Below are 128,031 nucleotides of genomic sequence, written 5' to 3' on the forward strand. Positions count from 1 at the left end.
ACAGTGTGATGTGTAAAAATAGATACAGTCCCCTTATTTTTATGATTTGGCAACATGACTATTCTGAAGGTTGGGACCACCGACGTTAATTCTGTTTCTGTCTCCCCAGATGATGCCAGATCTGCTGAGTTTCTCCAGCACTTTAAGTGTTTATAACCTGTAACATTAATTGTTTTTCTCTCTTGTCCTTCTCCATGGATGCTGCCAGACTTACTGAGTTTCTCCATCACTTCCTGTGCTTTGTCTCAGATCTCCAGCATTCGTTGTGTTTCGGTTTCTATGCAATTTGCTCTGTTATAGATCTCTGCTCTGACCCAAAGCTGCAAGATGACCCCGACGTGGAAGTATTCATTGGTGAACACTTTAACATTTTCTGTTTGGCTGAACTCTTTCACGATGATCACCCCCTTATTGCATATTTTACAAAGCAAAAAGAGAATCTCTCAATTTGCCTTCAGAGAAGAGCATTTATACAACAGAGGAAATAATCCACCCCATTCCAGGACTTACCAATGTAAAGTTACCACTCGCGACAGTAAACCGAATAAAAAGAGCGACATGGTTCCCAGTTCAATCAAGCATAAGCTACATTTCCTTTTCTTTTATTTTTTTCCCTGTTATTCAAACCGTTGGAAATGTAAGGGTTAATCATCCAGAGGGCAGTGGGAATCTGGAAGATTTTCATCCAGAGGGCGGTGGGAATCTGGAATTCACTGCGTGTAAGAATAGGAGAGTCAGAAACCGCTTTACATGTGCACTTCTGATGCCAAGGCTATAGTCAGATTAAATGGCCATCGACATTTCACTTGTATTTTCTGCAGAATAGGGCTAAGGTCTTTTCCGCAGGGCAGGTAGCCCAAAATTACATGACATTGGCTTAAGGTGAGAAGGGTAAGCTTTAAAGGAGACTTAATGGGCAAATGTTTCACACAAAAAGGTGGTGTGTATACGGAATGACCTACCAGCGGAACTGGTCGAAAAGGGAACAATTGCAACATTAAAAGATATTTGAGCAGATGCGTGGATAGGAATGGTTTAGAGGGGTATCGGCCAAATGCAGGCAAATGGACTAGTTCAGTTTGTAAGATCTGGTCTGGATTGACAAGGTGGGCTGAAGGGCCTGTTTCGGTGCAACATGATTCTTTGAATCCAAGCACTGGGAAAATGAAATTAGAGAGTCGGGATACGTTTGCTTTTGAACGATATGGATTCAGTCGGCTGAAGGGACTTTTTTCTACACTGTAGACCTCTGACTCCACGATTCCATGTTAATCAATTCATCAAAAAATGTTAGAAGCTTTGACAATAAGAGTTGGATAAGGCTGATGGTCAACACAAGGAAGTAAATAGTGCGGGGAGCTGGGGACAGCTACGATAACCCCCAGGATCTTGATAGTTGAGTGAGGGTGGGTAGATCATGGTGACCCACAGTTGGTAGTCGGGTATGGGTGGGAACATGACAGTAACCCCTACGATGTTGATAGTGGGGTGGATGTGGGGTCAGTGATGGTATGTCCCAGGATTTTTACAGTAACCGCCAGCATGTTGATAGAGGGTTGCTGATGAGGACAGTGACCATAACTCCCAGGATGTTGATGGTGGGATGGGTGTGGGGACAGTGACAGTAAACCCCAGGATGTTAATAGGGGGTGGGGGTGGGGAGGGTGACGTTAACCTCCATGATGTTGATACTGAGGTGGGGGTGGGGACAGTGACGTTAAGTCCCAGGATGTGAGTAGTGTGGTGAGGTGGGGACAGTGATGGTACCCTCCAGGATGTTGAGAGTCGCGTGGGGGGTGGGGTCAGTGACGGTAAACTCCAGGACGTAGATAGAACATAGAACATAGAACAATACAGCACAGAACAGGCCCTTCAGCCCACGATGTTGTGCTGAACTTCTATCCTAGATTAAGCACCCATCCATGTACCTATCCAAATGCCGCTTAAAGGTCGCCAAAGATTCTGACTCTACCACTCCCACGGGCAGCGCATTCCCTGCCCCCACCACTCTCTGGGTAAAGAACCCACCTCTGACATCTCCCCTATACCTTCCACCCTTCACCTTAAATTTATGTCCCCTTGTAACACTCTGTTGTACCCGGGGAAAAAGTTTCTGACTCTCTACTCTATCTATTCCTCTAATCATCTTATAAACCTCTATCAAGTCACCCCTCATCCTTCGCCGTTCCAACGAGAAAAGGCCGAGAACTCTCAACCTATCCTCGTACAACCTATTCTCCATTCCAAGCAACATCCTGGTAAATCTTCTCTGCACCCTCTGCAAAGCTTCCACATCTTTCCTAAAGTGAGGCGACCAGAACTGCACACAGTACTCCAACTGTGGCCTAACCAAAGTCCTGTACAGCTGCAACATCACTTCACGACTCTTGAATTCAATCCCTCTGCTAATGAACGATAATACACCATAGGCCTTCTTACAAACTCTATCCCCCTGAGTGGCAACTTTCAAAGATCTATGTACATCGACCCCAAGATCCCTCTGTTCCTCCACCTGACTAAGCACCCTACCATTAACCCTGTATTCCGCATTCTTATTTGTTCTTCCAAAATGGACAACCTCACACTTGGCAGGGTTGAACTCCATCTGCCACTCCTCAGCCCAGCTCTGCATCATATCTAAGTCCCTTTGCAAACGACAAATGCCCTCCTCACTGTTCACAACTCCACCAATCTTCGTATCATCTGCAAATTTACTGACCACCCTTCGACTCCCTCATCCAAGTCATTAATAAAAATTACAAACAGCAGAGGACCCAGAACTGATCCCTGCAGAACTCCACTTGTAACTGGGCTCCAGGCTGAATATTTACCATCTACCACCACTCTCTGACTTTGACCGGTTAGCCAGTTTTCTATCCAATTGGCCAAATTTCCCTCTATCCCATGCCTCCTGACTTTCCGCATGAAAGTAAATGACAAAAACTGTTAGACCCAGCACCGATCCTTGTGGCACTCCACTGGTCACAGGCCTCCAGTCTGAAAAACAACCTTCCACCACCACCTTCCCTCTTCTACTTTGAGCCAGTTCTGTATCCAAATGGCTAGTTCTCCCTGTATTCCATGAAATCTAACCCTGCTAACCAGTGTCCCATGGGGAACCTTGTTGAACGCCTTACTGAAGTCCATATAGATCACATCTACTGCTCTGCCTTATCAATCCTCTTTGTTACTTCTTTAAAAAACTCAATTAAGTTTGTGAGACATGATTTCCCATGCACAAAGCCATGTTGAGTATCCCTAATCAGTCCTTGCCTTTCAAAATACATTTACCTCTGTTCCCTCAGGATTCCCTTCAACAACTTGCCCACCACCAACGTCAGGCTTACTGGTACATAGTTCCCTGGCTTGACCTTACCAGCCTTCTTAAACAGTGGCACCACGTTAGCCAACCTCTAGTCTTCCAACACCACACTTGTGACTATCAATGATACAAATATCTCAGCAAGAGGCCCAGCAATCACTTCTCTAACTTCCCACGGATTTCTAGGGTACACCTGATCAGGTTCTGTGTATTTATCTACCTTTATGCATTTCAAGATATCCAGCACTTCCTCCTCTATAATGTGGACATTTTTCAAGATGTTACCATTTATTTCCCTACATTCTATATCTTCCATGTCCTTTTCCACAGTAAATACTGATGTAAAATACTCATTTAGTATCCTCCTCCATTTTCTGTGGCTCCACACAAAGGCCGCCTTGCAGATCTTTGAGGGTCCCTATTCTCTCCCTACTTACCCTTTTGTCCTTAATGTTCTTAATGTTTGTCCTAAAACCCCTTTGGATTCTCCTTACTCCTATTTCCCAAAGCTATCTCATGTCCCCTTTTTGCCCTCCTGATTTCCCTCATAAGTATACTCCTACTGCCTTTATACTCTTCTAAGGATTCACATGATCTATCGTGTGTTACCTTACATATGCTTCCTCCTTTTTCTTAACCAAACCCTCAATTTCTTTTGTCATCCAGCATTCCCTATACCTACCAGCCTTTCCTTTCACCCTAACAGGAATATACTTTCTCTGGAATCTCGTTATCTCATTTCTGAAGGGTTCCCATTTTCCAGCTGTCCCCTTACCTGCAAACATCTGTCCCCAATCAGCTTTTGAAAGTTCTTGCCTAGTACCGTCAATGTTGGCCTTTCTCTAATTGAGAACTTCAACTTTTAGATCTGGTCTATCCTTTTCCATCACTATTTTAAATCTAATGGAATTATGGTTGCTGGCCCCAAAGTGCTCTCTCACTGACACCTCAGTCACCGGCCCTGCCTTACTTCCCAAGAATAGGTCAAGCTTTGCACCTTCTGTAGTAGGTACATCCACGTACTGAATCAGAAAATTTTCTTGTACACACTTCACAAATTCCTCTCCCTTAACATTATGGCAGTCCCAGTCTATGTTTGGAAAGTTAAAATCCCCGACCATAACCACCCTATTATTCTTACAGATAGCTGAGATATCCTTAAAAGTTTGTTTCTCAATTTCCCTCTGACTATTAGGTGGTGTATAATACAATCCCAGTAAGGTGAACATCCCTTTCTTATTTCTCAGTTCCACCCAAATAACATCCCTGGAAGTATTTCCAGAAATATCCTCCCGCAGCACCGCTGTAATGCTATCCCTTTTCAAAAATGCCACTCCCCCTCCTCTCTTGCCTCCCTTTCTGTCCTTCCTTTGATAACGCTCCCATTTCACAGAACATGAACTGACAGGTACACTTTGATAATTATTCACAGAACAAAATCTGTCAGCCATATATTGACACTCACACTTTTACACCTTGCAGAAACTGAAAGATACAGGTTGATAACTAAACTCACATTCACACAGCAGAAACTGAGGGGGTAGATTTATAATGACAGTCACATGCTTAAATTGCAATAACTGACAAGGACAATTAATGACAACATTTACATGTTCATTTGGCAAGAATGGACAGGTACAGGTTGATAAAGGAATTTTCATATTCACAATGCAGGAAGTGAGAGATGGACACTGTGTGATGATATTGTGGCTTGAAGAGGTTTATTTTGTCCTTTTGTTCTTGAAGAGCAATTTTAAGGCAGAAACACCGAGCCACTAGACAAACAGTTTGAGGCCTATTGGGTATCTTTACAGAAACCTGAAGACTCATTAACAGAAATACTTCATGTTTGAGAAGGCGACCTTGCGTCTATTGTTTTTGGATAAATGTTAAGAACAAAAATTACAGACTGTTTAGATGAAGCTTATTATTGCAGCCATCTACTTGGTAAATTACATATATGGCGGGATGACAGAACCTCATTGCCAAGTTGTCATTACGACTTTGATGAAAAAAGATGGAAGCATTTCTTAGCAGGAAAAAGTGGACTGCCACTGATAGGGGAGACTGATAATTACACAGACATATTCATTGAGCAGAAACTGACAGGTGCAGATTGGTTATGCTAGTCAAACATTAACATAGCAGAATCAAACAGCAAAACGCTCATTTACATGGCAGAAACTGTCAGGGACCAATTAGTAAATTCACAGAAAAATTCACATTCACAGAGCAAACGCTGACAGGGACAAATTGATAACTACAATTACACATTCTTACAGCAGAGACCTTGAGGATAGACTGATAATTACACAAACAAAATGACTGTGGAAGGACAGAGGTACAGATTGATAACCATCCTGCAATATTGGCACATCACAACCTCTGTGGAATAGTTTAAATAAACTGATATACTCACAAAGCAGAAGCTGACAGGAACAGGTTGATAACTACGTTGACATATTCCCAACACAGAAACTGACAAGGTAGTACTGATAAAAGCAGTCCTACATTCACATAGCAGAGACTGATATGGCTAGACTGATAATTACAGGCAAACTAATTGAGCATAGAGTCATAGAGATGTACAGCAAACATTCTCATAGGAAAGACTGATAGGCACTGCAGTGGTAATGACTTACACATTCTCACAACAGCGGCCTTTTGGAATTGAGCGATAATTGTACGAACGGAATCACTGACAGATACAGATTGATGACTACACTCACACGTTCAGATATCAGAAACTGACAGGGACAGATTGTGAGAGAGTAATAATCATTCACCTCCTGAAAATTCACATGGGCAGATCAAAACCCGCATTCCCGTTTTACACAGCCACGAACGAGAGGTAAACTAACCCTTAACCAATCTGAAATTCTGAACAAAATATCATTCACAGTATAATAGTGATAAAACAAATAACATGAGATTGTAAAATTCGCACAAGTACCATGTTCAAAATAACCTTCAATAAGTGACCAGTTCAGAATGAGAACAAATGACTTGTGACCAAATAAATTTCAGAGAAAATCCCCATAGCAAAGTTCATAATGAAAAAAAATCCTGCTAGAAACTGAAATGGACCAAATAATATCTATTCTAATGTAGTGCAAAGTAAGATTTTAGGAACTGAAATATTGGCAGGACACTGCTGACACTGATTGAGGAGCTGAACAGACAGAGAATAAAATTCATGTTGTCAGCAGAAAGCAAAAGACACAGGTCACAGTACATCAGTTCCCTTTAGTCATTGAGGTAATCAGAGTAGAACTGACAATGATACACACGCTGGCAGCAATTCTGAGTAATGTATGAATACCTTGGCTGATACCCATTGGAGATTTGAAGAATTGGCGAATAGATAAGTGAAGGGAGTTTACAGAGTAGATGATGGTAGGATGTCCTTCATTTTCAGAGAATGTGCAGCAAGAAACAAAAGCAAAATAGAATATTCCTTAACTCCCATTTTCCTCCGACACAATGCAATTGTCAAGTAGTTCCATTATTTCCAGAGTAAAACCCACTCCCTGTCAGATTGCAGTGCATTTTCTCACTTGACAACAAATGTGATGCCATTTTAAAATGGAAGAGAAAAGAAAACCATTATCTAAAGATGCAGAATACATTACAATTAGAATCTCACATTTTAGAGTGAGCTCGGAATTTGATCCCTTCACAAAATTTCAGTTTGTGTTTTTGATGCTATTGTGGATCTGTCAGGATCAGACCAAATTAACCAATCAAAGAGAAGATTTCATGCCTACAAAGTAGCCAATCAGCAATCAGGATATCCCCAATCCCTCATTAGCATTGATGACGCCGTCAGTCTATAAAGAGCGAGCTCCGAGCCCTCTTTCCCTTATTCTGTGTCTGACAGTGAGTGTCACTATGGCTGAGGAAAAGAAGAGTCAAGTTGCCAAGAAGGGCGCGAAGAAAGCGGTGAAGAGGGCGCCAGCGAAAGGCGGCAAGAGGAGGAAGCGGACCAGGAAAGAAAGTTATTGCATCTACATCTACAAAGTGATGAAGCAGGTTCACCCCGACACCGGCATCTCCTCCAAGGCCATGAGCATCATGAACTCGTTCGTCAAAGATATTTTCGAGCGTATCGCGGGGGAGGCTTCCCGCCTGGCCCATTACAACAAGCGCAGCACCATCAGCTCCCGGGAGATCCAGACCGCCGTGCGGCTGCTGCTGCCCGGGGAGCTGGCCAAGCACGCCGTGTCGGAGGGTACAAAGGCGGTGACCAAGTACACCAGCTCCAAGTGAAGGACCGCACTGCACTGAAACACACACATCCACAGCCCAAAGGCTCTTTTAAGAGCCACCCACAACTTCACTGAAACAGCTGAATCATTGTTTGTGTTTTTTAAATTAATGTTTCTACGAGATTTGTGTTTTATAAACGTTCGGTCAAGTATTGAGTGATCGCTGACCCGGTCCGCGCCTTATTCTCTGATACGTTCATGTCTCTCTCCTGTAGTCCCTGCCTGGGGAGAGAGATCATGTTAAACGTCACTGTCATTTTTCAGCTGATTGTATGTGTCCTCGTTACTCTGTTAATCGATCAGTTCTGGAGCTACAAACCCCGGTGGGGCATGAACCCTGAGTTTCATCCCCATCAAACCAAGTACCCCCTAGCACCGACCGGCAAACAGAAAAAAAAGTTTCCCTCTGAGTCCGATTTTACTTTATTTATTTTTAATTTCCAAATTTCCGCACGGGTGTTGTCCGGATGCAGAGCCTTGCCAATAAAACTAGAACAGCTGCAAAAGTGGTGGAGGGAATGTGGAGGTTATTTTTTGTACCGATCTATGATAGTGTGCAATAGGGAGGGTAACTTTAAAAAATTCTCGAACGATCGTGTTCACTACGAATGCACTGACTCGGGAGAACGTATTCTCATGTTGTATCAGTATATCGGGGCGCTGTTGAAATGTGAAGGAAATGATTAGTTGCAGAGTTTGGCGCCTTTTTTGGGGTCCGCTTATGTTTAATGTTTGGAAAATCCCAATTCAAGATCAGAAATGGACAAGTTCCAGTAGGTTAGGGAATGAGGTAGAGAGTTAATGTAAAGGGCCCACTTTTCATGTAGAAGTAAATTATCTCCAGTATTTGTGTATTCTTCTGTGTTTAAAATGCTGACTTTTCGGTATATATTGGCGGGCTTTTCAAATTGGAAATAAGCGGTTGATGATTTAGCGCCGGTACTTTCCGCCCCCCTCCCCGTGCCCTCTCCGGATTGGGGAATGAGGCAGATATCGGATTGGGAATTGAAACAACATTAGGAGGGGCTGAACAATGGGACCAATCAGAAACGGCCGCCCCACCATCCCTCCCGAAGGTATAAGAGGCCGCGATGTGGGCGGGGTGTAGTATTCTCTCTGAAAGTGTCTGTGAGATTGTGACCATGACTGGGAGAGGAAAGGGCAGTGGGAAAGGTCGCGCCAAGGCGAAGTCTCGGTCGTCCCGGGCTGGCCTGCAGTTCCCGGTGGGCCGTGTTCACAGGCTCCTGAGAAAGGGTCACTATGCTGACCGTGTGGGTGCCGGAGCGCCGGTCTATCTGGCTGCGGTGATGGAGTATCTGACGGCTGAAATCCTGGAGCTGGCTGGTAACGCGGCCCGGGACAACAAGAAGACCCGTATCATCCCCAGGCACCTACAGCTGGCCGTGCGCAACGACGAGGAGCTCAACAAGCTGCTGGGAGGGGTGACCATCGCTCAGGGCGGGGTGCTGCCTAATATCCAGGCCGTGCTGCTGCCCAAGAAAACCGCCGCTGCGGGAGCCGCTAAAAAGTGAAGAGAGTATTGTTGAATCTGACAACCCAAAGGCTCTTTTAAGAGCCAGTCACAGCATCTGTGAAAGGAGCTGAACACTCCCGTCTGTCGGATTGAATTACCTTCCTTTAACTGATATCGATATCCTTTAACTGCCTTATTCGATACTGTACTGTCACTGTGTGTGATCTAATATGGGGTGGCACAATGGTTAGCACTGCTGCCTCACAGCGACAGAGATCCGGGTTCAATTCCTGCCTCAGGCGACTGACTGTGTGGAGTTTGCACATTCTCCCCGTGTCTGCGTGGATTTCCTCCGGGTGCTCCGGTTTCCTCCCACAGTCCAAAGATGTGCAGGTCAGGTGAATTGCCCATGCTAAATTGCCCATAGTGTTAGGTAAGGGGTAGATGTAGATGTGGAGGTATGGGTGGGTTGCGCTTCGGCGGGTCGGTGTGGACTTGTTGGCCCGAAGGGCCTGTTTCCACACTGTAATGTCATGTAATCTAATCTAAATATGAAACCTTTCCTCATGGCCGTTCACCGTTTGAGCCGTAGCGTGAAAAGTTTATCATTGGAATATTGATACAACGCAATTTTAAGAGTGCTCGGAGTACATTATTTTTATTGCTTGTAGATGTTTAATTATCGTCTTATTCCTCCGTGTCTTATTCTTGGATGAGTTCCTGTGTAGGGTCCTTTCCCTGGCCGGAGACAGGGATGATAATGGAGGCAACAGTCATTTTTCAGCTTTTTCGAGTTGGTCAAGTTTGCTGTTTAATACGGGACCATTTTCGGGAGCTACCCGCCCTTGTGAGGTATGACCCTGATTTTGATCTCTGGCAAACAGAAGAAGTGAGTCAACATTAGAGTGGTGCTGGAAAAGCGCAGCAGGTCAGGCAGCATCCGAGGAGCAGGAGAATCGAGATTTTGGGTAAAAGCCCTTCATCAGGAAAGGCTTTTGCCCGAAACATCGATTTTTCTGCTTCTCGGATGCTGCCTGAACTGCTGTACCTTTGAAGCACCACTCCAATCTCCAGCATCTGTAATACCCACCTCTGTCAAACAGAAGTGCCCTATCTTTGAATTCCACGGATAGATTCATTTTACAGTTAAATTTCCCATACACCGAGGGTGTTGTTTGACTGCACAGTGCTCTGAATGGGACTTTCTGCTGTCGTTTAGAAGGTTTCAAAATGAACTGGGATCAAACCAGAACAGTTGTCTCACTGCAAGGGTCAGTCAAATAGCACAGAAACAGATCCTTCTGTCCAACCAGTCCATACCCAATATAATCTCAAACGAGATGAGTCCCACTTGCCTGTTCTTGGCCCATTACCCTCCAAAATCACAACAGTGATATACTTATCCAAATGTCTTTTCAACATTGTGACTGTGCCCACGTGCATTACCCCCTTTCAAAGTTAATTCCACACAATCTATGATTTGGAGAGGCCGGTGTTGGACTGGGGTGTACAAAGTTAAAAATCACACAACACCAGGTTATAGTCCAACAGGTTTAATTGGAAGCACACTAAATCTCTTGGATTATAACCTGGTGTTGTGTGATTTTTAACTTTCCACACAATCAATACTGTTTTAAAAAAAAAACTTATTTTAAAATATTTTTCCTATTACCTTAACAATGTGTCTCTTAGTCTTGCAGTCTCTTACCATAGAAAAAGATACCTACCGTTACCTTTACCTTTAGCCCCCATGATTGTCAAAACTCTATCACCCATCAAGATCTTAGGCTCCAGAGAACAGAAGTCCCAGCCTATTCTTAAAATGGAATCTTTCATTCCCATCAACATCCTAGCAAATCTTTTCTGAACCCATTCCAGCTCAATAGTATACTTTTGATAACAGGGTGACCAGAACTTAATATGGTAATCCAGAATAGGATTCATCAACATCCTGTACAACCTCAATATGACCTTCCAACTCCTGTACTCCAAGGGCTGAGCAATGAAGGCAAGCACGCTAGATGTTTTCTTCACCACATTGTCGACATGTGAAGCACACTTCAAAAATATGCAGCTGGCCAACTAGGTCTCTCTGTTCAACAGCATTACCCAAGGCCCTATTTGTATAAGTCCTACCCTTGTTTGTTTTATAAATATGCAATGCCTTAATAACTCCATCTGCCATTCCTCACACCATTGACTGATTTAATCAAGATTTGTTTCTAATCTGAGATAGCCTTCACTGTCCACTATACCAGCAATTTTGATGACAGCTGGAAAATTACTAACCATACCTTCTGTATTCTCATCTAAATCATTTACATAAAAAACAAACAAAAGTGGACCCAGCACTGATGGGGTGGAACATCATTGGTAACTTGCATCTAGTCTAATAAGCAACTGTCCATCTCCTGCTGTTATGCCAATTTTATATTCAATTGGCACACTCAACCTGAATCCCATGTAATCTAACCTTGCTATTTAGTCTACCACGCAGAATCTTGTAAAAGGCTTTACCAGACTTCAAGTCAATAATGTTTACCACAGTGCCCTCAATCTTCTTGGATACTCCCTCAACAATCTCAATCAACTTTGGGAAACATAGTTTCCTTCTACAAAACAATCCTGACAATTCCTAATTATTCCTTGCCCTCTCCTACCACTCCTCCCCAAACCATACATTTGAATCCTATCTTTCGGAATCACCTCCAACAATGTACCCATCACACAAGTCAGACTCACGGGTCTATACTTCCCAGGCTTCTCCTTACATCCCTTCTTAAAGTAATGGCAAAATATTACCCAATATCCGATCATCCAGCACCTCACCATAGTTACAGATGATACAAATATTTCTGCAAGGGGCAACACAATATCCTCCTTAACTTACCACAATGTCCTGGGATACACTAGATCAGGTCTCTGAGATTATCCAACTTTGTGTTCAAAGACCTCCAGCATTTCCTCTTCTGTAATGTGAACTCTTTTCAAAACATCAATATTCATTTTCCTGAGTTTGCCTGCTTCCCAGTAAAAACTGATGGGAAAATTCTTTTTTTTTTGCCTCTCGCATCTTCTGAAATTCAAACAGAACTGCAGAGGCGAACCGGATCTGCTGGTAACAAAATGGCCCATGTCTGCTCCCACAAAATGGCTGACAAATGTCTCCCCTTAGGACATTGTCATTAATGGCTGTGAGTAATCTATTTTGTCCAGGGCAAATGAGGGTACTTCTGAAAACTTACTAAGTTTCACACATAGGCATAAATGTTTTGGTTCCATGTATCTATGCTGGAAGTCTTTGAAAACAGACCTAAACCTAACTAACCAGAACAGAAAGCATTCTTACAAATCTTATAGCAACTAAATGTCTTTGGTATTTTTAACACACATAATTAGAACAATGGGGAATATGAGAGGAAAAACAGAATTTCATAAAGAAAGCACATGAGATACAATGAATAACAGAACTCAAACTGAATCACAGAAAAAGCCAACCCGAGAGGCCTGAAGGAGTCTAGCAATTAACTTTGGAATGTGAATGAGGAGGATGCATAGAAAGATGGCACAGATGAGTGATTAAAGTATCTGTTCAATACCATGAGGTCATGGGAAGCTGAGGCCTGTTAAAGGAATGCCTGTCATTGATTCGGTGTTTTATAAGATTGAGCTTACGAAGTATGAGGGAGGATCATAGTGATCACGTTGTATGCGATTGTTATCAGCAAATTTATGAAAGTACTGCTTTATGTTATAAATTCAGTGTGTGTCATGATCTCCCTTTCAGGGCTGGTCTCTGGAGAGGATCCTTTGTCCCTGCTTTAACTGGGTTTTGCATGAGTAAACCTCCATTTGCCTGAGTTCTGCCGGCCTCCTGAGTTTGTCTTCCTTTTCAGGGGAAAAGGCTCCAACAACAACATCAACTACCTCTTTGATCTTTAAGGTATGCTACTCTCTTTCTCTCCCTCATGGTTAACTTGCTTTGAATGAACTTGTAGAATTTCTTTGAATTATGTATAACCTTATCTGCCAAGACTATCTCATATGATTTTTGATTTCCTAATCTCCCTCTCAAGAATGCCCTTACTTTTTGCATACTGTTCAAGAGATGCATTTCGCCCCAGTTGTCTATGTCAAATATATGATTTATTTGTATTTGCAAATAAAACATTGACTTTGCTGCTCCTCTGATGTTGTGCTTTTCCAGTTTCATTTTTATCAACTCTGACTGTGCTTACTAAAAACCTTACATTTATCCATGTTATATGCTTTTGCCCATTGACTTCTCCTCAACACAATCACAATACATCTTCTTTCACAGCTAACTATAGGCCAGCACAGTCGCTCAGTGGTTAGCACTGGTGCCTCACAGCACCAGGGTCCAAGGTTCAATCCCAGTCTGTGCTCTGGTTTCCACCCACATTCCAAAGATGTGCAGGTCAGGTGAATTGGACATGGTAAATTGCCCATAGTGTTAGATGCATTAGTCAGAGGGAAACTGATCTGGATGGATTACTCTTCAGAGGGTCGGCGTGGACTAGTTGGGCTGAACTCCAGCTGATTTGCAAGCTGAGAACATAGAACATTATGACACAGGAACAGACAATTCAAATCCATGCTGACTTTGTTTGGTCCCAATCTTTTTTTCGCAGACATTCTGCAAGTTTTTTTTCTCGCAAGCGGAGTGGCCTATAATACCCAGAGTATCTCTAACTTACTTTTCAAATAGATTGGCTAACACACAATCTGTGGAAATATTGCAATGTCTATGGTATCTTGGAACATGACCATTTACTATTTCTGTGACCACTATGTTAAGTACTCTGGGATGTGGATGACCAGGCCCTGCTGTTTCTCAGCTTCAATCGTATCCATTGTCCCAACACATTTTCCCAAACAACACTGAAGGGCCTGTTTCATTTATCCACATTATATTGCTTTTGCCCATTGACTTCTCCTCAACACAATCACAATGCATCTAGTGGGTGGCACGGTGGCACAGTGGGTAGCACTGCTGCCTCACAACGCCAGAGACCCGGGTTCAATTCCCGCCTCATGTGACTGACTGTGTGGAGTTTATACGTTCTCCCCGTATCTGCGTGGGTTTCCTCCGGGTGCTCCGGTTTCCTCCCACAGTCCAAAGCTGTGCAGGTCAGGTGAATTGGCCATGCTAAATTGCCCGTAGTGTTAGGTAAGGGGTAAATGTAGGGGTATGGGTGGGTTGCGCATCGGTGTGGATTTGTTGGGCTGAAGGGCCTGTTTCCACACTGTAATCTAATCTAATCTTTCACAGCTCACCATCCAACCCAGTTTTATGCCATTTGTCAATCTGGAGATATTACATTTAGTTTCTCCTTCTAAATCATTGTGACTATATTGTGAAGAGTAGGATTCTAATCATGATTCTTGCCATGACTCCTAGTCACTGCCTGCCATCGAAAAAATGATCCATTTATTCCCTCTACGTGTTTTCTTTCAGCCAACCAGTTTTTAAAATCCATCTCAACACCATGTTCTTTATTTTGTTTTATGTGAGATTTTGTCAAAAGAAACATCCACATGACACCATCTGCTTATCACCTCTACTCCAGCAGATTTGCTAAGCTGAGAACATAGAACATTATGATACAGGAACAGGCATTTCAAATCCATGCTGATTTTGTTTGGTCCCAATCTTTTTTTTTTGCAGACACTATGCAAGTATTTATTTCCTACAGGCTGAGTGGCCTATAATTCCCTGATTATCTCTAACTTGCTTTTCAAATAGATTGGTTACATTAGCTAACCCACAATCTGTGGAAATATTGCAATGTCTATGGAATCTTGGAACATAACCATTCTCTATTTCTGTGACCACTATGTTGAGTATACTGGGATGTGGATGACCAGGCCCTGCTGTTTCTCAGCTTCAATCCTATCCATTGTCCCAACACAATTTTCCAAACAATACTGATTTGTTTCAGTTTTTCCCTCTCACTGAACTCTGTGTTCCCCAAAATTCCTGGTGCATCATCTGTGTCATCCTTTGTGGTGAGAGAACAACAGTTATGTATTTGGGTGGATAGCCATTTTTGCTCCCTATTATGGATTGCCTCTTTTTGATCATAAGTGACCCATCTTTGTGTTCACCAACCCATGTTTTCTTCCATTTCTTCTTTACACATTTAGCAATACTTTACCAGTTAGTTTCTTTTTCAAAACTGCAATCTTAATCCAGTCCTCATTTTCTCTTACTTAATCAATTCCCTTTATCGCATCGTTTGCTGAATTTTAAATTGTGGCAAAAGTGAGGACTGCAGATGGTGGAGATCTGAGTCAAGATTAGAGTGGTGCTGGAAAAGCACAGCAGGTCAGGCAGCATCTGAGAAACAGGAAAATCGATGTTTTGGGCAAAAGCCCTTCATCAGGAATGAGGTTGGGAGCCTTCATGGTGGAGTGATAAATGGGAGCGAGGTGGGGCTGGGGAGAAGGTAGCTAAGAGTGTAATAGGTGGATGGAGGTGGGGATGAAGGTGATAAGTCAGAGAGGAGGGTGGAGCGGATAGATGTGAAGGAAGATTGGCAGGTAGGACAGGTCATGAGGATGCTGCTGAGTTGGCAGGTTGGAACTGGTGTAAGGTGGGGGGAGGGAATGAGGAAGCTGGTGAAGTCTACAAAGTTGATTTTAACCTTACTGCGAATCCTATTGTAAGGATGCCCACCTTGAAGAAGTTCTCCTCCTCTCTCCACAAAGATCTCAGTGAGTTTCTCTCTGACTGCAACCCCCAGGTCATCTCCTCTGCCCTGAATTCTGAACTATTCCCAGGCTTTAGGTCTGTCTGTTTATTTTCTTCCCAATTTGTATGCCTGTTCTTGGCATCAAATAATATCTCACAGAACCCTAAAGTTTTGTTAAGTTTACAAATGTAATACTAAAGTTGTGTAAATTGTAAACCTTTCCAAACTCAGGGCAACCTCCATCTGAAAAGTTAAATGCAGTTGATGTAGGGAGACATCAGCTTGATAGAGGGCAAGTTTCTCTCTGAGCCACACACCATAATAACACCCTTTCCTACACTGTCACCGGATCAAGGTGCTGGAATCACCTGTTCATGGCATTCTGGGCAAGACATGGACAAAAGCTGTTCCAGAAGGTGGATCACCACCGCCTTCTCAAAGGGGAATAAATGTGAGGCTCAGCCAGCGACGTCCACATCCCCAGAGTGAATAAACAAAAGTATACAATACATCACAAGGTTTCTGTCTGCAGCGTGCCTCACACTGACATCTGTTGTCCACGATAAACTCAATCGAGGCCTAGAGAGATTATTGCGCACCCCTGCTCCAGGTCTGATTTTTGCACACGTCTCCTGAACCAGAAACAGGGACGAACACTGTGATGCAAGACTCTCTCCTACAGTTACACTCTGCCTTAGTAAGAGCGTTCCACTTATTTCATTTGTGTTACTATTTTCCACTTATGTTACTTTCTTAAAGGAATTAATATTTGTGGATGAGGGTCAGCAGGATTACATACCACAGTTAACATAAGATCAGACGTGATGTTATTGAATGGGGGAGCACAGGGGATGGGCCGAGTGGCCGCCAGTGTCTCCGCCCCCTGATCAGATTGTGAGAGAGCCGGAGGGAGGAGTTATTAACATGACCCGGGAATGGGGTCCATTGGAGCTTCCTAAAGGGGCAATGTCCCAGCTTGAAACCTTCTCTGCCCTTTCCCCCACAGCCCCAGTTCCTTTGGTCAAACTGGGAGAAAAGGGAATTGGGGAAAATGACCAATTGATGTTTGTTTCTGGGAATCATTGGGAAAGGCAGCGCATGCGTGATGCCGTCACTCCTCCAGCGCAGACTGTTCCCGAGTAGAGGAGCGCATGCGTGAGGCCCTCCCCCAGCGCTGCCATTGAGGAGCATTTACTCAGTGAGTACAAGAGGTTTGTTTGAAACAGACCGCAATGGAGAGATCAGCGCCCAGGGAAGGGAGGGAACAGCAGGCTCCTTCCAGCAGCACATCGGGATGGGAGCCTGGGACACAGAGGGGGCTCCGAGAGCGGGATTGATTCGGGGTGAGTTCAGGGAGAACCGGGGGCTGTTTGTAAGAGGCCGAGCGGAGCAGGAACTGGTCCCGGAACTTGGAGTGAGTGGGCTGGGGGGAAGAGAGAGGCCTTTCTCGGGCTGTGTGTGGGCCTGCTGAGGGAGGCAGAGCGGGAAGAAGCTGCTGTGGGACATTCTTGGGGTTTACAATCCTCTGAACTCTGAGATGTCATTGTTTCCCCCTGTTTGTTGAGATTGTGCAGTCAATATCGGAATCGCAGACCGACTGGAGCAATGGGTCTTTTAAAAGGAGTGGGTCTTGGAAAAAAATAAGGTACAACACCGTTTTTTCTCTCTCCAACAAGTCGAGTATTGGGAGTTTCATATTGAACTGTGTGAGCATTCCGGTGGTGAGTAGTCCCATTCATGGAGCTGTGCAGTTGTTGCTCAGTTTCTCCATCTCACTCAGTTGGTATCGAATCATATGAGAAACAAACACAATCTCCAGACAAAGAGCAGCTCAGTGCATCAATGGAATCAGATCCGTGGTTCTGGTTAAGTTGCTGGCTTATCCGAACGAATATGCAATGAATGTGACATTGATCAATATTGCCAGACTCGCCTCATGTTGATTTACAGGTGATGTCTCTCTATCTTCCTCCAGACAAATACCTGAGGGACTAAGACACTGTGATACTTCCTCAGTTTAAAGGGAAGTGTGACCAGCTGCCTCGAGGAAACAGCAGGTATGTAGTCCATTGACATTTACACTTACACCAGTTTTGAAGATAGATAAACTGAATCCTCATCCAAAATAGACACTCAGGAACAGCATTATAATCTGCATTTTAATGATAACATTTTTTACAATGTAGATAAACAAATAGATCATTCTGTTACATAGTCTCAACAACCATCCAGGAGGTAGCTACTAAGTACAGAGATGGAGGGAAACTGTGCTCATTAACAGTTTCTCTCTCTCCATTCTCAGTGCACATCACCCCATTTCCAATAAGTGTCATTATTCACAGTCATCAAGTCACAGAGATGTACAGCACGGAAACAGACCCTTCGGTCCAATTCATCCATGCTGGTCAGAGATCCTAAACTAAATTTAGTCCCATTTCCCAGCACATGGCCCATATCCCTCTAAACCCTTCCTATTCACATACCCATTCAGGTGCCTTTTAAATATTGTAATTGTACCAGCCTCCACCATTTATCCATGATTTTATAAAGGTCCCTCTCCAGGGAAAACAGCTCCAGCCTATTCAGCCTCTACCACTAACTCAAATCCTCCAACCCAGATGAAGCACATTTACACGGAGTTTATCTGTGACTGAGAAGGACAGCATTAATCTTTTACTGAATGGTCATCACAGACAGAGACGACAATTAAATAATGTGATTTCCAAACAGTCTCTGCAAAAGTCTGAGTTTTTCTCACTCTTAAATGACCTCCTAGTGGTCGCCCATGCGCTACTCACAACACCTCCCTTCTATAACCAACTGGCAATACAACTTCATACAGTTCTGCCCATTTCTCATCAGCCTGAATATGTGATGGTCTTTATTTCTTCATTAAGACATCATTTTTAAAATAATATGCAGGGATATATTCGGATTCTTTTTCTATGTTGGCTTTTTGGTACAATTGCTTTAAATTTTCACCTTTCTTCTGTAACTTGGTTTATTTATCTCAGCTAAAGATGTCTGCTTTGTCATCTATCTCTTCCCGGTTTGTCTCAACCATCTGATCAACCAGGGTCTCTGCTAATTTCACTTCAACTTTCTTATCTGTACTCTTTGATCTCTCCTGTTTCAGCTGGTGACTTTTTCACCACACAGTCAGGAAGATTCCTGGGATATATGTCCAGCAATAATTCAGTTGCCTGAGTTTTCACTGGCTTTTCAACCACAGTAGGCAGCACTCCTACCAGTGAATCAACAATATCATTAGCAAGGACACATTGTATTCCCAGAGCTGAGAGTTTGTCCACTACTCCTACCAAACTTCTCTACTCTTCACAGGAAACTGAGTGACAGACAGAGCAGGGCAATGTCTTTGATCATCCAGCTCACTCCAGCCCCAACTGTATCTGGCACTGAACTTTTTCTCCCCAAAGTTGACTGTTCCTGTCCAGAGGAGCGCATGCGTGAGACCCTCCCCCAGCGCTGCCATTGAGGAGCATTTACTTAGTGAGTGCAAGAGGTTTGTTTGAAACAGCAGGCTCATTCCAGCAGCACATTGGGAGGTTAGCCCCCCCAATACAGAGGGGGCTCTGAGACCGGGATTGATTCGGGGTGAGTTCAGGGAGAACCGGGGACTGTTTGTAAGAGGCCAAGCGGAGCAGGAACTGGTCCCGGAACTTGGAGTGAGCGGGCTGGGGGGAAGAGAGAGGCCTTTCTCAGGCTGTGTGTGGGGCTGCTAAGGGAGACCGAGTGGGAGGAAGCTGCTGTGGGACATTATTCTGGTTTTTAATTCCCTCAACACTGATGGGAAGTCTTTATTTGGCTTCTGTTTCCAGCTGTTTGTTGCGAATAGACATTGAAGTGTTGGGAAACAAAGGGGAGTGTATCTACATGTGATAAAAGTGCCCGTTGTTCTTCCTTCAACAGTTAGTGCTTTTTAGGAGCTAAATATTGAACTGTGTAATCATTCTATTTTTGGAGCTGTGCATATGTTGGTTAGTTTTCTTTCTTTCATCTGAGTGAACTGTTTCAGAATTTCGCAAACAGAAAAGGACTGGCAGCAGATCAGTGTTGCTTTGGAACCAGACCTTGCTCTGTTTAAATACAGAAGTATCATGATCATGACCTGAATGTTGTGTTGATTGGTTGATGTCTTTCTACTCGGAGCTCATTATATCTCTCTTTTCTTCCTCCAGGCAAATATTTGATGGACCAGGATAATGTGATATTTCCTCAGTACAAAGCCAAGTATGACCATCTGCTTCTACAAACCAACAGGTATGTTACAGTTGTCAGATTGGAGAACATCCTTTCCACAGTCAGAGTGGATTGAGTCAGATACACATTGAGCTCAATTTCCAGAAGGATGCATTCAATCCAAGAGTCAGACACGACTGATGAAATATTTTTTTAAAAATTCTCTTTATACTCAATGCACAACAGCTCAGTTCCACTAACCTCCATTATGCATAGCGAGTTATCATTTGCAACTTCAGAGGGATCGACTGTATCCTCATATGAAATATACATTCAGGAATTACATTAATCCACATGTAGTAAAGGCAATTTTAAAGTTACAAACAAGTCTGCTGTTACATTGTTACAACAAGAATATCTGAAGAAGATATTGAGTGCAGATGCAGAAGGAAACTTTGATATTTTCAGTAACTGTGTAAGTCAAAATTACATTTTTTGATAAATCGTTGTCCTGGAAAAGACACAACAATTAAACTATGTAAATTCCAAATGAATCTCTGGGCCAAAGCCTGATGTCGAGAGAGTGCTCATCGTGTGTGTGCACACCCACAACCACCATCTCCATCCCACCCCCATATGTGTGCTTGCACGCGCACACACCATTCTATCTCCCACAGAGCTACTGACTGATTAACAATAGTTGCAAATTTGTACACCATCCTGAAATACACATTACAACATCTAACAGTGATGAAGATCCATATACACCGCAACTAGCAGAAAACATTTCATCAAACTGATTTCTAATCTCAGATCTCAAGTCAAAGAGATTGACAGCACAGAATATGTCTGTTCAAATTATTAAGTCTGCACTGATCAAAAACCATCTATAACAACACAGTTGATTGAAAGGGATTAGAATTGTTAACTCAATGAGTATTCCATTTCCATAGATTTTTCATGGCAGCAGAGAAGTTGTCATCCCCATCTGTGTCATAACGCCATTCTCCATTTCATCATTTTGTAGGATTGTTTTTTTTTTCAGTCCAGGAAGAAAGTTTTTCTTATTATTTTGTGTGTCTTTCAAAATTTGTTTCAAAAAATCTATGAAGAACCCTGCATTCATCTTGACTATCTCTTCATTAAACTACAAAAGAAAATCAAAGAATCTGGATATAGTTTGGTCAAGGAGTCAATAGAATCAGATCATTACTATTTACAGTAGTGCAGAAAGAAAGAGAAAGCTAAAATTGATAGGTTTGTCAAGCTGCTCCTTTCTTTTCACCAACAAGAGTTGATTGTTCAATAAATTGAATTTGACTGTTTAAATATTCTTCACTGCCAATTGAAAATAAAAGACCTTTTGTTTTCCCCCACCCTACCAGAGAGCAACACAAGAATACTGCTAATGGTTTGCACCAGATCCTGTCCAGATTGGTAAATAAAATAGAATTGATCAATTCTCTTTTCTGCACAAGGAGCATTGTCTTCAGTCAGCTGCAATGCAGTTGAAATGTTCATTTAGTTGCAAATTGATTCGGTTAATACATCATTAATTCATTGGTTAAAGTATGTCACAATGCAAAAATTGATAGCATCCTAAAAACCAGACCTTGATATCCCCACTGTTCCTGGTTAGACTCTGCACTATAGGTGTTACAAAATTCTCCTGCTTTTTTCCCCTTGCTTTTCTGCTGTAATGTGTTGCATGTTCACCTGTGCATGGACCTTATGGACTCTAGAACTAAAGAATGTAGGTTGTGGACATTATCCAACTACATGTAGGAGGCCAAAGATTAGTATATATAGAAACACATCCACTTTCGCTAATGGGAGCTGATTCCAGTGGCAATGGATACAACCTCATTCATGTCAAGTAGCAGAAGTTTAAACAATTAATTGTGCTTGCTGTTACTAAAAGTGACATGTTTCAACTTAGACGACACTGAACCACTGTGAAATACAATAACCAAGAATAAGGACCACATTGGTATCAAGTATCAGAGGTTGGTCGATTGAATTCAGTTCTCACTCTTGGCCTGGTGCTGATACAAAGACACTTTATTAACACTCACATTCTGGTTGAGGGCCTGAGTAATGTAGAAACATATCCATACGTTTTAATGAATGAAACACCTGCTTTATAAGGCATTAAACCTTCCTCAGTGTATCAGATCATGACATGTTTCTCCTGGAAACATAAGGAGATCGACAGACAGAAAATGTCAGTGAAATATAGACCAGAACCGCTCCTTCAAAGTGATACAGATTGGCAGCACAACAGAAAACTCACTCTCTCAGCCAGTTAATGGTGAAAGGGAAAGAAGAATGAAAATTAGGCCCAGATATTTCCAAATATGGACAATTATAAATTGACTCGCCAAACCATTAATCGCTTCAGTTAGTATTAGATGTTACATTTTACAGCAACTGATAAAGACTCCTACATACACAAAATGTAAAAAAAAGAGTCTGAAAACAATAACATTCAGATTCATGGCAAAAGTAAACATTGAACCAACATTAATCCCTCACACACAGTGTTAGTGAATATTGATCGAGTTTATCCAACACTCAGACCAAACAAATACAACTCAACCTGTAAAGAGAATGAGATTCACACACACCACCTGATGCTGTTGCATACAAAACCAAACTGACACTACAGTTATTCAATGGCAGAATACTGCAGAACTAATCTCACATTAGCATTTACCTTGAGATACTGGCAGTGAGTGGATGAAGTTCAGATGCCCAACAATTAGAGCAAATTAGTGTGGAGAACAGATGAACAACAGGCCAGTGCAGACACAATGGGCTGAATGGCTGTATCAATTCTGTGACTCTGCCATAAATCACAAAATGCAGAAGAGTTTAAGGCCCAACTACAACACCCTTAAAATCTACTATCACGGAATGAATCTCAGTCACAGAGGATTCTCTTTCCTAAATTCATTCATGGGATGAGGGCATCACTGGATAGGTCAGTATTTATTGCCCATCTCTAACTGCTCAGGGGGTAGTTATGAGTCAACCACATTGCTGCAGGTCTGGAGACACAGGATGGCAGTTTCCTTACAGGACATGAGTGAACCAGATGGGTTTTCCTGACAATCAACCATAGATTCCTAGTGATGATTGGACTCTTAGAATATTATTGGCTGCCAGAGATTTAAGCAACTTTCATACATAAAAGAGTTGAAAGTAGTTGGTACTAATTGAGTACTTAACTCTCAGTCACACAGCAGGAACTGACAAGTATAGATCAATTCCAAAACTCTTCTACGGGCAGAACAGAATCTGACAGGTGGAGATTGATAGCTGCTCTCACTGATTCATTCTGCAGAAACAGAAAGGGAGAGAATGATACACACACACACACACACACACACGACTAACACGTTCACTTAGCAAACACTGGCAGCTACAGTCTGCTTAATACATTTGCAAGTTTCCAAACTAGGTGCCGACAGATGCCGATTCATAACTCCATCCTGAGATACCCTGAGCAGAATATAACAGGGACAGATTGGTCAATCATACACATGTGCACACAGCAGGACATTTCAGAGGAAGACTGATAACTACATTCTCATCATCAAAACTCATTGGAACAGATTGTTAACACTATCTGTTTCAAATCGCATAAATTGACATGTACAGTTTGATAATGACACTCATGTTTACAGCACAGAAACTGACAGGTAGAAATTAATAACAAAAATTGCTGGAAAATCCACAGGTTTGGCAGCTTTGGTGGTGGGAAATCAGACTTAACATTTGAGGTCTAGTGACCCCTCCTCAGAACTGACTGTGTGCATTTTCCTAGATACCATTTGGTCTTCTCTATGCTGGGGAAACTGAGTGTAGATTGGGTGTCCACTGTGCAGAACACCTACATTCTGTCCAGAAAGAAAATGTCCCTGAAGCATGCCACTTCAACACACCACCCAGTTCCCTGGCCAACATCTCTGTCTCAGGCTTGCTGCAGTGCTCCAGCAAAGTTCAGTGCAAGCTGGAAGAACAGCACCTCATTTTCTGCTTGGGAACTCGACAGCCTTCTGGACTCAATACTGAATTCTACATCTTTAGAGCTAGAGCTCTCCCATATCATTACCCAAAACCCCTCTCACCACACAGTGTTATCATAGAGTCTTCTATTGTACACCAAAACTCACTAACAATCTCTATTAATGCCTATTACCATCCTCGTCTGACTGTGATCCACTAGTTTATCTGTCTAACTGTTCTTCCCTCTCTTTGGATTCTATATCCACCCACCATTTACTCCCTTACCCTTCAACACACCCTATCTTCTGCAGAAAATCTAATATTTTCCTGGCTACCATCTCTTCACAGGAAGGGTTACTAGCCTGGAAATTTTAACTCTGATTTCTGTCCACAGACTCTGTCAGACCTGCCGAGCTTTTCCAGCAATTTGTTTTAGTTTCTGATTTCCAGCATCTGCAGTTCTTTTGGTTTTCATTTAGAGATTAATAACTACATTTTCATATTCACAGAGCAGAAACTACCAGGGAAAATTGATAACCACATTCACATGTTCACAAAAGAAAATCTGTCATGCAAACATTGATAAATGCACTCAGATTTACATTACAGAGCCTGACTGGGAAGGGTTCTTAACTAAACAAAACATTAATGAAGCAAAAACTGACAGGGACTGTTAAAAAGTAAATTCTCATATTCACATAGCAGAACCTGGCAGACTTGGATTGATAATTACTCAAACACATTCAGTATTGAGTACAGTTGTTGGGAGGTCACCTTGCAGCTGTACATGACATTGGTTAGCTCACAGTTGGAATATTGCATGCAATTCTGGTCTCCTTCCTGTAGGAATGATATTGTGAATCTTGAAAGGGTTCAGAAAAGATTTACAAGGATGTTGCCAGGTTTGGAGAGTTTGAGCTATCGGTAGAGGTTGAATAGGCTAGGGCTGTTTTCCCTGGAGCATCGGAGGCCGAGGGGTGACATTATAGAGGTTTATAAAATCATGAGAGGCATGGATCGGATAAATAGACAAAGTCTTTTCCCTGGTGTGAGGGAGTCCAGAACTAGAGGGCATAGGTTGAGGGTGAGAGGGGAAAGATATAAAAGAGACCTAAGGGGCATGTTTTCATGCAGAGTGTGGTACTTGTATGGAATGGCCTGTCAGGAGGAAGTGGTGGAGGCTGGTACAATTGCAGCATTTAAAAGGCATTGAGATGGGTACATGAATAGGAAGGGTTTGGAGGGATATGGGCCGGGTGCTGGCAGGTGGGACTAGATTGGGTTGGGATATCTGGTCGGCATGGACGGGTTGGACTGAAGGGTCTGTTTCCATGCTGTACATCTCTATTACAATGATTCTATGACATTCACCAAGCAGACTTCCTCAGATGGTTAAGGGAATTCAGCATGTCCATAAAGACTCTTGCAAATTTTTATAGATGCACCACAGAAAGCATCCTATTTGGAGGTGTCACAGTGTAGTATGGCTTCTGTTCTGCCCAAGACCACAAGATACTACAGAGAGTTGTGACTCAGTCCAGTCCATCACTGAAAGCAGCCTTCCATCCAAAGGCTCAATTTCTACTTCCCTCTGTCTCGGGAAAGCAACCAACAACATGAAAGACCCATCTGACCCCAGTTATATGCTCCTCCATCCTGGTCTGTCAGGTAGAAAATACAGAAGTTTGAATATACCATCGAACAGATTCAAGAACAGCTTCTCCGCTAATAATAATTAGACTTTTGGATGGACCTCTAAATTTTGATGCTAATCTCTGTCTGCACCTTCTCTGCAGCTTTAACACTGTATTCTGGATTCTGTTCTATTACCTTGATGGACCTTGGATGAGATGATCTACCTGTAAGGTGCACAAATCAATACTTTTCCATTTATCTCAGGACATGTGAGAACAATGATCATATTAAATGAATAACTGTAGTCTTATGTTCATATAGCAGAATCTGAAGGGGTACAGGCTGATAACTACAGTCACACAAACTGACAGGAAAAGATGAATAAATACACTCCAAACACTGGAATTACAGAGCCTGAGAGGGTAATATTGATCACTAAACGCTATTGATGTCTAATCAGAAGCTGATAGCAACAGTTGAAAACTCAGCTCATACATTCACAAAGCAGGGATAGATTGACAATTACAAACATACTCACCAAGCAGAAACTGACAGCTGCAGATTGATAACTATATTTATGTATTCACACAGCAGAGTCTGAAAGGTACAGATTGAGTTATACTCACTTTGACAACGAAGTAATTGACAAGTAGTGAATGGTAACTATACTCCCACATTCACATCGCTGAAACTGACAGCTACAGTTTGATTAAAACACCAATATTCACAGCAGAATCTGATGGATACTGATCAATAACTGTATTCACGTATTGACAGGAAATAAACTGACAGGGACAGATTGGTATCGACTCTCTCAAATTGACGTAGTAGAAACAGATTGACAAAGACACTCTGGTGTCAAATAGCAAAACCTGACAGATACTGTTTGATAACTGCATTCACACATTGGTATAGCTAAAGCAGACAAATAGAGATCAATATCTACATTCACACAGAAGAAACTGATGGGTACAATTTGACTGCATTTAATATTCATACAGCAGAAACTGACCGGTAGATACTGATAATGACACTCGAGTTCTCATAGCTGAAACTGACAGGTTCAGGTTGATAACTACACTCTCAGATACACAATAAAAACTGTTCAGGACAGATTGGTCTGTAAACTCTCACATTCACAGGGCAGAAACTGACAGGTACATATTCATGACTAAACCCTCACATCCCCATCAGTGAAACACACAGGGACTGATTTTATTTATATAAAATGTATTTAACAACCAGTCCCTGCAAGTTTATTCTGTGTGGATATATTAGTTTAGATCTCAATCTATACCTGTCAGTTAATGCTATGTGAATGTGTGAGTATAGTTATTAATCTGTCCCTGTCAGTCTCTGCAATGCCAAAATGTAAATATGTTTACCAGAGTGCAACAGGGACAAATTGATAAAACATTCACTCACACATTTGCACAGCTTATATTAACAGGGACAGTTTGACAGCCGTACTCCCACATTCAGCTCGCAGGAACTGACAGGTATGGATTGATAAGGAAACTCTCAGATCCAGATACGCACTTGTATTGGGTAGCCCTATTGTGGAGCTGTGGAGGTGTGGGTTAGTATCTGGTTCTCAGTGAATTGGTATAGAGATTTTTATTACAATCACCAGACAAAGAGCAGCTCAGGCCAAGAATAGAATCAGATCTGTGGTTCTGTTGGACTTGCTGGTTTGAAATAAAAACAGCCTAATGATTATTAAATGAATGTTACGTTCAGAGGTTTGATACTGTCAAACTTAATGTTGATTTACAGGAGATGTCTCTTCTGTCTTCCTCCAGATAAATACTTGAAGGACCAAGACATATTCCCTTGGGGCAAAGCCAAGTGTGATAAGTTCCTTCTAACAAACAGCTGGTATGTTACCGTTGTCAGACTAAAGAACGTCCTTTCCACAGTCACAGAGCAGTTTGAATTAGACTCACATTGAGCTCAATTTCCAGAAGGAACGTTTCAAAGAAAGAGTCAAATACCACCAAGGAATTACAATTTTTTAATCTCTCTCCATTCTCCATGCACATCTCCCCGTTTCCAAAAAATGTTATTATTCACAACCATATAGTCATAGGTTTATACAGCACTGAAACAGACACTTTGGCTTGACTCATCTATGCCAACCAGATATCCTGAACTAATCCAGTCTCATTTGCCAGCATACGGCCCATATCCCTCTAAACCCTTCCTGTTCTTGTATCCATCCAGGTGCCTTTTAAATGGTGTAATTGTACCAGTCTCCACCAATTTCTGTGGCAGCTCATTCTATACACACACTACGTCACATAGAAAAAATTGCCCTTCAGATCCCTTTTAAATCTTACCTTCTAACGTTAAGCCTATGTCCTCTTGCTCTGGACTCCTCTACCCCAGGGAATAAATGTTGTTTATTTATCCTCTCCATAGCTCTCATGATTTTATAAACCTCTATTAGGTTCCCCCTCTGAAAACAGCCTTAAGCCTATTCAACATCTCCCGATACCTCAAATACTCCAACCCTGGCAACATCCTTATATTTCTTTTCTGAACCCCTTCAGGTTTCTCAATATCTTTCCGATAGGTAGGAGACCAGAATTGCATGCAATATTCCAACAGTGGCCTAACCAATATCCTGTACAGCCGCAACATGATTTCCCAACTCCTATAATCAATTCACTGACCAATAAAGGAAAGCATACCAAATGCCTTCTTCACTGTCACAACTCCACTTTCAAGGAGTTATGAACCTGCACTCCAAGGTCTCTTTGTTCAGCAACACTCCCTAGGACCTTATCATTTACTGTATAAGTCTTGCTTAGATTTGCTTTCCTAAAATGCAGCACCTCATGTTTATCTAAATTAAACTCCATCTGCCACTTTTCAGCCCACTGGCCCATCTGATCAAGATCCTGTTGTAATCTGAAGTAATCTTCTTCGCTGTCCATTACACCTCCAATTTTGGTGTCATGTGCATACTTACTAACTCTACCTCTTGTCAGGTGGGTCATTGGGCTGAGGAGTGGCAGTTGTAGTTCAGTTTACATACATTTGGAGAAGGCAAACCAAGGCACGAATTCCACACTTAATGTTAGGGCACTGGGGAATGTTGCTGAACGAAGAAGCCTCAGTGTGCTGGTGAAGATTTCCTTGAATGTACTCCAACAGGTTTATTTGGAAGCACTAGCTTTCAAAACATTGTTCCTTCTTCAACCGCCTGATGAAGGTGCAGTACTTCAAAAGCTAGTGTTTCCAAATAAACCTTACTTTAGATTAGATTACTTCCAGTGTGGAAACAGGCCCTTCGGCCCAACAAGTCCACACCGCCCCGCCGAAGCGTAACCCACCCATACCCCTACATCCTAATAGTCCTAGAATCGTTGAAGAAAGGATTGTGAAGATGATTCAGGAGAAGAGCGACAGTAATAGGGTGATTGTTATGGGAGACTTTAACTTTCCTGATATTGATTGGGAAAGCTATAGCTCAAGTTCGTTAGATGGGTCAGTGTTTGTGCAATGTGTGCAGGAGAGTTTCCTGACACAATATGTAGATAAGCCTACAAGAGGTGAGGCCATACTGGATTTGGTTCTGGGTAACGAACCAGGCCAGGTATTAGAACTAGAGGTAGGTGAGCACTTTGGGGACAGTGACCACAATTCGGTGATTTTTACTCTCGTGATGGAGAGGGATAAGTGTGTACTACAGGGCAAGAGTTATAGCTGGGGGCAGGGAAATTATGATGCGTTGAGGCATGACTTCGGATGTGTGGATTGGAAAAGTAGATTCCAAGGCAAGAGCGTAATTGATATGTGGAACTTGTTCAAGGAGCAACTATTGAGTGTCCTTGATAAGTACGTACCTATCAGGCAGGGAGGAAAGGGTCGTGTGAGGGAGCCGTGGTTTAATAAGGAGTTGGAATCCCTTGTTAAACGGAAGAGGGCGGCCTTTGTAAAGATGAGGCGTGAAGGTTCAATAGGGGCAATTGAGAGTTATAAGGTAGCCCGGAAGGACCTGAAGAGAGAGCTAAGAGCAGCAAGGAGGGGACATGAAAGGTCCTTAGTTGGTAGGATTAGGGAAAACCCTAAGGCTTTCTATAGGTATGTTAGGAATAAAAGAATGACTAGGGAAGGAATAGGTCCAATCAAGGATAGTAATGGGAAGTTGCGTGTGGAGGCTGAAGAGATTGTGGAGGCGCTGAATGAATACTTTTCATCAGTATTCACTCAGGAACAGGACATTGTTGTCAATATAAATACTGAGGCACGAATAAGTAGAATGGATGGCTTTGAGATATGTAGAGAAGAGGTGTTGGAAATTCTGGCAAGGGTGAAAATAGATAAGTCCCCTGGGCCTGATGGTATTTATCCTAGGATTCTCTGGGAAGCAAGGGAGGAGATTGCAGAGCCATTGGCCTTGATTTTTGTGTCCTCTTTGTCGACAGGAGTAGTGCCAGAGGACTGGAGGCTAGCAAACGTGGTTCCCTTGTTCAAGAAGGGGAGTAGGGATAATCCTAGTAACTATAGGCCAGTGAGTCTCACTTCTGTTGTGGGCAAAGTCTTAGAGAGAATTGTAAGGGATAGGATTTATGCACATCTGGATAAGATTGATGTGATCAAGGATAGTCAGCATGGTTTTGTGAAGGGCAGGTCGTGCCTCACAAACCTTATTGAATTCTTTGAGAAGGTGACTAAGGAGGTAGATGAGGGGAAAGCGGTAGATGTGGTATATATGGATTTTAGTAAGGCGTTTGATAAGGTCCCCCATGGTAGGCTACTGCAGAAAATACAGAGATATGGCATTGAAGGTGAGTTGGAGGTTTGGATTAGGAATTGGCTCTCTGGAAGAAGACAGAGGGTAGTAGTTGATGGCAAAGGTTCATCTTGGAGTGCCGTCACTAGCGGTGTTCCGCAAGGATCTGTTTTGGGACCATTGCTGTTTGTCATTTTTATAAATGACCTGGAGGAAGGGTTAGAAGGTTGGGTGAGCAAGTTTGCGGATGATACGAAAGTCGGAGGAGTTGTAGACAGTGAGGAAGGATATGGCAGGTTACAGCGGGATATAGAGAAGCTGCAGAGCTGGGCAGAAAGGTGGCAAATGGAGTTCAATGTAGCTAAGTGTGAAGTGATTCACTTTGGTAAGAGTCATAAAAAGATGGATTACTGGGCTAATGGTAGACTACTTGGTAGTGTGGAAGAGCAGAGGGATCTTGGTGTCCATGTACACAGATCTCTGAAAGTTGCCACCCAGGTAAATAGTGCAGTGAAGAAGGCATATGGCGTACTGGCTTTTATTGGTAGAGGAATTGAGTTCCGGAGTCCTGAGGTCATGCTGCAGTTGTATAAGACTCTGGTGCGGCCGCATCTGGAATATTGTGTGCAGTTTTGGTCGCCATACTATAGGAAGGATGTGGAGGCACTGGAACGGGTGCAGAGGAAGTTTACCAGGATGTTGCCTGGTATGGTAGGTAAATCCTATGAGGAAAGGCTGAGGCACTTGGGGTTGTTTTCATTGGAGAAAAGAAGGTTTAGGGGTGATTTGATAGAGGTGTACAAGATGATTAGGGGGTTAGATCGGGTTGACAGTGAGAACCTTTTTCCACGTATGGAGTCAGCTATTACAAGGGGGCATAGCTTTAAATTAAGGGGGGGTAGATATAGGACTGATGTTAGGGGTAGGTTCTTCACTCAGCGAGTCGTAAGTTCATGGAATGCCCTGCCAGTAGCAGTAGTGGACTCTCCCTCTTTATGGGTATTTAAGCGGGCATTGGATAGGTATATGCAGGATAGTGGCTTAGTGTAGGTTAGGGGTGCTTTGATCGGCGCAACATCGAGGGCCGAAGGGCCTGTACTGCGCTGTAATGTTCTATGTTCTATGTTCTATCTACCCCTTACCTAACACTACGGGCAATTTAGCATGGCCAATTCACCTGGCCTGCACATCTTTGGACTGTGGGAGGAAACCGGAGCACCCGGAGGAAACCCACGCAGACACGGGGAGAACGTGCAAACTCCACACAGTCAGTCGCCTGAGGCGGGAATTGAACCCGGGTCTCTGGCGCTGTGAGGCAGCAGTGCTAACCACTGTGCCACCGTGCCGCCCACCTGTTGGACAAAAACCTGGTGTTGTCTCATTTTTCACTTTGTCCACCCAAGTCCAACACTGGCACCTCAAAGTCCATGAAAGTAGTTGCAGATACACAGGGTGGTGAAGAAGGCATTTGGCGTGCTTGCCTTCATTGTTCAGAATACTGACTGTCGGAGTTGGGAGGTCATCTGGTAGCTGTGCAGGATATTGGTGAATCCAATTTTTGGGAGATTGTGTACAATTCTCATCAACCTGCTACAGGAAGGATGTTGTTAAACTTGAGATGGTACAGTAAAGATTTACAAGGATGTTATTGAGATATAGAGTCAGACAGCAAAGAAACAAACCCTTTGGCCCACCATGTCCATGATGTTCAACAAACACCAAACTGCATTCATCCCATTTAACCTGCACTTGGCCACTAACTGACTATACCCTGGATTTTTAAAGGCACGTCCAGATGCTGCTTAAATGCTGTGCGAGTACCCAACCACCCTCTCAGGCAGAACGTTCCAAATTTTACCCATCCTCTGGGTCAAAATGTTTTTCTCACATTTCCTCTAAGCTGTTTTCTCCTCCACTTCAACTTTTGCCCTCTGGACTTAGACACGGAGAGAAAAATCCTCTCAACCTACTCTGCCTACATTTCTGGTAATCTGGTATTGTTCAGTCAGATCCTCCCTCAGCCTCCTCTGCTCCAAGGAAACAAAACTCAGCCTATCCAGTCTTCCCTCATAATGGAACCTTTCCAACCCACTGCACCCTCTCCAGTACAATCGCATCGTTCTGATCGGGTGGCAGCCAGACCTGCTCACTGTATTCCATCTGAGGCCTAATCAATGTTCGACAAAGTTGCCGTTAGAGTGCCTTGCTTTTCAATTGTACAGCTCAGGTAATAAAGACCAGCATTGTGTATGCCTTCTTCAGCAGCCTGTGCTGTTTCCTTCTGGGATCTATAGACTTGTATACCAAACTGTTCCTCAGTACTCCCTAGGGACTTACCCTTCACTTTATAATTCTTTCCCTTGCTGGACCTCCTAAAATGCATTATCTCACACTTATCACAAATATCAGAGCCATTGTTCTGCTGGTGGTACTCATCCTGTAGTCTGAGACCATTCCCCTCACTGTCAGCAGTGCTGCCAATTTTCATGTCGAAGAAGAAAGAACAGTACAGCACAGTCACATGCCCTTTGTCCTCCAAGCCTGTACCAATACATTTTGCACTTCCACACTAAAATCTCATCCAGAAACAAAGTAATTGTACCTTCTACATTCACATCCAAGTCATTAATGTACACAATGAACAGCAAGTGTCCCAGCACTGATCCCTGTGGGACACCGCTGGTCACAGGCTTCCAATCACAAACACAACCCATCACCATCACACTTTGTATCCTGTCTGCAACTAATTTTATTGATTAGGTGTCTCAAAGGACAGGGTGTACAAAGTAGGAGGGATGAACATTAATCACATTGTATGTGATTGTTCTCAGAAAATGTACAAAAGATACTTTTTAAATTGTAAAATCAGAGTGTGCCATGGAACTCTCCTCCCAGGCACTTTTCCCATCAGTATATTTCGTTGCCAGGACGAGAGGGTTTGAGTTATGGGGAGAGGCCAAATAGGCTGTTGTTTTTTTACCCCCAGACTGTCTGAGGCTGAGGTATGACCTTATTGAGGTGAATAAAATCATGAGTGACATTGAGAGGGTGAATACGCAAGGTCTTTTTTTTAATGTTGGGGAGTCCAATAATAGAGGGCAAAGGTTTAAGGTGAGAGGGAAAAGATATAAAAAGCACTTGTGGGGTTACTGTATCATTGCAGAGGGTGGTGCTTGTATGGAATGAGCTACCAGAGGACGTGGAGGTGGTGGGTACGATTACAACCTTATGTAGGCACCTGGATCGGGACATGAATAGGAAGGGTTTAGAGGGGGACAGACCAAATGCTGGCAAATGGGACTTGGTCAGATTAGGATCTCTGGTCAGCACGAACAACTGTATGACACTCTGGCTGGGAGACAGGTACGTCGGGCTGGGAGACAGGTACGTCGGGCTGGGAGACAGGTACGTCGGGCTGTTAGATATCACTACTCCCAGTTAGATTCCGCACTATAAGAGTTGCAAAAGTCCATTGCTTTTCCCACCTTGACTTTTAAGAACAGCACAGACTCGTTTCTGTGTTTTACTTGTCGGTGAATCCTACAGATACAAACAATTACAGAAAATAAGATCTTTCCCATTCACTTCAGGAAACATGAACTGAGAACTCTCTCCTGTCCCACTCTGCTAACTGGCTGTCCACTTTACAGCAAACATTTAAACTGCTCAATAACACAATGCAGGAAGACTGAAGAAGGGTCAAGTGAGTATGGGCATCCTCCCTGTGTCATAACTGTTCCTTTCAAAACTCTTTTTTATATATAAAATCTGTGTATACACACAATGGAGAACAGCCTGAGTAGTCAACATTAAATTTTAGTTTCTAAGGTCTTTCTTAGACAATGTGGCTCTACTCTATGGCAGCCTGTCACATCTGAGCAGAGTTCTGAAGGACCAGTCCCATTGAATAGCACAGACTGACAGGTAGATAGTAATTCCCAAGTACACAAGCCGTACAAGTGAATGGAAGAGCAGAGCAAATAGTTGCTGACTGCGCCAGTTATTGTCTTTATTCATGTAATGAAGGGTGTGAAGGAAACTGATTTCTGGACTCAACAAAGAATGATATAGTGCCAATACACAGTGGGTATAGAATAACTTGCAAAGCCATTCCTGATGAAGGGCTTTTGCCCGAAACGTCGATTTCGCTGCACTTTGAATGCTGCCTGAACTGCTGTGCTCTTCCAGCACCACTGATCCAGAAGCACATAAATACTGCCAGGTTAGTAGGTCCACAGGCAAAAATAGAAAAATTATGCCTGCATGGATCACATGGTTGGGAGAGCTAGCATTTCATTAATGAAGTTAAACAGGACAGGGTAAGAGTGAAATATGTCAGTGCCAGTGTACAAGTGAACTGCCAATTGAATTTAAATGTATGGTATCACATTAGTCAAAAAGTAAACTCCACTTGTTTATTCAGAAATACTGAGCCCCCTATTGCATGGTCACAATGTATTCCAGTTAAATGGGGAAAGAAGTAAATAAACATTCAGATTCAGTATTCATCCAATTGTCTCACCATGGTTTAAACTTGCTGTCTGACTCTATGACTATGTAATTCATGTACCAATCCAGTTTGTCCAAACTGGAGTAATTAGATAGCAGGCCAAATGTCAGATTGAAACAAATATTGCAATTTAATTCATTTCCACAAAGTGAAAACAGAACACATCTCTTACAAAATGACTGAATAAATACTTCATTCGTTTTCAAGTTGTCCAAAGGGAAATCAAATATTGACATGAAAAGGTACACATTTAAACAGATACCCAGAGATTATTGGACACAATGAAAAAGCTCTCATAAAGTGTTCTTGTTATAAACATGTGAACAATAAATTCAAAATGCACAATCATAAACCATACCATAGAATACACGTTGTGGAAATTGTCTATACTGTCAGAGACTGACAATGGTATAAAAAAATCTCACTTTCATTTACAGTACATAGAATTTCTCCAGTGCAGACAGAGGTCATTTGGCCCATCCCTCTACAACAACTCTCCAAAGCAGATCTCACCCAGATATGGACCCCACCCTATCCCCATAACTCCACGTTTACCATAGTTAACCCACTGACACTGCACATCCTTGAATAATACTGGACAATTTACCATGGCTAATCCAGCAACCCTGCACATGTTTGGACCATACAGAGAAACTAGAGCACTCGGAGGAAACTCATGGAGACACGGGCAGAACGTGCAAACTGCACACAGATAATGAAGCATGGTTGGAATTGAATCTGTGTCCCTGTGTCCCTGACACCACTGTGCCACCATGATATGGATGGCAATCAATGAAATCTTATTCATGTTGAGCAACAGCGATTTGAAGTAAACAGAGCTCCTGCAGTTTCTGCAAGTGTCATGTTAAATAGAGACAAGTGTGTAAGTACACTCACTTATTCACAGAATACAAACTGACAGGTATCGATACTTTCAGGTACAAATGCACGTATTCATACATGTAGTTGAAGCTGTCAGGGATAGACTGATGATTGCACAACCACATTCACATTGCAGAAACAGACTGGTATATTTTGATAATACACTCACATATTCCCAAAGAAAAATCTGACAGGTATATATTGATAACTACATTCTTATATTCACCTAGAACCTAATGAGGCAGATTGATAACTAACATCACATTGACATAGCAAAAGCTGACAGGTAGAGACTGGTAATGACACTCATATTCACACAGCAGAATCTGATATGGGTAGATAGATTATTGGACCGTCATCTTCACATCACAGAAACTGACAGGGAGAGATAGATAACTAGACAGTCATATTCAAGTTGCAGAAACTGATGGACAGATCAATAACTACACTTCCATATTCACAGATCAGAAACTGACAGGTATAGATGGATAGGTGAAAGTGAGGACCGCAGATGCTGGAGATTAGAGTCAGGAGTGTGGTGCTGGAAAAGCACAGCAGGTCAGGAAGCATCCAAGGAGCAGAAGAATTGAAGTTTGGGCTAAAAGCTCTGACAGTATAGTTATCCATCTGTACAACCACACTCCTGCATTTATACCGCAGAAAGCAAAAGGTACATTTCAATACAGACCCCCACATGTTCACTTGGCAGAAGATGATAGGTAGATATTGATAACAATGTTCAAATTTTAACAATGCTGAAACTGACATGGACAGATTGATAATTAAACAAGCACATTCACAGAGCAAAACCTGTCATATTCACGTAGCAGAAACCAACAGGTATGGGGTGATAACTTCACTCAAGTACGCATGTATGAGAATCTTATTGGGAGAGAGTAATACCTCTACTCGCATATTCAGTGAGTGGAAACCCACAGGTACAGGCAGATAACCTCACTCAAGTATGCACATTGCAGAAACTGACAGGGAGAGAGTGATAACTGTACTCACATATTCACGTGGCAGAATCTACGAGTTGCAGATTGATATATATGCTCTCATTGTAAGTATAAAATGGCTGGGCATATTCTTACTGGAGATCCCACCCTGCTATTGGGGCAGCACAGTGGCTCAGTGGTTAGCACTGCTGCCTCACAGCACCAGGGTCCCTGGTTCGATTCCAGCCTTGGGTGACTGTCTGTGTGCAGAAGTTGATATTCATAGGGTATGGGAGTGGAGCGTAGTGAGTCTTACCTGAGTCTGTCCAAAGTGGTATCTGGTACATTCAAAATTGTAGTTACTACATGAAACACATTCTTATGTCAATGGATGACACCTACAGAGTAAAACAAGTTACACTTCAGAAGGTTTGAGTTACAGTCCAAGAACATACTAACATGTAAAGATTGTGAAATAGGATTTACAAAAATGCTTTTCATCCCAGAAACAGACAGCGCAGATTGGTGTTGAGAGTGTGGTGCTGGAAAAGCACAGCAGGTCAGGCAGCAACAGAGGAGCAGGAGAATCAATGTATCGGGCATAAGAGCCCATCATCTCGATGTTTCAGGCATAAGCCCTCTGATCCTCAGCAGCTGCAGAACTCACCTCTCCTCGGGGCACAGATTGCAGGAATGTTTCTAAGTGGCTGGCAAATAGTGTAACATTTTACTGCTTAGATCAGTGCTTGATGGATGCAGAATAAAGCCTGTCTTGAAGTAACACTAATTGACTATTACACAGAGGAGCAAAGTCTGAATGGACAGTTGTTGAGTTAATGCCAAATGTGTAAATAAGGACAAGACAGATACAAAGTTAAAGTGACACATATGTAGCATGCTCACAGTTGCTTGTTCACAGGCATTCGCATAACACTGAGAAATGCTCTAAATCCCTATATGGAAGCTGCATGATACCTGAACAGTTATTGATTGATAACTGTGGGCCCAGAGAGCTATCAAATTCTCAGAAATATATTAATTCCACACTCAAGACGTGACTCAAGGAAAGTATGACATAGAAACTTCTTCTTTCCATTTCTATTTAACTCTGTGCAATTGAGTTGCATCGACCCCAAGCGTAGAAAACACTCACGGTCAGGTTCCAGCGGATTGTGTAACTTGATGACAAATGTAATCACAATTTCAAATGGATGAGTTTTTTTTTCACACAGTGATAAATTCTGTGTGAATTCAGAGGAATTGACAGACAGAGCAGGGCAATGTCTTTGCTCATCCAGCTCCGCCTCCAGCTCACTCCCGCCCCAACTGTATCAGGGACTGAACCTTTTCTCCCCAAAGCTGACTGTTCCTGAGGAGAGGAGCGCATGCGTGAGGCCCTCCCCCAGCGCTGCCATTGGGGAGCATTTACTCAGTGAGTACAAGAGGTTTGTTTGAAACAGACCGCAATGGAGAGATCAGCGCCCAGGGAAGGGAGGGAACAGCAGGCTCCTTCCAGCAGCACATCGGGATGGGAGCCTGGGACACAGAGGGGGCTCCGAGACCGGGATTGATTCGGGGTGAGTTCAGGGAGAACCGGGGACTGTTTGTAAGAGGCCGAGCGGAGCAGGAACTGGTCCCGGAACTTGGAGTGAGCGGGCTGGGGGGAAGAGAGAGGCCTTTCTCGGGCTGTGTGTGGGCCTGCTGAGGGGGACAGAGCGGGAAGAAGCTGCTGTGGGATGGTCTTGGGGTTTATAATCCCCTAAACACTGATGGGAATTCATTGTTTGGCCTCTGTTTCACGCTGTTTGTTGCGAAGAGACATTGAAATAAAGGACAGTAGAAACAAATGTGATAATCCTGTCTAGGATAAATATAGCCGGCGCTGGATAAACGTCCCCAAGTATGTGAAATCGTGCCAAGTATTTGTTTTTCAACAGTTAATGTATTGGGAGCTGGACATTGAACTGTGTAATCATTCCATTTGTGGAGATGTCCATAAGTTGGTGAGTTTATTTTATCTAAGTGAAATGTTTTCGAATTTGGGAAACAGAAAAAGACTGGAAGAAGCCCAGGGCTCGAGTGGAACCAGGATCCTCAATGTTTATCTTGCCCTGTTCAAAAACAAAGAATTATAATGATCATGACCTGAATATTGTATTGATCATTTGATATCTTCCTACTCAGCTGCTAGTGATGTACAGGAGCTCTCTCTTTTGTCTTTCTCCAGGCAAATATTTGATGGACCAATCCAAGGGTGACCAGCTGCTTCTCACACCCAGCAGGTATGTCAGAGAGGAGAAGGTCCTTTCCCCTGTCTGAGTGGATTGAGTCAGACACACATTCAACTCCATTTCCAGAAGTACACATTCAATCCAAGAGTTAAACACAACTGATGATGTATAAGTCTATATTATTTCACCCTTTTCTCAGAGCTTACCACCTCAGTGACAGTAAATTCCATTATTAAAAGCCAATTACCAGTCATAAGATTAGAAGCAAGTTAGACTGTATGCTTATAATAAATATACATTTATGAGCTACATTAAATTAATATGTAGATTTAGCATTTTTTAAAAGTTACAATCAATTAGAACAAACCGATCATGGCATTACATGGTTATCACAAATATATATATGAAGTGTATATTTGGGTGCAGATATAGAAGCAATGTTGGGCATTTATGAGTAACTGAGCAGGACAAAATTATTCTTTTGATAAACAGTTGTCCTGTACAAAGACAATAATCAAACAATGTAAATTTCAAATGAACCTCTTGGTCTAGCCTTATCTAAAGAGGATGCTTCTAGAGAGGATGCTTAATGCTCATTCACATTTGTATATACACATCTATGTCTGTCTCTGTCTCTCTCATTCTCACTCTCAGCCTAGTGTTGATGTAAACACACTTTATGCATACTCCCATTCTGGTTGAGGGCCTCAGTAATGCAGAAGCACTTCCATTCTTTTTTAGTGTATGAAACACTGATAAGACCTTAAAACCACCTCATAAAGTGTATCAGAACTGGAATCACACAGAGACATACAGACAATGTTGGTGTGATCTCGACCAGTACCACTCTTTAAAGTGATACAGATTGGCAGCACAACAGAAAACTCACTCTCACTCAGCCAGTTAATAGTAAAAGGGAGAAAAAAATGCAATTTAGTCCCACAACTACTTCCAGATATGGACAGTTATAAATTGACTGACCACATTAGTAATTGCTTCAGAAGAAGTTCATATTCGATGTTACATTATTGCAGTGCCCAGCAGCAGCTGCCAAAGACTACTGCACACACAAAATGTAAAAAGAAAGCTGAGATTGAATACAATAAAATTTCAGATTCTTGGCAAAGATAAGTATTGAACCAACTTTAATCCCTCAATCACACAGGTTTATCAAATATTGAATGGGTTTATCCTACACCCTGCTGTAAAAACACAACTGAATGTAGAGAATGGCATCCATATACTCAACTTGTCACTGTTGCACACCGAGCAAAACTGGCACTACAGGTAATAACTAATAACCATAGGCTAATAACTGCAGAACTAATTTCAAATTGGCATTTACACCGAGACACTGGCAGTGAGTGAATCAAGTTCAGAATCCCAACAATTAGTGGAAACTAGTCTGGAGAACAGATAAAGAATAGAATGTCCCAGTGCAGAGACAACAGGCTGAATGGTTGTACCAATTCTGTGATTGAGTCATAAATTACAAAATGTATAAGAGATTCAGGCCCAATCTCAACACCCTAAACACTATTATCAGATTGAATCTCAGTCATATTTTTTTTCTCATTCATTCATGGGATGGGGGCATCACTGACTCGGCCAGCCTTTATTGCCCATCCCTAACTACCCATGCAGCCTCATTGATGTGGGTCTGGAGTCACATGCAGGACAGACAAGGGAAGGATGGCAGTTTCCTTCATTCAAGGACATTACTGAACCAGATGAGTTTTTCTGGTAATCAACAATAGATTCATGGACATCATTAGACTCTTAGAATATTATTGGCTGCCAGAGAATTGCGCAACTTTGATATATAAGAGTTGAACGTGACTGGAACTCATTGAGAACTTCACTCTCCCAGTCACACAGCAGAAACTGGCATATATCGATCAATTCCTAAATTTTCACATGGACACAGCAGAAATTGACATGTATACATTAAGTCCTAAACTCTCGTATGGACACAACCAAAGCTGACAGACATTGATTGATATCTGCTCTCACAATATTCACATTGTGGCAACTAAAAGGGAGAGAACAATAATCACGCGCACACACATATGACAGGTACAGGTTGATAACTAGACTAACACATTCGCATAGCAAAACCTGAAAGGTACAGTATGATAAATGAATTTGCACGTTTATAAACAAGAAGCTGATAGATACAGATTAATAACTGCACTCTCAGATGCACACAGCAGAATCTGACAGGGACAGGTTGGTAAATTTCAGAGAAAAATTGATAGCTATACTCTCATATTCATAAAGCAGAAACTGACAGGAATAGATTGATTATGCTCCCAATTTCAAACCACATAAATTGACGTGTACACTTTGATAACACCACTCTCATATTCACAGAGAAGAAACTGACAGGCAGAGATTGATAACAAAACAAAAATTAGTGGAAAATTCACAGGTCTGGCAGTGTTTCAGGTCTAGTGACCAGTCCTCAGAACTGATGGTGGCCAGGAAAATGCGCACAATGTGGTCTCCTCTATGTTAAGGAAACTGAGTGTAGATTGGGTGTCCACAGTGCAGAGCACCTACATTCTGTCCAGACAAAAAGACCCTGAGCTTCCAGTTGCCTGCCACTTCAACACCCCACCCTGTTCCCTGGCCAAGATCTCTGTCTCAGACTTGCTGCAGTGCTGCAGCGAAGCTCAGTACAAGCTGGAAGAATAGCACCTCATTTTCTGCTTGGGATCTTAACAGCCTTCTGGACTCAATATTGAGTTCAATAACTACAGGGATTGAGTTCTCCCATATCATTACCCAAAAACCCACATATCCGGCCTTGTTAACATTTAGTCTGCTGTTATACACTACCAATTGTTAGCCACTAACAGGCCCTATTAATAGGCTACTCACCCACTTAGTCTGACAGTTAGATTAGATTACTTGCATTGTGGAAGCAGGCCCTTCGGCCCAACAAGTCCACACTGACCCTCCGAAGAGTAACCCACCCAGGCCCATTTCCCTACATTTACACTTTCACATAATATTATGGGCAATTTAGCATGGCCAATTCACCTAACCTGCACGTTTTTGACCAGAGCACCCGGAGGAAACCCACGTAGACACAGGGAGAATGTGCAAACTCCACACAGACAATTGTGCCTGAGGTGGGAATTGAACCCGGGTCCCTGATTCTGTGAGGCAGTAGTGCTAACCGCTGTGCCACCATGTCACCCCACTGCTTTGTCTGTCCGACTGTTCTTCTCTTTCTTTGGACTCTATCTCCATCTATCTTTTACTTGTCACCCTTCCACCCAGCCTATCTTCTTTATAAAAACTAATATTTTCTTACCTACCACCAGAAAATACAGAAGTTTGAATACATCACCCAACAAACTCAAGAACAGCTTCTCTGCTGTCATCAGACTTTTGAATGGACTGCTCAAATTTTTAAGGCGAAAGTGGGTACTGCAGATGCTGGAGATTAGTGTCCAGATTAGAGTGGTGCTGGAAAAGCACAGCAGGTCAGGTAGCATCCGAGGAGCAGGAAAATTGACTTTTCACACATTCCTGATGAATGGCTTTTGGCCAAAATGTAGATTTTCCTGCTCCTCAGATGTTGCCTGACCTGCTGTTCTTTTCCAACACCACTCTAATGTCGCTCAAGTTTTAACGTTAACCTCTCTCTCTTTGCAGCTCTAAAACTATGTTGCGGATTCTGTTCTATTACCCTGCATTTTGTATGATATTATCTGCCTGTAAAGCACACAAAACAATACTTTCCATTGTATCTCAGTGCATGTGACAATAATAAATCAGATCAAATCAAATGGATAACTGCACTCACATATTCATATCGCAGAATCTGAGAGGTACAGGTTGATAACTACAGTCACACAAACTGACAGGAAAAGATGAATAAATACACTCAAACACTGACATTAGAGCCTGACACATTCACAAAGCAGAGACTGACAGGGAGAGATTGATAATTAAACTCTCACATTCACAAAGCAGAGACTGATAGTGACAGATGAAAACTCAGTTCACACATTCACATCGTAGAAACTGAAAGATTGACAATTACAGAAACATATTCACCAAGCAGAAACTGACAGCTACAAATTGACAACTATATTTATGTATTTACACAGCAGAGTCTGAAAGATACAGATTGACAGTTGCACTCACTTTGACAAAGAGGAAAATGACAGAGAATGATAACTGTACTCCCACATTCACATCGCTGAAACTGGCAGCTACAGTTTAATTAATACACCCACATTCACAGAGCAGAAGCTGATGGGGACTGATCAATAACTGTCTTCACATATTGACAGGGAAGAAACTGACAGGGACCCATTAGTATCTACACTGTCATATTGACATAGTAAGAACAGGTTGACAATGACACTCTGGTGTCAAATAACAAAGCCTGACCGGGACTGTTTGATAATTGCACTCACATACTGTTAAACTAACAGGTAGAGGTGAATATCTGCATTTTCACAGATTAAACTGATTGGTTCAAATTGATGACTGCATTTAATATTCATACAGCAGAAACTGACAGGTAGAGACTAATATCGAAACTCACTTTCTCATAGCTGAAACTTACACGTTCAGGTTGATATCTACATTCTCAGAGACACAGGAGAAACTATTAGGGACAGATTGGTAAAGCAAACACACATATTCGCAGGACAGAAACTGACAGGTACATATAGATAACTAAATTCACATATCCACATCAGGCAAACACACAGGGACTGATCGTATTTATTTAAAATGTATGAAATGTATTTATGAACCAGCCCCTGGCAGTTTCCTCTATGTGGATACACGAGTTCAGTTACCAATCTGGACCTGTCGGTTTATGCTATGTGAATGTATGAGTGTAGTTATTAGTCTGTTCCTATTTGTCTCTGTGGTGAGAAAATGTAAATATATTTACCAGAGAGTGACAGGGACAGATTGATAACTATTCATTCGCATATTTGCACAGATTATATGGATTGACAATTACAGTTTGATAATTACACTCAGATATTCACAGAACAGCATTTAACAGGTTCATCTTGATAATTGTCTTCACACATTCACTGAGCAGGAACTGACAGCTCTGGATAGATAAGGAAACTTTCATATCTAGACACGCACTTGCATTAGATTATCCCATTTGTAGAGGAGTTGGTTAGTATCTGGTTCTCAGCGAATTAGGACAGATTTTTTTTGATACAGTCACCACAGAGCAGCTCAGGCCAAGAATAGAATCAGCCTGTGGTCCTGTTGGAATTGCTGTCTTGAAGGAAGAACAGCCAAATGATTATTAAATTATTCCATTGACTTAATGTTGATTTACAGACGATGTCTCTTCTGTCTCCCTCCAGACAATTACTTGAAGGACCAAAACAGTGTAATATGTCCTCGGAACAAAGCCAAGTGTGATCAGTTCCTTCTAACAAATAGCAGGTATGTTACTGCAGTCAGACTGATGAACATCCTTTCCACAGTTACAGAGCAGATTGAATTAAACGCACATTGACTCAATTTCCAGAGAGAAATTTTCAAATCAAGAGTCAACTACCTCAGAGGAATTACAATTTTTTTTCTCTCTCTCCATTATTTACATACATCACCCCATTTGCCAATAACTGTTATAAATCACAGCCATAGAGTTATAGAGATGTACAGCACAGAAACAGGCCATTTGGTCTGACCCATCTATGCCAGATGGGTCAAAACCAGATATTCAAAACTAATGACGTCCCATTAGCCAACATTAGTGCCGTTTGCCAGCACTTGGCCCATATCCCTCTAAATCGTTCCTATTCATGTCGGATCCACATGCCTTTTAAATGTTGGAATTGTTCCAGCTTCCACCACTTCCTCTAGCTACGCATTCCACACACACACACACCACTTTCTGCATGAAAACGTTGCCCCTTAGGTCCCTTTTAAAACTTTCCCCTCTCACCTGAAACCTGTGTCATCTAGATCTGGACTCTCCCACCTCAGAGAAAATGCCTTGTCTATTTAGTCTATCCATAATCCTCCTGATTTTATAAAGGTCAGAATTTTATAAAGGTTATAAAATACCATAAGGTCACCCCTCAGCCTCTAACACTCCAGAGAAAACAGCTCCAGCATCTTCAGCCTGTCTCTTTCGCTCAAACACTCCCACCCTGGGAACAATCTTCTAAATCTTTTCTGAATGTTTCATGTTTCACAACATCCTTCCGATAGGAAGGAGACCAGAATTGCACACAATATTCCAAAAGTGGCTGAAGCAATTACCTGTACAGCTGCAACATGACATCTGAACCCTGAAACTCTATGCTCGGACCAATAAAGAACAGCATACTAAATGTCTCCTTCATTATCCTATCGACCAGCGACTCCACTTTCAAGGAACTATGAACCTGCACTCCATGGTCTCTGTTTATTAATACTGCCCAGGAGCTTACCATTAAGTATATAACTCCTGCCTTGATTTGCCTTTCCAAAATGCAGCACCTCAAATTTATCTGAATTAAACTCCATCTGCCGCTGCTCAGCCCATTGGCCCCTCTGATCATAATACTTTTGTACTCAGTGGGAACCTTCTTTGCTGTCCACTACACCGCCAATTCTGGTGTCATCTGCAAACCTTTTATGTTCACATTCAAATCATTGATATAAATGACGAAAAGCAGTGAACCCAGCACCGATCCTTGTGGCTCACGACTGATCACAGGTCTCCAGTCTGAAAGGTAACCCTCTGCCATCACCCTCTGTCTTCCACGTTCAAGTCAATTCTGTGTCCAAATTGCTAGTTCTCTGTGATTTTCATGTGATCTAACCTTGCTAACCAGGCCACAATGAGGAAACCTGCCAAGTGTCTTACTGATGTCCTTATAGATCATGTCCACCGCTCTACCCTCATCAATGATAGAGTCAAAGAGATGTACAGCAGGGAAGCAGACCTTTCGGTCCAATTGGTCCATGCAGACCAGATAAACCAACCCAATCTAGTTCCACCTGCCAGCACCCGGCCCATATCCCTCCAAACCCTTCCTATTTATTTATGCATTCAGGTGCTTTTTAAAAGTTGCAATTGTACCAGCCTCCACAACTTCTTCTGTCAGTTCATTCCATTTACGTACCACCCTCTACATGAAAAACTTGCCACTTGGGTCTTTTTTTTTCTTTTCCATCTCACCGTAAACCTATGCCCTCTAGTTCTGGACTCCCTCATCCCAGAGAACATACCTTGTCTATTTATCCTATCCGTGCCCCTCAAGATTTTATAACCCTCAATAAGTTCATCCCTCAGCCTCCGATGCTGCAGGGAAAACAGCCCCAGCCTATTCAGTCTTTCCTTCTAGCTCAAATCCTCCAACCCTGGCAACATCCTTGTAAATCTTTTCTGAATCCTTTCAAGTTTCACAACATCCTCCTGATAGGAAGGAGATCAGAATTGTATGAAATATTCCAAAAGTGGCCTAACCAATGTACAGTATGGCCTCAACATGCACTCAATACTCTGAAAGCATACCAAACGCTGCCTTCACTATCCTATCCAGCTGCGACTCTACTTTGAAGAAAACTATGCACCTGCACTCCAAGGTCTCTTTGTTCAGCAAAACTCCCTCACACCTTACCATTAAGTGTATAAGTCCTGCTAAGATGTGCTTTCCCAAAATGCAGCACCTCGCATTTATCTGAATTAAACTCCATCTGCCACTCCTCAGTCCATTGGCCCATCTGATCAAGATCTCATTGTAATCTGAGGTAACCTCCTTCGTTGTCCACTCCTCTTCCAATTTTGGTGTCATCTACACAATTACTTACTATACCTCCTCTGCTCACGTCCAAATCATTTATATAAATGACAAAAAGTAGTGGATACAGCACCGATCCTTGTGACAGTCCACTGGTCACAGTCCTCCACTACCACCCTCTGTCTTCTACCTTCGAGCCAGTTCTGTTTCCAAATGGCTAGTTCTCCCTGTATTCCATGAGATCTAACTTTGCTAACCAGTCTCCCATGGGGAAATCCTCTTCGTTACTTCTTCAAAAAACCCAATCAAGTTTGTGTATCCTGGTTTCCCTTGCACAAAACCATGTTCACTGTCCCGAATCGGACCTTGACTGTCGAAATACGTGTAAGTTCCGTCCCTCCAATATCTTGCCCAACACCAATGGCAGGCTCACCAGCCTGTAGTTCCCTGGCATTTCCTTATCACCTTTCTTAAATAGTAGCACCACGTTAGCCAACCTCTAGTCTTCCGGCACTTCACCTGTGACTATTGATGATACAAATATCTTAACAAGGATCCTGCCAAACACTTGCATAACCTCCCTCAGAGTTCTACAGTACGCCTGATCAATTCCTGGGGAATTATTCACCTGTATGCGTTTCAAGACGTCCAGTAATACTACTTTTGTAATATGGACAATTTAAGATGTCACCATCTATTTCCCCCCATTGAATATCTTCCGTGTCCTTCTCCACAGTATACACTGATGCAAAATACTCATTTGGTATCTTCCCCCATCTTCTGCCACTCCACACAAAGGCCGTCTTGCTGATCTTTGAGGGGCCCTAATCTCTCCCTAGTTACCCTTTTGTCCTTAATGTATTCATAAAATTCCTTGGGAATCTCCTTAAAACTATTTGCCAAAACTCTCATGCCCCCTTTTTTGCCCTCCTGATTTCCCTCTTAATTATACTTCTACTGTCTTTTCCTCTTCTAAGGATTCACTCGATCTTTGCTGTCTATATCTGACATATGTTTCCTTCTTTCTCTTAACCAAAACCTCAATTTCCTCCATCATCTATCATTCCCTACAATTCATGACTTGCTGTTCACCCTAACAGGAACAGACTGTCTCTGGACTCGTTATCTCATTTTTGAAGGTTTCCTATTTTCCAGCCTTCAGTTTACCAGCGAGCTGCCAATCAGCTTTTGAAAGTTCTTGTCTAATATTGTCAAGCCCATTGATATTTTACAAGTTTTTCAAAGGGTTTAGACTGAATTCTTATCTGAACTAGATGCCTGGGAAAGGCGTTAAATCTACATTTAATATGACATTTTTAAAGTTAAAATCAAGATGGAAAAGAAAATCAGACCGTAACCTCATTTCAAAAACCATATCTAACATGGATGTTAAATACAGAGATAGAAGGAAACCAGACAAAAGTCACCAATTTACAGGATGAACCAGTGTTATTAAGTTTATTAGTGATTGGGCAGGACAGAGTTAAACCTTTAATGAATTCTTGTCACATACAGAGACATGGCAATTAAATAATGTGAATTCCAAACACCCATTGTGTGCCAAAGCCTGAAAAATAAAGCTGAACATACTAGGGGCTGGAAACAAATGTAGAAATTGCTGGAAACATTCAGCACATCTGGCAGCATCTGTTGATAGAAAGTAGAGTTAATGTATTGGGGCCAGTGACTATTATTCAGAACTGAGTTTCTCCAGGACAGTGTTCCTGACAGTGGAAAATAATTACTGCACACGCACACAGCAACTGACTGATTCAGAATTCGTTCAAAATACAAACATCAGAACTGCAGAGCAGGACCAACAGTTATGGAGTTCCATATACACTGCAGGCAACAGGAAATGATCCACTCGAGATGAATATCACTCTCACATACAGTCATTGTGGTCTGCAGCAGTCAGAGACATCCAGCTAACAATTCTACTCCCATTCAGACAGCATTCCATTTCCATCAATGTATCACGGTGGTAGAGGAGCTGCCATCCCCACCTTTAGCACAACATCAACTCAATACCATTTTCTCAAATAATCAATGTGATCACATAATCGTAATTTGAAACGATGGAGTAGGAAAGATTTAGTGAGATAATAGAACATAAAACATGGCAGCACAGTATACTATTCCATTTTCATCCATATGTTTATCCAATGACCATTTAAATGCCCGTAAAGTTAGTGAGTCCACTACAGTTGCAGGCAGAACATACCATGCCTCTACTACTACTCTGAGTAAAGAGACGACTCTGACATTTGTCTTATATTTATCATCCCTCAATTTAAAGTGATGTCCCCTTTTGCCAGCCATCACCATCAGAGGAATAAGGCTCTCACTGTCCACACTATCTAACCCTCTGATTATTTTATGTGTCTCTTTTAAGTCACCTCTCAAATTTCTTCTCTCTAATGGAGCCAGATGTCCTTCAGCCTTTCCCGCCTCAAGCGACTGACTGTGTGGAGTTTGCACGTTCTCCCCGTGTCTGTGTGGGTTTCCTCTGGGTGCTCCGGTTTCCTCCCACAGTCCAAAGATGTGCAGGCTAGGTGAATTGGCCATGCTAAATTGCCCATAGTGTTAGGTAAGGGGTAGATGTAGGGGTATGGGTGGGTTACGCTTCGGCGGGGCGGTGTGGACTTGTTGGGCCAACGGGCCTGTTTGCACACTGTAAGTAATCTAATCTAATCTAATCTAATCTAATCTAATCTCATAAGACATTCCCTCCAGACCAGGCGACATCCCAGTAAATCACCTCTGAACCCTTTCCAAAGCTTCCACATCCTTCCTGTGATGCGGTGACTAGAAGTGGACACAATTTTCCAAGTGTGGCCACACCAGACTTTTGTAGAGGTACAGCATGACCTCATGGGTCCAAAACTCAATCCCTCTCCCAATAAAAGCTAACACATTGTATGCCTTCTTAACAACCCTTTCAATCTGGGTGGCAACTTTCAGGGATCTTCGCACATGTACACAGATGTCTCTCTGCCCATCTACATTGCCAAAAACCTTACCATTAGCCCAGTACTCTTTATTCCTATTGCTCCTTCCAAAGTGAATCATCTCACACTTTTCCACATTAAACTCCATTTGCCACTTCTCAGCCCAGTTCTGCAGCTTATCCCTGTCCCTCAGTAATCTGCAATGTCCTTTGGCACCGTCCACAACTCCACTGACCTTAGTGTCATCCACAAATTTACTAACCTATCCTTCTGCGCCCTCACCCACGTCAGCAGTGGACCCAAAACAGATCCTTGCGGTACACCACTAGTAAATGAACTCCAGGATGAACATTTCCCATCAACTACCACCCTCTGTCTTTTTTCAGCTCGCCAATTTCTTAACCAAATCACTAAATCACCCTCAATCCCATGCCTCCATATTTTGTGCAATAGCCTGCCATTAGGAACCTGACTGAAATCACCTGATGAAACACTTTACTGAAATCCATATACATCGCATCAACTGCTTTCCCCTCTTCCATCTGTTTGGTCACCTTCTCAAAGAACTCAATGCGGTTTGTGAGGAATGACCTACATTTCACAAAATCATATTGACTATTCCTAATCAACTTATTCCTATCGAGATGATAATAAATCCTGTCTCTTCTTGACTTTTCCAACACTTTACTCACAGCCGAAGTAAGGCTCACTGATTTATAATTACCAGGGTGGTCTCTACTCCCCTTCTTGAACAAGGGGACAACATTTGCTATCTTCCAGTCTTCTGGCACTATTCCTGTAGACAATGACAACAAAGATCAAAGCCAAAGGCTCTTCAATCTCCTCCCTGGCTTCCCAGAGAATCCTAGGATAAATCCCATCTGGCCCAGGGGATTATCTATTTTCAGACTTCCCAGAATTGCTAACATCACCTTCCTTGTGAACCGATATTCCATCTAGTTTAGTAACCCGTAACTCCGTATTCTCCACAACAACATTGGTATTCACACAGGAAAAAAGACAATGAAAAATATTCATTTACCACTTCTCCTATCTCTTCGGACTGCATACACAACTTTCCACTCCTGTCCTGGATTGGACAGGAAGTTATTCTAGTCATTCTTTTATTCCTGATATAGCTATAGAAAGTTTTAGGGTTTTCCTTGATCCTGTCTGCCAAGACTTCTCTTGTCCCCTCCTGGCTCTTCTTATTTCTCTCTAGATCTTTCCTGGCTAGCTTGTAACTCTCAAGCGCCTTAGCTGCCCCTTCACGTCTCATTGTAACATAAGCCGTCTTCTTCCTCTTGACAAGCGATCAACTTCCTTCGTAAACCATGGCTCCCTCACTTGTCCACTTCCTCCACGGCTGACACATAAATGCTAATCAATGACATGCAGTAACTGTTCCTTGAATAAGCTCCACATTTTAATTGTGACATCCCCTGCAATTTCCTTTCCCATCCTATGTGTCATAAATCTTGCCTACTCACACCATAATTGCCGTTTCCTCCAGTTATAAATCTTGCCCTGCGATGTATACCGATCTCCCTTTCCTTCGCTAAAGTAAACATAACCGAATTGTGGTCGCTCTCACCGAAGTGCTCACCTACCACCAAATCTAACACCTGGCTGGGTTCATTACCCAGTACCAAATCCATTGTTGCCTCGCCCCTGGTTGGCCTGTCTACATACTGTGCCAGGAAACCCTTCTGCACACATTGGACATTGAATCTGAAGTATTTAAAGTATAATATTTCCAGTCAATATTTTGAAAAGTTGAAGTCTCCCATAACACCTACCCTGTTACACTCACTCTTATCCAGAATCATCTTTACAATCCTTTCCTCTGCATCTCTGGAACTATTCTGAGGCCTATAGAAAACTCCCAACAGAGAGACCTCACTTTCCTTTTTCTAACCTCAGCCCATACTACCTCATTAGAAGAGCCCTCATACATCCTTACCACCACTGTAATATTGTCCTTGCCATACTTTCCCCTTCTTTTACCATCTTCTCTGTTCATACTGAAACATCTAAATCCCGGAACCTACGACAACCATTCCTGTCCCTGCTTGATCCATGTGTCTGAAATGGCCACAACATCAAAGTCCCAGGTCCCAGCCCATGCTGCAAGTTCACCCAACTTATTCCGGATGCTCCTGGCGTTGCAGTCGACAAACTTCAAACCACCTTCCTGTTTGCCGGTGCACTCCTGTGACACTGAAACCATATTTCTGACCTCCCTACTCTCAACTACAATTTAGGTTCCCATTCCCCTACTGAATTTGTTTAAACCCTCCCAAAGAGCATTAGCAAACTTCCCCCAGGATATTGGTACCCCTCTGCTTCAGGTGTAGACCATCATGTTTGTAGAAGTCCCACCTACCCTAGAGTGAGCCACAATTAACCAGGTATCCAAAACTCTCCCTCCCACTCCATCCCTTTAGTCACGTGTTCAACTCCTCCCTCTCCCTATTCTTCACCTCGGTAGCATGTGGCACAGGCAACAAACCAGTGATAACAACTCTGTTTGTTCTAGCTCCAAGCTTCCATCCTAACTCCCTGACTTTCTGCCTTAAATCCACATCTCTTGTCCTACCTATGTTGTTAGTGTCTATGTGGATCATGACTTGGGGCAGCTCCCTCTCCTCTTCAAGGATCCCAAAAACACGCTCTGAGACATCATGAACCCTGGCACCTGGGAGGCAACACTCCAACCATGAGTCTGTCTCTTTCCCACAGACCATCCTATCTGTCCCTTTAACTATGCAGAACCCAATGACTAATGTGATGTTCCTCTCCCCGCTTCACATTTGAGCAGCAGGGACAGATTCTGTGCCAGAGACCTGTACCCTGTGGCTTACCGCTGGTAAGTGTACCCCCACCCCCGAGCTGCTCATTTTATCTTTTTGCGAGAAGAATTCAATTTAGTTTGGATACATGTGAGGTGTTAGATTTTGATGAGACAAACCAGGAGTGGATCTTTGCACTTAATGGTGGGGCCTTGGTGAGTGTTGCTGAACAAAGAGACCTCGGGAAGGTGGGTGGGGGGGGGGGGGGGTGGGGGTGGGCACAGCTGCATATTTCCTTGAAAGTAGAGTCACAGGTAGACAGGGCGGTGAAGAAGGCATTGGGCATGCTTGCCTTCATTGGTCAGGACAGTGAGTGCAGGAGTTGGGATGTCATGTGGTGGCTGTACAAGACGTCAGTGATGCCACTTTTGCAAGATTGCGTACAATGCTCATCACCCTTCTCCAGGAAGGATGGTGTTAAACTTGAGATGGTGCAGAAAACATTTACAAGGATTTTATAGTTATAGAGTCATACAACAGAAAAACAGACCCTTCAGTCCACCGTGTCCAAGATGTCCAACAAACACCAGACTGCATTCATGCCATTTACCGGCACTTGGCCCAGAGCCAACTATGCCCTGGTTTTTTAAGGGCATATCCAGATGCTGCTTAAATGCTGTGAAACTATTCCATCACAATCTCGGGCAGCATATTACAACCTTTACGTCAAAATATTTTTCTCCGATATCCTCTAAATTGTTTTCCCCTCCACTTCAACTTTTGCCCTCTGGTCTTAGATACATCTGCCAAGGGGATAAAGATTCTCACAATCTACTCTGTCTGCATCTTTCACAATTTAGTATATCTCAGTCAGATCCTCCCTCAACCTCCTCTGCTCCAAGGAAACCAAACCCAGCTCATATGGTCTCCCCTTTTCAGGAGTCTTTCGAACCCACTGCATCCTCTCCAGCCAATCTCATCCTTCTAATTGTGTGGCAGTCAGAACTGCACACAGTATTTTATCTGTTTTACAAAGGTGTAATAAGACTTCCTTGCTCTTATATTCAACAGCTCCGGTACTGAAGGAAAGCATTCTGTATGCCTCCTTCAGCAGCCTGTCTGCCTGTGCTGACACCTTCTGGGATCTATAGACTTGTACACCAAGGTCCCTTTGTTCCTCAGTACTCCCTAGGGACCAATCCTTCATTGTGTAATTCTTTCCCTTATTAGACTGCCCAAAATGCATTACCTCACATTTATCAGGATTAAATTCCATCTGTCATTGCAGTGCCCAATGCCCTCATACTGTAGCCTGGGACCATCCCCCTCACTGTCAACAACTCCACCGACTTTCATGTCATAGAGCAATGAACAATACAGTACAGGAACAGGCCTATTGCACTCCAAGGCTGTACTGAAACATATAATATTTCCACATGAAAAATTCATCTGCAGGCTTACTAATTATATTTTCTACATTCACATCCAATTGTTACTATGTACATAACAAGCAGCAAGGGTCCCAGCACTGATCCCTGTGGTACACCACTGGTCACAGGCTTCCATTCACAAACACAACCCTCCACCATTATAGTTTGCATCCTGTCTGCAAGCTCATTTCAGATCCAGTTTGCTTGAGACTCCAAGAGCCGAGTTTGGACCAGTCTTTTATATGGGACTTTGTCAAAGGCTGTAGGGGTGGTCTGTACCTGACCAGAATAGAGTGGCCCATGTCTGTTAACACAAACTGATCTTTAAGAATTAAACAGCAGGATGTGAAACACAATGGCAGGCAGAAACTACACCAAGCAGCCTGCTTACACAGTAAGGCAGAATGATACCATTCAATAAGCCACTGTGAGGACAGTAAAAAGGACCCAGCCTGTTCCCGTTCGAAACAGTCCTGACCAGCAGACCAAAGGTCCAATAAATGAGGAACTCCAGCCACATTAAATGAAAGGGTAATTGTCCCAGTTAATGAACAGACACCAGGTCCTAGTTACAGCCCATTAATGCCCTAAAACAGCTCAAGCTATCTTATAGTATGTAGTTTCTTGAAATAAGTTGGAATATTAAGAATTAGGTTCTCGTAAAGAGACAGCATCATCACAGTAGTTTCCAGCCTAAAAATAGGTGCATAATACGAAAGTATAAAAGGGAAAAGAAGCATTTAAACCTGGAAGTGAAGGTTAGTTAGCTTTAGGTAATGACTTCTCTTACACCCAGAACCCAGCTCACAGCCCATTAATCGCAAAGTGCTAATAGTTGGAATATCTAAATTACTTTACATTTTGTAACTGAGTTTTTATAACAGAAATTAAAATTACAAATCTGTGGCAAGTACGTCAAAACAAACTCTCCTTTTCTTTTTCTTCATATATTTCCCCACTGTCTGAATTATATCAGAGGAGCAATTGACGTTGATAAAATGGAATGCAATGAATAACCACATTCAAGCTGTCCTGAGAGAGATAAACTAGACTGAGAGAAACCCGAGGGTGTTTAGAAAATAACTTTGGAATGTGAATGAATAGGTTGCACAGAAAGATTGCAAGGCCTAGAGATTACAGTGTCCTCTAAACTCTGACAGGTCAGAGGATCCTGGGGCTGTCCATAGAAATTCCCATCATTGATTAGGTGTCTCATTGACTAGGGTATGTAAAGTAAGAGGGAGGAACATCATAATCAAGTTGTATGTGATTGTTATCAGAACGTTTATAAGCAAAATTGCTTTTTATTGTAAAACAAAGTGTGTCATGGACCTCTCTTCTGAGGCCAGTTCCTGGGGAAGATCATTTGGCCCTCTCCCTGCACTAACCCGTTTCTGCTTGAATAAACACCTACCACTTGCCTGAATGCTGCCTGCCTGTCTGCTGAGTCTTTCCTCCCCGGTCAGGGGTTATGCTTCGACAAAGGCCTTACAGCAGTCCATGTAAACCACGTCAACTGCACTACTCTCGTCAGGACATTCCATTGCCAGGACTGGAGGTTTTGATTTAGGGGGAGAGGCTGAACAGGCTGTTGCTTTGTTCCATGGACTGTCGGAGAATGAGGTGTGACCTTTGTACAGGTTGAGAAAATCACGAGGGGCATGATAGGGTGATATCCAAGGTCTTTTACTGAATTTAGGTGAGTGCAAAAATAGACGGCACAGGTTTGAATTGTGGAAAAAAGATTTATAAAGGACCTATGGGGTTACTTTATCACATAGAGGGTGGTGGTTGTATGGAATGAGCTACCAGAGGGAGTGGAGGTGGTGGGTACAATTACAACCCTTTATATGCATCTGGATATATACAAGAATAGGAACAGTTTAGAGGGATATGCATCAAATGCTGGCAAGTGGGATGAAACATGATGTGGAGGTGCTAGTGTTGGACTGGGGTGGACAAAGTTAAGAATCACACAATACCAGTTTCTCAGTTTATTTGGAACCAATAGCTTTTCAGAGTACTGCTCCTTCACTGCTCTGAAAGCTATTGCTTCAACATAAACCTGTTGTATATTAATCTGGTGTTGTGAGATCTCTAACTTAAATGGGATGAGGTCAGGTTCGTATCTCTGGCCAACAATAACAGCTTGATCCAAAGGATCTGTTTCTGTGCTATATAACTGTATGACTCTCTGAAGGCCGCACCTGAATATCATTACTCCCAGGTAGACACTGCACTATTGGAGTTGCAAAGGTCCATTGCTTTTCCCTCTTTGACTCTGAAGAACAGCACAGATCCTTTCTGAGACAATACGTTGTGGTTTCACTTACCAGTGAATCTGACAGACTCAAACAGTCAAAGAAAATAAGGTCTTTCCCATTCACTTCAGGAAACATGAACTGAAAACGCTCTCCTTTGCTAATTGGCTGTCCACTTTACAGCAAACATTTAAACTGCTCAGTAACACAACACAGGAGGATTGATGCAGGATCAAGTGAGTGTTGGCATCCTTCCTGTATCATAACAAGTATTCAGTTCAAAAATGTTATTTATACATAAAATCAGGGCGTGTACACAATAGCCTGAGTAGTCAACATTAAATTTTAGTTGCCAAGACTTTCACTGGACAACATGGCTCTAATCTGTTGACCGTTTGTCATATCCGAGTAGAGTTTTGAAGGACAATGAGCTATATCCAAAGTCCCATTGAATAGCACAGACTGACAGGTAGAAAGTACTTTCTGAGTACACAAACTGTTCAAGTGAATGGAAGAAACAAGATTAGTTCTGTACTCACAGAAGGAGAAACAATTGCAGACTGCACCAGTTATTATCCTTATTTGTGTAATGAAGGACTTGAAGGAAACTGAGATAATTTCTGGACGCAACAAAGAGTGAGATGCTGCCAATACACAACGGGTGCAGAATAACTTGCAACGTACAGAAATACTGTCAGGTTAGTAGATCTACAGGCAAAAATAGAAAAGTCATGACCTTAAAGATGTCACAGTTGGGAGAACTAGCATTTCATTAAATAAGTTATCCAGGACAGTGTGAGAATGAAGTACATCCATCCCAGTTTACAAGTGAACTTCCTATAGCTTTTAAATGCCTGGTGTCACCTTAGTCGAAAAGTAAATTCTACTTGTTTATTAGAAAATACTGAACCTACTGCATGTTCACAATGTATTCCACTTTAGTCGGGAAGGAAATAAATAATAATTCAGACTAATTATTCATCCAATTATCTCACCATGGCTTAAACTTGCTGTCTGACTCTCTGACTGTATGTAATTCATGTATCTTTTTATCCAGACTGGAGGAATTAAATAGCAGCCAAGCATCAGATTGAAACAAATATTGCAATTTAATTTGTTTCCACAAAAAGAAAGTAGAAACAATTTCAGACAAAATGACCGAATAAATACTTTGTTTTTAAGTAGTCCAAAGGAAAATCAAACATTGGCATGAAAAGGTACACATTCAGACAGATACCCAGAGATTATTGGGCAGAGAATGAAGAAACTCTCATACTGGTGTTGTTATACACATGTAAACAATAAATTCAATATATACATTCAGACCAGAGACTGACCAATCCAGAAAATAGCTTCCATTCAAAGGTACTGTTTATGATTGTAAGTTGTGGAAATTATCCAACCTGCTTTAGGGTGCCAGAGACTGACAATGGTATAAAAAGTCTCACTTTAATTTACAGTACAGAGTTCCTCCAGTACAGGTAGAGGTCATTCGGCCCACAGGCCTGCAACAACTTGCCAAAGCACATCGCCCCCAGATATAGACCCCGACCCCCAGAACCACATCTTTAACATAGTTAACCCACCTAGTCTGAACATTGCTGAATATTACAGGGCAATTTACCATGGCTAATCCAGCTAACCTGCTTGTTTGGACTGTGGAAGGATACTGGAATACCCAGAGGAAACTGTTATGAAGACTGTTATTTAAGCCAGTTGAACTTCTGGACAGCACCAAGTGTTCTGAAAAGAAAAGTAATATTTGGTGAAACAACTCAAGTAGCTGCTTGCCTGGAGACAAAAACAAAATTGAATTCAACCAATTGGTTTAAATTATATCCCAAAAATACCAAATTCCAATCCAGTTTGAATTGAGTATGTTGACAATCTTATAAGCCAATGACACAGTCCGAAGCTCTGGAGTTGTAAATAGTTGTTAGTTAATCACTCTCTGTTATACTTTAATAAATAAAGCTGTTAATCTTTAACTAGTTCTTCGCCTATTGAATTTTCACAGATTACTGCATGGGATAAATCTTTTCTGTGTTGCTGGATTTAAATTCATAAAGAGGTTTGTTGTAACAAAATCAATGCAGACATGGGAGCATATCTGTGTGCAGTTTGCACAATGAACCAAGGCTGGAATTGAAACTGGGCCCCTGTGCCACCATGCTACCCTGACATGGATGGCAAATGATAAAATCTTTTGCATGTTGAGCAACAGAGATTTGAAGTAAAATGAGCTCCTGCAGTTTTTGGCAATTGTCATGTTAAACAGAGACAAATATTGTAAGTACACTCATTTATTCAGAGAGCAGACACTGAAAGGTACAGATACTTTCAAATGCACTTATTCATTCATGTAGTTGAAACTCGGATGCAGAATGAAAACTGCACATAAACATTCACATTGTTTTAAATCTGTACCTGTCAGTTTCTGCAATGTTCTCATTCATTAAAAAAAAACTGTAGGTACACTTTGATAGCACTCACATATTCTCAGAGCTGAGTACATACAGGCAGATAAAAATGTCACAGAATTCTCATTTTTCTTTTTATCTTCTGCTTTGAGACATTTAAACTGACAAAATCCTGAAATAAATTAATAACTGTAGTGTTTCCTCCACAATTGCATGACAGAAATGAGAGGCATTATTCACCTTTCACTTTATCACTAACTTACTGTGTGCTCACTGACAGATTCAATTACAAGTCACCGTGACATAACAGGGATGGCGTTAAAAAAAACATTCATTTCATCTGAAAGTTAGAAATGTTGAGATATTTGCTCTCTTACATGCCAGTGATTGTCAGAAACTGAGTAAAAACAAGTTTAGAAACAACAAACTGGCAGTTACAAAATGAAATATGGAGTCAGTTGCAAAGTATAAAATCGTTAGGATACAATGCAATATCCATTGGCGAGAAACTGACATAAACAGTGTCACATCAGCAGTAAAATTGTTATTGCCAATTTCTGCAATGTACTAGATATTGCCTCTTGCCAAATGCTGCAGTTATAAATAAAAACTTACTGTCAAATCGCAGAAGTTGATTGTGAGGATTTGCTGTGGAGGGGAGGGAGTCCTCGCTGAGACTGTCTAAAGTGGTGTTTGGTCACACTCAAAATTGTAGCTACTAAATGAGGCACATTCTTATGTTAATGACTGACAGCTACAGAATAAGAAACAACAGCTTACACTTCAGAAGGTTTGAGTTACAGTCCAGTAACATACTGACATGTAAGGATTGTGAAATAGAGTAAACCAAAACCTCCCAGAAATGGATAGACACAGATTGGAGGAACATTTCCAAGTGGCAGGCAAATGGTGTAAAGTGTTACCGCTTCCATCAGTGTTTGGTGGATACAGAATAAAACCTGTCTTGAAGTAACACTAATTGACTATTACACAAAGGACCAGAGTCTCAATGGACAGGTGTTGAATTCATGCTCAATGTCTAAGATAGATGTAAAGTTAAAGTGAGACATATATAGTATGCGAACGGTTGGTGGTTAACAGACATTCGTATGAGAAGGAGAAATGCTCTAAATCCCTGCGTGAAAGTTCAATACTCTTAAATAAAAACTGCAGCAACGTGGTTCTGATACGCTGTAGTTACTTGCAAAGCAAACAGTTACAAATCGGTCTCTGGGCCCACAGTTAGCAATCAAGTTCTCAGAAATATACAATCCCACAGTCAAGACAGGCATTTTCAACCCGTGACTCAAGATAAGTTTTAAACAGGGACATTTTTTTTATATCTCTCTCCAACTCCGTGCAGAATGGGCAGATTAAACGTCGGTGAATCATTTTTCATCTTGTTTGTTTAAAGTTGCTAAATCCCTGGTAAAATTTTAATACTTATACTCACACCTTGCAAACAACCACCTAATGAAGGAGTAGCACTCCGAAAGCTAGTGCTTCCAAATTAGCTTGTTGGACTATGACCTGGTGGTGCGTGATTTTTAACTTGGCAAGCAATATATATTTGTCTGCATCTTTCGTCTGATTTTAAAAAAATTGCAATGCGCGGGTTTAATCCGATTTTTCAGAACGCAAAGAGCAAAGCACTTTCTGCTGTCGGTGAGAGGTTTTCAAAGGGAACCGAGAGGACACCAAAACAGCAGGCGGATTGGAATGTGAATCTGAGAGCGAGAACAATAAGGGAGGACAGCTTTAAAATATCATTTAAACACCGTGTTCGCCATCGATTCCGAGCCGGAAGAATGGTGTGTGCTGCTTTATCAGCATGCCGGGGTGCTATTGAAATGTGAAGTGAGAAGTCAAGTGCAGACTGCAGTGTTTGGCCTGTTTCTTTTCAGCTTTTTTAGGTTTAGAAAATTACCCACTCGAGATCAGAAATGGACGGATACAGGTCGAGAGAAGTATACATTTATAAACTAAAAGTGAATTAAGATATGAGTAATTTATAAAATGTTCCTCTGTATTTTGCACTTCATTTTTCAATATAAAACACACTCCTTTGTTTGTATATTGGCGGGCTTTTCAAACTGTAAAGAAAGCGGTTGATGATTTAGCGCCGGTACTTTCCTCCCTCCTCCCCGGGCCCTCTCCGGATTGGGGAATGAGGCAGATATCTGATTGGGAATTGAAACAACATTAGGAGGGGCTGAACAATGGGACCAATCAGAAACGGCCGCCCCACCATCCCTCCCGAAGGTATAAGAGGCCGCAATGTGGGCGGAGTGTAGTATTCTCTCTGAAAGTGTCTGTGAGATTGTGGTCATGTCTGGGAGAGGAAAGGGCGGTGGGAAAGGTCGCGCCAAGGCGAAGTCTCGGTCGTCCCGGGCTGGCCTGCAGTTCCCGGTGGGCCGTGTTCACAGGCTCCTGAGAAAGGGTCACTATGCTGACCGTGTGGGTGCCGGAGCGCCGGTCTATCTGGCTGCGGTGATGGAGTATCTGACGGCTGAAATCCTGGAGCTGGCCGGCAACGCGGCCCGGGACAACAAGAAGACCCGCATCATCCCCAGGCACCTACAGCTGGCCGTGCGCAACGACGAGGAGCTCAACAAGCTGCTGGGAGGGGTGACCATCGCTCAGGGCGGGGTGCTGCCTAATATCCAGGCCGTGCTGCTGCCCAAGAAAACCGCCGCTGCGGGATCTGCTAAAAAGTAAAGATGGTGTTTTTGATTCTGACAACCCAAAGGCTCTTTTCAGAGCCACTCACAGCATCTGAAAGGAGCTACACCGTCATCTCTACTGGATTTATTGTACTTTTAATATAGAGAAGCTTGAACTTTGAACCTGAGATCAGCCAATTACTCGCGCCTTATTATTAAATACTTGTGAATCGGGATATTGATGTTGGACTATGGTGTATAAAGTTAAAAATCACGCAACACCAGCTTATAACCCAACACTTTAATTTTTAAGCATTAGCTTTCGGAGCTTCCATCACGATTGTAGAATATTAAGGTCGTAAGGCACAATTTTTCGCAAAAGTTTACAGTGTGATGTAACTCAAATCACATTCATAAAGACCATGGTGGTTTCAGTTTTTACAAATTACATTCTTAAGTGAACAACTGTTGTCAGGTGTCAGGAACGTGCACAACAACACGTTGGCCCAGATCTGTGCCACAATGGTCAGACTGATTCTAATCTTTAAAAAAAAAATGATTTGCAGAATTTTTCTTGGATTTATACAGCGTCTGAGCGAAGTACACAGACACTTCTACACACACAGGCACTCACGGAGAACCCTCTCTCATACGCTCACATATACTGTCCCTCACTCAGGCATGCACCCGCTCTCAGACGTACGCGTATACTCCTTTACACTCGCACTTATAACCCTCCCGGCAAAACACACACCCACATGGTGAATTCGTACTTGCAGAACGAGTAATGTACCCGATCGGGTTTGACTTTGGTTTCACATTCCTTTCAACTGCACCAGGAAGAGCTGAATTCACCCAGTGCAATATGTATACAGTCTATGTCGCAAATACTACAGAGCGGCCCCTATCCCTCTGCGCTTTGTTCATTAGTGCGTTCGTAGACAGGCTTTCTCTGCCTCCAGAGAGAAAGAGCATATTAAATATCCGTGAGCGATTTTTGTTCAGCTGTAAAGGAGGGAAGAGGATAAAGTGAGATTGCATGAGCTACACTTCTGTATTCGATAGACAAATCACCCCCTAAGCATTCTCATCTGTAAAATTTCTTTTCTACACGTCAGTGGGCTTTTCAAATTTGAAAATGAGCCGTTGACCTTTTGGCGCCAATTCTATCCCATCTCCTATGAGTTAATTCTGCAATTTATTATAGCAAAATCTGCGATCACCGGACATCTCAGTAGTTGGAACTTGTCCGCCGCTGTCTGTGACGCTCTTGTTGAACTGACTCCCCATTAATGCTTTACTCAGCGCCTATTCACTTCCTAAAATATGATCACAATATCCGCAAGGAAGAAGTCGATCTCTTGGCGCCAAATCTTTCCCATCCCCCAACGACTAGCCAAATGAAAACCGAGACAGAGAGGGAGATTCGCGGGCACTTATAATCCACTAACACAATGTGATGTTAAAAATATTTTTCACAATCTGTCATAATAAATTCTGGGAACACGGGAGATCTCATTAAACATTACTTCACCGCCTATGTCAATATTGCTTATAACTCATTGCCTATTTATATCAATATTAATACAACCCATCGTTTCCTGCTCTCTCTGGATGGTTTAGTGGCTCTGAAAAGAGCCGTTGTGTTTCTCTCTCTCTCGGGGTGAATGTGCCGGGCCGGTCAGGTTCCGTTTAGGCGCGCTCCCCGCGGATCCGGCGGGCCAGCTGGATGTCTTTGGGCATGATGGTGACCCGCTTGGCGTGGATGGCGCACAGGTTGGTGTCCTCAAACAGTCCCACCAGGTAAGCCTCGCTGGCCTCCTGCAGGGCCATCACCGCCGAGCTCTGGAAGCGCAGGTCGGTCTTGAAGTCCTGAGCGATCTCTCGCACCAGCCGCTGGAAGGGCAGTTTGCGGATCAGCAGCTCGGTGGATTTCTGGTAGCGGCGGATCTCCCGCAGAGCCACCGTGCCGGGCCTGTAGCGATGAGGCTTCTTCACTCCGCCCGTGGCCGGAGCGCTCTTGCGGGCCGCTTTGGTCGCCAGCTGCTTGCGGGGAGCTTTCCCTCCGGTGGATTTGCGCGCTGTCTGCTTGGTTCGGGCCATTCTCTCCAACTCTCTGTAACACACAGGCTGCTGCTGTCAATGCTGAGGCTGCTGCGGTGCTGCCTGTTTAAGGGAACGGAGAGCCCGCCCTAGATCTGGGATTGGATACAGCCCTGTCCCTCAACCCACAGAGAAACAGCTTCGGAAGGGACAGAAAAGGCAGGAAAAGAATTGTTGGAGGCTGATTGGATAACGTGAAATGACAGTTGGGCAGTTTGAAAATGCCCGCCGAATTCACCCTCATAAACCCTGAAATCAAATAACATATTAAGATATATTACGCCACTCGTTCGCAACTCAGATGCTTTGTAGTAATCGATTAAAACTTAGTTTGCTGTCATCACGGACAGGAGGATGGATTATTGCCTGATCTGTCTGTAACAGGCGGGAGGAAAGGCTGGGTTTAAAACAGCCCAGACAAACTGAACAGCCGAACGTTTACCCGCCGTGAATCAATCTAAATAACCCCGCCGAATTAAACATGTTAACAGCATCAAAACTCATGAAAGTATCGCTTCTGAAAGGGCAAATGAAATATAAATACCGCAATAGTACCACATCAGTGTCTGGGCAAAGTGACTCAATAAAACGTTCAAGAACCGTGACACTATCCCCTCCCTATGTACTGCCTTCCCCGTCCTCAGGTCTCCGCTCTCTCTCGGAGGGTTTGGGTGGCTCTGAAAAGAGCCTTTGGGTTCGCTGGAAAAGGGTCGCTTTATGCTCAGCCGCCGAATCCATAGAGAGTGCGGCCCTGGCGTTTCAGAGCGTACACCACATCCATGGCGGTGACCGTCTTGCGCTTGGCGTGCTCAGTGTAGGTGACCGCATCCCTGATCACATTCTCCAGGAAAACCTTCAGCACCCCGCGGGTCTCCTCGTAGATCAAACCCGAGATGCGCTTGACCCCGCCACGGCGAGCCAGGCGCCGGATGGCTGGCTTGGTGATACCCTGGATGTTATCACGGAGCACTTTGCGGTGCCGCTTTGCTCCGCCTTTTCCCAGGCCTTTGCCTCCTTTACCTCTTCCAGACATCACGCTTCTTCACTCCAATCGCTGCTGAATGAGAGCCGAGCTGCCTCCCCTTACCTTTTTTATACAGCCCGGCCGGACCTGACTGAAAAAGAGCTGACAGAGAGTGAGAGGCGGGTCCGGAGAGGAAACTGAGTGACTGACAGAGCAGGGAAATGGCTTTGATCATCCAGCTCCGCCTCCAGCTCACTCCCGCCCCAACTGTATCTGGGACTGAACCTTTTCTCCCCAACGCTGACTGTTCCTGAGGAGAGGAGCGCATGCGTGAGGCCCTCCCCCAGCGCTGCCATTGGGGAGCATTTACTCAGTGAGTACAAGAGGTTTGTTTGAAACAGACCGCAATGGAGAGATCAGCGCCCAGGGAAGGGAGGGAACAGCAGGCTCCTTCCAGCAGCACATCGGGATGGGAGCCTGGGACACAGAGGGGGCTCCGAGACCGGGATTGATTCGGGGTGAGTTCAGGGAGAACCGGGGGCTGTTTGTAAGAGGCCGAGCGGAGCAGGAACTGGTCCCGGAACTTGGAGTGAGCGGGTTGGGGGGAAGAGAGAGGCCTTTCTCGGGCTGTGTGTGGGCCTGCTGAGGGAGGGAGAGCGGGAAGAAGCTGCTGTGGGACATTTTTGTTGTTTATAATCCTCTGAAACCAGTTGAAATTTCATTCTGTTTCCCATTGTTTGTTGAAAGTGTGCAATCATCAGTAGAACCGCAGACCGACTGAAGGAATGGGATAATCCCATTCATGGAGCTGTGTCGTTGTTGCTGAATTTCTTGGTCTCACTCAATTGGTATCGAATCATATGAAAAAACGAACTCTCTAGACAAGGTGCAGCGGGGCACAACAACAATGGAAAGTTGTTTCAAGTGGTGCTCTGCATGACTCGGTGTTGGGACCTCTGCTGTTTGTTTTATACATGAAGGACTTGGACTTGAATGTGGTGAACAAATTTGTGAAATTTGCCGGTGACACAAAAATTGGCCGTGTAGTGGATAGTGTGGAGGATAGCTGAAAGCTCCAAATCTATCCTAGATGGTTTGGTGGAGTGGGCAGAAACGTGGCAGATGGAGTTCAGCTCTGATAAGTGTGAGGGAACACATTTTGGGAAGTCAAGCAGTAAATGGGAATATAGTAAGAGACCTTGGTGTGCAAGTACACAGGTCTCTAAACATAAATGGGGTTGTTAAGAAGGCACATGGAATGCTCTTCTTCATGGGAAGAGGAATGAAATACAAAAGTAGGGATATAATAATGAAACTGTATAAGGCACTGGTGGCTACAGCTGGAGTATTGTGTGCAGTCAGGTCCCCACGTCACAGGAAGGACATCATTGCTGTGGAGAGAGTGCACTGGAGATTTACTGGAATGTTGCCAGCGCTGGTGAATTGTAGCTATCGGGAGAGATTGGAGAGGTTGGGGTTATATTCCTTGGGACAGAGGTGCCATGATTAAGGAATACCAAATAGTGAGCTACTAATGAAGGAGCAGAACACCGAAAGCTGGTACTTCCAAATAAACCTGTTGAACTATAACCTGGTGTTGTGATTTTTCACTAAATAGTGAGAGGGAGAGATGAGAGGAACCTGTTTCCTTTGGCAGAGAGTTCAAACACCAGGGATCATTGATTCAAACTAAGCGGCTGTAGAATTAGATGATATGTGAGGAAAAATGTGTTTTATGCAGAGTGGTGGGTATCTGGAATTCGCTCCCTGATTTGGTGGTCATGATTTTTAAGGAGGAGAGACTGAAACAATTTGGGTCTTTTTCAATATATAATTTCAGTTACATCACACTGGAAACTTTTGCTATAAATTCTGTGTCTTACAATCTTACACTCCACAATCACCTGATGATGGAGCAGTGCTCCGAAAGCTCGTGCGTCCAAGTAAACCTGTTGGACTATAACCTCGTGTTGTGTGATTTTTAACTTTGATTTGGTGGCGCATGCAGAGACCCTAAACTCTTTTAAACAAAAATCCATGGAACTGCACATCGAGTTCTGTAAATTGCAAGGCTATGGGCTGTGGCAGGAAGGTGGGATGAGAAAGGGCATCTGGGTGTCTTTGGATGGCATGGCCAAGATGGGCTGAATAGCCCCCTCTGTGCTGTATTATCTTTATGATTCGATAGTTATCAATTGGATCCTGCCAGTCTCTGCTGTCTGGATATGTAAACATATTGACCATATATTGAATGTTATAGTTTGATAACTATATTTGCACATTCACCAAGCTGGAACTGGCAGATATAGATCAATAACTGAACTCACATATCGCCCACTTGCATCAGGTAGTCCTGTTCACGGAGCTGTGTGGATGTTGTTTAGTTTCTGGATCTTACTCAATTGGTCTTAGAATTTTAAGAAAAAATGGACAAGGAGCAGCTCAGGGCAGGAGTTGAATCAGACCCGTGGTTCTGTTTAATTTGCTGGCTTTAAATAAAAAATCCTAATGATCATTAACTGAATGTTACATTGATGTTGCCAATCACAACTGATGTTGATTTACAGGAGTTATCTCTTCTGTCTTCCTCCAGGCAAGTACTCAAAGGACCAGGACAATGTAATATTCCCTCGGTACAGAACCAAATATGACCAGCTGCTTCGAACAAACAGCAGGTATGTTACTATGATCAGAGTGAAAAACATCCTTTCCACAGTCACAGAGTGGATTGAGTCAGACTCCATTTCCAGATATGTTTAAAGTCAAACAGCACCGATGAAATGGAAGTTTCTATCTATTTAATCTCTATTCTAAATGCATTCTACCCAGTTTCAATCAACTTGAATGAATCCTCATCCGAAATATACACTGCATTAAATCTCAACATAGACCAGTACAGGACACAACTGGGTCCTTCAGCCCACAATGTTGTGCCACCAAATGAAATTAATCCCTTCTGCCTGTCCTTGGTCCATAACCCTCCATTTCTTGCATATTCATTTGCTTACCTAAAAGTCCTTTCAATACCCTTATCGTATCTGCCTCCATCTCCAGCCCTGGCAGTGCGTTCCACTCCTACCACTCTCTATGTTTAAAATAACCTGCCCTGTATGTCTCCTTTGAACTTTCCCCCCTCTCACCTTGTATGCATGGCTCTTAGCTTTAAGCATTTCAACTCCTGGAAAAAGATTCTGAGCATCAACCTTAACCATGCATCTCAATTATAGAGACTTGTGGATATGAGTCCACTACACTGGACAAACAGGCAGAAAACTAGCCACCAGGATACATGTACACCAACTAGCCACAAAATGACATGACCCACTCTCACTCGTATCCCTACATACAGATGAGGAAGGACACCACTTTGACTGTGACAACACATCCATCCTAGGACAAGCCAAACACAGATAGGAATGAGAATTCCTAGAAGCATGGCATTCCAACCAGAACTCCATCAACAAACACATTGACTTGGATCCCATTTACCAGAAAAAGAACAGGAAACGACATCACCACAGGAAACTACAGAAACGTGACTCAGGAATAGACAGGACTGGCAGCTTAATGTTCCAGGATATAAATACTACAGGAAGGGCAGAAAGCGAGGTGAGAGAGGAGGGGGGAGTGGTGTTTTTGATAAAGAATAGCATTACAGCTGTACTTAGGGAGGATATTCCCAGAAATAAATCCGGGGAAGTTATTTGGGTGGAACTGACAATTAAGAAAGGTTGATCACCTTATTGGGATTGTATAAAAGACCCCCTTATAGTCAGAGGAAAATTAAGAAACAAACTTGTAAGGAGACCTCAGCTATCTGTAAGAATAATAGGGTGGTTATGGTAAGGGTTTTTAACTTTCTAAACATAGACTGGGGATGCCATAGTGTTAAGGGTCTAGATGGAGAGGAATTTAAGTGTGCGCGAGAAACATTTCTGATTCAGTACCTACGAGAGCTGTTAAAAAGTGAAGACCGTTCTTGAATCTGACAATCCAAAGGTTCTTTTAAGAGCCACTCACACAGTCTGTGAGAAGAGCTGAGCTCTGTCAGATTACTTATTTTCTTTTTAATTGGAGAGCCCTTGCCTTTGTGCCTAACATCGAGGAATTCCCATCTCCTTTTTATTGGATACTGCTACTGTCTGTGGGAGCAGAGGAAGAATATTACATAAAATATGATTGTAAAAGTGTTTGAGGCAACCTCTTTCTTGAGGTTGTGTGGACTAACTGTAGGAATGTGATACTGTTGTAAAAGGACATACAACTGGGGTCTTGGTAAAAAACATTAGAAATAGCGCCGGTTTCCTCTTTCCAACAGGGAGTTGGGGAGTTGGATATTGAACTGTGTAAGCATCCTGGTGGTTGAGCACTTCCGTTCATGGTGCTGGGCAGTTGTTGCTCAGTTTCTGGATCTTACTCAATTGGTATCAAGTTAAAAATCGCACAACACCAGGTTATAGTCCAACGGAGTGTTTGGAAGCTCCTGATGTGTGATTTTTAACATTGTGCACCCCAGTCCAACACCAGCATCTCCGAATCAATTGGTATCGAATCACATGAAAAAAAAACACAATTCCCAGACAAGGAGCAGCTCAGGGCAACAATGGAATCAGAGCCGTGGTTCTGGTTAAGTTGTTGGCTTTAAAGAAAAAGACAACACACATCCTAATGAAGGTGCAATGAATGTGACAATGATCAGTTCAATATTGCCAGACTAGCCTCATCTTGATTTACAGGTGGTGTCCCTGTGTCTTCCTCCAGAAAAACACCGGAGGGACTAAGACACTGTAATACTTCCTCAGTTCAAAGCAAAGAGTGACCAGCTGCCTCTAACAAAGAGAAGGTATGTAGCCCATTGACATTTACACACCAGTGTTGGAGATAGATAAGCTGAATCCTCATCCAAAATAGACATTCTGGAACTGGATTAAATTCTGCAATTATTAAGAGCATTTTCAAAGTTACAATGAAGACAGGCCACATTGTTGCATTATTTCAACAACCATCCGTAAAGTAGGGGTTAAGTGCAGAGATGGAGGGAAACTGTGCTCACTGACAGGGCAAGAGTTATCAAAGAGCCATTGAGTTATAGAGACATATAGCATGGAAACAGACCCTTCGGTCCAACTTGTCCATGCTGACCAGATATCTTAACTTAATCTGGTCCCATTTGCCAGCACTTAGCCCATCTCTCTCTAAACCCTTCCTGTTGATATTGTTAAAGTACAGATTTGAGACAGCCCAGGGAATCCCTTGTGAACTCAGACCAATAAGTCTCTCTTGGTTAGTCCTGGAGATCATACTCTTTGGTAGTCTGGAATAAAAAGGTCTTACAAACAGTTTCGTTTAATTCTAGCCTTCCCCTTTATTTACAAATACCATCACTGTTGTAACATAACATTGACACCTATAAGCCCGGCTAGCTGAGGTTCTAAAACCTTAGAAAACTAGGATACCAGCTCGTCCTTTAAGAGTCCTCGCAGGCGTCTGTCTCAAACAGGCTTCCTTTATAGAAAATGTTACAAAAATCACTGCATGTTCTTAATTAGACAGACAGTGGAAAGGCAACAATTCTTAAGGAAGAGAAGTTAATTTACAGGTCTGTATGCGCTTAACTGATCACTCCTGTAGGCCTTCAACCATCCATCAGGGGGGAAAAACAGATCCAGCCGAGTCAGTGCCTGTTGGTGAGGTAAATCCTTATCGTAAAGAGGTACCAGTCTAAACTAAGTGGGAGAGGTCATAAGGGAACCTTGCACAGCTTTACAAAATAGCATCTTAGTGAGGAGGGCAAGCTTTGACGATGAAATGGCTTCCTGACAGATTGTGTCAGAATCTCTTCAATGTTAGGTTTAGAATAATTTTTAAGTTAGGAGCAGACTCCTGCTTTTTATCTTAAACACAAAATCATTCTGTACCTGAGGCTGAAAGGTGAAATTTGAAATGATTCATTAGTATCAAATTAAACATGCTTTCTTTTCAGGGTTGTGAATCAAATTCAAAGACGACATAAGATCTGACGAGTTAGAATTGACAGTGGGGCAGTCCTGGTGTATAAGAACACCAAGTAAGTTAAAGCTTCATCAATATTACATTTTAGAATTTGTATTTCATAATCAGCAATGGCTACTCAAAATCATCATAAAGTCCCAAAATGCAAATAAATTTTCTCTCTCTCTATCTCTCTCTTCCTCTCTCTCTCTCTATCAACTATCTCTCTCTCTCTCCCTCTCCCTCTCCCTCTCTCTTTCTCTCTCTCTATCTCTCTCTCTTTTTCTCTCTCTCTCTCACACACACACACACTCACACAATTGATAGGATCTCTCTCTCTCTCTCTCTCTCTCACACACACGCACTCACACAATTGATAGGCTTTTGACATGATTCTGAGATGATACAAAGTTTCTGAGATCACAGTCAAACACTGTCATTAATTTAGGAGAAAGTGAAGACTGCGGATGCTGGAGATCAGAGCTGAAAATGTGTTGCTGGAAAAACGCAGGAGGTCAGGCAGCATCCAAGAAGCAGGAGAATCGGTGTTTCAGGCATGAGAATCGACATTTTCAACTGTCATTAATTTCACAAGTTAACATCTGAGAATGTTATCACTCTGTGTCCTTTTTACACAGATTCATTGATGTTTAGGCAAATGTTCTTAATTGTTTTAGAGCATCCTGTTATCACAGATGTTTTTTATCTGCTGCACATCTGAGGTCCCCCCTTTTGTGGCCTGATACCCCCCTTGCCTGCCCTGTTTATTTTCTTGTGTTCTATAATTCAACATTACATTTCGACTAAGTATTTAAGGGCAAGTTTTAAGGCTTTCTCATTATACTCACTCAGATGCCATTTAAATGTTATAATCGTACCAGGCTCCAGCACTTCTCCATGCGCCTTACTATTTTATAAACTTCTATAAGGTCACTCTCCAGGGAAAACAGTTCCAGCCTGTTCAGCCTCTGCACACAGCTCAAATCCTCCAACCGCGATGAAGCATATTCACATGGAGTTTATCTGTGCCTGAGAAGGACAGAATTCATCCTTGACTGAATAGTTGTCACATATAGAGATGACAATTAAATAATGTGAATTTCAAACACACAATCTATGCAGATAGATCATGTGCTACTTGCAACATGTCCTTTCTGTAACCCACTGGCAATACAACTTGATTAACTTCTGCCTATTTCTCACCTGCCTGACTATGTGACATTCTCCATTTCCTCATTAAGACATCATTTTTTAAGATAATAACAATCAGGAATACATTTGGGTTTATTTTGTGTATGCCTTTTGATACAATTGCTTTAAATTTTCATCTTTCTGCTGTATCTCAGTTCATTTACCTGAGCTAAAGATGTCTGCTTTGTCATCTATCTGTTTCTGGTTTGTCTCAACTATCTGATCAAACAGGCTCTCTGCTAGTTTCCCTTTAATTTTCTTATCTGTACTCTTTGGTCTTTCCTGTTTCAACTGGTGACATTGTGACCTCATTACCACACAGGAAACATCCCAGGATGGGTGTCCTGTAATAGTTGAGTTGCCTCAATTTCCATTGGCGTATCAACCACAGTCAGCAGCACTCCTACCGGTGAATTAGCAACATCATTAACAAGGACAAATTGCATTCCCGGAGCTGAAAGTTTGTCCAGTACTCCTACTATGACTTCTCCCCTCTTCACTCGACACTCTAACCTCACTTCTGACAATTGAGCATTTCTTGTCTCAATGTGAATTCCCGTTACTCGTACCTTTTCTGGCAATTGTCCTTCAGAGGGACATATATCCTCATCTTTTAGCATCACAGATTGAGACGATCCTTGTATGTGTGAATATTGTCACCTCTTTACCTGCTCTTTCTGGCCTATACGAGTAAACTTTACCTTCACGGTGTATGGTTTAAGAAGGTCTGGCACTTCCTCCATAAACAACCTCCAACCAGCTTGTACATTCTGGTGCAGCTTTCTATTCTCCACAGTGCTCTCTGTTAACAAAGTTCACTGGCTTATCCTGTTTTCCTACATCTGGCTTCTCAGTGATTTTCCTAACCCACTAACACTGATTTCACGTGGCCTACTTTATTGAAAACACCAGAGCTGTTTCACTTCTCTTTCCCCTTCAAGGGTTTCCTTTTCACCCTGTAGTAAATCATCCTTATGACCTTCACCGAGATCTACTTTTCCCTTTCCACGTGAGAATTTCTCTTATCCACAATTATTATCCCTCATGGATTGAAATTGATTTTAGCAGCCCAAGTTTGATTTATTGATCAACTCAATCATCAGCCATTTCTGATGCCAGTCTTGCTGTTTTAACTCTTTGCTCTTCCACATGAGTTCTCATTACTTCAGGAAGTGAATTTTTGAACTCCTGTCGAAGTGCCAATTTCTAAAGTTCAAACTCCCTCTTTCTTCCTTTCCTCTCTCTCCTTTTCTCTCTCTTCTCCCTCTCTTCTGCTTTTAATCGTAATTCAAACTGTTTTGTTTCTGTTTCCCTTTCCTTGACTTTTGCATCTAACTCAAGTTGCTTCATTTTCAATTGAATGTTAGCCATCCCTCAAGTTTCTGATGGCATTTCCAGCAAATTTAAATGTTGAGCTATTACTCTCATTATCGCCCTTTTCCTCCTGGAAGGAGGCAGGTTGAGCTCCAGCTGGTCTGCTAATTCCAGCGACTTGGCCTTAATCACTTTTTGCAAAAATCTGAAGTGAATTCTTCCACCCCCAGAAAACTCTTGATGACTCAAAGAGCCATTGCTATCCCAAACACTGTTTCCTGATGAAGGGCTGATGCCCAAAACATTGATTCTCCTATTCCTCAGATGCTGCCTGACCTGCTGTGCTTTTCCAGCACCACACTCTAGTCTCTGATCTCCAGCATCTGCCGTCCTCACTTTTTCCAAGCGCTGTTTAAACCAATTAAATTCAACACTCGGAACAAAAGACACTACTAAGACTTACCACTTGCTGCCTGTGAGTCCAAAAAACCAAATCCCAAATCAGAACTACCGAATAGATTCTGCAAACAGCCCCCAGTCTGTTATTGGAAAAGGCCAGACTCCCTCCAAACATTTCAAGAAAGTAACCCGGATCCTAATTTTGCTCATTGTTTTGAGTGGGTGTAACGAAGATATTCTGGGGGGATGTAGCTGGTCAAACCAGTAGTTTTAAACAAAACAGTTTGATTTACAAAATTACTGAATGATACACAAACAAAAGAGAACAGAATACTATATAACTTAAATCTGGAAACCCAACAGATTATACCAAGTTAATGATGGTGTTTCCAACATTTACAACAAACCCCATAAATACCCTTTGGCACAAAAGGTAAAATCAAACACAGGGTCTTACAGGAGAGATGTCAGAGAGAGAGTACCAGCATGGACTGACTTCTTTGGGTTCAGCAGCTTTTTTAGCTGCCTGACTGCTTTCAGTCAATAGCCAGACAGTCAAAAACCAAATCAATCCAGAGAAAAGCTGAGCTGGGAAAACTGGGACATTCCCCTTTCATTGTACAAGTGTTCTTCTTAAAAATGTGGAAGCCTTTTGCCTGAGGCATTATCTGTTAGCTATAATCAAAATGGCCCTCAAACCTATCAACTTCGACTTTTCTGAGCCTGTGTCTTTTACAAGTTTGTTAAAGAAGCAGCAGCATCACAGCAGACTGGTCGAATCAGCGCCGTGGTTCTGGTTAAGTTGTTGGCTTTAAAGAAAAAGACAACACACATCCTAATGAAGGTGCAATGAATGTGACATTGATCAGTTCAATCTTGACAGACTAGCCTCATGTTGATTTACAGGTGGTTTCCCTGTGTCTTCCTCCAGAAAACAACCTGAGGGACTAAGACACTGTAATACTTCCTCCGTTCAAAGCAAAGAGTGACCAGCTGCCTCTAACAAAGAGAAGGTATGTAGTCTATTGGCGTTTACACACCAGTGTTGGAGATAGATAAGCAGAATCCTCATCCAAAATAGACATTCTGGAACTGGATTAAAATCTGCAATTATTAAGAGCATTTTCAAAGTTACAATGAAGACAGGCCACATTGTTGCATTATTTCAACAACCATCCGTAAAGTAGGGGTTAAGTGCAGGGATGGAGGGAAACTGTGCTCACTGACAGGGCAAGAGTTACCAAAGAGTCATTGAGTTATAGAGACGTATAGCATGGAAACAGACCCTTCGGTCCAACTTGTCCATGCTGACCAGATATCTTAACTTAATCTGGTCCCATTTGCCAGCACTTAGCCCATCTCTCTCTAAACCCTTCCTATTCATATTGTTAAAGTACAGATTTGAGACGGCCCAGGGAATCCCTTGTGGACTCAGACCTATAAGCCTCTCTTGGTTAGTCCTGGAGATCATACTCTTTGGTAGTCTGGAATAAAAAGGTCTTACAAACAGTTTCGTTTAATTCTAGCCTTCCCCTTTATTTACAAATACCATCACTGTTATAACATAACATTGACACCTATAAGCCCGGCTGGCTGAGGTTCTAAAACCTTAGAAAAGTAGGATACCAGCTCATCCTTTAAGAGCCCTCGAAGGCTTCTGTCTCAAACAGGCTTCCTTTATAGAAAATTTTACAAAAAACACAGCATGTTCTTAATTAGACAGACAGTGGAAAGGCAACAATTCTTAAGGAAGAGAAGTTAATTAACAGGTCTGTATGCGCTTAACTGATCACTCCTGTAGGCCTTCAACCATCCATCAGGTGGGAAAAACAGATCCAGCCGAGTCAGTGCCTGTTGGTGAGGTAAATCCTTATCGTAAAGAGGTACCAGTCTAAACTAAGTGGGAGAGGTCATAACGTAACCTTGCACAGCTTGCATATCAGATATCATTATTTTACAAAATAGCATCTTAGTGAGGAGGGCAAGCTTTGACTATAAAATGGCTTCCTGACAGATTGTGTCAGAATCTCTTCAATGTTAGGTTTAGAATACATTTTAAGTTAGGAGCAGACTCCTGCTTTTTATCTTAAACACAAAATCATTCTGGACCTGAGGCTGAAAGGTGAAATTTGAAATGATTCATTAGTATCAAATTAAACATGCTTTCTTTTCAGGGTTGTGAATCAAATTCAAAGACGACATAAGATCTGACGAGTTAGAATTGACAGTGGGGCAGTCCTGGTGTATAAGAACACCAAGTAAGTTAAAGCTTCATCAATATTACATTTTAGAATTTGTATTTCATAATCAGCAATGGCTACTCAAAATCATCATAAAGTCCCAAAATGCAAATAAATTTTCTCTCTCTCTATCTCTCTCTTCCTCTCTCTCTCTCTCTCTCTCTCTCTCTCTTTCTTTCTTTCTTTCTTTCTTTCTCTCTCTCGCGCTCTCTCTCTCTCTCTCTCTCTCTCTCTCTCTCTCTCTCTCTCTCTCTCTCTCACACACACTCACACAATTCATAGAATATCTCTCTCTCTCACACTCACACACACACTCACACAATTGATAGGACCTGACCATTTACTACAAGGCTTTTGACATGATTCTAAGATGATACAAAGTTTCTGAGATCACAGTCAAACACTGTCATTAATTTAGGAGAAAGTGAAGACTGCAGATGCTGGAGATCAGAGCTGTGTTGCTGGAAAAGCGCAGGAGGTCAGGCAGCATCCAAGGAACAGGAGAATCGACGTTTCGGGCATGAGAATCGACATTTTCAACTGTCATTAATTTCACACGTTAACATCTGTGAATGTTATCACTCTGTGTCCTTTTTACACAGATTCATTGATGTTAAGGCAAATGTTATTAATGGTTTTAGAGCATCCTGTTATCACAGATGTTTTTTATCTGCTGCACATCCGAGGTCCCCCCTTTTGTGGCCTGATACCCCCCTTGCCTGCCCTGTTTATTTTCTTGTGTTCTATAATTCAACATTACATTTCGACTAAGTATTTAAGGGCAAGTTTTAAGGCTTTCTCATTATACTCACTCAGATGCCATTTAAATGTTATAATCGTACCAGGCTCCAGCACTTCTCCATGCGCCTTACTATTTTATAAACTTCTATAAGGTCACTCTCCAGGGAAAACAGTTCCAGCCTGTTCAGCCTCTGCACACAGCTCAAATCCTCCAACCGGGATGAAGCATATTCACATGGAGTTTATCTGTGCCTGAGAAGGACAGGATTCATCCTTGACTGAATAGTTGTCACATATAGAGATGACACTTAAATAATGTGAATTTCAAACACACAATCTATACAGGTAGCTCATGTGCTACTCGCAACTTGTCCTTTCTATAACCCACTGGCAATACAACTTGATAAACCTTTGCCTATTTCTCACCTGCCTGAATATGTGAGGTTCTCCATTTCCTCATTAACACATCATTTTTAAGATAATAACAATCAGGGATACATTTGGGTTCGTTTTGTTTATGCCTTTTGATACAATTGCTTTAAATTTTCATCTTTCTGCTGTAACTCAGTTAATTTACCTGAGCTAAAGATGTCTGCTTTGTCGTCTATCTGTTTCTGGTTTGTCTCAACTATCTGATCAAACAGGGTCTCTGCTAGTTTCCCTTTAATTTTCTTATCTGTACTCTTTGGTCTTTCCTGTTTCAACTGGTGACATTGTGACCTCGTTACCACACAGTCAGGAAACATCCCAGGATGGGTGTCCTGTAATAGTTGAGTTGCCTCAATTTCCATTGGCGTATCAACCACAGTAGGCAGCATTCCTACCAGTGAATTAGCAACATCATTAACAAGGACAAATTGTATTCCTGGAGCTGAGAGTTTGTCCAGTACTCCTACTATGACTTCTCCCCTCTTCACTACACACTCTAACCTCACTTCTGACAATTGAGCATTTCTTGTCTCAATGTGAATTCCCGTTACTCGTACCTTTTCTGGCAATTGTCCTTCAGAGGGACATATATCCTCATCTTTTAGCATCACAGATTGAGAGGATCCTTGTATGTGTGAATATTGTCACCTCTTTACCTGCTCCTTCTGGCCTATACGTGTAAACTTTACCTTCATGATGTATGGTTTAAGAAGATCTGGCACTTCCTCCATAAACAACCTCCAACCAGCTTGTACATTCTGGTGCAGCTTGCTATTCTCCACAGTGCTCTCTGTTAACAAAGTTCACTGGCTTATCCTGTTTTCCTACATCTGGCTTCTCAGTGCTTTTCCTAACCCACTAATACTGATTCTATGTGGCCTACTTTATTGAAGACACCAGAGCTTTTTCACTTCTCTTTCCCCTTCAAGGGTTTCCTTTTCACCCTGTAGTAAATCATCCTTATGATCTTCACCGAGATCTACTTTTCCCTTTCCATGTGAGAATTTCTCTTATCCAAAATTATTATCCCTCATGGATTGAAATTGATTGTGGCAGCCCAAGTTTGATTCATTGATCAACTCAATCATCAGCCATTTCAAATGCCAGTCTTGCTGTTTTAACTCTTTGCTCTTCCACATGAGTTCTCATTACTTCAGGAAGTGAATTTTTGAACTCCTGTCGAAGTGCCAATTTCTAAAGTTCAAACTCCCTCTTTCTTCCTTTCCCCTCTCTCCTTTTCTCTCTCTTCTCCCTCTCTTCTGCTTTTAATTGTAATTCAAACTGTTTTGTTTCTGTTGCCCTTTCCTTGACTTTTGCCTCTAACTTGAGTTGTTTCATTATCAATTGAATGTTAGCCATCCCTAAAGATTCTGATGGCATTTTCAGCAAACTTAAATGTTGAGTTATTAACGTAATTATCGCCCTTTTCCTCATGGAAGGAGGCAGGTTGAGCTCCAGCCTGTCTGCTCATTCCAGCAGCTTGGTATTAATCACTTTTTGCAAAAATCTGAAGTGACTTCTTCCACCCCCAGAAAACTCTTGATGACTCAAAGAGCCATTGCTATCCCAAGCACTGTTTCCTGATAAAGGGCTGATGCCCAAAACATTGATTCTCCTCCTCCTCAGATACTGCCTGACCCGCTGTGCTTTTCCAGCACCACACTCTAGTCTCTGATCTCCAGCATCTGCAAGTCCTCACTTTCTCCAAGCACTGTTTAAACCAATTAAATTCAACGCTCAGAACAAAAGACACTAAAACTTACCACTTGCTGCCTTTGAGTCCAAAAAACCAAATCCCAAATCAGAACTACAGAATAAATTCTGCAAACAGCCCCCAGTCTGTTATGGAAAAGGCCAGATCCCCTCCAAACATTTCAAGAAAGTAACCCAGACCCTAACTTTGCTAATTGTTTTGAGTGGGTGTAACGAAGATATTCCAGGAAGGATGCAGCTGGTCAAACCAGTAGTTTTAAACAAAACAGTTTGATTTACAAAATTACTGAATGATACACAAACAAAGAGAACAGAATACTATATAACTTAAATCTGGAAACCCAACAGATTATACCAGGTTAATGATGGTGTTTCCAACATTTACAACAATCCCCATAAATACCCTTTGGCACAAAAGGTAAAATCAAACACAGGGTCTTACAGGAGAGATGTCAGAGAGAGAGTACCAGCATGGACTGACTTCTTTGGGTTCAGCAGTATTTTTAGCTGCCTGACTGCTTTCAGTCAATAGCCAGACAGTCAAAAACCAAATCAATCCAGAGAAAAGCTGAGCTGGGAAAACTGGGACACTCCCCTTTCATTGTACAAGTGTTCTTCTTAAAAATGTGGAAGCCTCTTGCCTGAGGCATTATCTGTTACCTATAATCAAAATGGCCCTCAAACCTGTCAACTCCGACTTTTCGGAGCCTGTGTCTTTTACAAACTTGTTAAAGAATCAGCAGCATCACATCAGACTGGTTGAAGAAGTAAAATCCCATGGATATGGGGCAATGTGTTGAATTGACTAGTCACAGGAAATAAGGGATAATGGTCAATGGCAGTCATTGTGAATGGAAAGTTGTTTCAAGTGCTGCTCTGCATGGTTCAGTGTTGGAACCTCTGCTGTTGGTTTTATACATTAAGATTGGACTTGAATGTGGTCGGCAGATTTGTGAAATTTTCAGACAACAGAAAAATTGGCCGTATAGAGGATTACGGTAAGCTCCAAAACTATATAGATGGTTTGATGGAGTGGACAGGAAAGTGGCAGATGGAGTTCAGCTCTAAGTTTCGGGGAATGTATTTTGGGAAGTCAGACAATAAATGGAATTAGACAACAAATGGGAATATACTGAGGGGAGAAAGTGAGGACTGCAGATGCTGGGGATCAGAGCTTAAAAATGTGTTGCTGGAAAAGCACAGCAGGTCAGGCGGCATCAAAGGAGAATTCCTCCACAAGGAATTCCCTGAAGAAGGGCTTATGCCCGAAACGTCGATTCTCCTTCTCCTTTGATGCTGCCTGACCTGCTGCGCTTTTCCAGCAACACATTAATATACTGAGGGAGGCAGGTGAAGTGAGAGATCTTAGTGTGCAAATGCACAGGTACCTAAAGATACATGGCGTTGTAAAGAAGGCACATGGAATGCTCTCCTTCATTGGCAGAGGGTTGAATACAAAAATAAGGAAATAACAATGAAACTGTATGAGGCACAGGTGGTTACAACAGGAGTATTGTGTGTAGTCGGGTCACCACATTACAGGAGGGAAGTCATTGCTGTGGAGAGAGTGCAGAGGAGATTTACTGAAATGTTGACGGGGCTGGTGAATTGTAGCTATTGGGAGAGATTGGAGAGGTTGGGGTTGTATTCCTTGGAAGAGCGGTGCCATGATTAAGGAATACAGGGCGACCACGTATCCGTGGGTCAGGTAATTGCTGTTTTACTTACCTACAGTTTACCGTGGTCTGAGTATATGAAATGAAATGTTCTAGGACCAGGGACCAGGAGGCTGCCAGGAAGGTATATTTCCCAATTAAATTAATGGTTTTGCAACTATCTGCGGTTTTTGCATTTCTGCTGTAGGTCCTGGAACATATAACCCATGGGTACGGGGGTCTACATCTTCCTGATGAAGGAGCAGGAGTCTGAAATCATGCACTTCCATATAAACCTGTTGAACTATAACCTGGTGTTGTGTGATTTTTTTTTTAAACTAACTAGTGAGAGGGAGACCTTAGACAGGAGGAACCTGTTTCCTTTGGCAGAGAGTTCAACAACCAGTGATCATGGATTCAAGCTCAGTGGTTGTAGGATTAGATGATATGAGGAAAAATGTTTTTTTTATGTAGAGAGTGGTGGGTATCTGGAATTCGCTGCCTGATTTGGTGGTGCAGGCAGAGACCTTACATTTTCTTTTAAACAAAATTTCCCTGGAACTGCACCTCAAGTGTTGTAAACAGCAAGGTTATGGGCTGTGCCAGGAAGGTGGGATGAGAAAGGACACCTGGGTGTGTTGGCGTTGACATGGACAGAACACCGCACCTCCCGCCCCACTGATGCTGTATTATTTATATAATTGTCTAATTATCAATGAGACCAGACCAGTCAATGCTGTGTGAAAATGTAAATGTATTTACCATATACCGAAAGTTACAGTTTGAGAACTACACTCACACATTCACCAAACAGGAACTGACAGGCATAGATCAATAACTAAACTCTCATATCCACATACCCACTTGCATCAGGTGGCCCCATTCATGGAGCTGTTTGGGTGTTGTTTAGTTTCTGAATCTCACTCAAATGGTGTTAGAATTATAAGAAAAAATGTACAAGGAGCAGCTTGGAGCAGGAGTGGAATCAGACCCGTGGTTCTGTTTAAAGGTCTGGCTTTAAACATAAAATATCCTAATGATCATTAACTGAATGTTACATTGATGTTGCCAATCACAACTGATGTTGATTTACAGGAGGCATCTCTTCTGTCTTCCTCCAGGCAAGTGCTCAAAGGACAAAGACAATGTGATATTCCCTCGGTACAGAGCCCAGTGTGACCAGCTGCTTCGAACAAACAGCAGGTATGTTACTGCTGTCAGAGTGAAGGACATCCTTTCCACAGTCACAGAGTGGATTGAGTCAGGTTCACATTGAGCTCCAATTCCTGAGAGGTATATTCAAACCAAGAGTCAAACACCACCAAGGAATTAGAATTTTATATTTTTTATCTATATTATCAATGCATGCTACCCATTTCCTATCAATTTGAATGAATCCTCATCCAAAATATACACTGCATTAAATCTGATCTTGAACAGTACAGCACAGGAAAGGGTCCTTCAGCCCTCGATGTTGTGCCGAATTTGACACCAAATCAAATGAATCCCTTCTGCCTGCCCTCGGTCCATATCCCTCCATTTCTTGCATGTTAATTTGCTTATTTTTAAAGATATTGAAGGGACTTAATGTATCTGCCTCCATCACCACCCCTGGCAGTGCATTCGACTCTTCACATTAAAAGAAACTGCACCTTCAGTCTCCTTTTGAACTTTCACCATACATGCACGCCCCTTAGTTTTAGGTATTTCAACTCTTGGAAAAAGATTCTGACCATTAACCTTAACCAGGCATCTCAATTTTATAGACTTCTGGATATAGGTTTGCTGGCTGACTGGAAGGTTTGTTTTCAGATGTTTCATCACCATACTAGGTAACATCATCAGTGAGCCTCTGGATGAAGCACTGGTGGTATGGCCCAATTTCTATTCATGTGTTTAAGTTTCTTTGGGTTGGTGATGTCATTTCCTGCTCATTTTCTCTGGGGGTGGTAAATTGGATCCAAGTCAATGTGCTTGTTGATGGAGTTCCGATTGGAATACCATGCTTCTGGGAATTCTCGTGTGTCTCTCTGTTTGGTCTTTCCTAGGATGGATGTGTTGTCCCTCCTCATCTGTATGTAAGGATACTAGTGAGAGTGGTCATGTCTTTTTGTGGCTAGCTATGGCTAGTTTTCTGCCTGTTTGTCCAATGTAGTGGACACAAATAGAAAACAGGCCAGACCACCAGTGTTTCATCTGAAGCTCATTGATAAGGGACCTAGTATGGTGACAAAACATCTGAAAATGGAACTCCCAGCTCAGTGAGAAAACCTGGATCCAGAACCTCAACCTGAGCTTACAACCCTTCTCAAAATGTTGCAATCTTCTATTAAGTCAGCCTTCAGCCTCTGCTGCTCAGAAGAGGCTCACTGATGATGTTACCCATGTTTTTCTAGCTTCTCTTTATAGCTCATACCCTCTAGACAACATTCGGGCAAACCTCTTCTGCACCCTCTCTGAGTCCTCCATGTCCTTAATGTAACCTGGCAACCACAACTGAAAAATCACAACACCAGATTATAGTCCAGCAGATTCATTTGGAAGTACTAGCTTTCAGAGCACTGCTCCTTCATCAGGTAGCTGTGAAACAGGACCATGAGGCACAGAATTTATAGCGAAACATTAGTGTCATGCAACTGAAATGATATATTGAACAAATCTGAATTGTAAAGTCTTTCATCCTTTAGAATGGGCTGCGGGTTTCAGTTCATTAATATGTACATCCCATAACTTCTTTTACGTCACATTCTCAAGATGACTTCAAGTTTTATTTAAAAAAGGGTGACATCTCAGCTCAGATAATGTATTAAAGGTGTGAGGTTAGAGTCTGTCTGCACCCCAATCTTGCGTCACCCTGGTTCTATTGCCAATGTAGAAATATATGGATTGACTGTCTGCAGATTGTGCTCTTTTTGAGCAAAATAGAATGTATCTGCAAATATAATTCTGCAAATGCAAATTCACCCCATAGACTTGTGAGTGAGTGAGTGCGTGTGAGTGTGTATGCAGTGAGAGTACATATGCAAATATGTTTGTGAGTGTGTGTGCACACTTGATAAAGTTTGTGTATATGAGTGTGGTGGTGTCAGCCTGTGTGTGCATAGGTGTGAGTGTGGGGGGCGTGTATGTATGTATGTGTGTATGTATGAGGGGAAGTGTGTGGATGAGAGAAGGTATGCATGAGTGTGTGCGTGTGTGTGAGTGAGAGTGTGTAGTGTAACAGGAATGAAAGCTGGAAATATGTTGCTGGAAAAGTGCAGCAGGTCAGGCAACATCCAAAGAGCAGGAGAATCGACGCTTCGTGCATGAGCCCTGTAATAGGAACCCAAGGTCCCGATTTGAGGCTGTCCTCATGGGCTCTGAACTTTACTAAGGATACTTTTCACATTACAATAGAGGTTAACAAATAGACAATGCCGTTATTTTGAACAACCATATATGAAGTAGATAGTTGAAATGTTTCCTTCAATATTTGAACTCACTATCAGTAACTGAGAAGGTCAGAATTAATGTTTTGTCATAAAACAAAGCATGACCCTAACAAAGTCTTATAAAGCTGCAATGTGGCATCCTGACCTTTGTACTCAATGCCCCAAGCAATAAAGCAGACATGCCAGACACCTTCGTATAGATACCACCCCATCTACTTGCATGGCCACTTTCAGGGAGCGAGAGACTTGAACCCCAAGATCCTTCTGTACCTCAATGACTTTCAGAGTCCAACCATTTCCAGTATACCTTTCCTTAACATTTGATCTCCCAAAGTCCAGTATCTTACATTTTGCCAGATTAAACTCAATCTGCCATATTTTCAGGCCATCTCCTGCTGTATCCTTTGACAAGTTTCTACACTACCCACAGGTTCACCAATCTTTATATCATCTGCATTTGGTAACAATAATTTTAATGTTACAATCAAGGTGACAAATAGCTGATATGATTACTTTGGGCAACCATATCTAAAATAGATAGAGTACAAATTTATATTGAAGGACACATGACAGCTCTCAGGAATTCAGAGCAACAGAACTAATCTTTTGTCATGTATATAGAGACAGCAATCAAATAATATGAATTCCATATGCACATTCCCTATCAAAGCCTGACGCAGAATGATTAGTGTGTAGGTACGTAACCAAATGTTACCCCTCCCTCCCCAACACAAACACACACATTGTCTCTGTCTCTGTCTCTCTCTCTCTGACTTACAATGAGTTTCAAAACATACATCATCCTGACGCCCTTTACATTGTCTAACCACCTTGCAGTTCCATTGACATTGCAAGTGACAAAATGTTACATTCAAAATGATTTCCACCCACAAATCCTTTGTCAGAGAGGGGGAGGCCGACAGCACAGAATCAGACCCCTCAAAACATGAGTATTCACTGACCAGAAACAACCAGCTAACAATTTTCATCCTGAGCAGCTAACATCCATTTGCATAAATGTATCATGGTATCAGAGGAGCTGCCATCCCCATCTTGTGGGTGGCACGGTGGTACAGTGGTTAGACCTGGGTTCAATTCCCGCCTCAGGCAACTGTCTGTGTGGAGTTTGCACATTCTCCCCGTGTCTGCGTGGGTTTCCTCCAGGTGCTCCAGTTTCCTCCCACAGTCCAAAGATGTGCAGGATAGGTGAATTGGCCAGGCTAAATTGCGTATAGTGTTAGGTGAACGGGTAAATGTAGGGGAATGGGCCTGGGTGAGTTGCTCTTCAGAGGGTCGGTGTGGACTTGTTGGGCCAAAAGGCCTGTTTCCACACGAAATAATCTAATCATTATCACAACATCATTCTCCATTTCTTCATACTGCAGTAGATGACTTTGTTTTGTCTGTTTCAGTCCAACCAGAAACTAGTTTCAATTATCTACAAAGAGCTCTGCATTCGTCCTCCCCCTCCTGAGGATGTATCACTAAAAAAGCATGAAATGTTGCTGCAATTTTCACAATGCATCAAAGGAATGTAATAACCACCCTTCAAAGAGTGGAGAAAAAAAGCCAAAATTGGTGGGTTTGAGGAACTGCTCGTTTTATTTTCAAGCAGAGTTGAACAGTGTTGGTTATTCCATTAATTGAATTTGGCAGTTTATGTGTTCCGCAATGCATGACAAAAAATACAAGTCCTTTTCCTTTCCTCCTCCCTACTAGAGTAACACAAGAGTACTGTTAATGGTGCATCATCACACTACAGGGCAGGGTAATGTCCTGTCTACATCAGAAAATAGAAGTGAATTTGCCAATTGTCTTTTCTGTGCAAGGAACATTATGGACAGTCAGCTCCAATGCCGTTAAATGGTTTGTCACTTAGTTGCAAATGGATTCAGTTTACTTTGATTGTTAGTTCAGCAGTTTTCAGAAAAGTACATCACTATGCACTGAAACAAAAACTAATGACGTTCTGAAGATGAACATTTTATACCATGACTGCTTGTTGGATTCTGCACGATACAAGATTCCTCCCTTGACTCTGAAGAACAGCACAGAATCCTCTCTGTTGCAGTGTGTTACATTTTCACTTATACGTAATTCCTCCAGGCACTAACAATTACAGGAGACATGAACTGAGATACAGACTGGCAGCACAACAGTAAACTGACTTGCTCTCAGCTACTGGATGCTGAAAGGAGAAGAATAAAATTTGGCCTCAGTTATTTCCAGCTAAGAATTGACTCTCAACATCACTTATCACAGCTGAGGATATGCAGTGCCCAGCAACGCCTGATAAATTCTACTATACAGGCATACACACACAATGTAACAATAATCTGAGACTGAAATGCAATGCAAATGAGTGTTATTGAAAAGAGTTTTTCACAGAGTTTATGCTACACTCAGACACAAACCCACAACTGAATGTAAGTGAATGAGATCCTGTAAATGTCTCATAAACCCTTTCTCAAGCCTGAGGATCCTCCCTTAAGAAAAGCGCCCAGAACTGAACACAAATATGATCTGACCAATGATCTTTAATTGAGATTGTGGGAAACATATCAAAACTAGCTCTATAGTTGTGAAAAGTAAGATGACAGCAGAACTGATGTCAAATTGTCCTTTCCATTTCGACACTGACAATGAGTCGATGAAGTTCACATTCCAACAATTACTGCAGAACTGATGTATAAAAGAATGTTTCAGTAGAGGTATAATAGGCTGAATGGTCTGCTTCTAAGCTGTACCATATCAGTGACTCTGATTTTGATGAGAAAGGAGAGGACATGCTGTTGTGTTACATATTGCTATGAAAAATATCAGACAGAAATGGACTGACATGCAGAATAAAGCTCTTCCCTTAAAAAACATCAGCAATGTCTGGAGACAAATTGAAATTAAATGTCTCAGTGATACCACCGATCCCAGACTCTCTCCCCAAACAGGAAATGTGTGACCATAATTCAGAATGGTTCTCAGAATAGAACAGTTTCCCTTCCACCATCACCCTTTCTCCTCTCCCACCCACCCACCCCCACAGACTGAAAATCAACTCAGAAATTACAAAATGCAGGAAAGATTAAGATCCAGTCTCAACACCCTCATAACAACTACCACAGAATGTATCGCACAGACATAGAGAATATTACTGGCTTCCACTTTGATACACAAGAGTAGAACCTGACAAATACATGCTGATAACTACACACACATTCATGTCAGAGAAACAGACAAACGAATGATGATGACAGTTACTGTGATGCAAATGTGTGACTAAGATTCTCCATCAGTCAATTTCTGATAAATTAAGTCATACATTCACATTGCAGCAACTGTTTGGGACAGATTGATAACTACACTCTCATTCACAAAGATAAAAACAGAATGACAACTACACTCCCAGTTTCACACAGCAAAAGCAGACAAGTCCAGTCTGATAACAACACTCAGAGTCATAGAGATGTACAGCATGGAAACAGACCCTTCGGTCCAACCCACCAATGCCGACCAGATATCCCAACCCAAACTAGTCCCACCTGCCAGCACTCGGCCCATTAATCACTGCAACATTCACAGACTCCTCACACTCTCTGCTCATCTTCAAGTTAGCCCCTCCCTTTATGCCTCTCTTTCTCTGCTGATTTTCCTAATTTGCACCTATCTTACTGTCGTTCCACGTGCTGATGTTTCTCTTACCTTATAATTAATAACAACAGCATTTCCCATCCTCCAGTGCAACTTGTCACTCCTGGAGCTAGCGGAGCAAATGGGGGTGGGTCCTCCCCTTTTATTTCGAGACGGGAATCCCATGCCTGATTATCTCCCTCATTGTACTTAGAACTGCGCCTGTTAATCCTCCCAAGCCTACATCACCAACAGTTCCCATTTTATTTCAATCGATGGGGGTATGAAGTAACATTATGTCTTGCTGTGCAGAGATCTCACTCTCTGCTTTCTCTGTGTCTAGAACATTGTGATCCTCTGTAGCACTGCTCATAGTGCGACTTACATATTGCATTGACAGCAATCTTCAAACCATTGCATTGCTTTTCCATTATTTCGTTCTCCTCATTTTCTTAGATGCCTCCTCATACAGTGCAGAAAATTATGGAAAACTGTATCTTGGACTGATTCATGTGGGTGAAATGTATCTTTTTTTGGCAAGCTTTGATAGATGTCAAAGTCATCTATCTTGGCTCAAAAACTTTAACTTCTGTTGGTTCATTCCCCAAATTCCAGCAAGTAACTAACTGTTACTGACTTCTTCAACTTTAAATGGTTCACTCTTCATGCTATTCTTATCTAAACTTCAAAGCGTATCCCCATGGGTTCATTTCTGGTGTTATAGTCGTCCATGAGTAAGTTGACAAATGGCCCCTTGGGCATTATTTTTTAACTAAAGTAAAATGGACGAACAGATAGACAATGGACAATAGACATTAGGTGCAGGAGTAGGCCCTTCGAGCCAGCACCACCATTCATTATGATCATGGCTGATCATCCTCAATCAGTGTCCTGTTCCTGTCTTATCCCCATAACCCTTGATTCCACTATCCTTAAGAGCTCTATCCAACTCTTTCTTCAACGTATCCAGAGACTTGGTCTCCACAGCCTATTGGGGCAGAGCATTCCACACACCCACCACTCTCTGGGTGAAGAAGTTTCTCCTCAACTCTGTTCTAAGTGGCCTACCCTTTATTATTAAACCGTGTCCTCTGGTTCGGGACTCACCCATCAGTGGAAACATGCTTCCTGCCTCCAGAGTGTCCAATTCTTTAATAATGTCTTGATACGATCCCCTCTCAATCTTCTAACTCAAGCGTTTACAAGCCCAGTCACTCCAATCTTTCAGCATAAGATAGTCCCACCATTCCGTGAATTGACCTCATGAACCTACACTGCACTGCCCCAATAGCCAGAATGTCATTCCTAAAACTTGGAGAACAAAACTGCGCACATTATTACACGGGCCCTGTATAGCTGCAGAAGGACCTCTTTGCTTCTGTACTCAATCCCTCTTGTTATGAAGGCCAGCATGATATTAGCTTTCTTCACTGCCTGCTGTACCTGCATGCTTGCTTTCATTGACTGATGTACAAGAACACCTAGATCTCGTTGTACTGCCCCTTTATCTAACTTGTTTCCATTTAGGTAGTAATCTGCCTTCCTGTTCTTGCCACCAAAGTGGATAACCACACATGTATCCACATTAAATTGCATCTGTCATGCATCTGTCCACTCACCTAGCCTGTCCAGGTCACCCTGTATTCTCCTAACATCCTCACATTTCATCCTGACACCCAGCTTTGTGTCATCAGCAAATTTGCTAATATTACTTTTCATACCTTCATCCATATCATTAATGTACATTGTAAAAAGCTGCAGTCCCAGCACTGATCCCTGTGGCACACCACTGGTCACCGCCTGCCATTTCCGAAAGGGAGCCGTTTCTCACTGCTCTTGGTTTCTTGTCAGCCAACCAATTTTCAATCCATGTCAGTATTTTGCCCCTAATACCATGTGCCCTAATTTTGCTCAGGTTACATGCAGCAGATGCTCACAACTAGAATTGTAACCCTCATGTGGACACCCTCTGAAAGCTGAGATTGGCCACAGGAAGAATCATTTGGAAAGTTAATCAGATTTCTCCAAACAGACAGTTCTAAACACAAGCATTCCATTAAGGGACATTTTTGTAAGGCCTAAATTAGCCACGTTCCCAAGTTTGTATTTAGTAAAAAGTAGAAGGAAAATTCTGATCCTTGAGTATTGAACTGCTTAGGTAAATGTAGAATTAAAAAGGCAAGCAAAAAGTTAGTGTGAAATGGTTAGTTGAATTCCTTGAGCAAATACTTATAGGCAGTAAAGAGACCCAACGTATTATGAGGGAAGAGGCATTAAATTGTTTGTAACTATGACATCCAAAAACAAAAATTGCCAACAGAGAAAGGTTGTAAAAAGAGAAGTCACGATGGGGGTAGATAAACGATTGAAACTTAAATGCAGATATCGATAATTTGAACAAATTCTAATGATAAAGGGAAGAGTGACAGAGACAGAATAAGATGTGGTTTTGTTTGTGAAATCTAAACAAGTTCATTGTTATGGCTTGATAAAGTTGTAAAGTGACTAATTTTCGTTCTCAGTGGAATTCAAATATTTGTCTTTCAATAAGAAAATATAATTAGTAATGGGAATTGTTTAGAGTGAAAACAGTAAAGATTTATTTAAAAATGCAGCTTTAGTTCAAAATCCACTTACAGCATGGAAATAACAGGGATAGTAAACGGCAGCTGGAAGTCAGAGGAACTTTTGTTTGAATTCTCAGGCTGAAGTGAGAGAGAGAATGTTCTCAATTTTTTCAGGTGAGTCATCGTAACATTCTATTAGAGTCGAATTAAAGACATATAACAATTGATACAGATTATTAATCTTCCTAATCTACCAAACGGAAGGTAGTATAGAATTTCGAAAGAGTTCTTTGTGAAAAGTAACTATTTAGGTTATTGGTAAATGATGCGATGCAGCTGGCAAATATCAGGGAAGGAACAAAACAGTCAGAAACATTGTAAAATCCAAAAACAGATGAGGGAGGTCTCAGGTTGACATCATCACATTATGGGAGGACCGAAGGCTGTCCGTAGAGTTGCCTACAATTGAATATGTGTTTATTGGATTGGGTGTATAGTATTAGGGAATGTGGCTCACAATGACTTCGATGACACAATTAATAAAACAAGAAGGGTTTAAAATTTTGTACTTCACTGGTGAAATGTTTGTACAGAGACTGGTATCCCATCACCAAGTCACCCTTTATTTACATGGGCACAGTATATGCACTGTGGCTAGTCATCTTAGATTCATTCCTCTAATCTGAGGGGATTATAAATCCCCTATTTATATTTTTCTTTTTCAGAGTCAGTCCCCTGAACTGAAGAAATTCTAAAGCTCGTGTGTGTGTGTGTGTGTGAGAGAGAGAGAGAGAGAGGAAGAATTGTCTATTGTCTATTGTCGAAAGAGAGAGAACCTCATTTTGTTATGTCAACACTGCCCTTATTTTGGGCCTTTTTTGTTGCTAGTTCTCTTGTCATTTGGGTGTTTTCCTGGTGGTGGAAATATTGAGTAAAGTGTTTTGCGCAGTGTCTTCACTGAGTCAATTCAGTTTCACACTGATAACACGTTGCACAAGCACAACTGTACTGCTTATTTTTCCCGTAGCAGTCCTGTGCTCTGTCACTTCTTTTCAACAGTTGGTCAATTGCACTCACTTTTTTTTTCTTTTCTGTTGTTCTCAGGAAAGGTCTTCCACTTATTTTCATGAATTATTCCTGATTTTCCTCTTTTATGACACAGGGTTTCGGAAATGGTCCCAGAGAGACAAAACTCCTAAAATATATACTAGTATCCTGAATCTGTTCCTCTCACTGCTGTGTTTTGGAGCCGTTCAGAACCACACAATTCTCTTACTGTGCTCTGAGGTAAGTTGTGATATGTGCAACTGCTCAGGAAATGTTTCAACAGACTCGTTTTTCTTTAGTTCTTGTCACTGGTTTTGGATGAATTCTAATGTCCCCATGTATTGACTTACCAATTTCATTATGCTGTCTGTCTTGATACTCAAGCTGCTTTCCAAATTTTCCTTTTCACAATCTTCCAGACGTGACTGCATCACTGCTACTCTACCTTACCCCATCTGCAGGTACCCAGCCTCATTGCAACTCAATGCATAATTTGGATGAATTTGTTGCTCGCAGAAAAATAACTGTCCAATGTAGGCTGACCACTTATCCAAATTCATGGATTGTATTTTGGAGCTTAATTATTTTACTTAAGTCTAGATTCAACTGAATGACAAGCCATACCCCTTTCTCAATAACATGATACAATCATTAACTGATACAGTCATTTTAATGCAATGCTGCGTTTGCAATTTTGAGTACCAGTTTTAAAAAAAGTTCTGCTCACAACCTAATTCCCGTTTTATTTCCCTTGCACTCAGTTCATGTGATAGCTGTTGTGATCCTTTCACAGGGAAAATGTGGTCTCTCCAAATGTGTTTCTCGGTACTTGGTGGACATGACAGTGGCAGACCTTCTGGTGATTATCCGAGACCTGACACAGGCATATTCCACAGACTTTGCACAAAGAATGTTATCACCTGCGGTACTCCATCCGTGTGTGGAATATTCATGCCGTCCTCAACTATGCAGCCACTGATTGGTCTGTCTGGTTCACTGTGGCTTTTCCTTTTGATCGATTTGTGGCAACTTGTTGTCAGAAGTTGAAATGTAAATATTGCACTGAGAAAACTGCAGCTCTGGTATTGGGAACAATGACTGCTGTGAGTTGTACAAAACATGTTTTCTGGTACTCATGCTCACAGATCAATATACTTTGTCGAACATCATTCTATTTTGTCTTGTAATGTCCGCCAATGAAACATCACATTTATGGATAATGATTGGTTTCCTACATCACCTTCAAACACCCGGGGTTCCATTCATTCTGATTCTGCAGATGAATACTTTTATTGTCAGATACATTATCAGGACCAGCAGAGCCCGGAGAAGACTCCGGGCTCGGAGAAGACTCCGGGCTCATGGCAGTGATGAGAGTCCCAAAGATACACAGATGACAAATCGAGGGAAATCAGTTCTTTTAATGTTTACAATCTTCTCAAATTTCATCATTTTACGGTCTATGTTTATGGTGTATTCCATATGGAGAAGAATGTTGTACTTTGGAAATGTGAAAATTTATCTAGACGACATTGTTCAGCTACTGAGCTGCTGCATGAATACTTTTATTTATTCACTGACCCAGACCAACTTCAGAGAGCAGTTGAAAATTTTGTTGATTTGTCCATTTATTCAGATATTTCCATATCATTAAACAACATTTTCAGCTGTAAGGGGCCCTAGCAACGTTCTCTCAGTGGACCGAAAGTTATGTCAGAAGTGATGTCCTGCATTCTTTGTTCTCGAAAAAGAAATGAATCTATCGACATTCCTTGCATTCATTTTTTTTTCTTAAAAATACCAGAAATATTAAAACTTGACATTGAGCTTTCGCAATTCGTGGTAGATGCAAATTTTGCATGCACTGTTCATTCGGTCTCTTAGTGTTTCTGCTGTTGCCCGGTGCTGAGTGTGGGGCTGCTGCAGTGATTTACCACGGAAATTCATCAGATCTAAGGTTGGCATTCTCCAGCTTTGTTTTTCTGTCTCTCACTTCATGTTTCCTATTCCTTAAACCAACATTTGGCTATATTTTGTGTTAGCATAAACTTTAATAATTTTAACGGTAAAACCAAAACCAAAAATCAGCAAGGGGCACATTACAACATATGTCCACCAGGGCAATAAATGTTAAAAAAAAGATGAACCATTAAGGTTCTAGGTCTCAGTCCAGGAGCATTTGAAGTAAGGTGAATGAAGTAAGTGTGCAAACAGTTATTAATGGATATTTTTATTGGCGATCACATAGACCTGGCTCAAGGTTGACCTAGGATGGGAACTCAACTTTCGCAGTTGTTACATTTTCTGTTAAGGTAGACAGACAGGGAAGGTATTTGAGATGGCATTGCTGGTTAAGGAGGATATTGCAATAGTAAGGCAAGACATCAGCCTGGGTGATGTGGAGTCTGTTTGGATGAAGCTGTGGAATGGCAAAAGGAAAAAGACGTTAGTGTGAGTTGTATACTGTAGTTATTATTTTGGAGACTGTATCAAACAGGAAATTAGAGTTGGACGCTGTAAAGGTACAGCAGTTATTTTAGGTGATATCCATCTGCATATTAATTGAATTAAACAAACTGGTACCAATGTGATGGAGCAAGATTTCTTGGACAGTATGAAATATGGTTTCCTCAATCCATATGTCAAAGAACAGACTGCGACTAAGCCATCCCAGACTAGGCATTGTGAAATAATTGGCAACATTTTAGTGTAAGATCCTTTTGGGAAGAGTGACCTCAAAATGGTAGCATTCTTCATTAATATGGAGAGTGACACTCTTAAATCTGAAACTAGTTTCCTGGACTTAAAGCTAATGTTGATTGTGTGTGGCATGGGTTGGCTGGGATAAACCGGCCAAGGGATGGATGGTGTATTAGCAATACCAGGTATTTAAAGAACACATGGATGAACTTCAACAATTGTGCATTCCTGTCTGGCTCAATTGAAACATGGTGGCTCAACGATGCTTACCAAAAGAAATCAGGGAGAGTGTCAAAGCCAAAGGGGATGCATGCAAATTGTCCAGAGAAAGCAGCAAACCTGGGGACTGGGAGGAATTTAAAATTCAACAGAGGAGGGCATAGGGATTAATTTGGAAGTGGAAAACGAATGTGGAAGTAAGCTTGGAGAAAATATTTTTAAAACCCTGACTGTAAAAGGGTCTGTCCTTATGTGAAGATAAAAGGACTGCCACAGACGAATGTATCACGCTTACAGCTTGAATCAGGCAAATTCTTCATGGACAACAGAAAGATGGCAGAACCAGTTGAACAAATAGCTTGAATCTGACTTCACTTAGGACAAAACCACAACCTTCCATACATGCTCCGGGTCAGAGAGTCAAGAATGAAGGAGGAACCTAAGGAAATCCTTAGTATTCGGCAAGTGGTTTCGGGAAATTGATGGGATTAAAACCTGACTACACCCCGGGGGCTGATGCTTTGCATCCCAGAGTAATTAAGGGAATGGCTAGAGAAAAAGCAGATGCATTGTTGATCATTTTTCATCATTTTGTAAGTCTGGAAGAGTTTTAATGGGCAAGAGGGTAGATGATGTAATCCCAACTTTTTTTTAAAAAAGAGGGAGAGAGAATACGGGGATCTATAAACTGGTTACCCTGACATTGATGGTAGGGAAAATGCTAGTCAATTATTAAGGAAGTCATAATTGAAGAATTGAAAAGCATTGACAGCGTCAATCCAAGTCAGCATGAATACACTCAATGTAAATCATGCCTGACAAATCCTCTGGAACTTTTTGAAGATGTGACCAGTAGATTCGATAAAAGTGAATCATTATCTGGAGCTTTAAATGGCCTTTGACTAGGTTCAAATCGAAAGATTAGTGAGGAAAATTAAAGTTCAGGAGGGTCAAAATTATTGAAATGAACCGGAAAAGCATCAGCTTATTCATGCTGAGGAAACGTCATTTCCGTGCTTTGAATGTGGCAAAGGGTTGACTTAGAACTCCCGTCTGCTGAAACACCAGCGAGTTTACACTGGGGAGAGCCCGTTCTCCTGCCTTGAGTGTAGGAAGGGACTACTAATTTCTCCAACCTGCTAAAACACCAGCGAGTTCACACTGAGGAGAGGTCGTTCGTCTGCTGTGCATGTGGGAATGGTGTCACTTCGGCATTCAGCCTCCAGACTCAAAAGCGAATTCACACAGGCCACTCACTAGGTCCTGATGTGGGAAGGGGATTCTTTGACTCATTCACTTGTGGACGAACGAGTGAGTTCACACCTTTTCGAGGCTTTTGAACCAGTCCCCACAGCAGGGCAGAGTTCAGGCGTTTATCTGAACTCACTGTACACCAGTCAACCCATTTTAGAAGCTGAGTGTGGGGATTCACTCAATTGGCCATTTTGTGGACATTCGGGAGAGGCTGATCCCCTGCGCCATGTGTGGGGCATATTCACTCCGTTGTCCAGCTTGCTGAAAACCAATGATGTATTGACATGCTGAATGTGGAAAAGAATTCACTCAGTCATCCAGCCAACAAAGAAACTCTTGGCTTTACGCTGGCGGCAAAGTTTTCAATGTCAAATATGTGGGAAGTGTTTGACAAGTCTTTTGGGGAGCCGACATGTCATCCTTATGTTCACACTGACCTGAGTCCATTCAGATACTCTTTCTGTAGTACTGAGTTCTAGTGAGCAACTTCCACCATTTCTACATCAGTCACTTCACGCTGGGGAGATGTTGCTAACCATGAAAACTGCAATGACTCCTTTTTGGCGTTTACATAACTGATTTGGATGTGAACATAGGAGGTATTGTTAGTAAGTTAGCAGTTGCCAACAAAATTGGAAGTTTCGTGAACAGCGAAGAAGGTTACCTCAGAGTAAAATGGTTTCTTGGTGAGATGGGCCAATGGGCCGAGGAGTGGCAGCAGGAATTTTTTTTTGATAAATGTGCGTTGCTACATTTTGCAAAGGCAAATCAGATCAGGACTTATACATTTAATGGTAAGGTCCTAGGCAGTGTTGCTGAACAAAGAGACCTTGGAGTGCAGGTTCATAGTTCCTTCAAAGTAGAGTTGTAGGTACATAGGTAGTGAAAAAAAAGGCGTTTAGTGTGCTTTCCTTTATTTGTCAGAGTATTGAGTATAGGAGTGGGGAGGTCAAGTTATGGCTGTACAGAACATTGATTAGGCCACTTTTGGAATATTGTGTGCAATTCTGGTCTCCTTCCTATCGGTAGGATATTGTGAAATTTAAAAGGGTTCAGAAAAGATTTATAAGGACGTTGCCATGGTTGGAGGATTTGAGCTATAGGGAGACGCTGAATGGGCTGGGGCTGTTCTCCTGAAATGTCAGAGACTGAGGGATCAATATAGAGGATTATGAAAAAAATAAGCGGAATGTATAGGATGAATAGACAAAGACTTTTTTCCTTGGGTTGGGGAAGTAGAGAACAATAGGGCATATCTTTAGGGTGAGGGGGAAAATATATAAAAGATACCAAATAGGCAATATTTTCATTCAGAGGGTGGTGCGTGCATGGTATGAGCTGTCAGAGGAAGTTCTGGAGGATGGTACAAATGCAGCATTTAAAAGGCATTTGGATGGGTATATGAATAGGAAGGGTTTAAAGGGATGTGAGTCAAGTGTTGGTAAATAGAACTAGGTCGGCATGGACGAGTTGGGTCAAATGGTTTGTTTCCATTCTGTACATTTCTATGAATCTATGACTCTCTTTCTGATTAGGTACAGTAATTGTCTAACAACGTTCAGAGCTGGATCTGCAGGTAGACTCATTGTGGAGCATCCAAGGAGCTGAGAATGCTGGGGAAAGCACGTTAAGCGAAGCTATCTCATGGCAGGTGAAGGTTACACAACAGAAATGGAATGTGTGACTATCCAACAAAGTAAAAGTCATAGCAAGCCATATCAGGTGTTCGCTGCAGCCATTCCTTTTTCTTACAAACACATACCCCATTTCAAATATGGGGGGAAGGGAAAATGAAGGGGGCTGGGCATATCAAGGGAAAGCAGCTTCAGCCAAGCTCACGGCAAAACAATTGCACAGAAAGTGTAGAAACGAGCAGCAGGAATTTACTGACAGAGAATTCAAAGGTAAAGGGTCCAGGTAGGCGCTTCTGTCATGCAGAGACTCTCAGCTAGTATCTCCCTGATGCAAAGATCAGGGATGACATGGAGTTGATGCAGGACATTTTGGAGAGGGAGGTTGTACAGCCAGTGGACGTAGTAGATACCACTGACATAGGTGAACAAAATGGGTGATAACCTAAAAGCTGAACATCGGAAGTTAGGAATGAAATTAAAATGAAGGACCGCAAATGTAGTCATCTCAGGATTTATTCACAGCACTGTGTGTTAGCAAGAGAGGAATGAGAGAATAGATCAGAAAATATTCTGGCTGGTGAAATGTTGTACCAGGTAGGGCTAAGATTCTAAAAGTTTGCTTCAGTTTCTGGGGAATGTGGGATCCATATAAAACTGATGGTTGCACCTAGGAAGAGTTGGGACAAATATCCTCATGCATACGGTTTTGAGTGCTGTTGATGACCTATAAAATTAATATGATAGGAAAATGGGAACTGAAGTGTAGGTTTGGAGTTTTAATAAACTGCTCTGCAAATGGGACGTAGAACATTAGTTATTGACTGTTCGGGAAGAATTACCAGAAGATTCATTCGATACCCGGGCGTTGACTTCCAACATCAAGGAGTTTATTAGAATTTCACCAGTGGGAAGAAACCCTCTGAAATTCCAGAGCGGTCTTCACCAAACAAAGAAAGCATACATTTTTATATGTTTGTTTCATTTTGCCTTTAATCGTTTACAAACCAATCATATTAACCAATTATTTATCTATTTTCATTCATGCTAATTATATGAGTGCGAAGTTAGACACAGACAGGTTTGTGGTCAACCCCTGATGTTCCATGGTCTCATGACGTTTCACAGAATTCCTTGTCTCCCTTCTTGGGGCTTTGTACTGTGGACACTCTATTCAAGTACATTCCTGCACCGATATGTGCCAACTGCACATATTTTTGCCAACTACAGTCAGATCCCACCACCAGAGATATATTTCCCTCCCCACCCCATCGGCATTCTGCAGAGATTATTTCATTCTTGACTAACTCGATTGCACCACGAACCCCACCAAAGCATCCCCCCACTCCTGGCACCTCTCTTGCCACCGCAAGAGCTGTACAACCTTCAGCCAAACCTCCTCCCTCGCCTCCATCCAAGGTCCGAAATGATCCTTTCTGATATACCACAGATTTTCCTGCACATCCAAACACCTCAACTGCTGTGTCAATTGCTGTCGATGTGGTCTTCTCTACATTGGATACCAACCTGTGGAGTGTTTCAGACAGCATATCTGGGAATCCCGTACCAAACAACCCCACCATCCTATAGCTAACTGCCTCAAGTCCCCCTCCCACTCCGCCAAGGACATGTAATCCATGGCCTCCCTCACCACCAAATCCTAGCCACCTGACGACAGGAGGAAAATGTCTCATCTTCCACCTTTGGACACACATGGCATCAACATCAATTTCAGTAGTTTCCTCATCTCTCCTCCGGCCACCTCATTCTAGATTCAACCCTCCAACTTGGCACTGCCCTCTTGAATTGTTCTACCTGTCAATCTTCATTCTCACTAATCTGATCCAGCCTCCATTCTGACCTATCATCCATAACCCCCCACCTGCATTACCTATCACCTTTCCAGCTACCTACGTGGCAGCCCCAACCTCTCCTATTTATCACTCAGCTCCCTTTTACCCACCTTTACATTCCTAATGAAGGGTGTATGCCTGAAATCAATGCAGAGAAAGTGAGGACTGCAGACGCTGGAGATCAGAGTCTAGAGTGTGTTGCTGGATGCCACTCCTGACCCTATAATCACGTCCATTCACGTGACTATCTCCGACCCCATTCCCAGCTTCAGCCCCAACCTAGTTCCTAGCTCCCAGCCCTGCCATGTCTTTACTCTTCCCCCAGACCACCCCCTCAGTGAGGATGAATATTTAGTCTTCGGAAAAGGCTTTCCCTTCATACATCAATGCTCCCAGATGAATGAGTTTAACATGCGTCGTGACCTTGAACAGTTCTTCCATACCACTGCCTCCAGACCCACCTTTTCAATCAAGATTCCCACCTACCCATTGAGGAGCCCTTCTCTCGCCTCCACCACACCCCATCAATCTGAACATGCTGTACCGGCCCATTACCCTTCCCGGATCTCTTCATTTCAAAGTGTCACCGTGACATCGAACACCTCAACCTGTCCACACCTCTCACCTATTCTAACCTCCCATCCTCACAACGTGCATGCCTCCACTCCCTTCATTCCAAACTAAACCGCACCATCAAATCTGCACTGACCTCTGCACTGCTGAAGCCAGCCACCAACTTGCTAACAGCTCCTGCTTCTGCTCCCTCGACCGCGACCTCACATCCCATCACCAAACCATCATCTCCAGACCATCCACAAACTCATCTCCTCCGGGATCTGCCATCCATAGCCTCCAAACTCATTGTCCGTGAACACAGCACTGCCCGATTCTACATCCTTCTAAAGATTCACAAACCTGACTTCCCCAATTGGCCCATTGTCTCAGACACCTTCTGTCCCACTGAGCTCCTCTCTGCATATTTTGACACCATATTCTGTTCCCCCTTAGTCCAGGAACCCACCACCTATGCTCGGGACACCATCCACACCTGTCAGCTCCTCCAAGACTTTGGTTTCCTCGTCCCTTAACTCCTCATCTTCACCATGGGCATCTGTCCACCATGACGAAGACCTCTAAACCCTCCATTTCTTCCTCTCACTCAATTCCAAACATACCCTTCCACTGATACCCTCAACTGCTTGGCTGAACTTGTCTTCGCCCTTAACAACTTCTCCTTCCAATCTTCCCAATTCCTCCAAACTACCTGGGTACCCATGGGCACCCACATGGATAGCAGGTATGCCTGCCTCTTTGTTGGAATGTGGAACAGAAATCTTTCACAGTTACATGGGTACTACACACCATCTGCTCCTCCGCTACATTGTTTACTGCATTGGTGCCACCTCATGCTCCCACGAGAGGGTTGAACAGTTCATCAATTTCACTAACACCTTTCCACCCGACCTCAAATTCACCTGGACCATCTCAGACACATCCCTCACCTTCCTGGATCTCCCCATTCCATCTCTAGTGACTGATAAACATGGGCATCAACTACCAGCCCACCGACTCACATAGCTACCTAGACTACATCTCATCCCACCCTACCTCCTGTAAAAAGTGCCATCCCTTATTCAAACTCCAGCCACCTCTGCCAATTCAGTTTTCAGGATGACCAGTTCCACCTTAGAAAATTCATTATGGCCTCTTTCATCCAAGAAGATAATTTCCCTTCCCACGTGGTTGACGATGCCCTCCAATACATTTCCCCCAATTCCCACTCCTCTACCCATGAACCTCACTCATCGCAACGTAGCAAGGCCAGAACCACCGTGGCTCTCAGCTTCCACCCCTCTGACCTCTCTGAACATCGCATTTTCCTCTGCCATATCTGCCACCCACAAAAGGACGCCACCTTCAGAGCTATATTTCCTTCCTCACCTCAATCTGCGTTACGTAGAGACCATTCCCTCCACAACTTCCTTGTCAGATCTACACCCACACCAGCTCTCACTCCCATCCAACAACTTCCCCTGCCACTGCAGGAAATTCAAAATTTATGTTGACGCCCGCTCACCTCCTTCCAAGGCCCCCAAAAATCCTTCAACATTCGACAGATATTTACCCGTACCTCTACCAGTACCATCTACTGAACCATTGCACCCGATGTGTTGTTCTCTATATCGGGGAGACAGTACATCAACTTACCAATCGTTTCAGAGAACATCTCTGGGACACCCGGACCGACCAACCCCATCTCCCGGTGGCTGAACTTCAACTGTCCCTCCCGCTCCGCCAAGGACATGTAGGTCTTGGGCCTCCTCCATTGCCAAATCATTACCACCCGACGTTTGGAGCAAGTACGCCTCATCTTCCGCCTTGAGATCCTGCAACCACACGAGATTAATGTGGATTTCTCCATTTTCCTCATTTACCCCCTCCCTTATTCCAGTAGCAAGCCTCTAACTCAGCACCACCCTGTTGACCTGTCTACCACTTATCCACTCCACCCTTCCATCTGACCTATCTCCTTCTCCCCATCTTCATCTACCTATTGAATTCTCAGCTACGTTTCCCCCAACCCCACCAACCTCCCATTTATCACTCACACCCCTCCCCGCCCCACAAGCTTCATTCCTGATATATTCTTATGCCCAAAATGTGGATTGTCCTGTTCCTCAGATGCTGCCTGACCTGCTGTGCTATTTCCAGCACCACACTCCTGACATATGCCTGAAATGTCGACTCTACTGCTTCTCAAATGCTACCTGACCTGCTGTTCTTTTCCAACACCATACTTTTTGACTCTGATCACCAGCAATGGTACGTGTATGGAATGAGCTGCCAGAGGATGTGGTGGAGGCTGGTACAATTGCAACTTTTAAGAGGCATTTGGACGGGTATATGAATAGGAAGGGTTTTGAGGGAAATGGGGCGGGTGCTGGTAGGTGGGACTAGATTGGGTTGGGATATCTGGTCGGCATGGATGGGTTGGACGGAAGGGTCTGTATCCATGCTGTTATTCTCTATGACTCTATGACTCTATCTGCAGTCCTCAATTTCTCCTAGGCACAGTGTTAACAGCCAATTAGTTGGATTCTTGCCTATCACATAAAGATCTTTTAAATGCCTTAATGAGCTCAATACAGGAAATATGAAAGAATCTTAATTTTTACTAATTGTTGTAACATCAGGTTGAACAAAGTTACGTGGTTATGAATGGCTAACGTTGGAATTCTTCAGTTAATGAATTGAGAGCAGTTTCTTTCTCACCATCTTTATTAGATACCTTTGCTTTTATCCTTAGATGTAAGAAGAATAAATGCATTATTTTCTAAATTGGGAGAAAATTTTGAAATCTGAAGTGCAAAGAAACTTAGGAGTTCTAGTTTATGATTCTGTCAAAGTTAACTTCCAAGTTGCGTCAGTGGTTCGGGGGCAAATGCAATGACGTCATTCATTTTGAACAGACTTAAGTATAAAAGTAGGGATTTTACTTTTGAGCCTCTATAAAGCTATGATCAGACCACATTTGAGTATTGTGTGCATTTTTGTACCCCTTATAACAGGATGGATGTCCTAGCTCTAGAGCATGTTCAGATGACGTCCACGGGAATGGTCTCTGGGTCAATACTGGATGGAGTTTAGAAGTATTCAGGTTGGGGGGGCGTGGTCAAATTGAACCTTCTAGAATACTAAATGGTCTGGATAGAGTGGATGTTGGGAAGATATTTCCATTGTTAGTGAGACTAGCACTCGAGGGCACAGCCTTAGAGTAAAAGTTAGACGTTTTAGGAAAAACGCCTTCAGCCAGAGAGTGATCAATCTATGGAATTCACTGCCATAGGATATAAACGAGACTGGAACAGATACGTTATTGATTGTCAAAGGAATCAAGGGTTTGGGGAGAAAGCAGGTGAATGTAAGTTGAGAAATTTTCAGCCATGATAGATTGGCAGAGCTGACTCGATGGGCTGAAAGATCTAATTTCTACTCCTATGTCCAATGGACCTCTGGTCTTACGGTCGGACAATGTGCTTATTCCAATATCTGCTAGCTTCTGTACCTGCCATCAAATTCTCCCTGTAATGTGATGGGGACTGCTTTTACTGCCTGAGACTCTCATAACTTTAAATTATTCTTTTCCTCTAATGCTATTAGTGTTTTTTTTATTGTATACAGGTCAATCTGTGACCACTTCACAATATACGTCAATGACTATTTGAACGATTGTAACTAATATCTACCTACAGCATTGTGACAGATGGAATAAATAATTCAAGAGAAAATCGCTAATTAAAAGTAATATGAAATGTTCTTATACATGCCTTCACATAAATAACTGCAGCTGCAGTGCTATTATTTTGGGACTTCAGAGCTACTATTGTTCTAACTTGTGAAGACTGCAGGAATCAGCTATTTACCCAAGCTTTCTAATCACTTTCAGTCATATTCTGCTGCATTAACCATGAGAAGCTGTCAGGAATTTTGTACTCCCCATTCCTTCGCAGACCTAATAGTGATATTTTCAGTGATCTAGAAAGCTAAACGAAACTGGATTAACAGCGTCTAGGAAAGGAAATTGACGGGGTTGAACAATATATACTTCAATGGAATGATTATTGCAAACAAAATGACAGGCAGGAGGCTGGAAGAATACTTGAATCGTGAAGAAAAGTTATACAAGAAACATCGACTCTTCCATTTCCTGATGGTGCTGAATTGCTGTGTTCTTCTGGCCTTCTGTCGCCCTACTTTGAATCCTAGCATCTGCAGTAATTTTGTCTCTAGCCGAGAATTGCAAACACGGCAGATGCATTAAGGGCACAGATAGACATTTAGCTATATGATGCCCTTGCTATAATGGAACTCGAGAAAAAAAGAGAGGCAAAATTGACAGCTCAATATTCCTGAATATAGAGTTTTCTGTCAGAACAGTGTGGGAGACGAAAATGGAGGAGTGCAAAGAATCAATTACTGTTGGCGAATGGATGGAATGGAATCATACAGTCATAAAGATGGAGAGCACGGAAATGGACCATTCCATCCAACTTAATCATGCCGACCAGATAGTCTAAATAAATCTTGTCTCATTTGCAAGCATTTAGCACATATTGCTCTAAACCCTTCCTATTCATATATTCGTCCAAGTACCTTCTATATGTTGCAATTTCACCAGCCTCCGCCACTTCCTTTGCAAGCTCATTCCAATCAAGGACTAAACTTTGCGTGAAAATGTTTACCCTTCGGCCCCTTTTGAATCTTTCTCCTCCCATCTTAAATTTATGCGTAATAGTTTTGGGCTCCCCTAATAGACTAAGACATAGGAGCAGAAATTAGGCCCATCAAGTCTTCTCCACCTTTCAATCATGGCTGATAAATTTCTCCATCCCATTCTCCCCCTTTCTCCCTCCACCCCTTGATTCCCTTGATATTGAAGCTCTATCAGTTTTTAATATACTCAATCACCTGGCCTCCACAGCCTTCTGTGGCAATGAATTCCATCGGTTCACCTTTCTCTGGTTGAAGCAGTTTCACCATACCCCCATTTTAAAATAAGTTCCCTTTACTATAAGGCTGTGCCCTGAGTCCTAGCCTCTGCTATCAATAGAAACATATTCGCAGCATCCACTCTGTCCAGACATTCTGTATATTAGTTTCCCCAACATCTTTCTAAACTCCGTCAATTATAGATTCAGAGTCCTCAAACATTATTCTTTTCCGTTTAGCTTTTCATTCCTGGGACCATTCTCCTCTGTAAATACTCCAAGGCCAGTACATCCATTTTGAGATACGGGCCTTATACTGCGCACAATACTCCAAATTTGGTCCTACCAGAGCATTATAGGGCCTCTGAAGTTAATCCCTGCTTTTATGTTGAACTCCTCACAAAATAAATGCCATCATTACATTTGCCTTCCTAACTACTGACTCAACCTGCAAGTTTATGTCGAGAGAATCCTGGACGAGAACGACCACATCTTTTTATAATTTAAGCTTCTGAATTATCTTGCCATTTAGAAAATAGAGCATGCATCTATTCTTCCTATCAAAGTACACAACTTTACAGTTTCCCACCTTCTACTACATCTGCCACTTTACGCACTCTGCTAACTTGTCCAAATCGTTGTCCAAACTTGTCTCCTCCTCCTCAATGTTACGGGTCACTTTACCTGTCTTTGTATCCTTTGCAAACGAAGCCAGAATATCTTCACTTCCTTCATCTAGATAGTTAATGTATGAAGTGGAAAGTTGTAGTCTGAACATTGAACTTTGTGCAAAACCAGTGATCACCCGCTGATATTCCGAATAACACCATCCATGCCCCAATTTCTGCTTTCTTCCAGACAGCCAAGCTTATAGCCATGCTAGCACCTTGGCTCTTATATCAATGGCTCTCTGACACTCAGTAGTCTTCTGTGCGAAACCTTGTCCAAAGCCTTCTTGAATACTATTAAATGATATCCATTGGCTTTCCTTTGTCTTATCTGCTTGTTACCTCCTCAAAGAATTCTCGAAGACCAGGCAAGACCTCCCCTTAATGATACCATGCTTACTTTGCCCTATTTTACCTTTCAGAAATTTCATCCTTCACAATGGATTCCAGGATATTACCCACAACTGAGCTGAGGCTAATCGGTCTTTAATGTTCTGTCCTTTCCCTTACTCACTTCCTAAACAGGAATGTCACATTCGCGATTTTCCAGCCCCCTGGAACCCTCCCTGATTCTAGCAATTCTTGAAAGATCACCACTACTGCCTCCATTAGCTTTTCAGCTGTCTCCTGAGAACTCTTGGCGGCAACATATCTGATCCACCATCAAATCATTCAGTTTTTCTAGCACTCTTTCCTTGTTGTTGGCCACGATACTCAACTTGACCCCCTCAATCGCTTGTTTTTTGGGGGGGTATTACTCGTCTCTTCCACCGTGAAGACTGATGTGGAGTAATTATTTTAATTAATCCTTAACCATTTTCCAGCGCTGTAGTGTCGACTTTTGCATCTCTTTTGCCCTTTATATGTCTAAAGAATCACTTACAGCCTTCGTTTATATTTAACCCACATACCTAATCGTCGCCCTCCTTGTTTCATGTTTTGGTGCCCTCTGTTGGTCTTTGTAAGATTCCCAATCTCTGGTTTCCCACTATCCTTTGCCACATTATATGTTTTCTCTTTTGGTTTTATGCTATCATTGACTACCTTAGTCAGCCGTGATTGCCTCATCATCCCTCTGCCACGTTTCCTTTCCTTAGGGAAGCATCCCTGCTGCATCTCCTATATTACTCACAGAAAATCCTGCCATTGCTGTTTCACTGTCTTTACTGCTAAGCTCCTTTCCTGTCAATTCTACACAGCTTCTCCCTCATGCCTCTGTAGTTGTCTTTAGTCAGCTGTAATACCATTACCTCTGATTACATCCTCTCTATCTCTCAAATTGCAGAGCAAATCCGATCATATTGTAACCACTGCCTCCAAAGGTTTCCTTGACCTTATAATTGCCATATAATTGCACAATTCTAAATTCAATCTTGCCTGCTCCCTAAAGCGCTCCATCACAAGCTGCTCCAAAAAAAAATCTTTGCCATTCCACAAATTCCTTTTCTTGCAATTCAATAACTCCGTGATTTTCCTAGTACACCAATATATTGAAATCCCCCACGATCACTGTAACTTTACCTTTTCGATACGTCTCTTCTAACCTCTGGTATATCTTGAGCCTCAGCTCCTAACTACTATTTTGAGAGCTAAACATAACGACAACTATGACTTTTTTTTTAACCTTTGCGGTTCCTCAATTCTGCCTACACAGATTCTAGACCAACTGAAACTCCTTCACTTCTTACAACTGATTTACTTTTATTTCTTACTAACAGAGAAAACCCACAACCTCTGCCACGTGCACTCTGCCACAATCAGGAAATGCCATGGAATCCCTCTGCTAATAAAAGTTAACACATCATATTCCTTTTTAACAATCCTATCAACCTGGGTGGATGTCTGTACATGGACACCGAGGCCTGTCTACTCATTGACACTAACAAGAATCTACCCATTAGCCCAGTACTATGCATTCCTGTTGCTCCTTCCAAGGTGAATCACTTCACACTTTTCTGCGTTAAACTCTATTTGCCAACTCTCAGCCCAGCTCTGTAGCTTATCTATGTTCCTCTGTAACTGAAAACATCCTGCTGCACTGTGCACAACTCACCGACTTTAATGTTATCCCGAAATTTACGAACGCATCTTTTTTCTGCCATAAGTCATATTGTTTATACAAATGACAGCAGTGGGCCCAAAACAGATCCTTGTGGTATACCACTAGCAACTGAACTCCAGGGTGAACATTTTTCTATCAACCACCATCCTCAGTTTTATTATAGCTAACCAATTTCAGATCCAAACTGCTAAAATCCTCACAATCCCATGCCTCCGTATTTTCTGCAATAAACTGCTGCAGAGAAACTTATCAAACGCCTCATTGAACTCCCTGTACACCACATCAACCGCTTTATCCTCATCCACTTGTTTGGTCACGTTCTCAAAGAAGGCAATAAGGTTCGTGAGGCACGACCCATTCTTCACACAACTGTGTTGACTATCCAGAATCAACCTATTCCTTTCTAGATGATTCTAAATTGTATATTTTCGAATATTTTCGAACACTTTGCCCACAACTGAAGTAAGGCTCACAGCTCTATAATTAGCAGGGTTGTCTCTACTCTCCTTCTTCAACAAAGGAACAACATTTGCTATCCTCCAGTCTCGTGGCACTATTGCCATAGACAATGACGAAATAAAGATCAAAGCCAAAGACTCGGGAATCTTCTCCCTGGCTTCCCAAGGAATCCGAGGATAAATCACATCCGGCTCAATGGACTTATTTCTTTTTACACTTTCCAGAAATGCTAATATCTCCTGTTGTGAACTTCAATCCCATTTGGTCTACTAACCACCATCTCAGTATTCTCAGCGACAAATACAGACGAAAAATATTCATTTAGCGCTGCCCCTGTCTGCTCTGACTCCATGAACAACTTCCCACGACTGTCCTTGACTGGCCCTAATCTTACTTTATTCATTATTTTATTCCTCATATGCTTAGAGAAAGCCTTAGTGTTTTCCATGATCCTGTCCGACAGCGAATCCTCACATGCCTTCCTGGCTCTTCTTAACTCTCTCTTTCAGCCTTTCCTGGCTAACTGGTAAGTTTGAAGGTCCTTGATTGTGCTGAAAATGTGTTGCACGAAAAGCGCAGCAGGTCAGACAGCATCCAAGGAGTAGGAGAATCGATGAAAAAGGGCTCATGCACGAAACGTCGATTCTCCTGCTCCTTGGATGCTGCCTGATTTGCTGTGCTTTTCCAGCAACACATTTTCAGTTCTGATCTCCAGCATCTGCGGTCCTCGCTTTCTCCTCGAAGTTCCTTAATTGAGCCTTCACATCTTATCCTAACGTCAACTGCCTTCCTCCTCTTGACAAGAGATTCAACATCCTTCGTAAACCACGGCTCCTGCGCTCAAAACCTTCCTCCCCGCCTGTCAGGTACATAATTATCAAGGACAAGCAGTAGCTGTTCCTTGAATAAGCTCCACGTTTCAATTGGACCCGTCCCTTGCAGTTTCCTTCCCCATCCTATGCATCTAAAATCTTGCCTAACCGCATCGTAATTTCCTTTCCCTCAGCTATAACTCTTCCTTGTAGTATATACCTATCCCTACCCATCACCCATATAAACACAACCGAATTGTGGTCGCTATAACGAAAGTGCTCACCTACCTCCAAATTTAACCCTGGCCGTGTTCATTACCCAATACTTTTCCTATCGTGGTCTCGTCCCTTGTTGGCCTGTCTACATACTGTGTTAGGAAACCCTCATGCATACATTGGACAAAAACTGACCGATCTAAAGTGCTTTATCTATAGTAATCCTAGCAAATATTTGGAAAGCTTAAGACCCCCACTAGTTCCTCTTTCACTCTGTTGGGCACTGTCATAATGATACAAAAAAATCACAATCACGCGTGCATAAAAGCTTTTATCACTTTGATCTGTCTTTGCCGAACACAGTGAATATCACACACGCATTGTTTGACCTCCATACTGAGAACTCAGCACTGCGGAAAGTGAAGGAGTCTGGCTCTGTGAATTACTCCTGCGCGACTCACAATGACTGTCACACCTTCAGGCTCACAACCCCCCCCCCCCCCCCCCCCCACCCCCACCCCCATTCCCTCCAACCTCTGGAGCCCTTGCCAGTTTAATAGCATACTCCACCTGGAATATTTCTCCAAGATCTTTCATAGTGTCCTCAGCCCAATCATCCTCAGTGTCTCATCAATGACCTACCATCCATTCAGAAGTGGGGATGTTCGCTGATATTTGCGAAATGTTCAGCAATATTCATACCTCCTCAGATACTGAAGCAGTTCATGTGCAAATGCAACAGGATCTGCACAATATCCAGGCTTGGGCAGAGAAGTACCATGTACCATTCACAACCGACAAATACTAGGGTATGACAATGATCAATAAGAGATAACCAAATTGCCAGCCCCACTCCAAACTCCCCGGTCCTACCCGACATTCAACGATGTTAACTTCACTGAATCCCAACCAGCAACATCCTAGGGGTTACCATTAACTTGAAACTGAGTTTGACTCACGCCATAAAAACAATGACCCTAAAAACAGGTCAGAGGCTAAAATTCTGCCGTGATTAATGCCCATCTCATTCACCAAAGCCTGTCCACAATCTACAAGGCACAAGTCAGAGGTGTGAGGGAACAGTCCCTATTTGATTGGATTGGTGCAGCTACAACAATACTCAAGCAGCTTGACACCATCCAGGACATTAGATTAGCACAACATCGACAAACATACGCTCCCTTCAGCACCGATGCTCAGTAGCAGTATGTACTACCTACGAGACGCACTTCAGAAATTCACCAACGATCATCAGACAGGACCTTTCAATTTCACGACGACTTCTATCTCGAAGGGAAAGGGCATAAGATATCTGGGAACACCACCTCCTGAAAGTTCGCCTCCCAGCGTCTCACCAAATATGTAATCGTTCCTTCACTGTCACTTTGTTAAAATCCTGGAATTCCTTCACTAATGACATTGTGGTCCATCCACAGCAAGTAAATTGCAGCGGTTCATGAAGTCAGATGATTGCCACCATCTCAAGGTCAACCAGGCATGCGGGATACATTTTGGCCACACAGCGGTACTCACATCCGACAGAAGTGAATTATAAAAAAGAACTTGTGAGATGTCAACATTAGGAATTAATTAGCGATAAAGTGAGAGAGAAAGAGTAAGTGAAGATAGAGAAAAAACAATAAAGTTTGGAGGGAAATTGGGTCATGGGACTGCAGAGAGAGACACAGGGAGATGGTGTGAGCATTAATGCCACTGTTTTCTTAATAAAAGCTTTGGACGTGGTTCAGGAGATGTGATCTGGAGAAGGGTACATTCCTTCCCCATCACCAGGATTCTTGTTTCTTCCATTCATGCCTGAACACTTGTAACAGCCAAACATTTTAACAGTCAGGTTTCGAGAGTAAATCAGAGCACAAGAATGGAAAATCCTTCAGGGGTGTGTGCTTGGTGGAAGAAACAACGCAGGGAGGAGACCAGAGGCAGGGAGGGGGAGACACAAGGACCTCCCACAGATCAGCTTCTCTGAAATTGCGGCTCCGTCTTTGAAAAGGTGGAAAAGCTGCTGCGGTCTGTATGTTGTAGAGAGACCCTCAATAATCAATCAGGGAGGGAATTACATGACCTTGACCATGCTTCAGTGATGGAACGGTCAATAAACTTGCAAATCAGGATCACGAGCAGCTTGGAGTGGGATTTGCAAGGAACCGTTGCCAATCTCTTTGATTTTGTACATTTTATTATGAAGAAATATAATGTTTAACTTTTCAACTCGTGAGTAAATGCGACAATAAACCTAATTCAATTCATTTCTGTTCAATTCTTATATAGCTGTACCTTTGTCATTTCAGGTGGAAGTGACCATGGTTTTTGGAAGGTGCTGTCTGTTATCCGCCTGTTTATACTTCAGAGAGATGGTAGACGGACATGAATTGCTGGCTGCAAACTGTGACTCTGGGAAGCTTACTAGTTTGAAACCGATTGAGGTGACAGTGTATCTGCTATTTCTGACCGTTGTCCTCTGAGAACGAAACAGTACATACTGGTTGCAATCTGAAAGCAGATTAAATAAGACGGGATGTGAGCAATGTAGTGAAAAGCTTTATTCACAATTCAAAAGCAACCAGTTAGGTCTCATTGGGATACACGAAACCACGACGGACCCAGAGTACGGAAACTAATTAGCTTCAGAAATGGCCTGAGGTGTTCTTTGCCGTGGTGCACATTTATTCTTTCACAATTCATTGCGTGTAAAGTTTGCAACAATGGAAAAGAAGTAAGCAGCTCTCAGCCAGCACCACTTCACCAGCGTTACATCCACCAATTCGGCACACTGCACCGGATGTTTCGCAGCCGAAAGATATAACTGGAAAACAAAGACAAGCAGATCATTGATGTCCACAATTTGATGCAGCAATATCATCTAAACTCATGAGATTTATCCAAAAACTGTATATATATATATATATATATATAAAGTGACCACAAGACATTCTCACGTGAGTACCTGCGTCCACTGTGATCAAGGATAGGCCATTTGTGGCTATCAGTTGACGTGGCATAATCTTAAAGGACTATCTTTAACATAAACTAGCGTTCTTTTTATTGCAAAGGCGGGAAAAGCAGGGTTTGCTTAGTTGTGGGTAATGTCTGCAATTGTTCGTCAAATGCTTAGTGACTGGATGGTGGGAATGTCTCTTGACTCGCCATCCCGGACCACCAAACTCAGTTTCTGAAGAGCCACTAGTAATTCACCTCGTGGCAGATGATGCAATTTGAATCATATTCAAATAGTCTAATGAAGGGAAGGAATACCTGCTTCACTAATTCCTTCGCGGATGGATTTCTGCTGTGGTTACCTAATCTGATTTACATGTGACTCCCTGCTCAGAATAATATGGTTTACATCTCAATGCCCTCTGGGATGACAAGAAAAGTTGTCTTTGCTAGTGATGCCTGTGTCCCATAAACGATTATTGTACATATCAATTGATACGTTTCAGCACTTGCCAGCCTAAAACTAATAGAATGTAAGTCGGTCTTCAGGGGGAAGAATGACCACAATCTGCCCTTCTGAAAATTTGTAAAGGCTGTTTGAAGAGAGATGAACTCACTTTGAAATGCAACTGTCGGTGTTTCTTCTTTCTTGGCCGAGCCTGGTTGCACCATCACCAACAACCCAAGAACTAAGAACAGGACAGTACTCATCGTCCACTGATTTCCTGTCGCACTAGTAGCTGCCTGGAGGATGAAAGCTCCTTATACGATATCACAGACTGTACTGCGGTTAATAATTGCAAAAGCATGGACATAATCAATTTCTCTTAAGAGTCAATCAGCAACACACCCAGACTCATGCAGACACTATGTCACAGATACTCAGATAACACACACGCAAACACACTGATATGGACACACATACCGGCACCCACACAGTTAAAAACACACTGACATACACACGCAGACATGCAATGGAACACACCTTCACGGGTAAAGTCACACATGAACAGTAACACATGCACAATAAGACAGCCAGTCATGCACTAACACACGTACACAGAGACACAGACCCACACACACACACACACACACATACGTACATAGAGACACGGACACACACACACACGCACAGTTACCAAACACAGGCAGACACACTCCCTCTCTCACACATAGTAACAGACGGGTCTCATAGACACACAAGTACGCACGTCAATAACCCCACACACAGTCACACAGCCATATGAGCACCAATTCACACAATCAAAGGCATATATATCTGAACATGTTGCAGAGCATAATGTGTGCCCTCTCCGCAGTAATATACTATCTACAGTGTGGGGCAACTCAAGCTTGGGCGCTCGGCTTTTAGCAACCTCTGTATTGAATATTTGAAAGCACAACGAGATGATAGATCCTTTTTGGCTTTATTGTGGGACAATGCAGCCTTTGTTGATCTCTGGGAGACTCAATGGAGTCTTGTGGCCCATGAGATCCGTGTTATAGGCAAATATTTAACAGACCAATCCACTGACCAAAATGATCAGAGATTGTTTCTCCTCACATCCCTGAAATGAAATTCTGTTAATTTTCATCTTGTATCCCTGAGGAGAGATTCGTCTCCAGTCGATTCTCAGCTATTGGGTTACTCTTAATGACATAATAATAACAATAATCGGATATAACAATAACATAATAACAATAACATAATAACATAATAATAATAACAATAACATAATAATAATAATCGGAAGGGAGAACAGAAGAACAGAATATTATTAAAATGGAGAAAGCTGCATCATAAGGGATTTGTACGAATTTCTGCACGAAACACAGAAAGATAGCAAACAGGGGAAGTAGTCAATTAGGAAGGGCTAATCGTTATTTAAAAGGGTTTGGAGTATAAGAGTAGTGAAGTGGGTCTGCAACTGTACAACCGTACAAGGTGCTGTACCACATCTCTGACGACTCCTCATCCTATTATTAAAGGAAGGATATTGTTTCATTGGAGGCAGTGCAGAGAAGGTTCATTGGGGTGATGCTGTTATGGACGGATTCTTTTCTATGAAATGGATAAAGCAGTTGGAACTCTTCTCACTGGAATTTAGAAGAATGAGAGATGACATCACATGAAACACATGGGATTCTTAATGGGCTTAAGAGCGCAAATGCTGACTGGGTGTTCTGTTCTTCTGTTCTCCCTTCCGAGATGAACAACCACACGTCTTTGCACATCATACACCATTTGCCAACTTTTATTTCCGCCCTGACTTAAACTATCAACATTTCCCTATTAACTGTTTGCACCCCTTTCACAACCTGCTTTTCCACCTATTGTTATCTCAGTGTTGGCGACAGAACGATCACTTCCTTGCTCCAAACCATTGATACCATGCAGGTTTCACCTTCCCAAGCTCTCCCCTCACGTGAGGTGTGGCGACCGTCAGGTTAAACCACAAGCAGTTGTCTCCCAATAGTTACACGTTTTTTAATGGCTTCAATATTTTCTTCAATATTTATTTCTGAAGCGGAACGAGTCACTATCCTGTCTAATCATCTTTCTCAAGCTGTTTTGAATTTCTGTACTTATTGTGAGCCAGCCATTTATTCACAGCCTGACCTGCAGCATACCATGAGGAAGGCAAATAGCATGTTGGCCTTCATTGCAAAAAGATAGGAGTTCAGAAGTCGTGAAAACTCGTTGAAATTTCATGGGGCCTTAGTGAGACTCCCGCTGCAGAATTGTGTGTTGGTTTGGGTCTCCCTACCTCAAACAGGACATTCTCACTAAAGAGGCAGTGCTCCTCAAGATAGCTCAATAACTCAATAAGATCATGGCTGATTTGATCATGCTCAACTTGATATGCACTTATGATGCCAAGGTATGCAAGGCAATGGGCCGAGTGCTGGAAATTCGTATTGGAACGTGATTACCTTATTGGGGAGGTGGTTGCCCATTGGCAGTATTCATAGATTGTTCGTCTAGAGATAAGTGGCATTCTGAGGAACTATGTTTAATGTGGTGCTGAGCTACTGAAAGAATTGGAATTCATTTTAAAAGTTTGAAATGAAGAGTCTAATGGTGACCAACGAACTGTTATTGCTTCGTGAAGATATCCATCTGGTTCACTGCTCCTCTTTACTGAAACCTTCAATTCAGGTGACTCCAAACCATCAGTGATGTGGTTGACTTTCACCTGTCATCTTGGCAATTAGGGAAGGTGATAAATGCTGGACCATCCAATTATGTCAAATCCCGTGGCTGAATAAAACAATAGAAATGTTCTTGTTTTCGACTGTCACATGTTTGAGGGGCCGAAGGGCCGATTTGTCTGTGCTGTGGACCAGTATATCTGTGTTGTTGATGCACTGTCATTTGACATTATCTGTCTCAGTGCGCCTGTTTACACTGACATGTGATAGGGACGGATTAGAGTGGACTAGAATCTCTTCCAAATGTTCCCCTTTTCTATGCTGAAGCTGAAACATTGAAGTAGAAGCTGGAATCAACGTCAGAACGTGGTCAGTCTCAACAGTTAAAAGCGTGGTGTCGCCCTCTCGTGAGTCTGTTCCAAGGTGCCACAGGATCATCCCCAGGGAAGGTGACAGATCAACCTAGGCCATACGTTTTGCATTCTAGGACCGTCCCACAATAACTGTATTGGATCTTCAACACATCAGCTGTAGTCCTGCCTTTTTCTGGGGCCCCTCTCTCCCTGTTAGTAAGCCAAATCACCAAGCCAAAGAAGAATTAGTGGCAGATAGAATTTAACACTGGTAAATGCGAGCTGACACACTTTTGGAGAAGAGAAACGACAAGGGCGTGCTCAATAAATGGCGGGAGTTGAGAAATCCCAGACTAACAGAAGCATGTTGATGTGTTTGGCCACATATCCTTGAAGACAGCAGAAAAGTTTAATTAATTAAGTCGGCAAATGGAACACTTAACTGCATCAGTCCTGGTGTATAGATTAAAAGAGCAGGGAGGTGATGACGGAGCTGTACAGGACTGTGGTGAGGCTACAGCTGGAGTACTGTGTACAGTTGTAGTCTCCATACTGTATGAAGGATGTGATTACTTTGGACAGATTGCAGAAAAGATTCACCAGGGTATTGCCTGGGATGGAGTATTTCATTTATGTAGAGAGGCTGGATAAGCTCTAGTTGCTATATTGAGGGGGCGTCTAATACAGATAGCGACGAATATGGACAGGGATGATAGGAAGCACATGTTCCCGTTCGGCGAAGAATCAATAACAAGGACACAATTTTCAAATGGTAGACGGAAGTGGATTTGAGGAAACATTACATCAGCCAAAAGGTAGGATGTGGTGGCCAGGAACGATTGGAATGCATTGCCTAGGATGTGGGTGCCGACTGGATGGCCGCCACTTATTGCCCATCCCTAATTGCCCTTGAGAAGGAGGTGGTGAGATGCTTTCTTAGATCTCTGAAGTCCATGTGCTGCAGGTTGACCCATCACGTCATTGTAAAGAATGTCACTACATTTACCCAGCATCAGTGAAAAAACAATGATATACTTCCAAGTTCAATGGTGAGTGGTTTAGAGTGGAACTTGCAAGGAGTGGCGTTCCCAGGTATCTGCTACATTTTTCCTTTAAGGTGGAAGCGTCCATGGGTTTGGAAGGTGCTGTCTGAGGATCATTGGTGGATTTTTGCGGAGCATTTTGTAGATAGCATACTGTTTTAACTTCGTTTTGGGGGTGGAGAGAGTGGATGTTTGTAGATGTGCAATTAACCGTGTTTGTTACTGGATGGCGTCGAACGTAAAGTATTGCTGGAGCTGTACTCATCCAGGCAAGCAGGGAGTAATCTCATAACATTCCTGACTTCGGCTTCATTAATTATCGACAGGCCTTAGTAGTCAGATGAGTTACTCACCTCAGCATTCCTTGCCTGTGACCTGCTCTTAATGCGATTGTGTTTAGATGGTGACTTTCTGGTCAATGGCAAGCTCAAGAATGTTGATAGTGGCGGATTCATTACGGTATCATTGAATGTCAAAGGACAGTGGTTGGACTGTATCTTATTGGTGATGGTCAATGCCTGGCATTTGTGTGTAACGCATGTTATTTGCCACTCGTCACCTCAAGCCTGGGTATTACACAGACCTTGCTGCACCTGAGCATGGACTGCCATAGTACTTGAGGAGTCAAAAATGGCGCTGATCACTGTACAATCATCGACGATCACATCTAATCTTGTTGCTGAACACATATCTAAATTGTCTGCACTCTCTAAACTCTGCAATAACCCAAGATCTACTATATATAGCTATCTACTATATAGCTTCTCTATATACATTCCACATCCTGTCTTCTGTTGCCCATTCTGCAGAGATGAAGAGCTGTCAACAAAAATATTAAGGGCGATATTTTATTTTCTGTATTCTCTTTGCCAGTACTGCTTCAGTTTTGCTTGAATGCAAACATCCCTTTTTGGATCGTTTGTTATCAGCACCTGATATTCATGACTTGTCCCCTGGCAAATTGAACCGTCTGCTTGCATGATGATATGTTCAACACTTTGTACCTTTATGTTCCTTCCTTGTAACAGCATCATTATTCTGGCAATCCTATTTTGACTCATTGTGCCATCATTAATAGGCTCATCCAGCAGATTCTGAGTGGATGCATGTCCTTTAAGAATTGTCAATGCATTAAACCCTACAATGTAAGTTAAGCATTGAACAGCCCAGAACACTTGACACTAAAAGCCTTTCACATGTTGTGTCCCCCCTGCTCTATTGCCTTTCTCGATGTCTCCATTTGCCTGTTTGGGAATCCCACAGTGTTTGTGTGGTTTCAGATATCGCCCTGGATGCAAGCCTCTACCTTCATCCTTCCACGATTATGTTTGCTTTTGGCAAAATAATTTTGGTTCACTGTTAATGTGGTGTGGTCCATTGGGTCGCAGCCCCATGTCTGTTACGATAGTGTTTACCTGAACCATTCAGAGACCAGAGTCCATGTGAATCGCATCACTAGGATTGTAGACAGTGTTCTAAACTAAGTTAGGAAGAGTGTGTGTGTGTGTGCGTGTGGGGGTGGTGGGGGTGGTGGTGGTGGTGTTCAGTTATGGGGCAAGTTAGAACACGCGAATCAAAAAGGAGGGAAGAGTGCAGATATCGGGGGTGGGGGCGATGGTGGGGGCTAATAAAATTTGAACACAGACACAAGTGTATCTTGAAAGGTTAAAGAATCAAAATTCAGCAGGCTGGAGAAAAGAATGACAACGAGAAGAGGGATGTGTAATCAACTCAAGGTCTTATATCTGAATGCACACGGTTTCAGGAATAACGTAAATGAGCTTGTGACGCGGATAAAAATGAGCAGATATCACCATCACTGAGACGTGGCTGCAAGGAAATCAGCATTGGGTGCTGAATATCAAAGATATAAATCATATGGAATCACGTGGAGTGACATTCCTGTGTTATTGTGCATGTGTTACTGTGCATGTGTGACTTTCCCCGTGAAGGTGTGTGCCATTGCATGTCGGTGTGTGTATGTCATTGTGTTTTTATCGGTGTGGGCGCCGGTATGTGTGTCCATATCAGTGTGTGTTTGCGTGTCTTGTTATCTGAGTAAGTGTGACACTGTGTCTGCATGAGTCTGGGTGTGTTTAGATTAGATTAGATTAGATTACTTACAGTGTGGAAACAGGCCCTTCGGCCCAACAAGTCCACACCGCCCCGCCGAAGCGCAACCCACCCATACCCCCACATCTACATCTACCCCTTACCTAACACTACGGGCAATTTATCATGGCCAATTCACCTGACCTGCACATCTTTGGACTGTGGGAGGAAACCGGAGCACCCGGAGGAAACCCACGCAGACACGGGGAGAACGTGCAAACTCCACACAGTCAGTCGCCTGAGGCGGGAATTGAACCCGGGTCTCCGGGTTCTCTCTGCTAACCACTGTGCCACCGTGCCGCCCACAATCAGTGTTACTGATTGACTTATAAGAAAAATTAATTATGTCCATGTTATTGTTTTTGCAATTATTAACCGCAGTACAGTCTGTGATATCGTATAAGGAGCTTTCATCCTCCAGGCAGCTACGAGTGCGACAGGAAATCAGTGAAGGATGAGAACTGTCCTGTCCTTAGTTCTTGGGTTGTTGGTGATGGTGCAACCAGGCACGGCCAAGAAAGAAGAAACACCGACTATCGCATTTCAAAGTGCATCTCTCTTCAAACAGCCTTTACAAATTTTCAGAAGGGCAGATTGTGGTCATTCTTCCCCCTGAAGACCGACTTACTTATTGATATGTATAATAATCGTTTATGGGACTCAGGCGTCACTAGCAAAGACAACTTTTCTTGTCATCCCAGAGGGCATTGAGATGTAAACCACACAATTTTGAGCAGGGAGTCACATGTAAATCAGATTAGGTAACCACAGCAGAAATCCATCCGCGAAGGAATTAGTGAAGCAGGTATTCCTTCCCTTCATTAGACTATTTGAATATGATTCAAATTGCATCATCTGCCACGAGGTGAATTACTAGTGGCTCTTCAGAAACTGAGTTTGGTGGTCCGGGATGGCGAGTCAAGAGACATTCCCACCATCCAGTCACTAAGCATTTGACGAACAATTGCAGACATTACCAACAACTAAGCAAACCCTGCTTTTCCCGCCTTTGCAATAAAAAGAACGCTAGTTTATGTTAAAGATAGTCCTTTAAGATTATGCCACGTCAACTGATAGCCACAAATGGCCTATCCTTGATCACAGTGGACGCAGGTACTCACGTGAGAATGTCTTGTGGTCACTTTATATATATATATATATATATATACAGTTTTTGGATAAATCTCATGAGTTTAGATGATATTGCTGCATCAAATTGTGGACATCAATGATCTGCTTGTCTTTGTTTTCCAGTTATATCTTTCGGCTGCGAAACATCCGGTGCAGTGTGCCGAATTGGTGGATGTAACGCTGGTGAAGTGGTGCTGGCTGAGAGCTGCTTACTTCTTTTCCATTGTTGCAAACTTTACACGCAATGAATTGTGAAAGAATAAATGTGCACCACGGCAAAGAACACCTCAGGCCATTTCTGAAGCTAATTAGTTTCCGTACTCTGGGTCCGTCGTGGTTTCGTGTATCCCAATGAGACCTAACTGATTGCTTTTGAATTGTGAATAAAGCTTTTCACTACATTGCTCACATCCCGTCTTATTTAATCTGCTTTCAGATTGCAATCAATATGAACCATTCCGTTCTCAGAGGACAACTTCAGAAATAGCAGATACACTGTCACCCCAATCGGTTTCAAACTAGTAAGCTTCCCAGAGTCACAGTTTGCAGCCAGCACTTCATGTCCGTCTACCATCTCTCTGAAGTATAAACAGGCGGATAACAGACAGCACCTTCCAAAAACCATGGTCACTTCCACCTGGAATGACAAAGGTACAGCTATATAAGAATTGAATAGAAATGAATTGAATTAGGTTTATTGTCACATTTACTCACGAGTTGCAAAGTTAAACATTACATTTCTTCTTAATAAATGTACAAAATCAAAGAGATTGGCACCAGTTCCTTGCAAATCCCGCTCCAAGCTGCTCTTGATCCTGATTTGCAAGTATATTGACCGTTCCATCACTGAAGCATGGTCAAGGTCCTGCAATTCCCTCCCTGACTGTTTATTGAGGGTATCTCTGAAACATACAGACTGCAGCAGCTTTTCCACATTATTTAGGACGGCAAGGAGGGATGGGCGACAATTGCTGGCCACCATTGACCACCCACGTCTTATGAAGGAAAAGCAACGAAGGCTTAGTGAAGACAGTGGAGCAGCAATTTCAGAGAAGCTGATCTGTGGAATGTCCTTGTGTCTCCCCTTCCCTGCCTCTGATCTCCTCCCTGTGTTGTTGTTTCCTCCACCAAGCACTCACCCCTGATGATTTTCCATTCTTGTGCTCTGATTCACTCTCGAAACCTGACTGTTAAAATGTTTGGTTGTTACAAGTGTTCAGGCATGAATGGAAGAAACAAGAATCCTGGTGATGGGGAAGGAATGTACCCTTCTCCAGATCACATCTACTGAACCACGTCCAAGGCTTTTCTTAAGAAAACAGTGGCATTAATGCTCACACCATCTCCCTGTGTCTCTCTCTGCAGTCCCATGACCCAATCTCCCTCCAAACTTTATTGTTTTTTTCTCTATCTTCACTTACTCTTTCTCTCTCACTTTATCGCTAATTATTTCCTAATGTTGACATCTCACAAGTTCTTTTTTATAATTCACTTCTGTCGGATGTGTGTACCGCTGTGTGGCCAAAATTTATCCCGCATACCTGGTTGACCTTGAGATGGTGGCAATCATCTGCCTTCTTGAACCGCTGCAATTTACTTGCTGTGGATGGACCACAATGTCATTAGTGAAGGAATTCCAGGATTTTAATAAAGTGACAGTGAAGGAACGATTACATATTTGGTGAGACACTTGGAGGGGAAGTTTCAGGAGGTGGTTTTACCAGATATCTTTTGCCCTTTCCCTTCGAGATAGAAGTCGTCATGAAATTGAAAGGTCCTGTCTGATGATCGTTGATAACTTTCTGCAGTGCATCCTGTAGTTTGTACACACTGTTACTGAGCATCGGTGCTGAAGGGAGCGTATGTTTGTCGATGTTGTGCTAATCTAATGTCCTGGATGGTGTCAAGCTGCTTGAGTATTGTTGTAGCTGCACCAATCCAATCAAATAGGGACTATTCCCTCACACTTCTGACTTGTGCCTTGTAGATTGTGGACAGGCTTTGGTGATCAAGATGTGCATTAATCACCACAGTATTTTAGCCTCTGACCTGTTTTTAGGGTCATTGTTTTTATGGCGTGAGTCAAATTCAGTTTCAAGTTAATGGCAACCCCTAGGATGTTGCTGGTTGGGATTCAGTGATGTTAACATCGTTGAATGTCGGGTAGGACCGGGGAGTTTGGAGTGGTGCTGGCAATTTGGTTATCTCTTATTGGTTATTGTCATAGCCTAGTATTTGTCGGTTGTGAATGGTACATGGTACTTCTCTGCCCAAGCCTGGATATTGTGCAGATCCTGTTGCATATGCACATGAATTGCTTCAGTATCTGAGGAGGTATGAATACTGCTGAACATTTTGCAAATATCGGTGAACATCCCCACTTCTGACCCTATAATGGATGGAAGATCATTGATGAGACACTGAAGATGATTGGGCTGAGGACACATTTAAGGATCTGGTAGAAATATTCCAGGTGGAGTATGTTATTAAACTGGCAAGAGTTCCAGAGGTTGGAGGGAATGGGCGGGGGGGGGGGGGAGGGGGGTGGGTGGTTGTGAGCCTGAAGGTGTGACAGTCATTGTGAGTCGCGCAGGAGAAATTCACAGAGCCAGACTCCTTCACTTTCCGCAGTGCTGCGTTCTCAGTATGGAGGTCAAACTATGCGTGTGTGATATTCACTGTGTTCGGTAAAGACAGATCAAAGTGATAAAAGCTTTTATGCACCTGTGATTGTGATTTTGTTTTGTATCATTATGACAGTGCCCAACAGAGAGAGATGAAAGAGAAACTAGTGGGGGTCTTAAGCTTTCCAAATATTTGCTGGGAATACTATAGATAACGCACTTTAGATCGGTCAGTTTTTGTCCAATGTATGCATGAGGGTTTCCTAACACAGTATGTAGACAGGCCAACAAGGGACGAGACCACGACAGGAAAAGTATTGGGTAATGAACACGGCCAGGGTTAAATTTGGAGGTAGGTGAGCACTTTGGTTACAGCGACCACAATGCGGTTGTGTTTACATGGGTGATGGGAAGGGACAGGTATATACTACAAGGAAGAGTTGTAGCTGAGGGAAAGGAAATTACGATGCGATTAGGCAAGATTTTAGATGCGTAGGATGGGGAAGGAAACTGCAAGGGACGGGTCCAATTGAAACGTGGAGCTTATTCAATGAGCAGCTATGCTTGTCCTTGATAATTATGTACCTGACAGGCAGGGAAGAAGTTTTTTTTAGCGCAAGAGCCGTGGTTTACGAAGGATGTCGAATCACTTGTCAAGAGACGGAAGGCAGTTGCCGTTAGGATAAGATGTGAAGGCTCAGTTAGGGAACTTCAGACTTACCAGTTAGCCAGGAAAGGCTGAAAGAGAGAGTTAAGAAGAGCCAGGAAGGCATGTGAGGATTCGTTGGTGGACAAGATCATGGAAAACACTAAAGCTTTCTCTCAGTATATTAGGAATAAAATAATGAATAAAGTAAGATTAGGACCAATCAAGGACAGTCGTGGGAAGTTGTTCATGGAGTCAGAGCAGATAGGGGAAGCGCTAAATGAATATTTTTCGTCTGTATTCACACTAGAAAAAGAGAATGTTGTCGATGAGAATACTGAGATAGAGGTTAGTAGACCAGATGGGATTGATGTTCACAACAGGAGGTGTTAGCATTTCTGGAAAGTGTAAAAAGAAATAAATCCATTGAGCCGGATGGGATTTATCCTAGTATTCCATGGGAAGCCAGGGAGAAGATTGCCGAGTCTTTGGCTTTGATCTTTATTTCGTCATTGTCTATGGGAATAGTGCCACGAGACTGGAGGATAGCAAATGTTGTTCCTTTGTTGAAGAAGGGGAGTAGAGACAACCCTGCCAATTATAGAGCTGTGAGCCATACTTCAGTTGTGGGTAAAGTGTTCGAAAATATACAATTTAGGATCATCTAGAAAAGCATAGGTTGATTCGGGATAGTCAACTCAGTTGTGTGAAGGATAGATCGAGCCTCACAAACTTTATTGAGTTCTTTGAGAAGGTGACCAAACATGTGGATGAGTATAAAGCGGTTGATCTGGTGTACTTGGATTTCAGTAATGCATTTGATAAGGTTCCCCACAGCAGGTTATTGCAGAAAATATGGAGGCATGGGATTGTGGGAATTTTAGCTGTTTGGATCAGAAATTGGTTAGCTGTAATAAGACTGAGGATGGTGGTTGATGGAAAAATCTTCTTCCTAGAGTTCAGTTGCTAGTGGTATGCAACAAGGATCTGTTTTGGGCCCACTGCTGTCATTTGTATAAACAACTTGGTTTATGATAGAAAAGGGGTGTACTTTTGTCCGTGATTCTGTTCAATTTCGCTTTGCGTTGTGTAAGCCTTGCCACAAGTGACAGGTGTCTGTGTGGTTGGTCTGGACCTTGTGCTTAGCATGGTGTTGCCTCTTAGCATTCCTGATGTCCTTATAGAGAGGTTGGACCTGGATTTCCTGGACAGGTCAACGTTGGCCTCGTTGAAAGCCTTAGACCCGCAGTAGGGAGTGGACCTCCCAGTTGATCTATGGTTTCCCGTTGGACAACACTGGAATTAACTTCGTTAACACGCAGTCGTCTACATGCTTACTACTGAAGTCTAAACAGTGTGGCATTTTGCTCAGGTTGGGCGCTAAGTTGTTGAACAGGACAGTTCAGTGACTGTCAGCTGTCCGCTAGAAGCTTTTCCTTGTCTCAGACCAAAACTGCATTAGTTTCTTTACTGGATACTCTCTCTTCAATCTGTGTTTGTCAGAAGGGAATAGGAGCACAGCATTATGGTCTGGTTCACCAAAATGTGGATGGAATGGAGCGTTCGGCGCCTTTGATGATTGTCTCTCAATGAGCAAGAATTTTCTGGCCTCCAGTGTGACAGAAGATGGCTGATGGTATTTTGGGGGCATGTTCTTGAAGTTGGCCTGGTTGAACTTACTGGCTATGATGAATAGGGCCTGAGAGTATTCTGTCTCAAGACTCTTTGCAGCATTGTACTCCACATCAAGTACACTCTTCATTTCCACATGGGATGGGGATGCAGACCACACTCAGCAATCACGAAATCAATGCGTTCCAACGTCAATCTCGTTACGGTCCATTTAACATTTCGCAACGTGGATTTTGTAGAGGTTAATGATCACAATCGATTACAGGCAATCAGCCATTTGTAAGAATTTTTGATACAATGCAATCATTATTTAGGCAAAGGAAGGACATATGCTACCCACGGGGCAGATGTCAACTATTTTCCCAATCCGGAGCCAGTCTGATAAAACGAGGTACGGAACCAGCACACTCACACGTTAGTGTGATCCTATGGTCTTTGGTGGAGATCTCTCGTAATGTTCGGAACCAACACTGTTTGTTGTACCCTGGGGCTGATGGATGGGAACTCCTGTTAGCACCCCTTTTTCACATCGATCCACTGCATTGATAACGGGGGTCACTTGAGTCAAATCCTTGGTGTTTCTTTTGTTTTCTCCTCGGTTTTCAATCAGAGACTTGCTCACATTTGCAAAAGCCGAGTTAGTGATGTGACACAATTAGATAAAATCTGATTCTACACAAGAAATTCCAAGAATGGTAGGCTGAGGTAACACAGGTTTAAGGTGACTCCTAATTCTCAACAGCTGGAAAACTTTTCAAATATTATTGTTACATTTTTTCAGGAGTTTTATGTATTGCAATATTACCCTGTCACAATGCGGGAGGCATTTATGGTGCCTCACACAGAGCATATTTTTTCGAGTAAGAAATGCTGACTAACATTGTATTGCGTTGTCTGTCATCGTATGATGTAAGATGACATTAATTATGTTACTTTTTTAATGCAACTGATCATGTTGTTACATGATATATTTGGTTCGGGAATTATTGTTGTTAAGATCGCTCTCTGAACTTCGCAATTGCTTTCGTCTGCACCTTTCACCTTTCAAGGGTTTTGCTTTTGGAGGTATAACTAAATGTTTTGTAAAATACTTCATTTTAAAATGATGTGACGCATCAACTCTCCAAACCAATTATCAAAGTGCTGGCAAATTCTGCTGTGAATTCAAACAGGAGCAATGTCATGGTTTCCTGCAAAGGTGAGATTCGGTCCAAAGGAGGAATATTCTACTTGTACAACAGCCGACAGGAAGGTTTTATATAGAATCGTCATGTGACTGGTCTCGAAGATACCTCCGCCTTTACCATTAGTGCCCATGAACATTCTTCTACAGGAAACTACAGAAGGCGATATCAAACAGAGGTTAAGGGGCGTGCCATCCTTTCCCCGTCCAGCCAATCTGTTTCAGTAACTGAGAAAAGAGAGGTGGAACACCCATCCTGGGATGTCAAGTTGCGGTTTTACAGGATATTGGTGAGGATCCGTTTGGAATACTGCGTAGAATTCTGGTCGTCCTGCTATAGGAAAGATGTGGTTTAACTGGAATAGGTGAAAAAAAATTGCAGAGGCATAGTTTCATTGAATCCTGACACTGGAAACAGGCCCTTTGGCCCAACAAGTCCATACTGACCCGCTGAAGAGTATCCTGCCCAAACACATTCTCCGACTTGATTATGCTACACTAACGCACCTAATCTGCTCATTCTTGAACAATATGCGCAATTTAGCATGTCTAATTCACTTATCCTGCACATCTTTGCATTGTGGGAGGAAACCAGAGCGCCCAGAGGGAATAGACGCTGACACATGAAGAATGTGCAAACTCCACACAGAGAGACACCCGAAGATGAAATCGTATCCGGGTCCCTAGCACTGTGAAGCAGCAGTGCTAACCACTGAGCCACCGTGCTGGGATGTTGCTGGGTTTGGAGGTTTGACTTCCAATGAAAGGCTGGACAGACTGCGATTTATTTCCCCAGATGTCAGAGGCTGAAGGGTCATCTTACAGAGATTTGCAAAATCATGCAAGGCATTGATAGGATAAACAGCCAAGGTCTTTTCCCCGGGGGGTAACGAAGATCAAAACCAGAACTGCGTAGATTTAAGATGACAGGGGAAAGACTTAAAAGAGACTTGAGAAACAACTTTTACAGAGTGCATATATAAAACGAGCTGCCAGAAGAGGTTTTGTAGATGCGAGCCCAATTACAACATTTAAGAGACGTTTGGACAGGTACATGAATCAGAAAGGTTTAGCGAGGTATGCAGCAAATGCAGATAAATAGGACTAGCTTAGTTAGGGAAATCTTGTCGGTATGGATAAGTTGAACAGAAATGTCTGTTTCCCTGCTGTATTACACTGCGACTCAAATAATTTTAGGTTTTTGTGCTCAGATTAGCAAGACGGTTCTTGTTTTAAAATTTCGTTTTAGGTGATTCAGTGAAAATGACACTGGCACATCTGGAATTTTTTCTGTTCACACTCATGGAATTGGGGTCTTTAAAACACTAATGTTTAAGTGTTTGTGTTAGAAAGAGAAAGGTAGTCGGGAGGAAAAGTAGCAGCTGATGTGTTCAGAGAGGAGCGCAAAAAAGTGCTTTTCCTGAAACCTCAGGAGAGATCATTCACTTCGAGAGAAGAGGTCCCTAAGAGCAGAGACAAAAAAATGCTGGCCGGGACAGAGATGCCCACATCCCACGAATGAATTAAAATAAAACAGAAATCAGCTTTCAACTACAACTGAGGAGAATTTCATCATTAGCTTCCAATTGTAGCTCTAGACTTTGGACTTGCATCGCAAGAGATGGCACATGGAGCCACGTGGTATGTTGCTGTCAGTTCTGGAGTAGTGTCCCAGTGACACTGTCAACACACAAATCCCTCGTTATGTTTCAGTGAAGGCCTCATTGTAACCATTCTGTGTACGGAAAGACAAACAAATTAAGGGTGATAAAGAACGAACCATGTGGTTTGTCCAGCCGTCTGGGCCATTAATATATTCATAGGAGATGTCCACTTGAGGTTCTTTTCCTTCCGTATAGACACACAGCTTAATTCAAAAAGGTAGTGGCTGTTGCATCAGTTGGCAATTTCAAATGTGAGACAGAGAAATATTTGTTGAGTAAAGCTCTGAAGGGGATATGGACCAGAGGTCGTTCTATGGATTTCAGCCTTTGTCAACTGTAGCTAATAGCATTTTCATCAAACAGTCTGTTCCATACAGTAATTTCACAACATTCACCGCGAGACACTGTTTTAGAAGCAAGGGATGATTGGTCATTGACTGGCTTAGCATCTAGTCATTACAAGACAGTACAGATGAGTAGATTAGATGGATTGGCCATGCTAAAGTGTCCAGGGATGGTGTGTGGTATAGGTGGATTAGTCATGTGAAGTGTGGGGTTACAGGTATATGGTGAGGATGGAATGCTCTTTGAAGTGTCAGTGTAGATTCACGGGTGATCATCGCTATCTCCTCTGCGGGTGTTCTCAATTGTGACAGGAAAAACGTGATTGCATCACTTTTGTTCTCCTCTTTGTACGTTTCAAGTGGACATATTCATAGCTTTATTTAATGTTTCGTTTTAGGAGGTTTTATTTAAATTTCCAAATTAACGAATTCCAAGCTGTATTCGGAAACTAATTCGGTGAAAGAGAAATCACTGGAGAAACTCAGCAGGTCTGGCAGCATCTGTGGAGTGAGAGAGATAGAAACAGAGTTAATATTTCAAGTCCATAACACTAAAATAAATAGAAATAGGAGTATACTGTTGGGCTCCTGGAGCCTGATCCACCAATAGAATCATCGCTGATCGCATGATGAAGAGCTTTTGCCAGAAACGTCGATTTTCCTGCTCCTCGGATACTGCCTGACCTGTTGTGCTTTTCCAGCACCACTTAATCTTGACTCTAATCTCCAGCATCTGCAGTACCCACTTCTGCCATGGCTAACCCCTCAGTCCTCACATCCATTTTCCTGCTTGTAACCCGTCATTCCCCAGCTGGTGAAGAATCTATCTCAGTCTTCAATATACACAAGGATTGTGGACACCCCAAATGCATGCACAAAGACACACACACACACACACACAGACACATACACACACACACAGTTCCAAAACTCTCAACCCTCTGACAGAAGGAATCACTCCTCATCTCATTCTTCAACTGGTTGCCCCTGTATTCTGAGTCTGTACCCTCTGATCCTGCACACTCACATGAGGAGGAATCATCTTCTCAGCAATGACTCTGTCAAGCACCTTGAACAGACTATAAGACCTGAAGACATACGAGCAAATTAGGGCATCGAATTTGTCCTATCGTTCGATCATGACTGATGTGTTTCTCAAACCGATTCTCCTGCCTTCTACCTGGAACCCTGGATCACCTTTCCCACTCAACACCCGATCTAATTCTGTTCTCAAGGAAGTC

At 42.5% G+C, this 128,031-nt stretch overlaps 4 protein-coding genes and 1 long non-coding RNA gene across 7 annotated transcripts; 3 read left to right on the forward strand and 2 right to left on the reverse strand.

Moving 5' to 3' along the window:
* Window positions 1–7,203: 7,203 nt before the first annotated feature.
* On the forward strand, window positions 7,204–8,098 carry LOC140471011 (histone H2B 1/2-like). The gene has a single exon (XM_072566919.1). It carries the CDS (start codon window positions 7,214–7,216, stop codon window positions 7,589–7,591), a length of 378 nt encoding a protein of 125 aa, XP_072423020.1. The 5' UTR covers window positions 7,204–7,213; the 3' UTR covers window positions 7,592–8,098.
* A 634-nt stretch (window positions 8,099–8,732) lies between these two features.
* On the forward strand, window positions 8,733–61,341 carry LOC140470642 (uncharacterized). Its single transcript, XM_072566678.1, has 3 exons — window positions 8,733–9,118; window positions 15,700–15,706; window positions 60,835–61,341. The coding sequence occupies exons 1-3, from the start codon at window positions 8,733–8,735 to the stop codon at window positions 61,231–61,233; spliced, it is 792 nt and encodes a 263-aa protein (XP_072422779.1). The 3' UTR covers window positions 61,234–61,341.
* Window positions 61,342–62,774: 1,433 nt separating this feature from the next.
* On the reverse strand, window positions 62,775–63,299 carry LOC140470917 (histone H3). The gene has a single exon (XM_072566854.1). It carries the CDS (start codon window positions 63,279–63,281, stop codon window positions 62,871–62,873), a length of 411 nt encoding a protein of 136 aa, XP_072422955.1. The 5' UTR covers window positions 63,282–63,299; the 3' UTR covers window positions 62,775–62,870.
* Window positions 63,300–64,002: 703 nt separating this feature from the next.
* On the reverse strand, window positions 64,003–64,314 carry LOC140470618 (histone H4). The gene has a single exon (XM_072566665.1). It carries the CDS (start codon window positions 64,312–64,314, stop codon window positions 64,003–64,005), a length of 312 nt encoding a protein of 103 aa, XP_072422766.1.
* A 292-nt stretch (window positions 64,315–64,606) lies between these two features.
* On the forward strand, window positions 64,607–91,858 carry LOC140470645 (uncharacterized). 3 transcript variants are annotated; one of them, XR_011956586.1, is made up of 10 exons: window positions 64,607–64,763; window positions 66,839–66,920; window positions 69,007–69,088; window positions 70,229–70,312; window positions 74,047–74,153; window positions 75,315–75,398; window positions 81,040–81,121; window positions 84,762–84,927; window positions 90,703–90,827; window positions 91,381–91,858. It is a non-coding gene; the product is annotated as an uncharacterized lncRNA (long non-coding RNA). The 3 variants fall into 3 exon arrangements; XR_011956587.1 differs by lacking the exon at window positions 69,007–69,088; XR_011956588.1 differs by lacking the exons at window positions 69,007–69,088; window positions 70,229–70,312 and having other exon boundaries at window positions 74,072–74,153.
* Window positions 91,859–128,031: the final 36,173 nt, after the last annotated feature.

Source organism: Chiloscyllium punctatum, chromosome 52 (genome assembly GCF_047496795.1).
Source record: "Chiloscyllium punctatum isolate Juve2018m chromosome 52, sChiPun1.3, whole genome shotgun sequence".
NCBI classification, from domain to species: Eukaryota; Metazoa; Chordata; class Chondrichthyes; order Orectolobiformes; family Hemiscylliidae; genus Chiloscyllium; species Chiloscyllium punctatum.

Excerpts from the sequence above, each read along its gene's own strand:
- LOC140470618 (XM_072566665.1), bottom strand. The coding sequence starts at position 64,314 with ATGTCTGGAAGAGGTAAAGGAGGCAAAGGCCTGGGAAAAGGCGGAGCA.
- LOC140470642 (XM_072566678.1), top strand. The coding sequence starts at position 8,733 with ATGACTGGGAGAGGAAAGGGCAGTGGGAAAGGTCGCGCCAAGGCGAAG.
- LOC140470917 (XM_072566854.1), bottom strand. The coding sequence starts at position 63,281 with ATGGCCCGAACCAAGCAGACAGCGCGCAAATCCACCGGAGGGAAAGCT.
- LOC140471011 (XM_072566919.1), top strand. The coding sequence starts at position 7,214 with ATGGCTGAGGAAAAGAAGAGTCAAGTTGCCAAGAAGGGCGCGAAGAAA.